The sequence below is a fragment of the Acipenser ruthenus genome, chromosome 7, assembly GCF_902713425.1.
Source record: "Acipenser ruthenus chromosome 7, fAciRut3.2 maternal haplotype, whole genome shotgun sequence".
In the NCBI taxonomy this organism is placed as follows: domain Eukaryota; kingdom Metazoa; phylum Chordata; class Actinopteri; order Acipenseriformes; family Acipenseridae; genus Acipenser; species Acipenser ruthenus.
The window spans coordinates 24401500-24516441 of record NC_081195.1 but is presented as its reverse complement, the minus strand read 5'-3'; the positions used below and the strand labels follow the sequence as shown (position 1 = coordinate 24516441).

Genomic DNA, 114942 nt, shown 5'->3' with positions numbered 1-114942 from the left:
CTCCCAGGCAGAAATTTCAAGGCAGACAGGGGTTTCCAGATGTGCTGTCCAAGCTCTTTTGAAGAAGCACAAAGAAACGGGCAACGTTGAGGACCGTAGACACAGTGGTCGGCCAAGGAAACTTACTGCAGCAGATGAAAGACACATCATGCTTACTTCCCTTCACAATCGGAAGATGTCCAGCAGTGCCATCAGCTCAGAATTGGCAGAAAACAGTGGGACCCTGGTACACCCATCTACTGTCCGGAGAAGTCTGGTCAGAAGTGGCCTTCATGGAAGACTTGCGGCCAAAAAGCCATACCTCCGACATGGAAACAAGGCCAAGCGACTCAACTATGCACGAAAACACAGGAACTGGGGTGCAGAAAAATGACAGCAGGTGCTCTGGACTGATGAGTCAAAATTTGAAATATTTGGCTGTAGCAGAAGGCAGTTTGTTCGCCGAAGGGCTGGAGAGCGGTACACGAATGAGTGTCTGCAGGCAACAGTGAAGCATGGTGGAGGTTCCTTGCAAGTTTGGGGCTGCATTTCTGCAAATGGAGTTGGGGATTTGGTCAGAATTAATGGTCTCCTCAATGCTGAGAAGTACAGGCAGATACTTATCCATCATGCAATACCATCAGGGAGGCATCTGATTGGCCCCAAATTTATTCTGCAGCATGACAACGATCCCAAACATACAGCGAAAGTCATTAAGAACTATCTTCAGCATAAAGAAGAACAAGGAGTCCTGGAAGTGATGGTATGGCCCCCACAGAGCCCTGATCTCAACATCATCGAGTCTGTCTGGGATTACATGAAGAGAGAGAAGCAACTGAGGCTGCCTAAATCCACAGAAGAACTGTGGTTAGTTCTCCAAGATGTTTGGGCCAACCTACCTGCCGAGTTCCTTCAAAAACTGTGTGCAAGTGTACCTAGAAGAATTGATGCTGCTTTGAAGGCAAAGGGTGGTCACACCAAATATTGATTTGATGTAGATTTTTCTTCTGTTCACTCACTTTGCATTTTGTTAATTGATAAATATAAACTATTAACATGTCTATTTTTGAAAGCATTTTTACTTTACGGCATTTTTTCACACCTGCCTAAAACTTTTGCACAGTACTGTATGTATATATATATATATATATATATATATATATATATATATATATATATATATATATATATATATATATATATATATATATATACACACACACAACTTCCCCGTTGTGTATTTTATCTTTGCATTGGTAGAGGATTTTTATTTAGTGCGTAATAATAATTTAAAAAAAAATTCTTATAGACTGTTCAACATGACTTGAAATCCTGAGAAATATGCAGAACTTTTGTCCAGTCCATTACATTAAACTTTTTTTTTTTTTTTAATAAAAAGTGGTAATTAACACTGTGATGCGGGGTTTATTCAAATCAATTCAATTCCAAAATCGACCCAAAGCACTTTCACTGCCTCAGTGATACACTCCCTCAGATCATTCTCTTGCACAATTCAATCGAGAGTCGAGTTATGTTGGAAAGACTACACCTCTCAGAAGTATCTCCCTACTCTCCCAATCTGCTCTGCATCTTTTAGCTTTCTAGACGTTATTCTTCAACAGGAAGCCTGTGTCACCACCAAAGACAATTTAATTACAGCCCCCTGATTAAAAAAAATTCTATGACATCACTAGATCTCCTGAAGTATGTTTGAGGTAAAGTCGGTTTGTGTTGTTTTACAGTGACGTTAATTAAGCTAATGATGATGTTACTCTAAGATTTGTTGCGCTATAACTGTATTTTATTAAGGTTTTTTTTCCAGAAGAAGCTAAGGATATGTGTAAAAAAATACATATATCTGAAAAAGTCATTTTCTACAATACTTCCGAAATTCTATTACTGATTAGCATTTAGGTAGATTCAAAAGAAATAACATTCAGCACATAATAAAATGATGTATAACGTTATGCACTGTATGTTTCAAAACAGAACAGGTTTTTTTTTGCAAATTCTGTGGACAATTGTACATTTTCATTATTTTTTTCTCTTCTTTACAGTTTGTAATTCTATATGTTTTTATGTGTTTATGTATAACTTTTTTGCACACATTCCATAATTCTTTCTTTGTATTTTTTTTTTTAGCATTGTGTATTTGTATTTGAAAAATAATAATTAAAAAAAAGTAACCAGAAAGAAGACATTTTTTGATTGATTTGTAGGATTGAAAAAAAAAGGTATTATTAATAATCACGGAGCGGATTAATTGATACAGAACAATTGAGTGAACAGAAAAAATTATTGATTTAGTATTCTAATTATAATTACAATTTGCAATTGTAGCAAAACAATTCTGCTTTAAGTGTAACTGTAATTATAATTAGGCTATACTTCGATCACAGGACGAAGATTTACTCAATATTCCAAGGCAGGTGGCCAAGAGTTTAGCTTTAGAGTTGTGCATTGATCTGCCACGATTTGTAAGGGAGGCGCCATCTCTTGCAACTTTTAAATTAAGATTGAAAACATATTTTTATAAATTGGGATTTTGAAGGGAACATTTTATCATCTTATTTTATACTAGTTTTATTTTACTTATTTTTATCACTGCTTTTTTAAAGTAAATCATTACATTGTTTTAACTACTTTACTGTATGGAATATAAACAGGTATTGTAATCCTCTTTTGCTGTTTCTCCTAATTGCTTTGCATATTACTGACTTGAATTGTTTTATCTGTAAAGCTCTTTGAGGTGATTTATCGTGAAAGGCGCTATATAATAAATAAAGATTGATTGATTGATCAATTGATTATAATTGACCTCAGGTCTGCTGGCTCGAATTGATCATAAAAAGCTAAGAGGACACTAAAAAAAAAGTCAAAGAAAATGTAATTAGACTCATAACTTCAGTTTTTCCATCATTTTTTCAGGTAAAATCAAAATCCCTTAATTAGTGTATAACTCAAGATAACCCTACACAATAATATCAGTGAAGCATCTGCAGCTCACATATCCACCTGTACAACACAACGAAGCTGCTGCTGTACCTGTCTGCCTTCTCCAAGCACAGCCCTCAATGAGTTTAACTGAATCCCTGGGTAATCTATTCTGTAGACCAATCCGCCCAATCAGAAGCAGGTAATCTGATTAGAATGGCACCCTGTGTTCTTAATTCATTGTGGCGGGTTGCACTGCCTAGTGGAATAGCAGATTGCAGATTCCATCTCTTCCCGGTTAAACTTATCAAGCACAGCTATGCCCAAAAGCTTTGCATCACCCTACAGAATGAACTCATTTTGCTTCATAAATGAATGAAACCTGCTAAATACTGTTACATTAACATGTTGAATTACATACCGCGTTGTAGTTTTTTCCATATACAGTACTTAACAAAAAACTGACACTAATTGAAAAACGTGACATTTCGAAATCTAACATGAAATACTGTACTACTATTATGGCTTCCGGTAGACTTTTGCGCTATCATTTGGTAGTTTCTTTGATTACATGACGTTAAATAAAAATATCTAAATTATGTTCATCTAGTTATTTTTTTTATTATTATGTCGCAATCCTAAAATTCTAGGGGATGCAAAACTTTTGGCCACGTAACATTATTCAGCAGGTTTTTATTCAACTTCATGCAGCAAAATTAGTTAATTCTATTGGGTGATGCAAAACCTTTGGCCAATCAGATCATCGAAACCAAGGTCTCCAAACAAGCTGTCATGTTGGGTAACCAATCCCTTGCTAAGCTTTTAAGTCTCCAATTGATGAGCCACCACTTACAGCTATATGCATGCTCTGTCTGTGGGTAAACCCTCAACCCTAAGTACTGTACTGTCTGGAGACTGACAAGATTTCACCCAGTGGACTAACTTCAACCGTGTGCTTGTGTGTGTAAACAAAGCTGCAAAGCCCAGTCAGAGAGTTGCATGCAGCCTTCTCTTGCTGAAGAGGTGTAGCAAGCCTTGAAGAGATTAAGTGTTTAATGCTAACAAGGCAGGTGCTATTCAGCAGCCGAGGCAGTAATCTTACCACCTCCTTCTGTAAACTTCAAGGTAAGAATTGGGTCAGGCTGTTCCTTGGGTTAGGTGGCATAAGTTTGGAAAAACATAACAAAGAAATCCAAGAAGGGCCATTGAGGAACCACAGCATTGATCAGCAATGGCAATCGTTCACCACCCAGAAGAGACTTTGCAAAGCTCTCCCACAGGGGTAACGTAAGCAAACTGGGATGCAAACCAAGATAAAATGTTTTTCTTTTTTTAATGGACCCGATAGAATTTAAGAAACAATACAATTGTGAGGGCACTGCAGCTTAAAAAGCCCTTGATTTTGGATTCCATTGTATATCCCTTTATTCCCTTGGACTACACAAGGAACTGAGTGCTTGTTGTTCAAATGGTTACTTCTGTGAGAGTGACTCAAGTACAAACTGACCATTTGGAGGGCTAGATCTAAATAGATCTGTCAGTAAACCCTGTTTTCTGCACCTCATTGCAAAAACAAGAAAGTTTGCATCTTTTTTTTTGTGGGACACATACAATGTTGTGCACATTTAGAGGAACACCAGATTGCTTCTGTAGTTTTGATTTGTTGTGCATATGAAATCAAACCACTGTAATTGAAAATCTTGGAAATAGGTGATTGTCTTACTGTGTCCAATTAATAGATGGGTTTAATAGGCCATACATGCAAATAGTTTAAAATAGTAAGAGAAAAGGAACACAGAGCCACACACTTTTTAGAAGTTGTTTAAGATGCCTTAAAGCACAAAGTAGTCTAATATTTTCACACGAGCGCCTATTGTTTCTATATCACCAATTACTGACGGAAAATTGAAATTCTCACACCCAGAGGTTTCCATGCAGGTGGGTATATAAAAGGATATAAATGACAAATCTTGAGGAGTTCTACTAAATTTGCACGCTACTTGTACCTTAATGGGTTAAACAGCAGGTTGATTGGATATTCTGCAATGTGCAAGTGAGCTTGCCTCTTCAGCACTATGGGGCAGGTGCAGGTGACTGTCGAAGTATCTTACCTCTGCGGCATCAAGTGACAACTAGAACGTGTTAAATCACAAATCAGAAACACCCGGCTTCAAAAACATGGGAACTGCCTTGCCCTGCATCTGGGACTGGATTGAAGTAAGAAAACAAAATCGAACTCACAGTGCTGAAGCCATTCTCAGTTTACGTCCCATTTTCCTGACCGCTCTTTCAGCGGTCACCTTCTCTCTCTTGTCCTATTTTTTCCAAATCTGAAAAAGGATAGGATTTTTCTGTCTGATAAAACAGAAATACACGATGAATATAAATCATTCAGTTTCTTTCTTTCTTTTCTGGCCACTTTCATGTGCTCAAAAAAAGTATTCATTAATTCACATGCTGTTTAGGAGACACAGCGATTGGAAAGGAGTTCCAAAGCAATAACCCTCTGCTGTGATTACTATTATTATACCAACGACTTGGAACTAATGATAAGTCATGGAAATTCATGAAACATTTAACCAGTTTTTTCAGAATGGAAATGCTATCGTTACAAAATGATCATGAAATTATGTTGCTGCACGAAACAGTTCCTAAATGAACTTCTTTAATTGCTATATATTAAAACACTCAAGGTAAAAGCATTGAACATTGATTGTTAAGACACATACATATATTTTCATGCAGTGTTTCATTTTGTTTCACAAAAAAACGGTTTTGTATCAGGAAAATGCCATTGCATTCAAGGTAAGATTTCAATTGATCTATGATAAAAGGAGGGCAGAAACTTTTCTGCTCAAAGCCTGACTCGGGCAGTTTTTGTTGCTCCAGGCTGTTGCTGTTGTGGAATTAAAGCAGTCCTGAATTCCGTTGATTAGTTTGGACGCTGATACACATGTCTCTGTATTAAAGTGGCTGTCGCTGTCACCGGCCCGGTGATTGATGGCTGTGTCTGGCTTGTGTTTTGACATCGAGGGTCAAGAGGCTATGGCCCCAGGTGGGTGTTTGTGAACGAATGGGTGACTTTTCATTATCGCAACTGAATAATGCACATTCTGCACATATACAGTACAGTCATTTATTTGAGTACCCCCCTTACTTCTGTAGTTTTGATTTGTTGTGCATATGAAATCAAACCACCGTCAAAATAAGCAAATTAGTGATTGTCTCATTTAATAGATGACTTTAATAGGGCACACATGCAATTATTTTTAAATAGTAAGAGAAAAGAAACACATAGCCACAAATGGTAAAATGCAGGAGACTTTTTGGAAGTAGTTTAAGATGCCTGATTAAAGCACAAAGTGGTCTAACATTTTCACACACAAGTTCCTAGTGTTTCTATATCACTGATTACTGGCCGGAATTTGAAATTCTCACACCCTGAGGTTTTCATGCAGGTAGGTATATAAAGGACAGAAATGACAAATCTTTTAGGTGTTCTAATACATTCGCACACTACTGTACACATTCTGAAACTAAATTAACCTAATTAATATATATATATATATATATATATATTTTTTTTTACTGTATATGGATCGTTCACATCTTCTTTCCATATGAAATGCAGATGAAAGCAGGACGGGGGTGTTTGTTTTACAGAGTGGCTATGAAGCTTTGAGGAAGGAGGGAGGATGCAATTCAACCAAGGTCATGTAAACAAATTTGTAAGACACTGCACATGTCTCGAGTCTAAATCAGAGTGGGCCGTGTTGCTATACTACTTGGTGTGTTTTTGTTTTTTTTACCTGCAGGAATGCTGGAAGATCATTGTGCAGTAAAAACAAATACGGATAACTCTTTTCACACTTTTTACACTTCTGAAGTTTGACATTTTAAAGATAAATTCTTCAGAGAAACGACCTTCAAATAATCTAACAATTGATCTCCACGAGTCGGTTTTGATATATAGCCATTTACATATAATAATAATAATAATAATAATAATAATAATAATAATAATAATAATAATAATAATAATAATACAAACACTATTTATTAAAGACAACTGTATAATATGTATTCCTCAAAGTACGTACCAGATCAATTGGATCATCTGAGGGGATTTCCTATATTAACCCGACCCATTTTCATCTAACATGAAAGTCCTGATTAATATTCATGGGGAGCTCGGGGCTGTCTGTGCGACTCTAAAGCCACAGTACGCATCACTTTTCTAGTGTACAGCCTCGCGTCCTGCTACTGTCTGCTGACCGTGATAGATTGAAGAATTATCCAGAGTTTCTGCATGGCAGATAATCTTCATTTTCTAAATCATACCAATAAGTAGGTATCACGTTATGTATTTGTATTATTATTATTTACCAGAATACCGTACTATTGTTTAAATAAATTGCGTTTGACAGTAATGTATTTTGTACACAGTAACTTTAATGGTTTGTGTAGAAGTAAGCAGTGTTTTGCATTGATAGTACCTCGAATTTCCTCACTACTGACTTAAAATAAATCACAGTTAGCTGTGCAGTAAAGTGGAACGTTAGTCGTAGTCGTTGTAGTGGTATGCATTAAAATGAAACGTAGATGTATCCACGTTTGTAGTTATGTATTTTCTACATGGAGTAACTGTATATATATATATATATATATATAGCACACAAGTTAATTACAAACAAGTTTGCTAAAATCGTAAACTACGTGTTAGTCCTAAATACAAGGTAAGCTTGCTGCTATTGTCAATGCAAGCCGATACAAAGTATAACGTTTCTACACAAATAAACATAAAGTAGGCACCAGATGAATTTCAGGTAAAGTTCTAATTTTGGACTTTTTTAAGCTAATGTAAGTTCTTTGTTTTTATAAGTAAGTTCAAGATTGGTTTGTAACTTTTATTTTATAAAATTAACTACTTTGTTTGCAGTGTCTTTTTTTTGCTCCAGTTTATTTTTTGCACCGTGAAACAAAACATTTTAATAATAATAATAATAATAATAATAATAATAATAATAATAATAATAATAATAATAAGCAACCAGTATTATTGCATTATTTAGGCGCACACAGACTTTCTTGCAAACTTTATAACTGTAAACAAAAAATAAAAATCGAATTGCATTCAAAGTTTAAAAACTGCCAGTAAGAGTGTCCAATGTTTTTATTTTCTCTTACCGCTTATCAAGTTTGCTGAGCCGGTCACCTATGGAGGACCCACCGTCATCATGCGAGCCCTGCGTCAAAACGGAACTGCCCAGCCCGGTGTTCACCCTAGACAGCACGACCCAGTTCAGCCCCGGGGGCTCGTCCGACAGCAGCGGCTGCAGTCTACTTTCCGGGGGGCAATCGCTGGATCCCGATTCCCCGAGCTCGGGAAGCAGCGGATGTAGGGGCTCAATGGCAGATTCCTGCAGCAACCAGCGATACCGAGGCGGGAGGACCCTGCCGCTCTCCGCTGCAGATACGCTCATCAAATGCGATTACGGCTCTGCCCTCAGCTCCGGACACAAGCGGCTGTGTTTGGTGTGCGGGGACATTGCGTCTGGGTATCACTACGGGGTCGCTTCGTGTGAAGCGTGCAAGGCATTCTTCAAGAGAACCATCCAGGGTAATTACAAAGGCCACAATAACGACTTCATACTGTCATAAAAGTGCCACCAGTGAAAGGAGTTGTTTAAAGTTGAAACTCTCTTTAGAAATTCTATATTCATGCAATAGTAATCTATATTCATGCAATAGTAAACATTGATAATGTTGCTACGTAGTATTGACAACCAATTGGTATTGCACGCCTATTGCAGTAATATTACATCCTGATTTATCTGAAGTGATCAATTTATGGTGCTGGCATTTAGTGCCCTGGGAAGGCATATTGAAATCCAGGGACATCTTCCTCAAAACTGGGATGATCCAGGGAAAACAGGGACAGATGACAACCCCACATAAACGTTTCCGTGAATAAAAAAATAAATACAAATTATGAAGTTAACTGCACAAATACATGGTCATGAAGAAAAAATTACATTCAACCCAGCTAGCTACTGCTAGGAGCAAGGTGTCACAATCGTCCATCTAAATATATTGGTGTTAAATATTGTACATTGGGCAACAGTTTAGTCTTCTGTGAGCTTACTGTCTCAGAAACAAGCTTACCCCATTCTTGAAACCTGCTTGTCGCTGATTACAGCAGTAGGTGGTCATACGCCATGTCTTCAACAAGCGTTATATGAAAGTTATAATTTGGTGTAGTTTAGACTTAAGATGAGGGAACACGAAGCCACTTTGTGGCTTGGAACTTGGTTTCAGGAGACTTGGTTTCAGGCCACTGCACGGCACACCAGGGGAGACTTGGGGTTTGATACAGTACAGTTGCCTCAAACTAGGTCTCCTGAACCAGGTTTCAAGCCACTGTTCCTGAAAAAGTGGCTTTGTGTTCCCTCGGCATAGTCCTTCTATTTGTCATTGGATTGTATACGTTTCTTGTGACACCACTACATATACGACCATATGTTTTATAGCTCTGGGTGTGTACACTGGCTTCCAGGGGCCAATTTCACAAAACACTGCTAGCACTTAGCAGGCTGCTGGCTAAAAAAAAACCCTTTAAGATCCACTCAGCAGGTCTGTATGATAAAAGGATGCATGTGTTATTTTCTTCTTTTTTTCAATGGAAGTGATTTGGATTTAGCAAGCTGTTTCCTAGAACTGCTTTGTGAAACTGGTTCCAGGATAATAAGCATGTCCAGGACAAAACTGACCATGAGTGTTTCGTTTTTTTCTTCCAACCCTGTGAGAAGGGTCCGAGGGGACACAGTTGCAGTGTTCTTAATTAACAAAGTGATCAATAATCTATTCCAGCAGCCCCATATATCGGAAAGCTTTAATGCAGAAATCAAATTTCCAATACCCCCCCCCCCAGCAGACTAGGTTTCAGGCCACTGCATGGCACACCAGGGGAGACTTGGGGTTTGATACAGCAAAGTTGCCTCAAACTAGGTCTCCCTGTCTCCTGGAGCCAGGTTTCAAGCCACTGTTCCTGAAAAAGTCACTTTGTGTTCTTTCGGCTTTATAGGTATCTATTGGTTCAGAGATTTGATTATTAATTATAAATACCCCAAATACTACATTGTAATATATTTTAATGCAAAATGGATTTCATATGATGGTAATAGATGAATATCTGACATTGCATGCTAATTAATGGGGTCCCAGTTGTTCCTATGCCTTTCCTAACATACTGCTCCACTTCAGTATGGTATGTGGCCCCCACAGTTTGCATACTTTGTAATAAATTACAAGTAAGATTACTGGTGACTCTCACATTAAGCGGGTGAAAATTAACTTGTAGCTGAGCACCCTATACTATATTTTTTAATAATATATACTTAAGAATAATAACGGTATAGATAATTTCAATGTGACTTCATTTCCGACTGTTACAAAATGTCTGATATAAAGAAATTGCAGATGGCTATATCAAATCAATATCGGGGTCTGCTGTAGACCAAATGGCTTTCTGTCCATGCCCTTTTGTCCATTGCGGAAGTGTGTGTGTTTGAGAGAGCGGATACACTTCACTGATAACACAGCCTAAGAGCAAGCCCCTAACCTTACTAGTCTGGGATTTAATAGACAAGAAAGAGCCAATCAATAATCTATTAGAGGCTTTTTTTAAAGATTTCAGCGGGGGGGGGGCAGGGGTAGACAGTATTTGGTGACGATGGATACAATGCTAATCAATATCCTGGCTTGCTGTCCTATGGATTTCTGTGGAAATACTGAAGGCACCAAGCAGTGAGAATGGGGCCTGAACAATAGCAGTGAATGGGACAAAACAAGCTTTCAGTTATTATTACGCTGCTCAGCAAAGCAGCAACGAAAAGTCACCATTTAGAAACAGCACCTGTCTCTCTCTAAAGACTTTGCTTTCGTTTCTGTGTGTCATTTTTTTCCATTTCTGTCCTCTTGCTCAGGTAACATAGAGTACAGCTGCCCAGTGCTGAACAAATGTGAGATAACCAAGAGGAGGAGGAAATCATGCCAGGCCTGTCGCTTCAGGAAGTGTCTGCAAGTCGGGATGATGAAGGAAGGTGAGAGAGTTCTCAGAAAACGCTAGTACTGGGAGGGAACATTCAAATATTATTTTGAATGAGCATCAAAATACCTTCTAAACAAAGGAGAGAAACACTCTTCTGTACAGTAGAATGTGCAGGGAAGTGAATACGACTCCTGTTGCACAGCTGTTTCATCCATTCTAGGTTTTACTATGAGCTTTATTAGCAACAGTGTATAGGTAACAAGCTCAGGTGAATCTTTTTAAACTCCTATTAAAACCAGGAATGGATCAAACTGCTATGCCAAGGAAGTCTTATTTCCATCCCCGATGTGTGTTATTTATTTCAGACATTATTGATTTTCTTTTATAGGATTTTCTGTTATAGGAACAAATAAAAGACATGGTAATTTTTTGCTTCTGAATACATTTCAAGCAGTGTTTGTTTAAATGTTCTAAGATATATCCTATACTATATAGTGCAGAATATTATATATTGGACCACCTTTTCAAAGTCTTTCTGTTTAGTCTTTATTATTAATATATATGGTGAACATATTTTTCTGTTTACCAGATTTATAACCCTTTACTAGTGAAATCAGCAATGATTCACATATAAATTATATTTTGGTATTTTGCTTTCTGTTATAAACTTGAAATATATACAATTTTCCAAAACTGTACTCCCTCCTTGTGACTTCAGTTTTGCTCTTGTGGTTTACCACGTCACCAGAACCCCTTGATCGAATGACAGCTTTATTCTACTCCTTCTATTATTGTTAATGACCATCCTCTCTTCCCTCAGGAGTCCGAATGGACCGTGTGAGAGGAGGCCGTCAGAAATACAAAAGGAGGATCGACTCCGGATCTGCCCAATACATAAAGTCACCTTATCCAGAGCCTGCCAAGACAACAAGTGAGATTTTGCATTCTTGCAGTCCAAAAGCTCAAAACCTTATTTATGTTTTTTATTTTTACATTGCATGTATGAAGCCTACCTCTTAGTAGTCCAGTCTCTATGCCGCAAGCCTGCCCTGGACTAGAGGGAACACCCTTTCCCTTAGGTGGGTGAGGGAGGGAGCAGTTAAGTCTCCATGCCTCAAACCTGCCCTGGACTTTCTCCAGACCCATCCAATTCTTGACACCTTCAAATGGCATTTATACCAATTTGTATTGTGTTGGGGGCTAGCCTGATAAGCCACTGCAGTACTCATCACGTGTCTTTATCGTTTTCTAGGCAACAAAGTAATTTCTCACCTCCTTCTAATGGAGCCCACCCCTGTCTTCGCCATGCCTGACCCAACAGCCCCAGAAAGTGACGTCAAAACCCTGATGACCCTGTGTGACCTCCTCAACAGAGAGCTGCTTATCGTGATTGGCTGGGCAAAGCACATCCCAGGTACTGTTTGCATTGTATGAGACATCAGATTGGCTGAGCACATGAGGGCTATATCTTGGCACTCGCTCGCCTGAACTGGATGAAACTTTGCATGCACATTGATTACTCCTCATCCTATGACTGTAGGTCACATCATCTTTTTCACAGTAATAATGATACCTGATTGGCTGGCCATGGCTATACCTTGATCACCGCTGACTTAAAATTGATTACATTGTGCAAAACTGAGCTTAATAGGTTAGTAATTGGTAATGCACTCAGCTGTCCCATTGAAAATTGTTGAAATAGGCCAATAGTTTTTGTCTAATTTAATTGATGACTAATAGGCCATATGTGCAATTCATTTAAAATAGTAAGAGAAAAGGAATAGAGCCACAAATGGTAAAATGCATGAGACTTTTTAGAAGTTGTTTAAGATGCCTAATTAAAGCACAGTGTGGTCTAACATTTTCACACACGACTGCCTATTGTTTCTATATCACTAATTGCTGAGTGAAAATTGAAATTCCTACGCCCAGAGGTTTTCATGCAGGTAGGTATTGTATGTAAAGGATGACTAATGTAGCTAATATAGTTTGATGTTACCTGTTTAGTGATAGCATTAAAATGCCCAAAACATTTTACATTATGCTGAATAGATGACCAATCTTGAAGCGTTCTAATAAATATGCACACTGCTGTATAACAGAGATAGCTTGTGAACAATAAAAGCTTCATCCTGCTGTCACGGTATATTAAAAAGACTAGGATTCAGCACTAAGAGCAACACCTAAACGTACCTCACCCAGGGGAGTGTATTGAGCGGGCTCTATTGATCAGGCTGATTGTATTCATTCCAATCTGTTAATTAATCTTTTTTCAAAGCCGCTCGCATCTCCCGCTAAGGGACTGAAGAGGGCTCGCTGATAATATGAAAAGAAAACAGGAGAGCGGCTCAGTAAGGTCATTGAAGCTTCATCAATGAAATCATCTTTCCCACTGAGAGGGGGGCTGTTGTGATAACAGCATTGACTCTGTGATATCAACACCTATTGGTGGTGGAAGGGATCAGACACTGTCACTGAAGCATTTCAATTCTCTTCAATTATAACAAATTACATTCTGATTTGAACTGGATAGGTTGAGTCCGTTGAAGAACTTAAAAGAGACGTATCCATTCAGAAGACTGTACACTCAACGCACCCTGTTTGTTATCTCATAACTATAAAACACTTCATCAAAATGCTATAATTAACATACTACAAAGTGCCCTACAAGTCAGGGCATCATAAGCAATATCATATATTATGCTGATCAGGATGTTAATTCAGGCAGCCCGTTGATCATCTGCCCTACATAAAAAACTATCTGAATTCCTCTTTGCTTTTACACCAGACCTAAAGGAGAGACAATCAAGATAGTTATGGTCATGGTGCCAGACCTATGAGACACCCCTGAATAAAATATTTGAGTTCAACCTCAGCTAATTGCACTTGTCCCTAAGTTGCCTCCAAAGGCTTACCACACTACGAACTCGAACCCACGCAGCTCTCCTTCTCTTCTCCTGCCCCCAGGCTTCCCCAGCCTGCCTCTGGTTGACCAGATAGCCCTGCTTCAGAGCGGCTGGATGGAGATCCTGGTTCTGGCCATGGTGTCTCGCTCGCTGGCTTTCACGGAGGAGCTGGTGTTCGCTGGGAATTTCTTGCTGGACCGTGGGCAGTGCCGCTCGGCCGGGCTACTTGACCTCTACAGCGCCTTGCAGCAGCTCATCGGCAAGTACCAGAAAATGGGGCTCAGCCCGGAAGAGTTGGTCACCCTCAAAGCCATGGCGCTGGCCAACTCAGGTGAGAGACAGCCCACCTTCCCTTCCCTTCACATTGTACATATTCAATTGTGGAAATAAGGCTCCCATTGTATCGTAGTTTGATCCAATCCTGGATTCGCCATAAATTTAATACACCTGAGCTTGTTACCTATACACCAGTTGTGTCCAATCACGGTCCTGGAGGGCCATTCCACTCCAGGTTTAACAGGTAAAATTATATTTCATTCCTATCCATTGTGATGCCATTGCTGATAATGCTGTGATCTGCTGTGATCTGCTAATGGGTCTGCTACCGGTTTATTCAAGGTAATACGCTGGGTTTATCCTTATGTTCTGTAAGGGTAATTTTTGCCTCTTTACCTTCTCCCTAGCCTCTGTCAAGGACATTGTTTAAATTGCTATGTCCCTGGCTGAGATTTAATTAAAAGCCCTCTCTCTCCTGAGAGTTGGGGCTGGAGACACTGTGCTCCCAGCCTCTGACCCTTAGTGAAAGGAGTCTTTTAAAAGGCTGTTAAAGACTAAGGGATGAGAGACAGGATTGACAGCAGCCAGGCCCGCTGTTTTGGCAAACCCTGCTGGGAGCTACTACCTGGGAATCAGGACTTTCTGTTCTCATAGCTATGGTAATAGTCAATTATAAATCGGAGCAGTCTAATGCAAATTGGAGTCCATTGATATAGACTGGATCTAAGTACGCCACCCTGCCAAAAATAAATACACTGAAGACGCTACGAAAGACTTCTAGTCGTTCATCAAATAACTTTATAAGATTATTTTATGACCCCGGTACACAAAGAGCTCTATTTGAATAATCAACATCGACTGTATGTGCAACTGGTCTGTGTGCTTGCATTCAGAGTCAATGTGCTATTGCAGGCCCTATTGCAGTACCTATTGGCAGCTTTACGTGGTCTTACCTAATGTAGGGGCAATGCAACAGAGGCACAGTAATGTATAAAGGCACAAGGGCAGCTACAGTCATAGATAGACAGGTTCCACAATCCACAAAAGCAATACGCCATCTGAAAAGGTTTCAAGCTTGTTTCGCAGGCTGCGTAAAATAAAGCTGGGGTCAGTCGCTCATAAGAGAAAATGTATTTTGAAATCAAGTGCTACCGTATGCCACGATGGCGTTTGGAATGCTAGTTCCGAATCCAATTGGGTTCCAGTGGCGGCAGTGGTGTGGTCTGCCAATGGTTCTGCTCAGGGTCATGGACGGGTTCATTTTCCCAAACTTTCCATTAGGACAGACAGATTATCTTCTAGCCTGGGTCTTCTGAAGATGGCTCCCCTTGTTGACTGTCCAGGATATTAAGAGCTTGGGGTTAAGGGTTCTTGACAAGACCCACAGGGGTCCTGTTGAAGGTTGTGATCCTGTGGGCCAATCATAGAGCTCATCTTTAATAAGCGTTTGAAAGGAAAGCTTGTAGCTCAATTGATCACCTGGGGTGGGACGGAAGCAGGAAGAGTGGGGGAGTGATATTAAAGAATTGATTTTGTAATTAAAAGGCCATCAGTCTGATTGATTGACAGAGTTTGAATTAAATGCAATGCAGTTTTCAATCCAGTGGTTCTGGGTTTACGGGGAAAAATCGAAAAGATGAAAAATATATTTGATATGATTTTAAACGCAAATTACTGACGAGCGTAATTATGTTGTATGTGGAGTAATAGTACAGATGCATGTATGTAAAATGCATATACTGGTATAGATGGTAGGGATGGAAATAAAACTCTCAGTGCATAGCGAGTTAATCCATTCTTGGTTTTACTAGGAGTTTTAATAAAACACACCTGAGCCTGTTACCTATACACTGGGGCTGATCAAGCACATATCAAAACAGGGAATGGGAACACTGAAAGAACACCTGAGGCTCCTACCTATTTTGTGTTCATGAAGGATGTTTCATGGTGCAGTTTACTGCATTAATAGCAGTTGAGATATTGTGCTGTTATTTGCTTTTACATTTTTCAGAATGCCCGAACACATCAAAACTTTTCTATACTATAATTGGGGAAAAAAGTTGGCACGAGACTTTCACAGTATTCATTTAAATAGCTATGACTAGAGGTATAGAAAATGGTACTAAAAATCTAACAATCCCATTTCTTTTAAAAGCTTAGTTACGTGTAACATTTCAAAAGGGTCATGTTCTTTGTTTCCTGAAACCTATGTAGTAAAAAAAAAAAGAAAAAAAATCAATAGTCAAATAGTGAGAGAGGATGTTCAGCCCTAGGCTCTGATCAATAGATCAATTTGCTCAGTCTAGCGATCTATCTTAAAAACTCGGAAATTGATTAACAGTGTCTCCTGAAATCAGTGTGATTTAATGCAGCCAGCATGCACATGTAAACTTCAATATACAACACACCACCACGCAGCATACAATTTTATATATAGCGAGCATCAAAAGAAACTTATCACTATTATAACACATTTATTTTCGATTAGGTATATAAATGATGGACATTGACAAAATGTTTTTCGTTTCTTTTTAATCCTTTACCATGACACGCTTGAGTGACTATGACTGAAGCATATGCACTTAATCACCTAATTAATGAGACAGTTAATTGGACACTGGGCATGGAGTGATGTCAGCTGTTAAATTGTAAGCTTGAATAAAAGCAATAAAGAAAATCACAGAAAAAAAAACATGCCATGTCTGTCGAGGGCAGCGTGCTGTGGCTCGCCGTCTTGGGTGCTCACAGCAAGCGATTTCAAACCTGACGAGACGGTATAACCAGACACACTCTGTCAATGACAGGCCACGAACTGGGAGACCAAGAGTCACAACACCTGCCCAAGATCGACAGATCATTTTGCAGCATCTTCAGGATGTCAATTGTTAATCAGCACAATAAAAAGTCACCGCATCTGCTCTAAAACAGAGTTTGTCATTTTTCGATCACATCTAGTGAATTTTATCTAAATATAAGTTATAAGTTTTTTGATGCTCAGATATAAGTGATAAGTTTCTTTTGATGCTCAGTATACATTGAAAAAGGGCTTTTCAGAAGAATTTAAAATAATTTGCCTTTTAAAGAAAAAAAGTAGCATTTTTATTGTTTCCAAAACCGCTTTGTAAACAAGGCCTTGGTCTCAATGGGTAAATCTCCTGATTTTAAAGAAACAAATAAATAAATAAATAAAAGTATGAAAACTCATCAACGATTGACCGTCGCCTAGCTAAATGCCTTCCCACTGCAAGCCCATAGGAGTAAGCCTTAAGAATTTAGCATGTGCAGGCTTTCAATCTAACATTAAATTGGTATCGGGGAGGCAAGCTGTGAATTATCTAACATTAAGATCTTTAAGTGAATCCCAGTAGATTATAAACTATAAAACACTCAATGGCAGAATATGTAGTGAATACAACTAAGTAATGTCAATAACTTTTAATTCACTGACACTTCAAAGTTAAAAGACATTGAAAACTAATTATACTTGAAGTGTTTCTTTCAGTATCACTGTATTCCTTGTAGAGACTAGCTGAAATCCTGATAAGGCTTTTGGTTTTAGGAAGTTTTCAGTAAGTGTTCAGATGCCAAGGGTTGTATGGCAGTAGGGGGTGTTCAAGTCAGGATTGAGTTACTGTAAAAATGAAATGTTTGCAAGCAAGACATTTTAATGTTTATTTAAAAAATCTGCAAAATGAGCATAATTACTACATTGAGTCTATGCATAGTGTACTTTTATATGTTGCTGTTTAGATGTCCGCAAATTTAAGCTGCCCCATTTAAACATTTTATATCCCTTGCAAGCCTACAATTCACTATAAAAAAAAAAAAACACCCCTGTACCTCTTGTGTTGTTCAAGCCTTGGATCCGTTGCTTGCCTTTGCAGACTCGGCTCACATTGAGAACGTGGAGGCTGTGCAGCATCTTCAGGACGGGCTCCATGAAGCCCTGCAGGAGTACGAGGGGAGCCGGTACCCCCAGGACCCTCACCGCACAGGCAAGCTGCTCATGACCCTGCCCCTGCTCCGGCAGACCGCCAGCCGAGCCATTCACTGCTTCTGCCGTCTGCACCTGGAGGGCAGGGTGCCCCTGCACAAACTCTTCCTGGAGATGCTGGAGGCTAAGATGTGACAGTCCAGCCACCACCACCACCAGTCCTGGGGGAGTGAATGACGTGGAATCCCAACCCAAACCTACTCAGAACTATTGCTTTGGTTGGCCAGCATCTGCAGGCACTTTTATGTACAGCTATGGCCAAAAGTTTTACATCACCTAGAATTTTAGGACTGAGGCATCAGTTAAAAAAAAAAAAAAGAAAACTATATGCACATAATTTAGATATTTTATTTAACATCATGTAATCAAAGAAACTACAAAATGATGTTGCAAAAATCTACCAGAAGTCATAGTAGTAGTACAGTATTGCAAGTCACGTTTTTCCATTTTTGTCAGTTTTTTGTTAAGTATATGGAAAACTACAAAGTGGTATGTAATTTTAATATGTTAACATAACATTATTCAGCAGGTTTCATTTGACTTTATGAAGCTAAATTTGTTCAAAATTCTATAGGATGATGCAAAACTTTTGGCCACAGTTGTGTATAATATATATATATATATATATATATATATATATATATATATATATATATATATATATATATATATATATATATACACAGCATGGAGATCCTAGGAAGGTTAATGGAAGATCAGATGGAATAAGCCAATGCAGTTTTGCAGTGTATCTCTCCCCTACCCCCCCCCCAGCTTCCCCTTCAAAAACCCAGAAGAGACTGCAACTTGCAGATTTCATGTTAATAGCAATGACTAAATAAAAAAAAAGGTTTTAGTAAGTTACCAGCATTTATGCTACACGATTGTATTTTGTTGTACGTACTAATTAAGCTGGAACGACTTGGCAATATTTTAAAATGCAATTTGGAACAACTCCAGGACCGTAGCTTCTATAAATTATAATGTATTTATTTTTTTATTATTTCATGGGGGGAAGGGGGGGGTGGGTGTATAGCAGTTCTGCCATTGGTGCAGTATTTGCTTTTCAAGTAAAAAAAAAAAAATTGTGTGTTTTCTATTGCATATTTTATTCAGCTTTTAGTAAGGCAAACGTCTTAAAGGAGGATGTCATATTAATGGATAAAAATGTATTGAGAAAAGCTTGAATCTAAAAGTATAACACAGCACAGTAAAGGTGGTTTGGGGAGACAAAAAATGGCCATCAACTTAGGATATATGTAACTGCTTTTACTGTTTTCTAAAATGTAATACAAGTATACTCCAGGGTGAAATTTGTAAAAATAAATAAATAAATAAATCTTATATATAGCAGGGCCAAATTGCAATGTATGTCTTGTCTCGAGGAATATAAAATAGTTGTCTGTCAATTCTGTTTTTGGTGAATTTAGATCACAATACCTTTGGGCTGTCATGTCTTTTGAGCAATGTATTTATACTGTATATAAATTGAGAACTATTAAATAAATAGGAACATTATTAAATATATGCTTGCTGTGTGCTAAATAAACTGGGATTAAAGTATTATTACTACACGGATGATTTGAATAGTTTAAACAGAGATTTTAAAAAGGAATTGGAATTGAAAAAAACAGGAACTGACCCCAACGCTGGAAGGAAACTGCAGTTCAAACGTTTGGAATGTGTGCTGAACAAACTGCAAAAGCCAGCCTTCAGTGTTAAACACAGGCATTTCAAGATCTGCATTTTTACAAAACTGCAAGGGTTTTTATTGCATGGATGAATTTACAAACCAGTTACTACCAATGTGGCACCGTCAAAGAACAGAATTACAGTAACATAAAGGCAGTGAATTTCAGGAGAGGAAAACTGTCAAACCAAGTGTAAAACATTAACTAACAACAATGATCTCTTCATATATATATACATATAAAAAAAAAAACTTTTATTTTTGTATTCTATTGTAATCACACCTAGTGCTGGCAAACTCAACAAATATTTGCATCTTGTTTCTGATAAACGGTAGCTATTGAGTCTATGCATAGTGTATAAGCAAACTAGTGCAATACTTTTGCAAAGCAGGGGATACAATAAGAGCACAACACGCGACCCAGAGTATACTCCACACCTGCAGTTCAAAATGTATGAGATCAGGCATTTTAAAACTACTGTAAACACGTACCTCTGCAAGGGATGCCACATTATATACCATATCTTATATCTTTTCACTGCCTTAAGTGTGTTACCTGAATACCGGGTTACAATGTTTCCAGTCATTTACAGTGGGTTACTCTGATTGATTTCCCCATACAACTCTTTCTAAGTGGATTGAAGCTAAATGCATTGCAAGTGCGGGCTGGTAACTGCACAGGCATTGGCTTTGATTTCCTCATTCCAGAACATTGTGATCAGTGTTTGGGGTCAATTCCTGTGTTTTTTCAATTTCAATTCAATTTCCAAATTCATTTTTTAAAATCAATTCCGAATTCTGATTCTATCGAAGGAATTGGAATTTATATTTTCGGAGACATAATAACTGTTGTGATGGTTCCAACTGCTGTCATTTTGAAAGCCAAAGTAATTGACTCACAAACAGTGACTTCAATTGAAGTAATGGCCACTGTGAGGAGCTAATTTTCTTTCAACTCTTGGTTCTACCTATTCTGAACTAGATTCAGGTCAAAGTAAAACAAGGCTTGGGCACTCCTCTGCTTTCAACTCAGATGTGAATTTAGCTGAACGCTAGTTCTACAGTATAGGGGACATGTAACATTTATTTGCCATTTAGTTTTCCTGTCTTTAGATAATGTGTGTTTGTGAAACAAACAGTGGAGGTACTGTATACTTTACATCAGTCCTCTTAGCTGAAGATGGCAGAAGCCATAACAAGACATATTGAAGACAGTGGTTTATTATCAGCTAACAGCAGTTATATATTCAGATAGAAAAGTCTGTAAAAATGAAAATAAATAAATACATACATTCCAAGCATAGTTCTTCAATAATTCTCTGCTTTGGCTCATTGGTTAGTGATGTGAGGGCAGCTTTTCTTTTTCTTTACAGTATCCCAATATCAGTTTTTACTAAAACTATTATTCTAGATTTTAACCAGAATACCAGGAAAGAGAAAAAAAATTCAAGAAAAATGATAGCTACTAAAAAATATCTCAAAGTGACAGTGTGTGTGGACACAAAAATACAGAGAACAGAGAGAAAGAAAAATGAAAACATAAAAAAATATTGCTTGTTTCATTTAGCCCTTTTGCTAATACATTCCATGATTATAAGCCAGGCAGCATTTAAAGTTAAACCTTTTACAGTTTTCTTTAAAATAATCTTTAGTACATTACTTAGGAACTATTTATTAAACTTTGCAGCAACTGGCAGAATTAGCTGGCTCATCTACAAAATATTAGCGGGGCAGGTATGTTCAACAACGTCTATCACCATGCCATACTACCTTACTGGGTTTGCCTTGCCTTGTTTATTGTATTATGAGTAATTTGATGTATTGCAGCCTGTTATTCATGCCAGCGTAATTATAGAGGAAAACCAATGGAATTTCCGTAAAGTTTGGAGTCTGTGCCATGAAGATTTTGGACATGCTGCTACCCTGGCCTTCACTAGAGTCAAAATGAAGAAATAAATCTACAGCATTTGAATCTGTGCTATGAAATCTGAGTGTTGATTGTTTTCATAGACAACAGAGACACTCCAAAACATTAAAATTTGCATTCCATACAAAACTTTCCGTTCGAAAAACACTTAACTGAAGTGCTCATAGAGCAGGTCAAATTAGGAAATCATCGCCACACTTTTATATGGAGTTTGTCAGGCGTGACTTTACTGTATGCACTAAGTAGACACAAAACACACGGTTTCGTGTCTTGACAAGTTGACAATCTTTGCAACACAGAGGGAATTGTTTTTCTTAACCCCATGCTAAATGTGTGGGTGTCCTCATGGTGCAACAATTTGGTGTTAGCAATGCACCGCCCAACATAACCGAAATGCCTGAAGAAGGAAAAAAATAAAAGGATTCAAAACACCGAGTCTCGCAAATACACCACTAGCAAAATCGGGGTATAAGAGGAGGACCATGGTATGGTAAAGTAACCCTAATGATATAGGTCAATGTATTAAACGAAGCATTACTTGTGTTAATATGCTTTGAAGATGCGACCTTCGCTTTCTGTGTGTTTCGCAGCTGTGCTTTGAAATAAACAGAAGAACAATAACGTGTTAATAACATTAACACATCTTTGTGTCTGACAGAGACGGACTTATAATCAAATGATTATCGGTCCGCTGTAAATAATGTATTTTTTATTTTAGTCAGGCTACATAAAATAAAGCATTTCTGCTGTTACTACTATCATCCAACACATACACAACAAATGCCTGGGTAGCTACCTTGAATATTATACTAGTTCGCTCTTAAGACCATAAGCGATAATTACTCATAGAAGCAATCACTATTTACCAACACTTACTGCAGTATAATGCTTACAGACAAGCCGTATGTATACTACAGAGATTAATAATCATCATTGTTTTAAGTACGGGACCCATACCTTTGCGCTCTAGTACGTTCAAATGTATTATTTCTCCCGTTCGAACCAAGTTTGCCATGTCTTTAAATTATGTACGTCGTCCCTGCTGACTCCTAGTTAGAGGTCTTTCATTCCCAATAATATATATTTACGTTTTTTTGTTTGTTTTTTAAGAATTAATAAACCAAACCCAGTCCCCACTTCTTCAAAGTACACAAATTACAAAAAAATAAATTTAAAAAAAAAAAAAAATCCTTGTGCCCCGCTGTGATTGGTCGGACGACAGACGCTTGAGAAATTGCTGTTGGTTCCGATGCGCTGTCAATCACGCAGTTTCCGCCTTCACTTCCTCATCTGACGTTCTTGAAGTCGCGGACGGGAACATTTGCATATTTTTTTTTTTATATATATATATATGTATGTATGTATGTATGTATGTATGTATTTATTGAGACGAAAGTACAGCACTAACCAGTCCAGCAAGCACAAATTGGTTGTCGGTGTGTCTAATTACCTAAGTTGTAATTACCTGTGAAATCCTCTGTATTCAGCATCGCTATAAAATGCATGGTTCAATCAATTACAAGTACAATAAAATACGGGATTTATAAAAAGCGCCTGCTGCGAAACACTTCAAAGCGCTGTGTAAATAAAATGACTTGTCAAAAATATTCTGAATCTCATTTTAATCTATGTGAAACAATACATAGTTTAAAAAAAAGAAAAAAACTTCTAGTCTGTGTATATTAGGTTGTCCCACAAAACAGTTTAAAATTATGTTGGTTCATGGGACATTTCCCATTTTATCCCACTCAGACACCTTGCTTACTAAATATCAAGGTACCCCAGAATTTATAATCTATGATACTGGTCAATGTGATACCAAACTTGGCAGCCACTATTGCAAAAACCTTCATCTTGTGCTGCCTGATTCTAATGTTCTCTACCCACTTTGGTCTATTCTTGAGTGTATTGCATGCAACGTGTTGATTAGTGATCAATAGAAAGAGAATGAACTGTTAATCAAAACATCAGAGAGACATTTTCAAAGTGTTTCAGTAAACTGCATTTTACAAAGGCACACTTTAATTAGGCATCTTAAACAACTTATAAAAAAGTTGAATGCTTCATCGTTTGTGTCTATGTGTTCCTTTTCTCTTGCTTTTTTAAAAATTAATTGCATGTGTGGCCGATTAAAGTCATCAATTCAATTAGACATTTAGACAACCACTAATTTGCCTATTTGACAATTTTCAAAGTTTTTCAGTTCCAGTGGTCTGATTTCATATGCACAATAAATCAAAAGAGAAGTAATGGGGTGTTCTAATACATTTGCACACTACTGTATCTAGGACTGTTTACATTATGTTTATAAGGCCATTTTGATTAATAAGAATAAGTCTGCAGTTTGAAATTAATTCATTTTCAAAGCAGTGTTTTTCCTAAGAGAATGCTTATAACACTGAAATTCCTTACAATAGCTTTGTGAATAGGGCCAGTATAGCACTATTCACCTTGTCAGATGATTAACTAAGCCATAACACTGGTATGCAGAAAAGGACAGGATCTCATTGTGAAGCCCAAAGCTTAAGAAAACTCTACAAACGTCATTAGCTCTTCAGTAAAATGGCACTGGGAATACACAAGCCATTGTGCTGGCAAAGCGGGAGAAACTGTGATAAAGCAATCTTTTTTTTTTTTTTTTTTTGTCTCTGCAGTGGCACGAAGGGGGGTTGTATATTGCAAGGGAACCCCCCACCCTTGCTGAGGTCAAGCTGTGATAGAGACAGCTGGTGTTTTCTTTGAGGGGATATGCAAAAATAAGTCAAGCCACAGCTTGTTTAGCCCTCCCTACTGCATGCTGGTTTGGGAGTCAGGGTTGCTAGTCAGTTCGATTTTTTTTTTCACTTTAAAACATTTACATATTAAATATATTTTAAACATACAGTATGTATTTTAGTTTTGTATCTCATTTCTGAAAAAAAGGTATAACAAAAGGTGTAAATGATTAAAAAAAAAAATAATAAATCAGGACGTTTCAGACAAAAACCCTCTTCAGTTGTGTGGAAAGACAAGTAAACACAGTGCAGGAAACTTGTTATTCTATGGGACATATTTTCAAAGCGTTTCCTCCAGTCTTTAAAAACTCAAACCAAACTGTTAAGTTATATATTTCAAGTTCTTTTCAGCGCTCTCTCTGTGTTTTGTATCTCACTTGTGTGTCACTTAACAGGGTCATTTCTCATTTAAATAAATAGGAGTTAATTAAAGAATGGAGAAAACGGATTAATTAAATAATGGAGAAAACCAGGCTCAAAATGTCCTATTAAAAAAAAAAACACGTTTTTTAAAAGTAAAAAAAATCTTTCCCTTCAGTGAAACTCGACTTTGAAAAATTAACTTCTAACCCTCTTTAAAAACTGTTTCAAAAAAATTGATTAAAATGCAAAACTTCATTTAATTAATCAAAAGAGCTTTAACAAAACAGTCCTTAAAGCTGAGGAATAGGGCACAGTTAAAACCGCGGGAGTAAAGTGTTTGGTGTCTGATAATTACCTCAACGTGAAAATGCATCATAGTATTCATGAGACATTCCTTCATCAACAACAAAAGTCTGAAGATTCTCCAAGCAAAAGTTTCAAGGCAAGTTACCCAATCACAGCCCTTTATTATATTCTTGGCCAATAAGACTCCACATGGTGTCCAATTACAGTAGCCCACACACCTTGTTTCTGGAGGCAAAATAAATAGTAGGGGACAGTGCCCTATTGCTTAGAACAGATCTACAATGGAGCAGTTGGAACAGCAGAAAGTCTACAGCGAGGTAAGACGTATATAGTTTTTTTCTTCATTTGGTGATGCTTTAGTTGAAGACCACTGCTGGTGAAATCTGTTTCTAGTTTTTTTTTATTTTATTTTATGGCAAATATTTTACTTTCTGATTTCACTGGATTGTATGTATTCCTATACTTTCAATATATGTTTGGGAAAGGTGAGGCGGTGGATGGGGTCTATAAATCAGTGCGATGCATTAAACCAGAGGGGGGGAAAATAGCATGTATTTTACACAGCAAAAACTAATATAAGGAGTTTCAATAAGGAATTGTATGACCCACAACTGGGTTGACAAAAGCACATTTGTGGAACAAAATGTCAAGTTATACTCAACAATGTGTCCTTTACAGCAAATGTAACACATTGTTCATCACATTACGTATAAAGCATGCCTTCATTGTGAGAAGTGTTAATTCATGGATGAATGCATGTCTTATACGTGTGATCAACATCGTTTGCTACAAAGAAACCTGGAATGAATTAACGGGGGGTTGAATTCCAAATGAATTTGCAGCCATTATTTGTAAAGTGTTACCAATAATGCAACAAATGTACAGTGAAGCTGCAGCGTATTTTTTTTAACTGGCATCTACCTGTTTAATTATCTGTATTGTTATGATAACCTAATTCAATTGTGTTAACCGCACAAGTCTAAATGTAACGGTTGATTCTGCAAATATAGTCCTTTTGATGCTTTTATGACGCCTCAATATAAAACATGAAACTACAGCTAAAAAAAAATGATTCACTTATTTGGTGTTCTTCTCCCCACAGTGATGATAAAGCTCCATTTTCTATGTGTTGCTCTTGATAGCCGGCGTGAGATTTCACTGCTATGATTACAGGAACACGTCTAACTCGACTGTCCTCAAAATAGTTCGCTGCAGTTTGTAGCCCCAGCCATCCCCCACAAGTTACACCAGCTCTGTACCTAATTAGGTGTTTAATGCCAACTTTAAAAAATACTTTAGGTGTGTGAGAGGCTTGAATCCCATTAAACAGTAAAGGTATTTTAACAACGAGTGGAGTCATGCTGCGCTTTTATTCCGGTATGCGCTAGTTTGTTAAATTACAGGGGTATTCAGAATGTGTGCATTGTTGCTTTATATTCACAGGGGCTGCAGGGTGCACAAACTTACTTACTGTCTTTTCAATAAGGCGTTTGTCAACCTTCCCAAAATCTCCATTACAATGGTGTTGTTTGCTACCAATGCTATGTGACTGTAATGTCCCAGCTGAGCAACTGCCAATCAGCCGACGTGACGGGGTGAAAGCCCAGCCGTTGCACCGGTGTGTTGGGAATATTGGGTTGGCAGGGAGAGGGTACAGTCCCTCACTGCAGATACAAGTGGGAATGTGGCTGGAGCCCTGAATTGAATGCTGATTAATTAGGCTCCAGTCAAAGAGTATAAAATGGGTGTTAATGTTGTTGAGTTGAGTTGGTGTTTGTTAGAGTTAGTTGGTGAAGGAGAGTTTACGTGATGGGTTTCATTGGAATGGTACATTGGTATTTGGACATATTTTTTTTCATGTGCATTTAATCCAGACAAACATCTTTCTTTAGAGATTACAGATGTCGTAATTGCATCATATTCTGTGTACAGATGTAATCTAGTGCAGTGAACACATAATAGTTTCCCTTGCAAGCAAATTGTCACCTCCAGAGTAAATGTGTTACACAGGACCATGTATGTTTAAAGGGAATTTCTGACTTAATTACTATATTATGCATGTAGGACATAATTTTGATTTGCTTTGCCATCTTCTCAACGAAACTGTACTTGATGACTAAGAGAGCCTACAAATAAACATATGAACGTGTAGTTTAAACACAGAATATTCACAAAAAAAAATATATATATATACAGTACTGTGCAAAAGTTTTAGGCAGGTGCGAAAAAATGCTGTAAAGTAAGAATGCTTTCAAAAATAGACATGTTAATAGTTTATATTTATCAATTAACAAAATGCAAAGTGAGTGAACAGAAGAAAACTCTACATCAAATCAATATTTGGTGTGACCACCCTTTGCCTTCAAAACAGCATCAATTCTTCTAGGTACACTTGCACACAGTTTTTGAAGGAACTCGGCAGGTAGGTTGGCCCAAACATCTTGGAGAACTAACCACAGTTAGGCAGCCTCAGTTGCTTCTCTCTCTTCATGTAATCCCAGACAGACTCGATGATGTTGAGATCAGGGCTCTGTGGGGGCCATACCATCACTTCCAGGACTCCTTGTTCTTCTTTACGCTGAAGATAGTTCTTAATGACTTTCGCTATATGTTTGGGGTCGTTGTCATGCTGCAGAATAAATTTGGGGCCAATCAGATGCCTCCCTGATGGTATTGCATGATGGATACGTATCTGCCTGTACTTCTCAGTATTGAGGAGACCATTAATTCTGACCAAATCCCCAACTCCATTTGTAGAAATGCAAGGAACCTCCACCATGCTTCACTGTTGCCTGCAGACACTCATTCGTGTACCGCTCTCCAGCCCTTCGACGAACAAACTGCCTTCTGCTACAGCCAAATATTTCAAATTTTGACTCATCAGTCCAGAGCACCTGCTGCCATTTTTCTGCACCCCAGTTCCTGTGTTTTTGTGCAAAGTTGAGTCGCTTGGCCTTGTTTCCACATCGGAGGTATGGCTTTTTGGCCGCAAGTCTTCCATGAAGGCCACTTCTGACCAGACATCTCCGGACAGTAGATGGGTGTACCAGGGTACCACTGTTTTCTGCCAATTCTGAGCTGATGGCACTGCTGGACATCTTCCGATTGTGAAGGGAAGTAAGCATGATGTGTCTTTCATCTGCTGCAGTAAGTTTCCTTGGCCGACCACTGCGTCTACGGTCCTCAACGTTGCCCGTTTCTTTGTGCTTCTTCAAAAGAGCTTGGACAGCACATCTGGAAACCCCTGTCTGCCTTGAAATTTCTGCCTGGGAGAGACCTTGCTGATGCAGTATAACTACCTTGTGTCTTGTTGCTGTGCTCAGTCTTGCCATGGCGTATGACTTTTGACAGTAAACTGTCTTCAGCAACCTCACCTTGTTAGCTGAGTTTGGCTGTTCCTCACCCAGTTTTATTCCTCCTACACAGCTGTTTCTGTTTCAGTTAATGATTGTGTTTCAACCTACATATTGAATTGATGATCATTAGCACCTGTTTGGTATAATTGTTTAATCATACACCTGACTATATGCCTACAAAATCCCTGACTTTGTGCAAGTGTACCTAGAAGAATTGATGCTGTTTTGAAGGCAAAGGGTGGTCACACCAAATATGGATTTGATTTAGATTTTTCTTCTGTTCACTCACTTTGCATTTAGTTAAGTAATAAATATAATCTATTAACATGTCTATTTTTGAAAGCATTCTTACTTTACAGCATTTTTTCATACCTGCCTAAAACTTTTGCACAGTACTATATTATATATATATATATATATATATATATATATATATATATATATAGTACTTGACTAGACAAGATACAGTTTGCTTTCTAAAATGATTAAACTTATTCCGAGTGTATCTCATGTTTTTTTCTTCTTCTTTTCCTGCCTTTCCTCTCTTGCAGGCTGCCGGCATTAATTCAGACAACTCCACCTTGCAGTGCAATTTTGAAAACTGTTCCTACTCCAAAGACTACGAGACCTACCTCTTCCCCACTTTCTATGGGATCATCTTCTTAGTGGGGCTGGTGGGGAACCTGATCGGCTTGGGGGTGATCGTGCAGATCCTGAGGAACCGCAACGTCCTGGGAGTCTACCTGCTGAACCTCTGCATCTCTGACCTTGTGTACATCAGCACCCTCCCCGTGTGGGCTGCCTACACCCACAACCCCGAAGGCTGGACCTTCGGAATAACCGCCTGCGACTTTGTCGGCTTCTTCTTCAGCACCAACGTCTATACCACCATTGCATTCCTCAGCTGCATCTCCATGGACCGATTCCTAGCTGTGGTCTACCCGTTGCGTTCCAGAGGTCTCCGGACTATGAAGGTGGCCATCCTGGTGTGTGTGGTGGTTTGGCTGATCATTCTGGGCTCCCATTCGGTCCTCTTGTTCCACCAGGAACTCTTCGTAGAGGCCCATGGCATCAAGCTCTGCTACGAGAAGTATCCCACGGAGCCCTGGTTGGCCCAGCTCAACTATTTTCGTGTCTTCGTGGTCTTCCTCATCCCCTTGGTCCTCTTGCTGGTATCCTACAGCATGGCCATCAAGGTGATCCACCGGAGTTCTTCGCTGGAGGTGAGGAGGAAACGGAAGATCACCGGGCTCCTGCTCAGCATGATCGCCATCTTCGTGGTGTCCTACCTGCCCTACCACATCATCCTCTTGGTCCAGTCCTACCTCAGTTATTCTGAAGACTGCTCCTGCGAGGTGCATCACAGGATCCGGCCAGCCTACAGGATCATCTTTGCTTTCACCAGCATCTCCAGTGCCTTGGATCCCATTTTGAACATTTTTGTCAGCAACAGCGTCAAGCAGGACATCATGAAAGAGGCCATCGCCATCTGGCATTGGGCAGCCAGGTTGTTCTCTTCGGATTGCCTGAAACCCCCAAGGAAACCTTTCTTGAAAACCGTAACGGAGAGAGTCAGTGCAGACAACTGTCTCGGAAACCACATCCCCGTGGGTCTACATGGGAACGGACGGATCAGTCAAGACGCATCTCACCTCTCTTTAAGTTAAATTTATTTCTTCTTGTTAGCATCGCTGGTTCTCTTTGCAGTGGAAATCTGTGGGTTTATTATGTTTTTTACTTTGAGATTCATAGATATCAACAGAAAAAAACAATACCGTTTCATGGTATCTCTCCACTTCCTGTACTAATGGTTAAATGGTCTAAGTGCACATTGACCGTAGGATAGAATTGACTGAAGCAAAGTGATCAGGTATCCGAAGACAACAGACAGTTTTTTTTTTTTAATGCTCGTATTTCACGCATCTGCAAAGAACCAAACTTCAATAGAATAAAAGTGCTTAACAAGAAGGGACCGGTGAGGGTGCTATGCTCATAAGAGTTAGGAAACTGTTTCAGAGTCTTCAACTTTTCAATTCAAATGGCTGCAAAGACTGAGAACTACAGGAAGAGCTAGACCGACAATGCTGCCTGGAACTCTTACATTGAAACGGTCAAGCCAAAATAGGCAGACACCTGAACATTACATTGGTCATCTCAGCTTGTTTGTATCCAGATATGTTGACTTGAGACAGTCTTACCTTTTTTTTTTTTTTTAAAGAGTTGTGGTGATTTGAAACACTATTCCTTAAGCAAGTCATGGGGCATTTTGTCATTTGACTGTCAAGTTTACACAGAGCACATCACTGAATTTCCAAAGAAAACCGAGTTGAACTTTTTGTGTGGCTTGCAGCAATAACCCAATGGACAATCATCCGCAGCAATGGCTTTGGAGGCAATGGCGGACGTCTGCAAGCTCTGATATAAATCAAAAAACAAAACAGGTGTTAAAGAAAAGGCTTGCCTTTTCCCCATGTGATGTTTAATGTTATGAAATTCCACTGGTTTTTATAATAAATTTACCCCAGTAAGTCTGTCATGCTAATTTCAGTTTCCTATCATGCTGTTCTCAAAATTGTACCATGTGTTCACCATTTAAATGTTTACAAAAAACATATTAAAAAAACATAACAAGTGCTCTGGCTTTTCTGTTCCGTACCACATCATGGATCGTTATCACTGTGTTACCTGTTTGGCAATGTAGGCGATAATCCTTACACCAGCAGTGCACTAGAGCGGACATTTTGAAAAGAGCTTTGAAACAGACTTTAAAGTTATAATTGTAAAACATTGTCAGGGTGTTGACAATGAAATGAAAAATGACAAGTACATTATTGAAACAGCTGTAGCAACACGTGGGGACGTGTAACGCTAGATTTTTCCGCTACTTACTCTTTTAGCATAGACTTAAATAAAACAAACATAATAGTTTTGGAATTGCAATTAATACAAATCGGTGATACAAACATCACAGAACGATAAGAGGACAAAGGGCCTGGTTGGTAAATATGTAAATATACTGATTTTTATCTCTTTTTTTTCTTCTAATATATATATATATATATATATATATATATATATATATATATATATATTTAAATGCCTGATTTGGTGGTTATGAATTTAATAAGGCGTTTTAAATTTAAATTGGTCTTATCAGGGAAGACTTACACAAATGCAGGTGCTACTTACTGCATAGCAGTTTCACTCAGTCCAGGTTTTAATACTGTATTAACTTCATTACCCCCAGTGTGTAGTTAACAAGCTCAAGTGTGTCTTATTAAATAAACTCCTAGCAAAACCAGGAATCAAACAGCAATGCAAGGGGAGCCTCATTTCCAGCCCTGCATTAGATGTGTTGCTGCAAAATGAGTTCCAATACTGTGAATACATTGGTGTCTGTTCTTCAGCTGCTATTCCACATTCATGGCAAAGCATTTAGAAAACAGAGGTGAAAGGATCAGTACGAGAGACCCCACAAGTATTTATTACTTTGCACAAATATTCAGCAGCTGGCGGGATCTTTGGTGTTTTGCACTCCTGCGGGACAGGGAGGGAGAATGGGGAATAGTATGCATAATCATACTGCAGCACCACCTACTGGCCAGGCTGCTGAATAACATCAATTTATTTGACCCCCTGATTTTCTCTCCAGTTTAAAATGTCCAATTATTTCTCCCCCCTCATCACAGCAATTTCTCACACAGCTCAGGAGAATTGAAGGTGGTGGACCAAGCCCATAACCAAGCCAGCTGCTTCTTCTACACCCAGGAACTCTAGATCGGATGTCAGCGAGCTACCAGGACAAAGGACAGTCCTGCAGGTGTCCGCCTGAGCTCACTAGGCGACTAGTTGGCAGAGAGCGCTGTAGCGCAATGAGGAGAGACAGTTCCTGCTGGTTTTGCCTCCCTAACCCGTGGAAGCACCAGAGCCAATGCCCTCCAGATCCCCCAGCCAAGACCAGAGAGTTCACCCAGCCAGGATGTGAACCTGCGCTGCCCTGAATGCATGACTCACCCTGCACACCACGCGGCTGTGTCTTTACTACAGGACACTTTCTGGGTCTCCCGCAAGTCCATCTTTAGTCCTCCTGATCAAAGTGGGGTGTTGAGGCACCATTCAAGTTGATAAAAAATAAAACTAAACAAAATCCACACAGTCTTTTGGACATATCACAACTCTTATTTATCAATTCACAGAGATAACTGTACAGGGCAAGTAGAGATTGCAGGTTTGTATTATTTTATACATTGTTTATCATTCAATCTGATTTCCAATTAATTATATGTTTAATCCCAACTGGATAATTGTACAGTGATTGTATAGTTGGGTGATCAAACCTTTTTTTTTTTTTTTGGTTAAAAAACATGCACAGACCAATTCATGGGGACTACTAACTACTACAGCATGCTACTACATACTTTATTTTGCTGTAAACATTTTTAAAAAACTTTGTTTTTAAATGTTTACAGCAAAAAAAAAGTAATCGTTTTGTTTACAGAAAATATTTTAAGCAATTACATTTTATACAGGTCGTCAAGCATTCTGCGCTTTGTGAGAAATCAGCAGGTTGCTTAACACGTCGCTGTGTAGCAGGGCAAGAGAAGAGATTCGCATTGGCATATCCTGTATAAATAAATAAATACATACATACATACATACATACATACATACATACATACATACATACATACATACATACATACATACATACATACATACATACATACATAAATAAATAAATAAATAAATAAATAAACAATACTGCTTGGGCTGTGGGCCAAAGAGGTCTACAGTAAATTTTTATAGTAGTATAGGAGGAGCTGGTCTTTAAGAACGTTTTACCCTGATTGAAACAAACAAAAAAGGCGTTTGGGTCGATTTTTTAGGTTATCCTGACATCTGGTGGCACAAATCAGAACTACAACTCACCACCTGGAATGAAGTCAACAAGAAAAACGGTTTGGATGAATGCACCCTTCATTCGAATTATAAGATGCTAACTAGAGCGCTGGCAGAGATTGAGTTTGTTGACTGGAATGCGCGGATCGACCAGTTTAATCACAATGCATCTTTCTAAAAATGTTTTTTTTTGGTAGTCGATTAAGAAAAAGTAATGTATTATGACCTATAGCGCTAATCAACCAACCCGCCACTGTGAGAGCCTAAATGCAATAGTCTTGTGCTAACATTCAGCGAGCTCGTCTGGAAAATGTGATCGAATAGCGACATAGCGTGAAAAATAATGCGCATAAACCACTGCTGAATATGCTAGCAGTAGACAACCTCGTCCACATCTCGACCCTGCTACAGCACTGCCGAGCGGGCATCAGCATTGTATAATGGATTAAGTTGCAGTGCAAATAAAAATTGCATAACTTATATATATATATATATATATATATATATATATATATATATATATATATATATATATATATATATATTCAATAGCGTCTTCCTTATCAATTTAATATAACTGAAGTATTACTACTGCATAACCGAATTTATTATTTTTATTATACGTAATACAATACAAAAACCCTTATTATGGTTGTACCATTTTGTTTACGGAGGAATTTGTGGAGAACGTATGGCTGTGCTTTGTGGAGTTGTCTTATTTACAGACTAAGCGAAGGGGCTGGTGGCTCACATGAATTAAAAAACGCAAGAGCTAAGATACAGTTTAAAAGAAGCGCAGCTTTGCAGGACTTCCGCTTACGTTATTAACCCATTAAGTGCCATTGTCCTCCTTTGAAGACAGGCTACTATGTCAATTTTTGGAGCATTTTAAATGGACGCCCACCTGTTATTTTAATTTTCTCTTTAACTGTATTGTTTTCAGAAGCTACTTAACCATAAACGTTAAAGTCTAAATGTAACTTCTTTCTGTAAATCCGGGTGCTTTTACAACGCCAAAATAAGAAACTGAAGCCTAAACATAATTTCTTGGTGTTTTCCTCCCCACAGTGATGATAAAGCTCCATTTTCTAAGTGTTGAGCTTCATAACCAGTTTTGATTCATATTCCACTGGTTTGATTGTGGGAACACGTCTAACTTGACTTCTCAAAATAGGACGCAACAGTAGCCAAAATGAAGGCTTTGTTTTCTTCTGTGAAGAAATGTTGATTTAGATTGTATCAAATTACATAAACAGCTTGTGTTCTGATTTTTGCAAAGAAAAATGTATTTGGTACTTAATGGGTTAAGAAGGATCCCTAGCATATAACATATTCTCCTGCATCAGTGTTTCTCAATGTGGCAGTGGTGAAGTAACATACAATTCATAACCTGAGCATAGGTATTTAAAGTTATACTGCCTTCAAAAAACTTTTTTCAAAACAGTTAAGAAAATGACTTGCAATCCCTCCATAAATTGCTTGTTTTTGAGGGGATTTTCTAAAAATAAAACCTGTTAACGACAATAATTACTACAGTCTAGCTGCTTTGATAAATTCATAAATCATAAAATTGGTCTAAAAAAAAAAAACAAGATATTTTTTAGAAGCACTGTGAGAAAAAAAAAAGGTCACAAAATATGCTTTCTGGCCACTAAATACTAGTGCTGCATAAACCAGTTATTCGGTTTGAGTAATAAACTGAAAACTCACTATTTTAATAATTAAAGGCAATATTAACTCAAATTACCATACCCATTTATGTTCCTGAACGCCACATCTCTCCAAACCGTTCCATAAACACAGAAGAAATTGCAAAGCTGAGTACTTTTCCAAAAAAAGCAGAATAGCATACGCAGTACACTCTAAAACAGCAATATCTTATCACATGAACTGTATACTCAATATATAGCATTATATTTTTACCATTCTAAACTTGTATGCTATTTACAGAATTTGCTGTGCTGTATGACAATAGAATAAGTCTTGTAATTGTTAGAATGTAACGCACACCTGTGAATTCCGTGCACGTGTGTACCCTTCCCCCCCTCCTCCCACTTTAATTTGTGTAATAAAACATTTGTACAAAATGATCTGGTGTGTAACACCTCCTTGTGTTCATTGTGTATATTGCAACGATTCAGAAAAAGAGAAAAAGCCATGTTGGATACTAAAAATGACACTGTTCTCTTACTTTGCACTGCAGTATGTGTTTCACATACTGTATGTAGATTAGTACAGCTTTGCCATATCATATGTGCAGTGTATTTGTACCGCTAGTTACCATGTTGTATACTGCGCATCTTCACAATACCAGTTCAGCAGAATGTTTTTTGAGAGCAGTTTTGTTCTACTAGGAGCAGCAGTACACATAGTGGCCAGCTAGTTTGCGTATTACGCGTCTAAAGATAAAAAAAAGGACAAAGCAAATCTATCCTTATCAATTGAAAATAGATGCATTTCCAGTAAAAGTAAGTCGATGGCTTAAAAATGGTGTCCTGATACGAGTTCCATACGCGTAGAGAATTAGGATCTTTTTGAAGGCTCGGACTCTCTCTTTTACAAAGCAAACAGGCACCGGCAACTCTAGACAGCAATGTTCTTAACTCCATGGGGTCGCATGCGGTAGCTGGTTTTGAATTGCAGGTCAAGAGCCTTATTTGATGCTTTTGTTCTGTCTTTTTTTATATATAAATTTAGAGTGCCCAATTATTTCACCCCCTGACTGCAGCAATGCCCCACACGACTCAAATACAATAAAATAAAATGCAGGTAATTACAGCTGTCAGTAAATAAATATATCATTGAAACTCTACTCTGCTTACATTTAAATACACGTTCAAATCGGCGTGGTTTGATTCGTTTTTGCACCGGTAACCTGTCACGGCACAGCTCATGCATCTTTGACATGTGCTTCAATGGTTCAATACAGACGTTGAGCTACAGAATTGTGGATCGTCAGTGTCTAAGAGTTGGTGCTGTGGCTTGTCCTAAGCGCTTTTCTGCTCCCTGCGAGAGACAGAGAAAGGGGTGGGGTGGGTGGGGTGGGGGATATGGGACACACACACACACACACACACACACACACACACACACGTGCGTGTGTGCGCAGCGGATAGACCGCGGGATCGTCCCGTGAGAAGGAGAACCCCTCGTCTTCCTCCCCGCTCAATTCTTCTTGGATGAGACGCTGAGGCGCCGCTCCTCCATGGTCTTCCGCGAGTTCCCATCGTCCGTCGAAGAGGTAGTAGGCTGGGTCTGGGCCCATTTCGTGATCTCCTCGTGCTCCGAGATGGCGGTCGTTATCGTCTGGACCCAGTTCTTCAGATCCGTCTGTTGAGGAAGCAAATAAAGAAATGCACCAAAAACACGTCTTTATCATTTGGGACCTCTTTGTTCTTTGATAACCCTCTCTAACTCACAGTTCAGTCTGTGGACAATAAAATCACAGCCCTTACCCTAAAGCACATGGCCTGCATTAACCAAGCACTTGCATTATCGAAAACGTGAAATACCACAGTGTATATATTTGAATATATTGTTTGTGTTTCTGCTGGTTAAAGTCCATGAATGGGTGCTCACCTCGTCTTTCGTGTGGAAAAAAAACTCGCTTCCTTCTTGTGTCCTAGAGAAAAAAAAAATGTATATATATATTTTTATATATATAGTGCAATAGAAGGAGAAACAGTCCCATCCGGTTTTGCCTTCACTGTTATTTAGCACACTTTGATTTAGCAGGTAAGGCCATGTTTAGCACACCTCCTGCCTCCTTACTTGAGTTTGAAGACGTTCTTCTTCTTCTTGTACCCATTGGCCACGTCGCAGATGCAGTTGTTCAGGCTGATGATTGGCTCTCCATTGAAGGTGGCCGTGGTGTTCTTGGCATCTTTATAGAAGCCCATCTCCCCGTTTGTCACAATGCAGTACAGGTTTACCCAGGACCTATGATGTAAGGAAGAGGCCATGACGTACAGGCCAGCGTGCCACACCTCCTTGATCTCCATAACAGAGCAACAGAGCCATTCAGAAAGGTTGCAAGCATCATACAAACGTGAAATAAGTTTGGTTTGCTAAAACTAAATAGCCGACTGGACTGTAGAAAATGTTATATAAAGAGATCAGCTTCACTGTATTTGTGATCTTTAAACACATATCATATTTAAGCACAATATCAATTTATCTGCTGTTTGACAGAACTTCTGCAAAATACAAACAAAAATGAAATACTGCATCATATTCCTGTGCTAAGTGAGCTATCAGTTGGACAGCCCCTCCTCATTTTTACAGGGATGGAAATAAAGACTCCTAGTCCAACAAGCTCATGTATGTCTTAAACTGGAGAGGCAGTGTGGTCAAAGTCCAGAAGGTCACCGGTTCAAATCCCACCTCTGCCACTGACTGACTCACTGTGTGACCCTGAGCAAGTCACTTAACCTCCTTGTGCTCCGTCCTGCAGATGAGATGTTAAATCAACGTCCTATTGTAAGTGACTCTGCATATAATGCACAGTTCACAGCCTACCTCTGTAAAGCGCTTTGTGATGGTGGTCCACTATGAAAGGCACTATATAAAAATTAAGATATTATTATTATTAAACTCACAGTAAAACCAGGAATGGATCAAACTGCTGTGCAACGGGAGTCTTATTTCCAACCCTGTTTTATCTATTAACCTCAGACAGGATCAGAAATGAGCAGCCTTGCCACATCCTGTTTGCCACAGTGTGGGAGTTCAGGGTTTGCGGCCTACCTGTTTGACGATTTTTTTTCAATCTCCACGTCTTGCTTGCGGAACATGCAGCCCTCCTGCTGGACTGTGTGAGAGGGGGGAGCCGGGGGGGCGGAGCAGGTGCTCTGGGCCGGGGCTGAGCGGGAGCGCCGGGTCTCTCCGAGAGGGGTGCTGGGGTCTTTGGGCCGGGGTCTCCTTCGAGGTTTGGGTCGGTCCCTGGCTCGCGGACGGTCCGGTCTGGGAGTGCGCTCCGGCAGCCCGTTGTGGAGGCGAGGTCCAGGATCCCTCTCTCGGACCTAGGCCCAAAAAAACAAACACATTTTAGGTGCATTTTGGATATTCAGGACATGAGTTTTAGTGTTTTCTGTGGTATTTAAATTTACCTGCAAAGAAATTCAGTTTTTGCTGTTATTAGCATTCATTATGACGTGTACAGTCACACACATTATATATAATTACAAAACGAGGTTGACCATATGACTCTGTGTTCACCGGGACAGTTCAGGCTGCTTTTCAATCACAGCCCAGGTACCTTTCACTAGTTTCTTTTCTTTAAGAGAAGCAGGACTACACTTACCAGAATGCATTGGGGTGCGAGTTAAAAAGCCCAAACTGCCCCAGTGAACATGGGAATCATATGGAATCAAAATCACTCAATCAGAATTCTAAGGTAAAACTTACTGTATTTCCTTGGCCTGAGAGGAGGAGATCAAGCTTACAACTGGAGCCAAAGATGCTTCCCAATACAGGCAACTCACCTGAGCTGTTGCCTGGGAATGCTCTCTCTCCTGCAGCTGTTCCACGATGTCGGCTAGAGTCGACCGCTTCTCCCTGCAATCCGGATGAAAACGCCAAGCCTCTTACAAACACACCCAGATATCTGAAAACACAGCCTTCCTCTGCATAACAACAGTACTGCTGCAAGCACAAGTCACTTTAGTGAGCATCCAAGACTTTGGAATGAAGAATCTGCATCTTGGGGTTAACCTGAAGCAATAGGTTAAAATGTATGACATGCATACTGACTACCTGCCTAGTCTATGTTTACAGTAGGAAATAGGTCTGGATTTTCTCACAAGCTTATCAATAGCCATGCCCAATTCCATTAAAATCAGACAACCAGTTCTCTTTGATATACTGTACAACATGAAATGTTTGCTGGCAATAAATATTCACTAATTTCGCTCTTATTAAAAATCTGCAACTGGGCAAGCATTATTCAATTTATATATAGTTTAAATGCGTGAACATTTGTTGCTGCAAATACATTTATACACAAAATAAAGTTGCCGCAGATATATCCTCTTTACAGTATTACAGATTTTTAAATTAGGACGATCGTTTATCCAGAAGTATTAAAAATTCTAAGCCTGATGTTCATATGTCACAAAAGGTGTCTATTTGGGATCAGATCTCTCCCGGCAAACAGCTTTGGTTAACAGAGAAAGCCACGGAAGTCTGCCGTGAAGACTCACCCTCCTGTCCGCTTCTCAGAGCGATCCTGTTCGCTGGACTCCTGTCTCTCCAGCTTGCGTTCGTGTCTATCCCTCCGCCTCTCCTGAGGCAGCTCCTCCTTCCTTGGTGGAGCCTCCTCCTCGCTAGACGACTGCCTCTCCATCCTCCGGTCGCGCCTCCTCCTCTCCTGAGGCAGCTCGTCTCTCCTGGCCCGGACCTCCTGGTCGCTGGAAGTCTGTCTCTCCTGCCTCCTCTTCTCCGTCTGCAGGTCCGATCGGCTTGCCCTCACACCTACGTGCTCCTGGGTCCCATTGACCAGCTCTCGGGCCCCCTCCTGGTGCGGGTTGGTCAATCTTTGCTCTTGCTTTTCTCGTTCCAGTTTCTTGGCTTCCAAAGCGGGCTGGATGCAGTCTGCCAGTTGGTCGATCCTGGGCTGAAGTCGCTCGGGTTTCAGCTCCTGACGGAAGTAGGCTATTTTTGGTTCGTTCCGGGGGTCCAAGCCCATGTATTTCGTCCCGTTCATCACCGGCATGTAGGAGGAGGCCGCGGTGGAGCCCAGCTTCTTGGTGGAAGAGGAGGCGATTTCCAAATGCCTCTCGGTTTTGGGTTCGACCTGCTCGTAGATGGTCTGCCTCATGACTGAGGAGGGGGTCCAAGCTGGGCCAGCCTCCTGAGGGTCCACGAAGACCTTTCGCCCCAGCATCGGCGTCGGGGGCAACTTACTCTGCTCGGCTTTTAACTTCTCCAGCTGTGAAGGAAAAAAAAAGTTTTAAAACTGATTTAGATGGGACCATATCCCCACCCCCCCCACCCACCCATGCCAAGTTTTACTAGGAGCTTGATTAGCCACAGTGTACAGGTAAGCTCAGGTGAGTCTTATTACACTCAAAGTAAAGCCAGGAATGGATCAAACTGTTATGCAACCTTATTTCCATTCCAACGAGAGTGTCCTATTCACTAATGAGTCATCTTAAATCACCGACCATTAGCAATCTAACGACATGTGGGGCAAGTCCTTCTTAACGAACACAATAAAACCACCCCAATATATATCTATATACAAGTTCCCAGAACTTCCAGGGGAAAGGTTTGCGGACCCCAGTTTAAGAAGCACTGGTCTGGACAGGCGGCCAGCCCTCGTACCGAGGTAAGCCTCCTCAGTGAACTGAATCTCTCCTCCCAGGTTGCAGCTGCTTTGCGGAAGGCCTCGTGCCGGCGGATGAGCTGCTCCACCTCGTCCATGCTGCTGCCCAGCTCCTGGCTCTTGATGGTGGGCTCCTGTGTCGCGAGCCAGGCATCCGCGACTACAGCTTCCTGGGCAAACTGATGCACCTCCAGCACTGCAAAGGAAAGAGGGAAAATCACAGAGCTCCTGTTTGACTGAGGCAATCAAAATGAGGAACCAAGAATCTGAGGAATATCAGAACAAGGCAGTTATCCCGAATTAAGGCCATTGCATAATATGGATCATACAGTGTTGAAAGTTGGTGTGTGAATGGACTCACTGTGCTGCAGCCATTCCCAATGCTTGTCCCATTTCTCCGAAAGCTCTTTCTGCTTCGCGATCACCTTCTCCAGTTTCTCCTTAATCTGGAAAAAAAGAGAGAAGGGTTTATTTTAAGACATTTGCACTGAAATATATTTCCTTTGTTCCTTTCTTCCATCCTTTCTCAGCTTCAAGCTGGTTGAATCATCCTGCCACGGAAAGAGGCACAGGTAGGCTCTGATCATAAGAACATGAGATACAACTAGATCAGAGATCATCCATGCACATCCGGTTCCTAATAGCGGACTGATCCCAGAACCGCATCCAGGCAGATCTTGTATGATCCCAATGGATCAGAAGCTTGGCAACCCATTCCAGACACCCACCACTCTGCTTGAAAAAGTGCCTCTTACCCTCTGTCATGCATCTGTCTTCCAAATGAGCCGCATTTGAGAAACGTTGCATTGGACATATCTTGGCTGGATAATTTAGTAAGCAGTACAGTATCATAGAGAAAAATTGTATAGTAACATATTCGGAAAACAGACCACTGTGGTCGTAAACTTTAACTGATCTCAGTGGTGACAGACATAAATACTTAAATACCGACATGCTTCCTACCAAGAAAATCTAAAAAGCTCCTCGTCCAAAATACTCAAGCGGTTTGAAAAAATTCAAGAATGCATGACAGGTTTCTGATCTCAAAGGGATCTTTTTGATCAAAACCAGAGATCAAAACAGAAGGGGTGATAATTTCCCAGGCCTTCTTCCCTAAGGCTTCTGGTTTCTAGCCTGGCTAGGCATGTTCCCTCATCCTCATAACTCAAACTCCCAAAATCTGAGCTCTGGATCCAAGTTGGTTACCTCCTCTGCTGCTGGGTTCCTGGCTGCCAGCAGCATCTTGCCCATCTCCACGCATTGCATCACGTTCTTGTTGCGGGCTTCAATCTCATTCTTCAGCCCTTGGTGGTAATTCATCAGCACCTCGACCGACGATACATCCCTGTAAGAGGAACGGTTTCATCATAAACACAGCAGCGCCAAAACTAATCGGTCTCAAAAGCCATCATTTGCATCACCCTACAGAACAAACTGATTTTGTTTCATAAAGTCAAATGAAACCTGCTGAACAATGTTACGTTAGCATGCTGAATTACACACCGCTTTGTAGTTTTCCATATACTTCATGAAAAACTGACAAATAAAAAAATGTGACATTTCTAAATCTAACATGAAATACTGTACTACTAATATGACTTCCGGTAGACACTTGCGATATCATTTTTTAAATCTAAAATTCTAGGTGATGCAAAACTTTTGGCCACAGCTGTTGATAAACTTTATGACTTAACGTGTCGTCACCTGGGTAACCTAGAAATATATAAACAAATGACAGTTAATTACTTTAAGAGACAAGGTTAGCTGTACGTCTAATTTTATCAGCACCCTTCCATTGTAAATTACATGTGCTTGTGAGACTGTTTTTGTCATTTTTTTTTTTTCTTCCGTGCAAGATAAAACAATGATGGCAAAATGTTCTGGGATGTTCGGAGACCAAGCGATTGGATTGGCTAAGAGGATTCCACTATCCCTTAATGGATTATGATTATCTTGCTGTTTGATTGGATAATGGACCAAATACCCGCCCACTCCAAAACTATATGAATACAAAACTTAGGGCTTACGTGACACTAAAACTAAAATGTAAGAAATAACATTACCAAATTGCCTACCTTAGATAATTTATCCTCAGCAAAGCCCTGCTGATAAAAGTTTGTATTTCCTTTTAATATATATATTTCAATAAACACTTTAAAAGTCTAAAGCTCTAAAATGCAAATATGCTTGACGTTATAATGATCTAAACATGCAAGGTGAAATCCAGATGGAGAGAGAGCATTCCTATTAGATACTCTTACTCGGAATTGCCTTTAAGAAGTATTAAATAAATCCATCAAAACGGGAAAAGCTGTCCTTCCCTCATGTTTACAACCGAGTACCCATCAAAGGCAATGCTAAAATAATATGAATACATTTTTAATAAATAATACTTTCATTGTCAGTTTACGGCCTTGGTACGGCAGAAAAAATGTCAGTGGATGAGAGGAAAATTCACTTCGAATTAGCTTCGAATTTCGAATTCAAATTAGCTTTTAAAGCACTTAATGTGGTTAAAGTTAATTGCGATTGACTGGCACGCAACTGTCAATACAGTCATAATTGGATTTATTTAATACATGCCGATAAATACTTCTTAAAGGCAATTACAAATACAAGCACTAGTATCAGCGCACCCCTAATTCTTATATTGCAGCCAGACAAAATTAGTTAAAAATGTCTAATTGCGATTTATTTTTACCGCCAAATACCTTGAGACTAAACTGTGCCCTCGTCTCCAAAAAGAAGCCAGGCTTCAGGTATGGTGACTGAACTGCTCCCCCCCTCACACCCCTAAGAGAAAGGATGTTCTCGCCAGTCCAGGGCAGGATTGAGGCATGGAGACTGAAATGCATGCCTCATTCCTTAAGAGAAAGGGTGCTCCCTCCAGTCCAGGGCAGGATTGAGGCATGGAGACTGAAATGCATGCCTCATCCCTTAAGAGAAAGGGTGCTCCCTCCAGTCCAGGGCAGGATTGAGGCATGGAGACTGAAATGCATGCCTCATCCCTTAAGAGAAAGGATGTTCGCGCCAGTCCAGGGCAGGATTGAGGCATGGAGACTGAAATGCATGCCTCATCCCTTAAGAGAAAGGGTGCTCCCTCCAGTCCAGGGCAGGATTGAGGCATGGAGACTGAAATGCATGCCTCATCCCTTAAGAGAAAGGGTGCTCCCTCCAGTCCCTCCCTCCTTCACTCCCCTAAGAGAAAGAGAGGCTGAGGCATGCTAGCCTAGCTCACATCGCCACCATCAGAAAAACAGATCAAATGCTATCTTTCTGAGTCTCCAATGGTTCCTATCTCCCAGCAATTTTTTTACAAGCACCAAAATTAAAAATGAAAACTAAACACTTTACAATAAGTGGCGGGAATACAAATGCAGTTACACACAAACACAAAATTCCAGTTAAACCTGCATTATAGACCATAGAGTGACACCTCCCATTCATCTGAGTTTTCCCTTGTTAAATTACTTTTGTACAATGATCCCAAACTTGATTAAGTCCCATATTAGATTGTCCCTTGGGTAGTCATTTGAAACAGGATTAACTAAATCTGTGTATTCAGTTCCGCTTTAAAATCTAGGCTGTGAATTCATATGAATTTCAATTGGATTTCAAAGATGTATCATATGAACAGCTTGTATCTTTATAGTTATTGAGTTAGGAAGAAAACTTAGCCACAGATTCCTAATGCACTCAAACATCATAGCAATTAAGCAAATTCATTGGATTTCATATGATTTGGCGTCCAATTATTTTAAAGCACTCCCCCCTCCCAACGCAGTACTAACCCAGTAATGAATTCCACTCTTATTCACATGAACAATCTTATTCCAACCCTTGTTCATGTGAACAGCCGCTTATTGTAAAGTGCGGTGATCAATGACAGACCGCCAACCTTGGTTTTTCTCCCGTGCCGATCTGACAGATGACGCTGTCCATCCACAAAACCAGATCCCTCACGATTCCGAAGAAGCGCAGCTTGTCCGTCGCCGTGGTGATCTGCACCCGGCACTCCTCGCAGGAAGTCAGCAGCTCCTTCCAGGCTTGCATCACTTCCTGCTCCCTCCCGGCAATGGCTTCTGCTTTCTCGCCAGCGTAGACCGTCCGTAGTTGAGCCGCGCTTTCCTGAAGCTGTCTTACCTAAGGCAAAGAGAGATTGCAAAGAGATTACAGACGCCAGCTCACTAAAACCACTGAAGAGAAAGAGAAAAAGGTCACGTCAGACCAGAGGTCGTTAGAATTGCAATTGTGTAATTTGTAATTAATTGAAATTCCAATGTAATTGTAGTTGAACCTTGGCATGCCTGCATAATTGTAATTGTAATTATACTATATAATTGAAGACAGACATACGTAACTCCTGGGCTGCTACAGATTTCCTGTCTGAATCTAATTGTTATCACTGCAGTGTTTTTTTTGTTATTTTATTTGTTTTATAAATTTAGTCGTTGCCAATTATTTTTTATTATTTTTCTCCCAATTTAGAATGGCCAATTATTTTTTAAGCTCAGCTCACCGCTACTGCCCCTGCGCTGACTCGGGAGGGCGAAGACGAACAAACGTTGTCCTCCGTAGCATGTGCCATCAGCCAACCGCTTTTTTTTCACACTGCGGACTCACCATGCAGAGCTACAGCGTCGGAGCACAACGCAGCTCTCGGGCAGCTTACAGGCGAGCCCGCAGGCGCTTGGCCAGACTACAGGGGTCGCTGGTGCGCGGTGAGCCGAGGACACCCTAGCCGACCTAGCCCTCCCTCCCCCCGAGCGACGCTCAGCCAATTGTGCGCTGCCCCCTGGGAGCTCCCGTCCACGGTCGGCTGTGGAATAGCCTGGACTCGAACCGGCGACGTACAGGCTATACAGCGCATCCTGCACTCCACGCGGAGTGCCTTTACCGGATGCGCCACTCGGGAGCCCCCCACTGCAGTGTTTTTTTTAATTACGTTACATGTAATGTGTTACTAAAATGCAATGACAGAGATTTAATAAAACAATGTAAAAGCAATGCATGAACACAAACTCTCCAGGTCAAAAGCCATCATGTAACGCTGCAGAACTGGTAAAGGGCAGCCGTTAAATGAAAGGCTGTCAGGCGCGGGGACCCACCTGGGTAACAAGCTGCTGGATATCTCTCTCGAAGGAGTGCATGAGTCTCTGCAGGCTACTGGTGTTGGCACTGCCCCCCTGGCGGGCCCGCACCTCGGGAAGCCTCTTCTGCTTGTCCTCGATCTGCGAGAGCACCTCGCGGCAGTCGTCAAAGAACTTGTGCAGCTGGTGAGAGGCGGCCAGCATCTGCGCCCGGGTCTCCATGAGCTCCAGCAGGTCGGCCCAGGCCTCGTTCACCCCGTCCTTCCACTCCGCGATGGTGGCCGCGTCCGCGTGGCCGTAGTCGATCAGCTCGTCCGCCATCTGGTTGACCGCCGACACCCGTTCCTGACCGAGGGAGCCCGTCTCCGAGGCAAACTCGGTGAACTTCTCCTGGAGCAACTGGAAGGTGGAAGGGAGAGGGGCCTCAGCTCAAGCAGAAAAATGCCAGGCGCTCCCCAAACACTAGCAATCATGCTTTCGTGTTGTATTTACAATAATTAATTGAGTTAGGAAAATCAACACAAGAGCCAGAAACAAAAAAAAAGAGACAATTCCTGGTCAAAGCAAACGCATTGTGGTCAGAGGACCTTCTGAGGAAAATGAAGTAAAATTCGCTTTCAATCTGCTTTTAAAAACACTGAAGAGAAGAGAATTGCTATTGATTGGTACTCAATTGTAAAGGTGAGGGAGGACAGTTTATCTTTTTTGAAATATGCAGGTTAATGAATGGATTTATTGAATACCTGCCGAGAACACTTTCATGCATGGTGACCTCATATGGGGACGGATACAGAAAAAAAAGTCTTTATATGGCAAATGCATGACATATGAAGATGCTATTTTCCCCATATAAAGTCGTTTTCAATATTCCATGCATATGCTTCAGCACAGCCCTACTCGTGTATTCTCTCCACTCACCGTGACATGCTCGGAATCCTGTCCCAGCTCTGGTGAGCCTGCCACTACCTCCTTCTCAGCTATCCACTGCTCCAGCTCATCCACCTCCCGGTTCAGCTGGTAGAGCCAGTACTGCTGCTCCAGCTTCCCCTTGCGCTCCTCCACCAGGTCCTTCAGAGACACGTAGAGCCGGTCGATCTGGAACTGACGCTTGCCGATCTGCTCGCTGCACAAGAGCGGAAGGAGGGTAAGCAACAATGCAATGCCTGCTGCATGGCTTGACCCGCCAGCTCTTCCATCAACCCGACGTTGATGGAAGTACAGTAGAAGGACATGGATCAAATATACCGCTGCGGCCTGGTGTTATTGATCAATGAGTCCCGCAATTAAACACGCATTTATTTTAACCAAAAAATGTGGAAATGTTTGACATTATTAACATACTACAGGTAGTGAACAAAAAATAGAACCACCTGGGTAAATGAGGGCCGAAATTGAGTTCAACCAGAGGCACTGGAACAATTTTTATAGTGGGGGTGCTGAAAGCCATTGAACAAAACTGTAAGCCCTGTATATGATGGAAGCCATGCAAAGCCAGGAGTGCTACCGCACCCTCAGCACCCCTCGTTCCAGTGCCCCCAAGTAATACTGCCCTAGATACCATCCTTAAAGTTAATGGTTAGGTTAGGGGTGGCCAACCCTGGTTCTGGAGAGCCACGTGGTCTTCAGGGTTTTTCGTTCCACCCGAGTTCTCAATTGCTTAATTGAACCAATTATTTTCTTAATTGGTTAACATTTAATACCAGGTCTTACCTGTCTGGGTGTCCCAGCTCCAGGAGAGAGCGAGACTGTTGGGACAGCAAGCCGATGGTCTCAGCGTAATCCTCGATGGTCTGCTCCAGGGCCAGGTGCTTCTTTAACAGCTGCAGGGTGCTGGCCTCATCCTGGAACAAGAGACACACTTAGCATGTGTTTCCACTGGCATTCCGAACTGAGAAAGTGGGAGTGAGCCAGCACTGTTATTGTTAACAAAGTGTATGGCAACTGCATGTAAAAAGGTGGAGCAGCAACCACACACACACCAGTCTAGCGAGAGAAGACCATTCGTCCCATCAATGCTCGTTTGGTTCCGATTAACTGTTTGATCTTAAGTTGGGTTTTCCAGGAACCATTAAGCAAAGCGTTGGCTCTGGCAGGGAACTCACATTAACCTTAGATCAAATCAACGTAAACATCAAGTATATTTTAACTAGATAAGTCATTCCTTACCCTCTTCACTCTCCATGTTGTATCTCCTTCCTTCTATCCTAACTCATTTGCCATTTAATTTCCAACAGCTTCCTCTCTCTCCTGGTTTCTGTGCTGCTTAAAGTATTAGGTATTGTACGTTGCCCTACCTTGCCCTTCTCCTCAGTCATCATGTGCAGCTCCTGCTCGCTTAGCCACGTTTCCACCTCGGCCACGTCGAAGTAGTACTGCTGAGCCTGGTACATGCCGTCCAGTGTGATCTGCCGCTGCTCTGTCTCCGAGCGCAAGGTGTCCCACAGCTGCTGCAGGCAGTCCAGGCTGGACCGGACACAGTCCGCCTCGGGGCTGCGAATGGAGGCGATCAGCCCAGCCCTGTCCAACACGTCATCCACCCTCCCCCTGTGTCCCTGGAGTTCCCTCTGCAGAGACTGGGGGAAAACACGCAATGCTCATCTCAACGCTTTCTTTCAATCGAATAAAGGTGCAATTAAACACACGGATCATCTGTCATTTATGGAACGGGATTATTTTGGCCAGTTCCTTGAAGTAATTGTAGGTTTATTATGCACTTCCATTCATTATATAGTGTCTCAAAAGGTGCAGTTTTGAAAGAAACACATGTCACAGCACACAGGTATTTCCATTTTAAAACTTGATATCTGGTACTACTTTAGGTTAAAGGAAATTCAGTTTCTATGTCTTACTAATGGGTTACCTTTTTGCACTTGTACTCCCTAGGTCACTTAACCTTAGCAGTGTCTTCAGGGTCATGTTAGCCAATGTTTAAGTGATATATTTATTTTATTTTTCCAAGTTGGTAAGTTTTTTTTTTTTTGTGATTGCAAGAGCAAGAAGCAGAAATTCTGACTCATAAACAGAGAGATTTAAGTCAGAGAGATCCAATAAGACAGGTGGCAGGAGAGACTGGGAGACAGGGGTGCTACATATATATATATATATAGCCCATAATCTTTGATAGTGTACTGAAAATGATGTGCCAAAATTGTTTAACAGATTTACAAAACCAAAACGCATGCATATGATTGTCAGCAACTTTGTCAGTGCATTGCTGACAGATTTCAGACTTCAGAGCCCCATTAAGAATAGTTTGGATTTGTTATAATGAATTCAGCTTAGTACTTTAAATTGAATAAGTTGAATATTTGAATTAACTGAGAAAGAAAATGTATTGTTTCCAAAAGACTTCACTATTATTGACACCAAGAGCTCAAATCCACTTATCCTTTTGAACACAAATTTCTTGATCCATGATACTTAGTAATTTATATATTTTAGACACAATATTTTTCTTTCCTGATATTTAAAAAAAGATGGAGATGATATTGCTAATTGTATATTTATCTTCGATTTAATAGCCTCTCTTAGTTGAATGTATTGGAAGACGCATCTTTGTAGTAGGGAGACTCTCTCTATTACCTGATTAAATGAAAGAAGAGTCCCTCCATCAAGGAGATGCATTAGGTGAGTAATGCCCTTCTTTTTCCAGGAATGAAAGGCAAATGGTTTACCAGCAATTTCAGTCAGGGTTGTGCCAGATGGGTGACAAAATACATAGAGAATAATTCTGTTTAAGGATTTTATGGGCTTTCAACCACGCTTCAATAGTTGTTGATATGCAAGGATTTTTTTTTTTTTTTTTTTTTACAGCAATTGCGTTTTTAAAAATGAATTCCTATAAATGCTAAGTCTTTCAAAGAATTTGGATACCATCCAAATCTTTCCGCATCCATCCAAGACCGAGTTTTATTGGGTTCGTCTTGTACCCATTGCAGCAAAAACTGAAGTTGGAAAGCAATACAATAACTTAAGCAATCTGGGGATGATACGCCACCTGTTGGTTTATTTATTTATTTATTTGAATATTTTTCAATTTAATTCGTGGGGTTTTGTTTTTTCAGTAGAATGTATTTATTGTTTTGTTAAGCGATGTAAAACACTAAGGTTTTGGAAATACAGGAATCATAAATAGGATGGCCCTCTGTTCTTCAAACAGAACATCACAAACGCCACGAGAGGAAGGACATAGGTGGCCAGCGACTTGCCTGATTCTTCTTCATGAGCTGCTGTACGGCCTGCAGGCTGTCCCCATGCTCTTTGGAGGTTGCCAAGGGAAGTCTCTCCTGAACCCACAGCTACAAAACCAGCAAACACAGACCAGGTGTTAGGTGCAAACTTAATACAGCAGAACCTGTCGTATCCGGTTTAATTGGTTCCAGGGGTCAATCGGATAGGTAAAGACATTGTATCTCAGAAGGAGTCGTCATACTGCGTTGTGGTTGACTTATTAATGTCAGGGCGTTTTAAATGAATAATGTCAGGTACGTCGTTGTGTCTGAAACACTGAAGTATGGTACGACACCTATTCTATGTAAAGAAAATAAGTGAAATTGACCAATCTCCAACTGAATCCCTCCTGTCTTGCTACAAGCTGAATTGACTGTTTTTAGACCCATAATAAACTGTGCATTGATAGGTTCTGCTGTAGTTGAATGACAGCTTCTACTGTAGATAACCCGGCATACTGAAGGAACACAAACGGACAGGCGGTAGATAATTCAATAAGCGAATTTAAAACAGACTCACGATTTCGTCCTCCAGGTCACGGCTGACTTGGTGCACCTCTTTGGATGCCAGCAGTATGCGCCGCCTCTCTTTGAGGGGCTCAATTAGCCGGACGATCCGCGTCTCCACCACGTTCTGCTTCTGGTTAACGCTGTCTTTGATCGCCCCCTGCTGGGGGATGGAGGTCGCCTGCACCTGCAGCTCTCCAACTTCCTTATACCAATCCTCCATCTGCGCCTCCATGGTCTGGAGATGAACGCACAGCCAGTGACAGAGTGAGCGGCGACTGAGCACGCTGGACAAAAACCTTTAAAACAGGGGTGTCCATTCACGGTCCTGGAGGGCCGTTCCACTCCAGGTTGAACAGGTAAAATTATTAACTACTGTAGGTTTTAATTGGTTCAATTAAACGATTTAGAACAGGGTTGGAAGTGGAGTGGTAGGGCCGTTAGGACACCTCTGCTTTAGAGATGCACGTAAAATTATGTGCAGGACAAAAGTAGTCTAGCTTTCTACTTGTTTACTTGATGCATTTTGAGGTACAGTAGTTTTGATAAAGATGCAGTCAAACATCTTAAGGAATAAAATCAATGATCAGTCTCTGAAATAGCAGTTTCTCTATACACAGAAAACACTTTTACCCCTAATGGTATATTTAACCTGTAACTGCTATCCACAGATCCTGTGGAACCAGAGCGCTTTTAAAATGCCTGCTGCTCTGCAGCTATGTGCAGCTGCTCCCTGTACCCTCTAGCAGACATGTTAAGTCAATGCAGTTTTATGGTGGTGTTCTTGCTGGGCTGGCTACTCCAGCAGTACATATATTGATGAAAATACCAGTGTGATGCTGTGATGGAGGTGGTTAGTGGTTTCTTTCCCGTTTGCCCATGAGAAATGGGAGCAATGTCATTGCCGCATGGATTGTGTCTGAGTGTCGGATATCATACAGAGGGAAGTGGTAATGCAAATGTACAGAGGAAAGGAAACCTAACTGAGGCCATTAAATCCATTCTGTGTTAGCAACTTTATCATTGGGAACCCATTCTTTGTGTTTAAAATGTTTAGGTTCTGCGGTATCTATTTAAAATATAAAACATTGTAAGTACCCAATCACTTCCTGTGCTCTAGGTCAATTTCACCCAACAGTCTGCAAAAAGACCATGTGACTCCCAGACTAGTACATTAGGCATCAGGAAACTGCAGTGTGATAAGCTTGATCTATAGTGTTGCAATTGAAAAATCAGTAGTTAAAAAAGTAAACGGCTAAGAGTCACCATGACATATTATGTGAACTGTGCTGGAGCGTAGACAAAGCAGGTGCATAGTAAATACATTTCTTAAAACAGGAAATCAAATACAGCAGTTTAGCGAGAATTAAGCAAAAAACTAAAAATAGTAGGAAAAAAGAAAAAAAAAACATTGCCATGGCATTTGGATGTATTTCCTCATTAATACTCTGAGTTGCTGCTTTCTAAGTTTGGAAGCATCTGGGAGTGCAAACTGAGGAGCAGCTTTGTAAATCTGTCTCCTCGCCTCACTCTTTCTGGCAAAAACAGTTCATAATGCCAAAGAGAAATCTGACCTGCTGTCAAGCCAACAGACAGAATGCAAATGCCAAAAGAAAAGAGGAGAGAGGTGACGCTGACAGCCAAAGCCCATATCAAAAGTAAATAAAGTCAGAATCCACCACAGAATGTATTTTTTGAAATATACTGCACGGTGAAATGTATATTTCATGGACATTTGCAGTCAAAATGTATTTGGTCCCTGCTATCTACTGTAAGAAATATATTCTGTTTTCATATATCCATGATATATTAAGATCATGGTATATTTTAGGGTTGTAATTTAGGCTATAAAAGTGGACAAATATATTTTTACGTATATTTCAGATATAAGATCCTGTTCACAAAGTTATGACTTCATACGCTATTTAAAGAAATGTTTATTTTATCAGTAAATAAATATTTATCAAACTGTTTGTAGAACAGTTTAGTGATTATGAAACTGTATAAGTCATTGCAACATTGAAAAAAAAAAGCATTATTAGAATACTTGTGCCAACTACTGAGTTACTGGTTTGTGAATGGGCCATTTAGACAAAAAAAGGTCTAAAAAAGCACAGAACTTAATTAACTTAATTAATTAAATCAAAGTTTACGGATGTATTGCCATCTGAGTTTAAAAACCTGAACTGACCCAAACTGTCCTAGTGTACCTGGAGTCATGTGGAAAATCTAGCTATGCTGTGCAAAGTCTTTGGCGATGCCATGGTGTGATTTAATCTAGGCCTGCTTATGTTTGAGATCAGATCCATAGAAACCCATTCGTGCTGGAATGACATCCCTATTTCGTACCATATGGATCCCATTTATGGAAACAAGGCATAGGAATATATCCGATAGCTCTCTTTTTTTTATATGGGATTGATGCAAACTGCATTGTGAGGCTGTAAAGGAAGTCAAAAACAGCTCATAGCACCAGCATGCTGTCAAAAAGGAGAATGAAAGAGGCTGCAATGAAAAACTGGCTGCATGGACAATGCATGGGGATGAACAGCTCAGGTGAATCAGTGGTTCACCTGTCTACAACCCCAGTCACCTGCAAAACACTGTAAAGGGTTGAGTTATACACTAATGTCTAGAAGACTAAATTGGCTAACTAAGTATATAATGGAGTTTACACTATACTATGCTGCAGTATAAATTGACCATACTATACTATCAAGTGTGATAAATCATGCTTTTATTTTGGTAAGTCAAACTGATGTGAATGGATATATCTAAAACCTTTGTCCAGCTGTTTCAAAACCATGCACAGGGGCGCAGAGACCTGGAGCTGCTTGAGCTGCTTGTTGACGCTGGTGAGGTCTCGGCCCTCGTCCACCTGGCCCAGCCTCCCCTCGAGCTGGAGCAGCTGCTGATCCAGCTCCGTGTAGCTCTGCACCAGCACGTCTGCCTTGTTGGCCTCGAAAAGCTGACGAGCCTTGGCCTGTGTGGTGGACTCGAGCTCCAGCCAGCACTGTCGGATCTCCCCCAGCTTCTTCCGCACGATGGAGCCCAACTCTGGCTTCTCCTGGATCAGCTGCTGGCCCTCCTGGAACGCACACACACACAGAACGGGTTAGAGACATGCCTGCCACCGCCGCTGCTTTAAACCTCTTGTGGTAGCTTCTCCTCAGTTTCGATTACCAGTCTGTGTGATGTGTAACACAGCCTAGATCAACTGAAAGTGTCCTTTAAATAGTAAGAACCAGCCTGGCCTCAGCTACTATGTATAGCCATCAATAGGAAAGAAAGCCTCGATCCACAGTTTATGAGGTGTCGCTGGCTGTCACAATTATAAAGACACTGATAGCTGATCTAGCCTGTGTTAGAGATGTCTGTAACTAGATCAGCATGGGATCACTGGTTCAAGGAACATTAAAAGCTGTAGGATTGGTCTGGTATTCTGTGACTTTGACCTTGGTTGACCTAGGTCAACATTTCTCCACAGTCTTTGTTTGTCACTTAGTTTACCTGTGCAACCTTACCCTCCTGACCTCTGTGAGATACAAAGAGCGAGGATTGACAAATCAGAAGCATTATTTTACTGTACTGCTTAGTGTACCAGCTGAATACAATTTTCGAAAAAATAAGGAGACAGCTAGCTCAACAGCAACACTCTGAATCGCTGCAAACATCACAGTCTTTGTTCTTCTGGTTTGATGAAACCAGCTGTTGTAATGGACTGTGGGCTCCAATGCATCAAACCCAGGCAATAGTCATTTTCAGCCAACGAGTTATAGCTTATGACAGCTTTTTCTAAACTGAGCCCAAGACTGCAGAGCAGCATGTGGTTCATTAGGCTGTTTTTTTTTTTTTTTTTTTTGCAGACTCTGGCATTAATGTAAAGACACACAAGCTAGGCTGAATTAACCCAGCTATCAGGCTCCACAATGCAATTCCATCAAAAACAATACAGCTCCACTTTATGACCCATGTTAGTTCCCTTTTTTACAGCGCTAATCAATTACACAATTTTAAATAACTTCTATTCAGAGAGAAGCAGCCATTTTCACCCCGAGGGGTAATTAAACTGGAATCACCCTCACTAACCCCCACCCCGTGAAGACAGAGCTTCTCAATCATGCCTCATTGCACCTCTCAGCCAGAGGTAATAGTCTTATTCCGAACAGGAGCCAATGGCAGGTGTAAGCAAACCCTTTCCAATTTCCATCCTTCCCCTGGCCAGACATGTTTTCAAATGCTTTCAAACATCGCTCATAGGTTCAAAATGTGTTTAGGAATAAGTTCATGAATTTAAATGGAAGCAAAGAACCCTAAATGAGTCAGACCTTTGGTACACTAAAGCACGGAATGACCCCTGTATAAAGCTATAGATTATGGGTACTGATAGGCAGGGTGCCACCAGTGGTGGGGTTAATAACTGTTTTTCAATTCCAGTTCCATTTCCAATTCCTTTTTAAAATCAAATCTAACAGTGACTTCAATCCAAGTCATTTGTTGCCACTGTGAGAAGCTCATTTTAACAGAATACTGCCAGTTGCAATTTTGATCAATGACGTGTTGGAATCGATTACAATGGAATTTGGAATTGGAATTTATTTTATTGAAAAACGAGAGTTGACCCCAACCCTGGGTTCCGCTGCATCTCTGTGCTGTAGATCTGCATTTCATCTCTCCAGTCAGGGCTGCAGGAGTCTTTCTCTCTCTCTTTGCCAGAGCCTCATATTGCAGAGACAGCAAGCTCCTCCACCCAGCACTAGCGCGTCAGAGCTGGGAAAGCAGTTTGTTTTCGCTGGAGACGAAATTGCAGCAAGCGGCACGTGATATAATAATGCACTCCCCCTCCTACACAGCGAGGCTGACTGCAGATGGCAAATGCAGCGAGAAATCAATCGCACCTCAATGGGACTGAAACCTGCACCAATCTTAACATGCAGGAATATTTCTTCCACATGCACGCTCAGACACACAGTGCAATGTCCTTTGTATTAAAGGTATTTATGTTTCCACCAAGATGTAATATCAGTGGTGCAGTTAAGTCGGAACGTGCTGGACCAAAGTTCCGGGATTATTTTCTATAGGCAGCTCAAACATCATTGTTCTGCCACTGACACACAGACACGTAAAGTAAAGCATTCTTAAAGACGTGGAAATACTTGTAGAAATTAGATAAATGCATTACCTATTATACATGTGTTAAGTTCAGTATACAAATAAAACGTGATATCCGTATAATCATTCTTGTTTAAGAAAATCAACATTTTAGGACTATTTTAAGACAAGATTTAGGACTACACCACTGTCTCATTTACAGGAGTGTCCTGTCAGTGTTTATCGGGATGGAAGAATTAGGTAAGGAAAATTTTATAGGTTTTAATGCCTGTCATTAAACTATTACTGGGGTACATGAAATTTGTAGATTACTCAAAATTCCCACCTCTATTATGTTGCACATGAGCACATCGTCCTAGTAAAAATAATTAAGATTAACATAAAAAAGAACACGAGAAAATATATAAAGGAGAAGAGGCTGTTCGGCCCACCAGTGCTTGCCCAGTTCCCAGTAGCTGATTGATCACAAAACTTTGTCAAATCTATCTATCTATCGTAGTCAATTTTGTAGCAAATGTAATACATTGTAGGAAACAAAATTATTCAAATCCTATGTTATTAATTTGTTACAATAAATCCTAATGTTTGTACCTTCAGTATTAACGTCACTCCTCTACTAAGTCCACTATTTGTTGGTCCCTTGGCTGCCCTTAATAGAGAGTTTTCACTGTACTTGGCATACATTGTCCTGAATTCCTGAATGTCCGGATGCTGAGTCCAGTACACCTGCATGCAGCAGCTCTGCGCAGAGCTCCAAGGACAAGTGCACAGACTTGCAAATTCTCAGACAAGCATGTCCAGGGAGAATTACACTTGTCAGCTGTTTGGAACGCAAGGTCAGTTTGGTCAATCTGGGACAGGCGCAAATACAGTGCCAGTAACACCATCGTGTAAGCAGTACAGCTCAAAAAAAATGACAATTATCCAAGATGAGCCCCCATTTATGTAAGCACTATGTATTACAATTAGATAAACGACTACTGCGAGTTGCACACGCACTTCTGTGCCTTACAATGCTTCCCCATGCTTTACCATACCTCTCTGTGCTTTACAATGCTTCCCCATGCTTTACCATACCTCTCTGTGCTTTACAATGCTTCCCCATGCTTTACCATACCTCTCTGTGCTTTACAATGCTTCCCCATGCTTTACCATACCTCTCTGTGCTTTACAATGCTTCCCCATGCTTTACCATACCTCTCTGTGCTTTACAATGCTTCCCCATGCTTTACCATACCTCTCTGTGCTTTACAATGCTTCCCCATGCTTTACCATACCTCTCTGTGCTTTACAATGCTTCCCCATGCTTTACCATACCTCTCTGTGCTTTACAATGCTTCCCCATGCTTTACCATGCTTCCCTGTGCTTTACCGTATCTCTCTGTGCTTTACAATGCTTCCCTATGCTTTACCAGACTTTTCTGTGCTTTACAATGCTTCCCTATGCTTTACCAGACCTCTCTGCTTTACAATGCTTCCCTATGCTTTACCATACCTCTCTGTGCTTTGCAATGCTTCCCTATGCTTTACCATACCTCTCTGTGCTTTACAATGCTTCCCTATGCTTTACCAGCCCTCTCTGTGCTTTACAATGCTTGCCTCTGCTTTACCACACCTCACTGTGCTTTACAATGCTTGCCTCTGCTTTACCATGCTTTCATTGTGCTTCATTACACTTTGCTATGATTTTATAGTGGGAAACTTTTATAAGGGTTGAAAATGGGACTCTTGTGAATTGGGCAGTAGGTAGTCTTTAATATTAATAGAATGACTGTAAAAACTATAAAAAGGCAAAATGCCAAAGCTATTTACTTGGTGCATGCCTACTATGTTCCCACTACTCTGTCATTGATATAGTGTGAGGAAAATATGTACCTTTTTCTAGCTGTCGCATTTATAGGCTTAAAGATTAATTACCTTATAAACTACACTTAATTATCTATCTGTCTATCTTATCTATATATCTATCTATCCATCTGTCTATCTATCTATCTACTCAAAAGAACCAGGTACAGCCCTGACAAGTGGGTAGAAATCCAGCTTGCATTCATGAGAAACCTATACGATATTCTACATTTAAATAGTAGACACTGATATTGATGTGATAACGGCATCAGATTTTATTTATTTTTTTGTGCCAAAAAGGTTATTTAACAGCTAGTTTGTATGCGATGGACACGTTAGCTACACTGTTTATTGTTAGTTAATTATGTATTGGCAAAAATACAATATGGGGTGCTGTAGAGTACAAGACGATTCTTCCCTCATTCAAAGTCAAATCAGCCAATAAGCAACCACTCTGACCTGACAATAACAGTTTATAATAAATACTTAAAATGATTCAACCGTATCACTAATAATGTTAATGTACACAAACCAAACCAACTGATGAAAAGCCATTTGCCATAACTCTTGATATCAGAGTCTACTTTGTATGATATAAAGTTATGAACTAGCATAGCTGCCTACAGTAGCTAATACTAAAGAGCTTTTCATTCTGTCACAACCTGAGCGGATTAAAACGTGCTGAACTGCTTAGGAGTGTTAAATGGAAACCCCAAATCTGTTGGTCGAGCCTGGATATCATACAAACGGTTTGCAAAGGAAGGTGAAAGGAATGCAGTTGGGTTATGAACTGTATGTATGTTGCTGGTTCATTTCAAAAGTCTATTATCTGAACCTAACTGGGATCTGGGATTCGTCATAAAAACAAAAAACAATTCCTGGATTGTTATATAATACTGTCCAGATGATATTCCCAATCAAACTCTCCAAAAAAATACTTGCAATTATAATGCAATCTCATCTACCTTTAAATGCAGGTAATACTGTATTTACTGTAATTATTGTGCATTTACATAGTAGTTACTTGGTAAATGCATGTGCACTTACACATAATTACAATGTTATTATGCATAGTTACAATGCACTTAATGTGTAAATCTTTTGCATCAAAAAAAGGGTTAGGGTTATAGCATGCAAAAAAGATTTACACATTTAAGTACATTGTATGCATAATAACATTGTAATTATGTGTAAGCACACATTTATCTACAAGTAACGGCTATGTAAATACACAGTAATTGGAGGCACAATGTAAAGTGTTACCTAAAGGGATACTGTACCAGGGATACAGGGTACCAGGGGGCTGTACGTATAATTGAGGGGTTTGTAAGCTTTAATTAAGGTGTCCTTGTTGCCCATATTGTAGCATTCTGTATCTGAAACCATGATGAAACCGTTCTGTGTTGCCTGCAGGCTTTTACATCCTTCATTCGCTACCATTAGTTTTATTGTCTAGAATTGATTGACAGTCCGGTTTGTTTAGACCTCCCTCAGTGGTAATTTTTTAGATGTTGGGGCAGAAGCTTCCTAGTCACGTGAATCCTGCTTTTCACTACACTGGTACTCAAAATGGTCCTGCTACTATGTCTTAGAGCTTAGGAAAGACAACAGAAATAACAAATAGGTTTTTTCCTACATGGAGCTGTTACAATGCTGAAACAAAGCACTTTTATTTTTTTTTAAACATACATGGTTACTTATGTTTCTATAATGCAGGGTCACAAACTTTCTCAAAGTCAAATAACTTCTTAATTAATAGAATCTTAACCAGCTGTGTACAATTAATTAAATACAACATTAGGCTTTCAAGTTTTTACTCACAAGTGACTGAAAGACAGTTTTGATGGATTAAACAAAGTTTGATACCCATGAAACTCTGGAGTAGGCTTAACAGTTTTACGACAAATTTATTTGAATCCAGGTAGAAATCTGTAAATGAGTTAAAGCCTAAAGTGAAGTAAGATTTTTGTAGGGGGACCAAATTTGCTTTGGGGTGAACCCATAACCGCCCCCCCCCCCCCCCACATACACACATTATTAAGTACAGTAATAGCAGCTGATTATATGAAATCATGCATCCCTATTTGCTTACCTTTTCAATCTTCTCCAGCCAGTCTTTGTTTTGGGCTAGCTCAGCCATGAAAGCCTGGTGCTTGAGCCATTTCTTGTGCAGCTTATGGGCCTCGTCGCGAGACGTGTCGCGAGCCATCAGCATCTTTTCCGCGACCCAGTCGTCCAGCTAGGAAACAGAGAGACAGTATTCAGGGGTCTGGACTTCAGGGGGCATTCTGGAGCACGGAGCCCAAGTGTGGGAGACCGTGTATGGGGGAGTGGGAGAAAGGGGGCTGGGGAAGGGGGTGGAGGAAGGCTTCAGCAATGGGCAAACCTGTCTTCTTCACTTAAAAAAAAAATACAAATGGGGATGAATTCTGTCCAGCCATTGAAGCATAATCCATGCACTCTTTCTTCCTGGGTTACAAAGAGTCTATTAAATCTGGCCTCTGTTTTTTTAACATGCTACTACAGCAGTCTTCTTGGTGTTAAACCAACCAGGCTGTATAATATATTTTCCTTTTAATATATATCAATATCCCAGTTGATATATCCACAGATAGGCCCAGTAGCTCTAGAAATCTCAACAAAAACAAAAAAAAAATCAAAAATCAAATCAACAAAGGATTCCTCGTTGAATTTGTCCTGCGCAGTCAACAGTCACCCTGAACCTCAAAACAGATTTTTTTTGGGGGGGATGTAGGAGGGGTAGACGATACTGCCCTGCCGCCACCCCACCCCACCCCCTTTTTTTTGCTTCCAAATCCTTCCCCCAACTCCCCGATTCTAAGGCTCTTCGATTCTAATATCTGTCTTAGATCCCTGCATTGTGATGCTGCATCTGCAGTCCTGTTCAGTGTTGCTGGCAGAATCTACAGCATGCATTTAGACACTGCTTGCTACTGCAGTGCTTGAGCAGAGCGAGAGAGAGAGAGAGAGAGAGAGAGAGAGAGAGAGAGAGAGAGAGAGAGAGAGAGTGTGCGAGCGAGCAAGAGAGAGTGCGAGCAATGTCTTTTCAGGGCGTCACCAGGGACAATTCACTGCTTTGCTCAGAACAGGAGGAGAAAAAAAGGTACTGGCAAACAGGGCTGAATGAGATAAGGGAACGGCAATAGCAGCACATGTTTTGCAGCACGCTGGCACATTGAGGTCGAACTTAACCCATTCAGTGCCTTTGCCCTTGTTGGAGGATAGGCTGCTTTGTAATTGTTATGGGAGCATTTTTAACTGGTATCCGCCTGTTATTTAAATGTTCTCTTTAACTATATTGTTATGCTAACTTACTCTAATTGTGTTAGTCTAAACGTAACTGTCAATTTTGCAAATATAGCCCTTCAGATGCTTTCGTAACGCCTCAGTTTAAAATAAGAAACTGAAGCATAAAGATGATTAATTTCTTGGGGTTTTCCTACTACAGTGATGTTAAGCCTCATTTTTCTATGTGTTGAGCTTCATAGCTGGCGTAGAATTTCACACATTAAACTTGACTGTGTTCAAAATAGGACGCGGCAGTTTTTAGCCAAAAACAGTGATGAAATATTGATACGTATCAAATTGCATAAATTCAGCTTGTGTTGTAATTTTTTCAAATATTTTATTTGGTACTTAATGGGTTAAATGCGCCATGGCCTAATTTCAAAGGCAGGAATTACAGAAATGACTAAAGCTGTGCACATTGACATTAAGGGCTACATTCTCAAGGCTATTTACCCCAATTTGACATTAGAAAAAAAAAAATCCAGAAAGGGGAAACGTAAGTTATCAAACCAGAAATAAACACGCAGGGGCTTGAATGAAGTATTGAGTCATTTTCTTATGGACGTTTCTTTGTTTTTGGGGTTGTTTTTTTCCCATTCACAAACACTGATAGTGTTTTGGAGTAAATGGCTTTGAGAATCTAGCGCTTTGAGAATACGGGCCGTATTCTTAAAACGCATAGTCTCCCACGCTCCCAAAACATCAATCCACAACACAGCACATCAACAAACAATCTGTGCCTCTTAACAACATCCTAGTTGCTATTTATCTATCAGATTATTAAATATTTGGCATTGCTGATCTGTAGCCAAAAGCAACCCTTTGACAATTTCACAATTACAATGGTACAGATATAGTTTGTAGTGTACGTTCTTGGTCTGACGACAGTAGTGGTCTGTAGAAAAAATGTGGGAGCCACTGGCATAGAAGGTTATAGCACCCCTTGCACCCCCTTATTCCCTTCTGGGTTTGATGAATCACTTTCATGCAAGTCTCAGCCTACCTCGTGGCAATCCTGTAAGAACCTCTGCAGTTCCCACTGGTCTAACAGCTTCTGAAGCCATTCCTCAGCCGAGCTTCGGTTCTTTTTAGTCCTGGAAGAAAGAGATCGAAGGAAGCGCAGTCAATACCGGAGGACATATACAGCAATGAAAGTCACAGATCTTTTTCACATTTACTTGGTGTCAATTAGAGCTGCACAACGCGGTTACTGGGTTATTCGGACTGAGCTCTCCAAAGTAGAGGGTCTTCACCTCGCACCTTGAGATCAGTAACTGAAATTACACTCCGTGCTTAGATGCATTAAATATTAAGGTCTGGTTGAAATTGGCCCCAGTTTCCGCTCTGTCTATATTTGTTTCCTTTTGAAAAGATATATCAAACGTAGAACAGCCTTCTAGTTGTTATTGCCACACTGTAGCGGGTGCAGATGGCCAGTGTATGATGGCTTGGCAGTGTGGCTACTCCGAGAGCAATACTCCTGCCAGTTCCTCTTGGAAGTCAAGCCAGTTTATCTCAGCCTCTCAGTAGCCTAATTAACAACAGCTTGGCAGCAGCTGGCCCTCTGTGTGTGTTTGATCTGACATGTTGACGATGGGATCTGACGTATAGACTATTGAATTTGGCGTATTGACTATTGCGTCTGGTATGTTGACAATTGAATCTGGCGAATCAGCTGGAATTTATTAACGAATAAATATGAGTATTAAAGAAATTGTTATGTCGACAATGGAATCTGGTATATTGAGTATGGAATCTGACTTCAGTATCTGGTACGTTGTCTATTCAATCTGCTATTGAACATGGATTATCAACAACAGAATCTATTGTTTCTTTCTGTCTGAAAAAAGACTGTGCTAGTGGCGATTTGGAGTAAAAAGCTTGGGGAATCGAGACTGAACGGTGCCTGATTGGAGGGTGTTGGGCACCAGTGTATAGATGGCAGGTTGAGGATTTCGAGGTGGTGAGGTGGGTGGTTGTACCTGGTCCTGATGATCTCAATCCTCTCCTTGAAGCGCTCAGAGTAGATGCTTCCCTGTCCCACCAGGCTCTCCCCAGCCTCCATCACAGCTTTGATCTTCTGCAGGTTCAGGTCCATGGTGGTGGTGAAGTCTCTGTGCTTCTTTATAGTGGCTTCCACTGTCTCCACGGTGGTGGGCAGCTCTACATGAGCCAGGGCTGATTCCTGAGAGAGGATAGAGTAAGAAACAGAGCTTTGTCAATACCATAACAGCTACCGCTATGGGCAAACATTTTACATCACCTTGAATTTTAGGATTGAGACATAATTTAAAAACACTAGGCACATATTTTAGATCTTTTATTTAACATCATGTCATCAAAGAAACTACAAGATGATATCGCAAAAAGTCTACCGGAAGCCATAATAGTAGTACAGTATTTCAGGTTAGATTTCGAAATGTCAACGTTTTTCAATTTTTGTCAGTTTTTCATTAAGTATATGGGGAAACATATTATTAATTTTTTAGCAGACGCCCTTATCCAGGGCGACTTATAATTGTTATAAGATAATTCTGCATTACTGGATCTGGAAATCATGAATTTACATGACTGGGGAATCTGCTTGGAAAAGCATTTGAAAGGGTTAACCATCTTACAGATTACATGAAATCACTTGACCCAGTTCCCAAATACAACCAGATTTCTGAATCCTGTTTTTTTTTAAAAATTGGATTAGAACAGCTTTTGGCTTGTAATCATACCGATTACCAAGAATTTGTTGACATATTTTTCTCTTTTAATGTGTTGCCTTTTTAACCTAATTTCTTGTAGTATTCCTGCAACAGTGAGGAGATGATACAGTTGGCATTACTGTACCTACGGGAAAGGGGGCAGGTTTACCAAGGGGGTTATTTCTTCAACAAACAGTGCACAAAGACATGCAGTAGCTGATGTCAGAAGCTTTTAATTGCTGTCATTCCTTTAATGTGATCTGGTTCTGCACAGTATCCGTTATGAGAAACATACCCGGGATAAAGGAATTAGAGGCAGTAGGCAATTATTGAGGCATGATCACCAGTCCCTGCAGAATAATGTCTAAACAAAGCCATCCCTGCTGCTCTTGGTGGTCCTACACCCTGATTACTGTGTTTTGGTAGGTGCTTTTTTTGGCCAGCCTTTTACTGTAACTTGATTAACTCAGATTAATATTGGAGGGAGCTTGCGCATTGCTGGGTAGCTAATGATCGTTGGCACATCTCTCTCCGTTCCTCTCTCCCCCTCTAGCTCACATGTAACCTCGTGTATTAGCTAACAACCTCTGCTTTGAGCTGCTAGTCAGACCCTCTCTAAGCTGCACACAGCTCCGCTCTAACCCCCTCGAGTGGGTAGGGTTGAATGACAACCAGATAAAATAGAAATTATGCTAATCCACTGCACGTTTCCCCCACTGCTTCACAGAAACGCACTTAACCCTTTACAGATTCCAGTGATAAGGACTTATGGCTGCACTGTATGTAAAGTACAGCTGCAAGGAAAGAATGCAAATTAACCCTTTAATGCCCAAGTATTTTTGAAATGAGAAAAAAGCCTCTTATTTATGTAACTAGATTCCATTTCTTGTACAAAGCACTTTTATTCCCCCCCCCCCCCCCCCCCCCCCCCGTCTGGCAACTAATGCATTGTAGGGCTCTCCAACCCTGGTCCTGGAGAGCTCAGGGTCTTCTGGTTTTCATTACAACCGAGCTCTCAGTTACTTAATTATTGGCTTAATTAGTCCAGATTTTATATGTGTGACACCTATAAAACCTGTTGGATTGGGGACTCTCCAGGACCAGGGTTAGAGACCCCTGATGTTCTGCATATGAAAAATTCTGGCTTGTGAAAAATAATAATAGAGGGGTGGCTAAGCATTGTAGCAAATGTGATCCAGAAAGGGGCATTTCAGGGTAAAATACGGACTTGATAATGTTCTTTTCCAAATGTATAATGTTACTATTCTTGTATAAATAGGGCACAGCTATGTTTGCCTATAGCTGAAAACAAACCTTGAATCATCATTTTAAAACATTCAGGGGTAGATGTATTGAGATGGGCCAGTCGCAGTGCAAACATAGCGCAATTTGCATTTTCGTTGCGACAATTCGCAAAGTATACATTTTGTTGTATATACTAAGAGAAAATATGTTAATGAAAAGAACCGCAATATACAAATTTAAATATTTGTTGCGTCCTTTTAGCGAGATCTCTAGCACTGCGAGAGTTGTCCGTCATTTTTTCGATTAAATAATGAAAGGCAGTTTAATCCCATCAGATTCTATAGTGGGTCCCCCACCTTCACCCCCAAATAAAAAATGGGATTCTATCAAAAAGCTTTTCATAATCATACAGTAGCCCCTCGCTAAACCAGACATGTTTGTCCGACATAAGGAGGTGTCAGGTTTTTAAAAATACAATAAAATCGCACATACATACATTTATAGTGCTCAATGTATTTTAAATGTATAAATCATTGTGCTGAAATAACACTAATGTGTTTCATGTAAAAATATAAATCTGTACAGTAGGCCTATACAGTATACAGTACAGTAGTAAAATCAAATAAATACCTAGCACACTTTCTTTTTACTTTAGCCAACCGGTAACACAAAATAAATCATGCTGCTGCATTGTATGCATTGGTGTACAATGTGTATAAAAGATTATTTTAAATTGAAACTAAATTATTTTATCTTATTATTATTATTATTATTATTATTATTATTATTATTATTATTATTATTATTATTATTAACTTGGCAGCTTAGACAATTAACACAAAATAGATCATGGTGCCGCATTGACAAGTTATGATACATACAGGAGAACAGTCAATCCTCGTTAATACGAATTTTAAGGGACCAGCAACACATTTTGCATTATACCACTAATTTGTATTATCATGAGTAGCCTATAAGCCAAATGCATACTGTCAGTTTTTATTTAAGTTAGTCAGCAGTGCTAAATTGTGCGCAATTACAAACCACCTGCACATTAACAGAATAGGTGTGTTCTCTATTCCTATACGGATGCTCAGAATGAGCTGGAGGGGTTTGTGGCACATGTGTGCAGTCTATTGCTCCCAACATGTTGGAGAAACCAGAAATGTCATAGAAATTTGTTTTCAAGGCTTTTAAGTACATCCTGCTTTTTGGGGAAAAATATGTATTTGGGTGTTCGCCTCAAAAATGCATTGAGCAAAACTGGCAATACACGAGAAAAAGCAGACTGGGAAATGCCAGCAACAGCTGCCACAGTCCCCTGAAAGGACCCAGAGGCAAGATAATGGAAGGTGGACAATAGAGTGACCACTGCAGGGATAGCATGGCTTCTCTGGGTGACAAGCTCCAGGTCGTCTTTTAAATCAGACAGCAGCTCAAGCATTATGTGGCTGCCGATCCTGAACCTGTGCTTAATCTGGTCTTCATTTAAATCGAAGAGGGTAATGCGGGTCCGAAATACCCTTTCTCTTCTCATCCTTCAAATCACTCGTTCTTGCTGAAGACAATGTCTCCTTCTTGTTTTTCATACTGCCTTTTAAAGGTTTGCCAATCACGACTGTTTAAAACGTGTCGCAGTTGCCGGCAGCTTTAGTACATCTCATTATAATATTTGAGAACCCTGATCTTTTGCAAATTTATGCAGAAGCGCTCATAATGACATATTCATCTAAGGCTCAACCACAAAGAAAAAATGCTGCTGCAAAGCATTCCCTTAAAAGTCACTAACAGCATTGCGCTTATTTGGTACATTTCACCCTAGACTTCCGACTCGTTTGCAATCTACACTGTTGCTGGACAGGGGGGAAAAAAACGATTTGTCCAAGAAATGGAATCTAGTTACATAAATAAAGTAGCTTTATTTTTGTTTCTTTTGCTGTTGTCCTCCTCTTACCTGGTTATTGAGGAAGGACTCTGCCTGCTTGACGTCACGAAGGAAGAGGTGGAATATGTGGGACTGCACCAGGACCTCCCTCCGGCTCTCCCACATTTCCAGCAGCTTGTTCCAGCCCACATCCAGCTTCTGCAGCCACTGCTGGAGGGAGATGTAGGGCAGCTCGGCCTCCTCCAGAGCCAGGAGCTTGTTGACCTCCTGGATCTGGTTGTAGTCCTCCTCGTAGCGTCCGATCTCCTCCTTCAAGGCGGCATGCTGGTTGATGAGCCGCTCGGCTTCCTCCAGATTGTTGGGGAGCTCCTCCGAAGCCACGGCCGTCTGGGTGCGCACCAGCCAGGTTAAGAAGTTGTCCAGGTCTTGGATGAACTGCTGGAGCCTGCTGGCCACCGTGAGGGAGTCTTCGCACCCTTGCAGGATCCTCTTGAGCTCGTCCCACTCCACGCTGATCTGCTCAAACTGCACCAATATCTCCATGGCTTGGGAGGGGTGGGTGGCTGCCAGTTCTTCAGCCTCTTGCTGAAGGCTGATCAGCTTGGGCTCCAGGATGGCCAAGGCTCCCTCCATGGTGGAGAGCTTCCTCTGAAGGGCCAGCACCCCTCCCAGATCAGTGCCGGCATACTGGGTGGTCTCGATGGCTTTCCTCTTCTCGCTGATCTGAGACTGCATCTCGGTGCACTCCAGCAAGAAGTTCTGGATACGCACGACAGAATTCAGGTGGTCCTTCTTCTGCTCCACCAGCTCCACAATCCGGTTCCACCTGCAAGACCAGGGAGCAACGTCAAGCAGTGTGGTCTGATGGGCAGTTCAGTTGGATTCTCTCAAAATGCACCTGGAGGTTTTTTTTTTCTCTAAGTTATGTCCTAACCCAAACCTAGGACTTAATCCTAGCCTTACAGTCACTACAGAATCCCAGCCCCTGATTGAATCGTTATCTTTATGTCATCTATCATTAATTACTTAACTGTTTAATATCCTACTGTTTGTATTCTCTATTGTTGCAAATCCATGATCTAAGCAGAAATAACATTGGAGAACATTGCACAGCAAAATTAAACATTCCTAATGCAGTCCCATCTGGGTGGCATTTGCCCGACTATCTCTCTCCAGTCTCCTGTTATTAGTTGTAGCTCCCATAGCCATTGAATTGCTAACCTAAATGGCAGCTGCAGTAATTGTGAACTTTTAGTATACAACAGTTGTACTGCTTGTGCACATCCCTTACACGAATGGATTTCTGGAAAATTGCTCAAATGAAAAAGTGGTTTACGTTACGTCAATAGTCTGAAAACTCAAATGCTATTCATTGCACATTGCAGATTGGTTGCAACTATTCATTGCAGATTGGTTGCAACTTTGATTTGCAGGGGGGGGGGGTCAGTACTGAATGAAGAGGGGAGGGGGGGTGCCCTGATTTCTTGTTAATTGCATCCTGTATAGAATTTGAAATGGCTCCACCATGGATGGTCTCAAATTAAATAAGACTAATATAAGCAAAACAGAAAGCTAAGCCTTAAAACCGCATCTGTATATATACTGTATATATATATTCTACAGTGTATGCCTTCAGGCTGTCGCATATATGTGTCTCCATGTGAGTACAGTATGTGAGTCAGAAAACACAATCAGTGCTGCAGTGCTCTCCTCTACAGTACTGAGGGGAAACAATTGAATACACTCCCACATCTCACAATGTGGAGTGCCAGCCGCATCAAGGCTCTGTGTTCCACACGGTTTTAAAAATAGCACTTCCATTATTTAGAGGGTTGCTGCTTTATAAGCACATGCGGAAAACATCTGTTTAGTGGAGGCTTAAGGCAGCACAGAGGGCTGCTTCAGTCACCTCTGGAAGCCTGTGTTCAAATAGAAGCTGGTGGTATCACCCCAGCGGACATAAGCGCAATCCATGTTCAAAAACAGCGAACAAAATCCGTCAAGCTCTGGCAAGCAAAGGGTGTTCCGGTCCCTAGCTGGCAGAACAGGGCTGGCCCTTACCACTCCTGGTCTTTGTTCCAACCCCATTCAAAAGCATTTAATTGAACCTGCATCCAGACCTTGAAGTAGTTGATTGTCTCATTTTACCTGTTAAACCTGGAGTGGAATGGTCCTCCAGGACCGTGATTGGACAACCCTAGCCTATGCCACTGTCCCTCATCTGGGGGGGGGGGGGGGGGGGGGGGGAGTCTAAGTGGACTTTAGCCCCCGGCACTGACGGTCGATGAAGCAGACACTGACAGTGTAGAATATTAAACACTGTTAAAAATAAAACACAAACTCATCAGGAGTCAGCACACAGGCCGACAACAGCGACTGGAGATAAAGGCTGTGTCTGACGGCATTCACTGGAAAGAGTGGTGGGTCTCAGTTAGAACGGCACTGTGCAGCACACTATAGTCCCTGTAGTCCTTTCAGATCCGTCCTTAGTATAAAACCGAAGTCCTATTGTAAGTGACTCTGCAGTTGTTGATGCATAGTTCGCCTGCGCCTAGTCTCTGTAAGTTGCTTTGGATAAAAGTGTCTGCTAAATGACAAATTAATTAATAATAGATCCTTTAGGCCCTCAAACGGGAGCAAAAAGCCCATGTTTGCCTCTTCGTACACTACACTTAAAAACAAATGATTATATTATGTCATCATTTTACATTTCTCATTGACCCTGACCAGTGGTTACCTGCCATTGAGGTGGTCCTGGCAGCCTCTGACCTCTGCAGAACTCGGATGACCACTGTCCAGAAGCTGCTGGACAATCTGATTGACATCCAGAATCCGTCCCATCAGACTGTTCATCTCCTGGTCAAGACTCTCAAACCTGGTCAGCGAGAAACCGATTTGTTATAAAACAATACTGAAATACAAACTGACCATCCCATGCTGTTTGATCTAAAAACTCTTAGGAACTTTCAGAGACCTGTTCCTAAGGGACATTCTGTGAATGGAAACACTAAAAAAATAATTTAGTTGTACAGTAAAAACAAACGCTTTCCTGTTCCATGAGTTGAATGACAAAAGTGTACTGTAACGGTACACTTTAGGATGCAACATCTATGAATGTCATCGCTCCTGTTCATCAGATTGGTCAGCCCGCCACTGGTGTTTCTCAGACCTGAAGTTTATGTTACAAAGGGGAGGGATTTTCAAAATGTTGTTAATGATGTAGCATTGATTTTGGCATATTTAAGCGGTCGTTCTACTTATGTCGTTATTAAACAATCGTGCTAATGTGATTTCCAAAAAATTATGTTGATTTACGAAATAATGTTAATATTTTAACGAGCAGGGCTTCTTGCAACTATTTCTTTTGTTTGCGTGGGAATTTAAAAGGAAATCTGTGTTAATTGCCATCATTTATCAGGAGTTAATTTTCACATGAAAAAGGAGGGTTTTAATTAACGAAAAAGTATATAACTCACCTGGAATAAAAAAAAACTATGGGTTTGCTGGGAGTTGCAGCAGCAGTAGCAGCAAATGCAATTTTAGAGCTTGAGTGCGAGCCAGAGATTGACAGACCCCAGCTACGATACAGAGAGAGGGTGGACAGGACCAAGGTTCATTTCTCTAGATCTACCAGATGACGATCTAAAAACTCGATTGCGTCTGTATAGGGCATTTTGTCGACCTTGAATTAAGCTTTTAACGAGAAATGCATTCATAACGACCTCATCGACTCAATTTCAAGGCATTATTGGATTGATTTTATTAACAAATTCTGTTTGAAAATCACTTGCTACTAAAGCTGTTGTTACTATACCACAAGTTCAATACAAAAACACAGATGTTTGAAAAACCCTCCAAAAGTGGCTAGACAAAACCCAAATTCACAAGCAGATGAGAACATGAAGCATATATGGAAGCTACTGTAAATCAAGATATTTTTTTTATCCCTCTTCCTTAATTATGAGATTCAGTTTCTTTTCTTACACCTTAGCCCCTGATTCTACCTGTAATTACAACTGAAAGAAAAGGACTTGACTTACCTGTGTGCCACCACTTCCACGTCTTCCAGCTTCTCTGGGATTTCCATTTTGTTGAGCCACTGTTCCTTCTCATCGATCCAGACCTCGCAGGCGTTGACCTCGCTGAACATGCGGTAGACGGCCAGGGCATCGTGGAGCCACTGCTGCCTCAGGGCAGTCACTTCGGTCACCTCCGTGTAGAGCTGCTCCACCTCTGCCATGCGGTTCTGCACCTCGTCCAGGTCCCGGTACTGCGCGGACAAGCTGACCTTGTGCTTGCGGAGAGATACCACATAGATCCGGTGCTTCTCGATCTCCTCGGCCACCCCTTTGTGCTTCTTCATCAAGGACTGGGTGGAGTACTCGTCGTGGCCAAAGTCCTCACTGGAGACCAGCCTGTAGGTGTCCTGCAGCCAGGCCAAGAGATCATCCGTTTCTGCATTGAACTGGAAGAAGCTGAGGGCCTCCTGTAGTTTGTGGAGCCTCAAGCCCGCGTGGTCTTCAAGCTTCTTCCACTGGGCCTTCACCTCCATGATCTTCTCCTGGATGTGCCCCGTCCCGAAGCATTTCTGGGTCAGGATCTGCTTGCCCTTCTTCATGGTCTGCTGGAGGAGGGACCGGCGGCCCAAGAGCTCCCCGGCCAGGGTCTTGTGCTTGTTGAGCAGCTTCAAGATGCTGCTGAGGTCCTTGCCGAAGGTCTGGGTGGCCAGGATGGCCGTCTTCTCCCGGATCCAGGCCTCAGATTCCTCCATTTCCTGGAAGAAGGCCCACAGCTGCCGGGATTCTTCCAGCTCCGAGCGCCTCTTTCCAGCAAGCTGTTTGAGCTCTTCCAGGCAGGTGCTGACGTGTCTCACCCTGTTGCAGATTACCTGGCGATCACAGGGCTGGTAACCTGGAATGAGAGGGGAAGTTAAGAAAGAAGTAAAGTATTAAACTATGGGGTGGCATTTTCTGTAATTAATCAGAGCATGTGAATGAAAGATTTTTCAATCACATAGTCAGTCCTACTAATCGATAAGTGGGTTGCAGCAGGGAGGCAATATTCTTGGGCTTTTCAAATCAGGCAAACTATCCCCAATCTATTTTCCAATGCTGCAGGAGCACAAAGGCTCCCCACAGCCAATAACAGGATTCAAACACCCAGCACCCCAAGTAGCATTTTACTGGGGACTTATTTCAACTTACTTCCACAACTGTCTAGCTCAATTGAGTTGAAGTGCTGCCCTTCACACAGAACCTCTATTCAAATTAACTTTGATATGGCTCTGATATGGCTATGCAATGGAGCTGCCCTTCACCTTCCATGCTGGTGAATTTGAGAGCTGCCGCGTTGAGTGTCTTCACCCGCTCTGCCTGCACGGAGATGTCAGCTTCCAGCAGCCCGTGTTTCTGAAGCAAGTCATCCACCTCCAGCAAATGCTTTCCGAAGTCCTTGGAGAGCAACAGCACCTGCAAGCAACCTCAGTGATCAGCACACTCACACCTGACGCTATTGGTGCCATTATTTTTGTATTTTATTTTTTTAAATGAAAATATGTTCTTGATGTAATGTGTGAGACAAAGAAAGAAAGAAATCGATGAACCAACAAATGAATGAAAGAAAGGAGAAAAAAGAAAGAAAGAAAAAAAGAATCAATCAAGCAAACAAACTAACAAAACAAAGACATTATACAGAAGCTGCTGCATCCTGGTACCTTTGCTGCAGGTCATATTGCCTGATTAAAGCGACACCGTTGGATGGAGTTTGAACAACAACACATTGAGTAATTATGAGATACCAGGAAGCGACAACTACAGTGTTGTTTGAAGTGAAATATAAGATACATGCAAAGAACCAAAAGACCCTAAACAGAAGAAAAGGGGCTTGTGGTAACAAGAAGCACTCACATCACATCTTAAAAAAAAAAATATATATATATTTCTAGATACCTTCCTCAGCGTGTCACACACACACACACACACACACACACACAAGCAGCCCCTCTGACCTGCATCTCCTCCATCCAGTTGATCATGTAGACCATCTCCTGGAAGGTGTTCTGCAGGGTGAGGTTCCTCTCCAGGCGAGCCCGGCGCCCAATCACCAGCTCCTTCAGCAGACTCCACTGCCGCAGGACGTTGTCCTTCTGAGCAGCGATGCGCCGGACGTCGTAGTAGCTCTCGGACTCCATCTCCGCCGACAGCTCCACAACCACAGCGATGCGCTCCTCGTACGACGAGATGTCCGCCTCGATGGCTTCGTGCTTCTTCATCGCCGCCTCCACTGCCGGCAGGTCATAACCAAAGTTGTCCTGGATTTTAAAAAAGACATTGGAAGCATACAATGTTGCGCTTTTTGAGGGATGGAACTGCGTTGACAGCATGTGTTTAACAGTAATTTTCACGATGGTCCCATTTTGTTATAAGTAAGCGTATTACATAATGGAATAAAAGCGTAACTCAGTTGTTTACAATTAATAGGTAAACCCCAATTTTAAAAAATGGTCAGGCAAATTGAACCACCAAAGACCATTTAGTACATTTTGACAGCTACATATTCTAGTTAATAGTAACTAGAAGTTAAACGACACATGTTAGATCGTCCTCATACCTGTGAGACCAGTCTCTGGTTCTCATTCAGCCACGCCTCCCTCATAGTGACTTTGTGATCAAAGCGCTGAGCCAAGAGTTCCAGCTTCTCCTGGCGAATCAGCTCTGTCCTCAGAGCCACGCCCCTCTCATGCTCCGCCTTCTCCAGGCGTTCCCAGGCCTGGGCAAGACGAGGTTAAACACAGAGCCCTTACACAACCACACACACACACACACACAGGCAAATCCCCACACATAACACCCGCTTTGGATATTCATAACCTCAAACACTGTAATCAGAAACCAATTTCCTAATTGAATCTACAAAAAGCCTTTAAACACAACTGAAAACGTGTGGGGATATCCACATTGAGTGGAATAACATGCTTACTGGGACTAGTTTCGAATGATTCTTTGCTTCCATTCCAATCCAGTGGCGTGCTGCTGAAATTCAGCATAAGAGCTGCGCTTTGCACAATACATGTTTTATATAATGTCTGAAATAATTTCAGATTTCTATTTTTGTTTTTGATTTGGAGCCAGATTTCCTTGAGAACGCGTTTAGTCAAGATATGCCAGTTACACAATCTGCCAGTGTCTGACTTATCCAAACAGCCTGTAGCCCCTTCATTACCACCGGCAACTTTAGGAAACAACAGAGAGGCTGCAAACTGACAGACAAAGCTCAAGCTTCTATCTAAAAAGATGGTTGTGAAGAGGCCATAAACAGGGTTCAAAATTAATCTGCATGGAAGCACCTTCTGTTGACAGTGAACGTAAAGATTTGCCAGGTAAAATAATCCCTGAATGAATTGATTTAATATTTCAAAAATTACAAATTGAATTGCTATTTATTAAAAAAAATATATACATGTGTTATAAACAGAATATTGAGTGATTGTTTGTAGTATACCTTAGAAGGCAAATAAAAACCGTATATATATGTTCTCTATAGACACATTGGGAAACTGTTATAAATTTTAATTATATTATTATAAAGCAAGAAGGGATGAGATTCCTTCCTTAATTAGAGTATTGTGTTTTGCCATCCACTGTACAGCTCTGGCCAAAGGTTTAGCATCACCCTATAAAATGAACTAATTTCGCTTCATAAAGTCGAATGAAACCTGCTGAATAATGTTATGTTAACATGTTGAATTACATTCGGCTTTGTAGTTTTCCATATACTTAATGAAACAACATTAAAAAATAATTGACATTTTGAAATCTAACATGAAATACTGCTAATTACGGCTTCCGGTAGACTTTTGCGATATCATTTGTAGTTAAATAAAACATCTCAATTATGTTCATATAGTTTTTTTTAATTTTTGTTGTCTTAATCCTAAAATTGTAGGTGATGCAAAACTTTTGGCCAAAGCTGTGCAGTAAGAGTGCATTTCTCAATCCAGCCACACACCTTGTTGATGTCAGAGATGAGATTCCCCTCATGAGGCACGTACAGTTTCTGGTTGTTCGCTCTCAGTTTGCTTTGGATGGTGAACAGGAGGACCTCCAGGTTTCCCTTCTCTTGAAATCTGAAGCCAGAACACACAGATGGGCTGCTTAGCAAAGACGAGGCGACAGGAGGAGGATCTAGAAATACTACAAGAATCTTTCTTTTAGTATTTCTAAATTCAACACCATTGAGTGTTCAGTAGTTAGGGTTGGGATGTGCATCAAGACAAGAGCCAACAACACAACCATTGAGTCGCCAGATGAAAGCAGTGCATGTAACCCGGAAGAGATGCCACGATTGCAACAGGAACTCCAGTAGCTGTTTCTTCTGAGAGTTTTGTGACGTGATTTCCGGCCGCCAGGAAATCAGAAATCAAGTGACAGGTTACAAGCAATAGCCCATCACTTCAAACATCAAACAGATCATTGTTTTTAACTAAGAATTTCAGTCAAGCACGTCACATTAAATTCCAAGAAAAAGGTTTACATGTAGTAGCTATTACATATCTATATCTATATCTTACATATCTATGGATGGTATTTTCCAGTCGCATAACAGCCTGTAATTAAAAGTGGCTTGTCTCCGTGCACTTTGAATATACAAGGAATAATGATTCTGACTGTTCGAGAGATGCTGTCTTCACCGTGCAGCTGTTTATGAGGCCAAACCCAGATGTGATCCAGATGTTTCATATTTCATCTCTCTCAATGAGCAGATGCTTGTCTTTCTTAAAGAGAGAGACAGAGCTGAACTCAACACGGGGGATTGTTTTAGGGCATTGAGGCAGCTTAGGAAGAGCAGAGGTTTAAGATTTAGAAAAGAACAAGGGCGTTCAAGTTGATGGACACAAATAATAGATTTTGCTATGGAAGTTTTTTAACCTGTAATGGAACTAATATTCACTGGGTATATTTTCAGAACTTGTCTAAATCCGATGTAGGCCCACTTGTGCAATTTTTCAAGTAATTTTTCTACTTTGCCTCCATTTTATATAGTGAGCACCATCTTTAAACACCTTCAGTCTTCAGTATGTTGTTGATCATTACGAGTTGTGATCAATATAAAAAGTACATCAGCATATTTAAATTCAAATACGTTTTTTTAACCCTAAACAAATTACTTCTATAATCCTTCCCTTAAAAAAACGAATATATTGGATCACAATTTAATAATGTCTTTTTAACAATACATATGAATGGCTGCTAATAGGAGACAAGTATATGTGAACTGAGCTTTCAATACAGCAAGTCAAAATAAAAAAGCCAGCGGATTGATTTTAAGTTTGATTCACAGTTGATGCAGTGACTTCCACAGCCGATTGGCTGATGATACTAAATCATTTTCTAATGTGGAATAGAATTTTCATTTAGAACTTAGAACATTTGACATGTGTGTCCCATTATTTATCCCCATTAAAGTGATGCAGCCCATCTCCTCAAGAGGATTGCTGTTCATGTTGGGAGGTCATGGCTTACTTGATGGGCTTCTCAGTGGTACAGTATGTGGTGAAAGCCTGCAGTTGCTGCTGTACCCCGACCAGGGAGTTGGCGAATTTCTGGTTGCTGATAATGCCGATGGTCTTCTCGATCCACTCCAGCAGTTCGGAGGCCAGCACTTCATACCGCTCGATAATCTTCTCCGTCTCCAGTGCCTTATCAAGGACCTGTGGGGGTGGGATGGGGGGCATCAGTGATCAAATTTACTGAAACATCAAAGCCCTTCAGTATACCAAAACCAAAGTGTTGACTCACTCCAACTCTACTGTGATAAGTAAATCCTGGCTTATTTAGTGATGGGCAGAATCTTTTCCGATTCACCTTTAACCCAAAATTCTGCACCACCACCACAGCTGACGTGGGAGTAATCTGCTAAAGGCATCTCTGCACACCCTTAGTGTCTGCTATAAAACACCAAAAAGGTTAGTTTATCCACTTCTTTTTTTTAACACTACATCAAAGCCTGTTAACCAATCAGCAGGAACTTACACATGACGCTTCAGTGACGTTTCCTGGATCCAGTTTCGTTTGCCCTTTTTAACTCACTTTTAGACTATTTGATGGGATGATTTTGTTTAGCTCTGTGTTCTATAATAAGAAATCAATTGCTCCTTAAAGGCGAAGATTCAATAGCTCTTACCTTTCCAACCCTCTTCCCTTCGACAGCCAGAGCTTTCATTTTAGAGAAGTAATGGTAAAAGGACACAACGTAGGTGATGATTGACTTTTCATCCGGATTCTCCGTATTGACGTCTGCAGGGAGTGGAGAGGCAGGGAAGGGTTACATAGAATGGAAGTCATTGGCAAGGGTTGGGCGCTCATAAAAAGACTAGGATCGGGATTGTTATAAAGCCCACCTTCTGGGTCAAGAAGTTTGGTCAGTCCGAGGTGCTGCTCTGCACTGTTGAAGGCCTCCTGGAGATTGTGGGTGGCGTTAGATTTGGTCAGTTTGCTGAATTCAATCAGATCGGGCCTAAAAACGGGAAAAGAACAGAAATCACATGCATGAATTTCCATGGTTGATTGGTTCAATAGAAGCTGTCTGAGATCTCGATTGGTTTCAGCACAAGCTCTCCAATTAACCCCGCCTCCCAATGCGGAAGGATCATGGCGGGATGTATAAATCATGTGATGAATGAAGCATTTGTTAGACTTTCTGATGCTTTTATTCTGTATTCCTTTTTATGTTTATTACTGTTTGTGTCCTGTCTCTTTTTGCCCTTGATTTTATAATGTTAGTTCTTGCTGCCTTCTCTTGGAAATTAGATGTATATCCCAAGGGTTATATCCTGGTTAAATAAATCCATTTGAATTTGATTGTATATAAGGGAACGTATAAGGGGAAGACAAAGTTATAAACTAAAATCAAAAGAAGTTAAAATCTTCAAACCTTTCAAAGATCTTCAGCTCTCACCGCTGTCCATAACATTTGCTCCTGATGCTGCAGCCATGTTTCCTAACGGTTCCTAATAGTACCCTTTAGCAACTGAATAGGTCATCCAACTTTCAGCCGGGTGGATGGCCAGGTAAATGGTTTTATGGGATTACCTGTGTTTATGGATCAGAGCATTGAAGGCAAGCCCGTCTCGCCAGCTGGTTGTGAAGTTTTGAATGCTCACTTCGGGGTAGCTGGCAAAAGATTCAAGAGACAATGTCGGTCAACGCTTCTCTTACTGGGCTTTCCATTCATTTCACTTCCCAATACAGCGCACGATGGAAGCACTGGCTAAAAACTTGCAAATACACCATGCAAAAAATCTTGAAGAAAACCATTTTAACGCCGTGTTTTATACCCCGCCAATGTATTTGTTCAGGCTGAAGAGCTATTATAAATGACATCCCCACCTACTGGTTACATCTACAGTGGAGAATTGCGCTATAAATATGCTGTTTTGTTGATGTTTGCAATAGTAAGAATATGGAGATGGTTTGATAATAAAACTTACCCAGCGGTCTTCATCTGACACCAGAGAAGCAGTGCATCCTTGGCCGAACGCGTCTCCCGATTGTCTTCAGTCTTGATCTTAATCACTTGGATCTGAAATGAGAAAAAACAGAGACGCTCAGAAGTCTTTTGCATGAGTGCTGCATATGTGGCCCTTACATTAACTCTGGCTTCTCTGCTGTAATTCAACCTTAGAACATTGTGATGCAGTTACAGCCTTCCTATGTATTTGTTATTGTTATTTTATAACACTTTTTAATAATGGCTGCACATTCATAACGAATTCTGACTGAATACCACAGGAATAACACCTGAATATCTTTTGCACTTCCTTGGAGTTCTGAAGCAATTCATTTTGATTTCAGCCCCTGTTAATTCATGTGGATTTAATTAACCATATTCATGCCAGGTTTTTTTTGTAGCAAATGATGTTGATCACATGTATGAGGCATGCATTCATATGTTTCTCCATCACACCTTGTCTGAAATAGTTATAAAAGTCACATTTCTGGCTATCATGTACAAATGTTAACAACTTTTTAAAATGTAAAAACTGTACATATAAAGCTGTTATTTTGTAAAGGGGTTCCAGTGACACTATAAACCCACAAGCATGATTTATAGCTTTATTGTGTAAATTTGGGTGTACAGCTATGGCCAAAAGTTTTGCATCACCCTATAGAATTAATTCATTTTGCTTCATAAAGTCGAACGAAACCTGCTGAATAATGTTACGTTAACATATTGAATTACACACTGCTTGGTAGACTTTTGCAGTATGTACATATAAAGTTACAATATGTCAAACCGCATTACCCAGGTTTTTTAATTTGAGTTTGAGTGACGGGGTGTGAGCGAGAGTGGTACCTGGAAGCGGAGGATGATGGTCCATATCAGACCCAGCGAGAGGCGATGGTTGCCATCGACGATGTCGTGGGATCCCACGTTCTCCAGGTGGACGCGCTGCTCCTTGAGGAACATCAGAGCCTTGTCCACGTTCTCCAGGCAGTGGATCCGCATGCGACCTCGTGTGGGCTTGGGCTTAAACAAGTGAGCGGAGAGGTGGAGTGAGAGAACTGGAAGGGAAGGAGAGGTAGGCAGGAAGGTAGGGAGGAATGTAGCGAGGAAAGGTGGGGAAGCAAAGAGGGATGGAGGTTAGGGAGGCAAGGATGGAGGAAAAGGAGCGACGGTCATAGAGAGGACAGGAGGAAGGGAGGGAGGGAGGGGGAGAGGGGGTCGGCGATGGAGCGAGGGGGAGGGAGGGAGACAGGGTGAGGGAGCTAGAGAGGCAGAACTCACCAGCTGTTCCCCAGACAGCACCTCCAGCAGCCTGGTCAGCATGTATCCATCCCGAAGATCGTTGTAGAGGTCAGCGATTCGACAGGCGACTTGCGCCAAGTGAGAGTTCATCCACTTGGTGAAGGTCTTCTTCTGAACAGCGTCGCGCTCGTCTGACATGAGAACATACGGGAAGACACAGATTCAAGAGGAAGGTGACTCAAAGAGCCTATTATATGTAGGACCCCAGGGGGAATTAATGTTTCTTCCCACCAGCGAACATTTGTTGCCTCCATACATGAGTGTTTGTTATGTATCCTATTTTTATGTACATTATGCATGTGTAACACTGGTGAATGGGAGCAATGTTTGCAGCCTGTTATCATGTATTATTGTAGGGGAGAACCGATCTGTCAGAGGGCATATGGTTGTGGTTAGGGTTAGGGAAAGCGGTCTTAAAATTAGGGTTTTAGTTGAAAATTTATGGTTAGACTCACTAAGATTACTTTGTTACAAAAAAATAAGGGGGTACAAATATTCGGAACAGGAAACCAATATTCCCGAATATTAATTCCTGTGGAGGGCGACGAATATTGGTTCCTAGGCGGGGAACTAACATTTTTAGGGGGTGGGCGGTACATATATTGTGTGAAAGTGGGTTGAGTATTTCAGTAAATAAGAGAATCTGCCTAACCTGCCAGTGCTCTGATCCGGGAGCACTCAAAGATCCTGGCTGTCGTACTCTTCACGTCCCAGGCCTGTTCCAGGGTGCTGGCGGGACGGTTATTATTGTTGAATTGCCGCTGAGCCTCGGCGTTGTCCAGGTCTGTGCTTGCGTTCGCCATGGCGCTCCCCCTGCAGCGTCCAATACAGAAAGCACAGCTCAGTGAACACAGCAGTTTTGATGGTCATCAATCACCGTGGTTACCCTTAAAAAAATGGGTTTAGTGAATGTAGTTACCATCCCATGATAATTACAGTTGCTTATTTCTATTTAAATTTATTCATGAGTTTGTGATGTAATTTGCTGCATAGTTAATGATGTAACAATCTACAGTTCCTTTCTATTTAAACATTCAGGCATCGTGGTATTGAGTCTCTTTTTATTTTCATTTATTCTTCTATATTGTACATGATCTCATTTTATTTCTTCTAAAACTACAAATTGTAGGTCATTTATGTTGTCTTGAACTACAGCTATGGCCAAAAGTGTTGCATCAACCTATAGAAATAACTAATTGAAACCTGCTGAATAACGTTATGTTAACATATTGAATTATATACCGCTTTGTAGTTTTCCATATACTTAACCAAAAACTGAAAATGTGCCATTTCAAAATCTGACATGAAATACTTAGTACTTTGTGCCGTCCAGTGTTTAAAGAAAAGGGCTTGTAACCAGGAGGTCCCTGGTTCAAATCCCAGCTCAGCCACTGACTCATTGTGTGACTTTGAGCAAGTCACTTAACCTCCTTGTGCTCCGTCTTTCAGGTGAGACGTTGTTGTGACTCTGCAGCTGATGCATAGTTCACACACCCTAGTCTCTGGTGGTGGAGTTTTAAGCACATTGAATGTTACTGCTGCATTATCTGAATTCTGCTTCTTTTCCAGGATAAGCATGGTAAGTACACATTTAAAGTTTATTTATTATTATTAGTAGTAGTAGTAGTAGTCGTAGTATTTTATTTTTTTATTGCCTGTTTTGTCACAAAAAATACATTTTTCTACACCCAGCTTAGGGAGGTGAGTAATGATTACATTAGTTGCAGTGATTTGTGAGAGTAATGATTAGAAATGGAAAACGGAATAAAATATTTGTAAGCTACTTTTCCCCCTAGTTTAAGTCTGTATTTCAAAGGTTTATTTATAGCTTTTATTGTTGTTGTGGACTATTTGGCTGCTGTCAGTGTAGTTCTGTTCTGTCTCAATGGCAGCACGCTGGGTTTATTCATTTATAGAAAAGGAAACAGTGGTGCAATTTGATTGTGGTTTTCTAATGTGACGTGTAGGTGCTGTGAAACTCAGGAAGGAAAGAAAAATGCAATCTCTTACTCTTTGACACTATCCTTCGCTGCTCCACACCCTCCTACACAACCCACCCTGAACATTCATCCCTTTGTCCTTTTTATAGTAGTTTTGATTTGTTATTCATATGAAATCAACCCATGTGCACACTGCAGTATATCACTATACATGAACGTAAGAAGAGTTTTAGTGAAAGCCCAGGGAGGAGAAAGCCTCTGCCAGATTAACTGTGACACTGTCACCGAGAGCACAAGACTCCCTTTGCTAACCTAAACACTGCACACACTTACAGCACAGCCATAGCCAACAGCTGAGCTGTGGAAGGTGACATTGGATATCAACAAGCCAGGGAAGGACAGTTCGGGGGGGGGGGAGAGTTGTGAATTACTGCCCATATTTTAATGCACAAAGTGTACTTTATTTGGTAACTAGGGGGTCAACTCATATAGCAGTATAGTTTAGCTGTCTCAATACTGTTTTTGAATTTCTGTAAACTTAATGACTCATATTTGAAATGTGTTGGCGGTTTCAGTCTAGTGGACATTAGTTTACTTTAGAAATATATTTTAAAAATGTATTTAGAATTGTATATATTGAAGTTGTTTTTTTTTAAACAACCTCTGGGATAGAATCAGATTTAATCAGCACTGTTGAGTGTGTAATAGTTATAAATTACTTTTTTTTTTCTTTTAAGCATGACATACACATGGACAAATATCCAGACAGACAGACAACTCCATATATTCCCACAATCTGATATTCACAATAACACAAATACACAATTAGTTTAACAAGCAATCTTACTAGAAATTGTGTATTTTGCTTTTTGTTTTATTAAAAAGTGGTTTGAATTGACTAAATGCTTGTCCTTAATCTGTTACCTTGATTTAGGGTAGAATAAGTGTAGGCTGCTCATACCTTTGTCTGTCTATTTAGTAATGCTCTTTTAGCTGAAAAGGGTAGCTGTTATATAAACTAGCACACACTAACGGTAATTCGTTGCAGTTTCATTGCACGTATCCGTATCTGCTGTATTTTTACAGGGAATTCTTTCACAGTGATTCTGTGGGGTACTAATATGTTACCGAGTTGGGCTGCCAGAGTCTATTGGCTAAAAAACCCTTTGCTTTAACCCTCTCGATCCCTCGTAGCAGTGCCTGACTGAGTGGCACGTTGCCGCTCTGCTTTACACTGTAGGCTTGCTGCTTAGCCGTTAGGACGCCACGTGAACCACTGAACTAACATGCTCCACTCAGCTTATTGCTGTTGAAGCCTACTGTATGATGGGCAACTGTGAGGACAGTGTCTGAGTTGAGAGTCTTTATTATCTTGGAAGGAGCGGTGGTGCTTGACACACGTCTTGCATATGTTTCCCTTGCTTTATTCTTTCCTGTGGTTAACCACATATTTTATAATGCTTTACCATACTAGCTGTGGTTAACCCTATGCTTTACTGCATGTACCCATGTATGTGTAACAGGGCAGAGGCTAGGCACAAACCGGCGCCCCTGCCCATCGCAAGCGAGCATCTTACCCGGGCTCGTCTGCATTCGTGGTGATAGAGCTTTTAACCTCATCTCACCTCACCGACAGGGGAAGAATCAGCAATGCCAGTGCATCACACAACACTGCAGTTTACATTTCAAAACTGAAACAAATATTCTGTCGTTTGCAAAAGTGTCACTCGTACCACGTTACAGCGAGGAAATCTAAGTAAACGAATTATTATGCACAACAGAATGTGTGTTATGTATTTTAGACATCATGTACTTTTTAGAACAGTCCTGTATGTGTTATATGAATGAATACCAACATAGCCACCGAACACATTTCCAGGTGTATTCGTTGAAGATTTGAATATGTGTCAACTGAATTGATGCTTATTTCATATGAATTTGACAGGACATACTTGCTTATAATATTTACATTAATGGCATTTATTATCAAGCCAGTTTTATATAGTACACCCACACATAACCTCCAGCATATCTTTGATTTGGCAGCTGTGGGTTTCCAAAGGGGCCCTGTGAGAATGCAGACAGTAACCGTACCCAGTCCTTCCTAACCCAAATACACCCAGGTTTGCTCTACCCTGGAGCCTGGAGCAGGAGAATGGCAAGACGCCAGCCTCACTTAGATCATCTGCCAACTGTTACTTTTATAATCTCTGTGGCTTGTTTATTTTCACACTCTGCTAAATTATTTAAAACAAGAAAGCATTCCTGCTCCTCAGTTCTCTGCCACAGGAAAAGAACCACTTCCTGGGTTCAAGGAGCGCGATAATCAATTCCAATTGGGAAGATACATATCACGATATGCAGGTCGCGATACGACATGCATCACAATGCAATATGAGGGTCCTGATGGGCTACGTGTATGATGCTTTAACAAGATCAAATTAGCATTTAATTATGGACTCCTTTGTCAAAAGACAAAAGTAATTAAGTTAAGGAGAGCATGTACTCATACCAACTATAAAATACACTTATTCGTTCAAGAACCATTTCTTGAACTACAATGAGCGATGTTGTGCTTATTAGTACAAGCTATATCAAGGAAAGAAAGCATCAGGATTCATTAATCTGCAGTGAATCACTACATCCCTATTACCCAAGTATAAAAACAACATTGGAGCGCTACACTAAGTGATAATGTTGGTAATTCTAATAAGAGATAAGGAAATATATATAGACATATACAATAAAGTCAAAGTTACAGGACTAAAGGATGTTATGATATGGGGGTTTGTGTCTGGTGTTAATTCAGTACCCGCTAGGGCACAATAAACACAATTTTGGCTTTGGGCTGGGAATGTGTTGTGATGTTTGCATTGAGGTGGAATACGGATTTGGAGAGAACAAAAGGAGCCCAGAAATAGCCAGCGTGACTTTATTGTGAAGCTCTTTGTTCGTGTGCTGTTGTCAGCTCTGGGTTATTAAGTGCAGCCCTGTTGAGTACGAATAGCAGAATAAACCTGAGGGAAGATGAATGCCAGGCTGCATTACTCCACATCTCGTCAGCTCTCCACTCAGAGATGGGAAAAACAGCCCGGGCAAGCTTTCATTCACTCGTCTTTCAACAAGGCGGAAGCGCAGATGGTACCATCAGAACATATGAGCTTTCTAAGGGGAAGGTTGAGAAATGTTACATGTTATATTGCAGTCGTTGGAAAACCTGAGTGTGCACAATAAATATATATATATGCTTTTAAACTGTGTGCATTGATTACAACAGTTGCTTATAGATGGATGCTTTGAAGAAATGCATGCAAGACCCTATAATGACTAGTAAAGCTCATCAATGCAGACTCTTCTATATATAATGCTGTAGCCCATTGCACATTTTATACTCTGTCCTTAAAGCTAGAGGCAATTCTCTCAACCCACATGACACTAAATGTACTGCCCATTTAGCTCATGATATCGAATGTCTGAAATGTGCAGTTTGGGTAAATGCACAACATATTTAAAATGCATGAACTGCCAGTGCATCTGTGTTGTAGCCTGAACCCTGAAACTTTTAAAAGCTACCACTTCAAAAACTTCAACTGCAGTGATTGGGGGAGGAGTGAAAATCTCTGGTGGTCATTTTATTATTTAATTATTTTCCTCGAAAGTTAGTTTCCAAGGGAACTTGGTTCGATTAGTTTACAAACAAAAGGACCTACGTAAATACTACATCTGCTCTTTTGTGCATTTACAAAAAAAAAAAACAGCAGAACTTGGCAATCAAATGGATGTCATCATACGGTATTCTGGTAGAACTGAACATGACTTCAGTACCAAGGACAGCGCAGTGGCGTCACATTCCAAAGCAGCGTGCAATGATTTTGACGCCATGGTTTTATATACTTTACATCCTGTTTAAAACCAGCCTTCTTTCTCAATTTCGAAGATATTCAACAGCACAAAACTTAATTTAATCTAACAAAACAGAGTTTACAGCGTGTTGAACCCTTATAAAAATGTACTATAGAAAATAACATAGCCCAGAAAGGTATGGTAAATAATATATATAAGTATTAAACTATGTTAAACTAGGGCAAATGCAAAGTATAAAACATGGGGAAAAACACAGTGTGAAATGACCGTGCAAATTTACCGTACAAGGGAAGCTATATGTTTCATGTGAAAAAAAAGGCGGAACATGAAATCTTATTTAATTGTTAATATTGATTAATAATTGAAGAGTTATTTTATGCACGATTATATCACGAGTCTAATTGCACACACTAACCTCCGACTACACTTGGAACACTCTGGGCCTATTTCGAACCCAAGTGCAAACACAAAGCACATTTTAACTGTATAGCACAGTAGGGTACTCAGAGCAGCTACTCCTTCTTGTAATTCCTGTCGTGCAAGTTATGATTGTTGTACTTCTCTCAGTCTGCACAAGTCACAAGTCTGCCTAGCAGTATTAGAGGTATACAAATATTCTCAGATGTATTTTTTTCGGTCACTGCGTGCATTGCTGTACCTATCTATGTATGTATAATGCATACCTGTTTTGAAAAAACACAATGTTGGCAATTTCACCTACCGAATATAATTCAATACAAATGAAATTAAACAAAATATGTAATGATGTACCTCGTGTGCAATGCCCGGTGCAGCATCCAATAGGAAACACTTACTGTACAACATCTGTGAAAGTGTGCGTGAGCTTCAACGATGAAGCAGCGATAAAATTGCCTGTAGACATTAAAATAACAAATCCGTCTTCCCAAGATATAAACATAAATCTGTGGAGACGTTCGACTTCTGGGCATTGGGAGTTAAAACAACAACAAACAAACAAAAAAAAAACCTTCCTCCGGTCAAATGCTCCATAGCTTTACATGCAACTTGAACTATACAGCAGAGCCGAGTTATTTGCTATGTCATTATCGATAAAGCTACAACATGCATTACGCAGAGAGAAACAAACAAAAAAAAAAACACGTTGTGTGACAAAAAAATCCGCGGGACAGGAATATGAAAAGACATCATGTGAGCACTAAAATGTATATTTACTGACTTGCAGGAAAACGAGAACTATGTGAAGCGTACTTTTCTTCTCTCTTAAGCGGAATGGTGTGTATGGTCCGAACCTGACACGAAACCGCTTCCTCAGATGTGCCAATCTAGCTTCAGCACAGTTACTGAACGTGCGCATTCGGAACATTTTAGGGAATGTATAGCGAGAGCCCAGTTTTCAAATCTCCGAGCCCCAGTTTTTGAGGGAAAACACAATGCTGCGGTTAAAAATGCAGTTACTTGATACATTCTGCTGGAATACCTTAATCAATGCGTATTTAGAGCACTGTAACTATTAAACCAATAAAGGCAAATAGAGATGATGTTTTATGTGCATTCAAATGACTGCAGTGTAGCTGGATCGCTTAAACCAGGCCGGTTTGGGATAGCAAAAGGCGTTTAAATAATTTAACTGACTGAGCTGTACAGATTTTATGAAATATTTTGAATAAAAGTGCATGATCTCACCTTCCGCCCCTTCCCCGGTCCCCCGTCGGGTTTAGCTTACCAGCCGCCGGTTAGAATATTCTCAAAGGATGCCCAAGTAATTAATTTGAGAGTTCAATTCAGTGACTGAGATTCTTGCCTCTGCATTCTGCCCGTAGCATTCTGTACCGAGCTCCCAGTTAGACCAGAATCACCAAAAAAAAAAAAAAAAAACAATATCAAAATCTAAGCCGAAATTATGAAAACAATAATCAAAATTCCAAACGCGGTGTTTTAGTTAAAGAGGATAAACGCTTGTTAGAATCCACAGCCGGTGTCTGGATGCCCTATAGCACTAAATACAGCACATCTCTCTCTCTCTCTCTCTCTCTCTCTCTCTCTCTCTCTCTCTCTCTCTCTCTCTCTCTCTCTCTCTCTCTCTCTCTCTCTCTCTCTCTCTCTCTCTCTCTCTCTCTCTCTCTCTCTCTCTCTCTCTCTCTCTCTCTCTCCTTGCAACAATACCAGCATAAGCAGAAAACCGCACAGCAACGCGGAGCATTCCACTTCCGAGAACGAGACAATGTGTTTTTATTTCTAAACCCTCCCGGCTCCCTTTGAGCTGCAGCGCATGCGAAAGGGAATTACACACACGCATCTGCGTGCCTTTAGAGTGGCAGTGGGCACCGTCTTACGTATAAAAATGGGGGAATTTTCAGTTGGTGCGGAGAGGAAAGAAACCGCGTGAACTGCACAACGCAAGCGACGCAAACTAGGTCTCTTTTTTTCTGTAGATAGGCTTTTTTATTCCTTCGCCTTCCTGTGTGCATTGCACTTAGGCAAAAACAAAAACTTAGAGAAATATAATTTAAAAAATAAAAATAAAAAAGAACTCCAGAGCGGTTAACTTTGAGTCTCTGAAAGTGATTATATTAAGCGAGGTTTCCCTTAAATATATAAAGAAAAAAGGCAGTGTATATTTTAGCACGACTACAAGACCATGTACGGAATTAAAACGAATGCACTAAATAATAGAAATTGTTTTGTAACAATTTAATTGGTTTAAAAGCAAACACGAATAAACTAATATTCACAGAAAATAAATATAAAAAAAAGAATTTCGACAAAAGCTGCCTCGAAGCACTGTGGTTGAAAGTGAAAACGTTAGCCACGTAACGTTTTTTCCACCAGAAAGGAGAAATGCAGAAACGTCAATCTGTTAACGTTTCTCTCATGAGACTGGGCTACCCTATCATCACCTTTCAATGCGTTGGTGATCACCTAACAGACCCCATGTGTTACTCATGGGGGACCACACAGACCATTCCAATGGGTCTGATGTGTATTGATAACGCCGATTCAATGCATTGATTACAGTCCGATCGGGTGCAAGTGAAAAAGAAATACTTCATTTCACAGTATCGCTCCAAGTTTTTCACAGATGCGCTTGCGCATTAACGTGAAAATTAAAGACTGACGGTGGGTTCACAGAGATCTGACCAGTTTAGCCAATGATCTTCTAAGAATTGATCAGATTCTGCACAGTATCTGCGCAGAATGGTCTCCATGAACACACCCTTAATCCGCCTATCAGTGCGTCTGTACTGGTTTTTCTGTGTCCTGCTGTACTGTGCGTAGCTGGTGGGACTCAGGCAGTGCCGCATTGTTTTGATTCAGGTTGCTAAAATCTAGTTTTCAGCATTAGAAGTAAAATACCAAAAATGGACGACAAAGCAAAACAAGCAAAGTATATTTTGGCTGAGCATCGTGTCAAGACATTTCCCAAAGAAACAACTCACTCAAACAACACGCCCAAAACCAGTAGGGTGTGCTGTTGCACTGCGAGACAGCACAGCAGCCACATATACGAAATGTCCTAACGAGAAAATAAAAATGTCACATTTTACGTCTTGGTTTTCAAAGTTTACTCTAAAAATCGGGAATGGCGTCCAGACAGTACCTCGATCGGGACGCGGGACAATATCGGGATGATCCCAATTTGATCTGGACGTCTGGTCAGTGTACATAGCCATACATAAAAAATAATAATAATATCACGTGATGACTAACATATCATTTTGTGATGGGAAATTATCGCCTAATTAAGTGTTAACAAATTATCACTTAAATACGTGATAACAAACTTCACGTAATTATGTGTTATGGAATCACCACGTAAATACGTGTTAATAAATTATCACGTTATTACGTGTTAGGGAATCATCACGTAAATGGGTAAATAATTATGCAGGAGTGCAAATCTGAATAGTTTTTTTTTTAAAAAAATATATTAAAAATATATATTAAAATTACCCACATAATGCATTTTACAATATATACCATCATGTATACATTTCTGTCAAGGCCGTATACAATTCATAAGAGATGTAGCTTATTAATATATGCAAAGCCTATACCCTGATAAAGTGTTGTACCGTTATGAAGCACATGCAAAGATGGTACAGACGCAAGACAACATTTTAATTTTATATTCATTATAAAAATAAGTTTATAATATTAAAAGCATAAAGAAGTGTAATAAAGCACGGGTACGCAATGGAAAGCAGGGTTTGGTATAACATATTAAACAACTAAGCAACGGTAGCAGAGAAAGGCCTGGTAAAACTAAAATGTACCGTGCAAAATTAACTATCATATTTGATAGTTAATAAATGTATAGCCCGCTATTTGTGCGCAGTGTTTCCATGTGTTCTCATGACTATACTCTGCATTTACTATACTTTACGCTGGTTTGTCATGTTTATCAATATGCTTTACCATATCTTGCTATGCTTTACAATGCTCTCCTATGCTTTACCATGTATTTTTACAATGCCATATGCTTTTAATATGGGACGTTAATATAAGGGTATATTGACATATTATTACCCTTTGGTGTGTCCCAAAAAAATGACTACACTTGGCCGTTTAGAAATGAAATGGCCATTCTGTCATCTGTGCCTGTGGCCATACACCAAAAGTCAGCGTTGTAAAAACATTTTTAATTCCTACTGCGTGTGTGCAGTTCACGGTTTCACCTTCAATGTCTGTGCCCCGAGGAGTTTGTTGCGGAAGTGAGTGATATTTTAAGGGGGCTGTACCGCACAGTAGCCATACTACCGCGCTACTTGTTGGAACTCCCTGACGGCGTGTTTAAATACAGCTTTTTTTTTTTGTTTCAGTGCATTGTCTCGATCGGTTACCATGGCTGGGAGTATAAAGAACGTCGTGATATTCGGAGCGACTGGAATGTCTGGGCTCGCGACACTGCCAAAAGCTGCAGAGGCAGGTGAGGGGAAAACACATATAATGCAATGAAAATCAATGGTGCAAATGTCTCTGTTGGTAGGACAATTTTGCTATTGTGTGTGAACTATCGCTACCCGCTCTTCTTGTTGCTAATTATACAGTGTGTGTGTTTTGTCTTGCTGTAAATGGTACATCTTTAAACAGTAGCCTATATTGCACGCTTTTCAAATACTTACAGTAGTGACACAGGTCTGTAGCATAGCGTTGTATAAATGCAGCAGATTGTTATATGGGTAACGTTTTACTGCTGTTCCATTTACCGTACAGAAGTGATACTAAAACACTGTCGTATTAGCTTTTGAACTGGAAAGGCTGTAATTCTCAGCTATGTGTTTTGAAGAAAAAAAAAAGTGAATCGTTGATATGACTTAACATAATGTTATATTTACACGAGTACAATTACACTAACTGTACCTTGTGACTGAAACTGATCACATTAAGGAGATGCTCTTTTTAGTGTAGCTGTACAACAGAATCAGGTATTTGACGGGCAGTCCAGTCCGCTACACCGGCGTAAAAACCTTTAAATAAGTCAGCCCAGCGTTTCTATATGGAGTCTAGCATATTGTTGCATTGTTTTGAAAAACACATTTCATCTTTAAGTCAAAGCGCTGAGTCATGATCACCATGGACTAGGCCCTCTTGGGAGTGATAAGCCATTGCCTTGTGTTCTGTAATCACTATGAACCGGCAGGCGGGACTTGCGTTGCAGGCTCTGGCGTTTTGTTTGTTTGTTTGTTGTTGGAGCCTTGTACCTATGGCAACAGTTCCATAACCTGATCCACTCATTTTTATGCTGGAGAAATGATCGGAATCTATAGATTACTGTATCGGACGCGCTGTTGTTAGGAGTAGGGGTTGGGAAAGGTTCTTTGGTTTCACTAAGGCGCTTTAGTGAAACTAAGTGAAAGCTGACCTTTGTGTTTTGTAGCAGAACATATAGGAGGCATGTGACTGTGATTTGATGACTGCGTGTGTCAAAGTATTGCTGTGCTAAGCAGAAAGTCTCTACCGTTGTATTGTAACATGCATTTCTCTTGAGCAAAAGCCACAAGTGCTATTTGTTGGACCAGAGGAATGAGGACTCTTTCATCCCAGAAATTGATAATTTTGCAAAAGTATTAGTATTAAACTGACTAATTGTTGCAGTGAGCCAATCATTCTAGGTTAATACATTAGACTCACACCAGTGAGACAGTAACACATAGGTGATTTTATTTTGTACTGATTCATTTCCGCAGGATACAATGTGACTGTGCTGGTACGGGACCCTGCGAGGCTCCCCTCCGGGCACAAGGCCTCCAGAGTGGTGACAGGGGACGTCCTGAATAAGGAGGCTGTGAGGCGGGCCATGGAGGGGCAGGACGCTGTCATCATCATTTTGGGGACCAGGAATGACCTCAGTGAGTCTGACAGCTTAGCAATCACTGCAAGACAAAATGAACAGAGTCAAAGTAGAGGGAGTTTTCGCTGTGCCACACTAGCCAGTGCTATTGTGCACTATATTACATTAACACTAAATTCAGGAGATTATGCTAGCATAGGATTGGCTTTGTAACAATATATAGTCATATTTATTCCCCATTGAGATTGAATGTCCCCATCTACTGGGAAGAAGAATCGCACATCACAATTCAAATGCTGTTCCTAATAGGGTGACATCCATAAGCAGAGGTTCGTATCTCACACTTTAAGCTGATAAATAGGAATCCCAATACATTTTTTATACAGTTTAATAGTGCATGCTTGCCAGCTATACGGTATGAAGGATAATGGTTTTGATATGCTTTTTTTTAATTCTGTAGCTAAAAGATGGAGATGCATTGTGAATTGTTATGTGTCTGATTAACGATAAGTTAAACTTGAAGTTCTAAAGCAGATAAAGACTGCACTTTCAAAGTTGACCACAAGAGGTCGCCAATTCCTAAGAAATGAATCATGTTAGTGCACTTTTTCTGTATGCTTTGTGTTTTATTGTATTTGCTGTTCTTTTTTTTCTGCCCCTAGGTCCGACTACAATGATGTCCGAAGGCACCAGGAATATCTTGGATGCCATGAAAGCACGTGGGATTCGCAAAGTTATTGCTTGCATGTCGGGTAGGAATTTTTTGCAGGTTTTGTTTTTGCTACAAAACAGTATGCAATTTTATATGTTAACGTAACATTATTCAGCAGGTTTCGTTCGACTTTATGAAGCAACATTTTTTTTCATTCCGTAGGCTGAAATAAGGATTCCTGACAATATCAAATTCTGTGCGATTTCTCATGAAGTCTTGCAGTGATCTCTCAAGAGATGTGTGTTTGCTCATTAAATTAAGCCAGTGCGTGAATTATTATTATTATTATTATTATTATTTATTTCTTAGCAGACACCCTTATCCAGGGCGACTTACAATCGTAAGCAAATACATTTCAAGTGTTACAATACAAGTAATACAATAAGAGCAAGAAATACAATAACTTTTGTTCAAGCAAAGTACAAGTGTGACAAACCACAATTCAATAATACAGCAGATAATAGTGATAGTTACATCAGGATATGATTAAATACAAAGTACTACAGGTTAAACACTTGGCAGATTACAGTATTCTGAAGTACAGGATTAAATGCAGTAAAATAGGGGGCAGATAAGAGCAAAATAAAGCACATTTATATGAAGGGTGATAGTGTCCCAGGATACAAACAGAGGAGTTCTACAGGTGCTGTTTGAAGAGGTGAGTCTTAAGGAGGCGCCGGAATGTGGTCAGGGACTGGGCAGTCCTGATATCTGTAGGAAGGTTGTTCCACCACTGCGGAGCAAGGGTGGAGAAGGAGTGGGCTCGGGAGGCAGGAGAGCGTAGCGGAGGTAGAGCCAGTCTTCTAGTGCAGGCGAAGCGGAGAGGTCGAGTGGGGGTGTAGGGAGAGATGAGGGTCTGGAGGTAGCTGGGTGCAGTCTGGTCAAGGCATCTGTAGGCTAGTACAAGAGTCTTGAACTGGATGCGAGCGGTGATCGGGAGCCAGTGGAGCGAGCGGAGTAGTGGAGTAGCGTGGGCGAAGCGAGGCAGAGAGAACACCAGGCGGGCAGCAGAGTTCTGGATGAGCTGGAGCGGACGGGTGGCGGACGCAGGGAGGCCAGCCAGGAGGGAGTTGCAGTAGTCTAGGCGGGAGAGTACCAGGGCCTGGACCAGGAGCTGGGTAGCATAGTTGGTGAGGAAGGGTCGGATTCTTCGGATGTTGCTCAGGAAGAATCGGCAAGTGCATGCCAGAGTGGAGATGTGTTGGGAATAAGAGAGGCAGGGGTCCAGGGTGACTCCAAGGTTCTTAGCTGAGGAAGAGGGAGAGAGTGTGGTAGATTCCAGAGGAACAGAGATAGAGAGATCAGAGGAGGGGGAGGAGGAGGGAAAGAAAAGGAGGTCAGATTTAGAGAGGTTGAGTTTGAGGTGATGCGAGTGCATCCAGGAGGAAATAGCAGACAGACAGGTAGAGATACAGGAGGAGATGGTGGAGTCAGAGGTGGGGAAGGAGAGGAAAATCTCCTTCCCCACCTCTGACATTAGTCCTATTTTTTCCAGTTTTGTGTCATAGCTTTATAGAGAGAGAGAGAGAAGCAGAAATGTGGGCCGATGGAGTGGTGTGTCAATGATACTGGGAGGTTATACCCATAATGAAAGATTGAGGATTCATAAACCCCTGTCTGTTTTTTGCCGTTGTAGCTTTCCTCCTGTGGGATCGCTCCAAGGTGCCCCCACCTCTGGTGGCTGTTACTGAAGATCACGACCGCATGTACCAAGTGCTGAAGGACTCCGGTCTGGACTATGTGGCAGTCATGCCACCTCATATCGCAGGTGAGAGCGGGCACAGCCTACCAGGGCTGGCATTGACCCCTGCACAGTTAACAAGCAAAGTGTGGAAATGAATCCACGTGGTCTTGTACATATAAATCAGGATGGTGGCTCTGACTTTAATGTTGGAAAGGATGAGTGACTTGCTTGCCCCGTGTCGCTCTTGAAACTGTAGCAGTGACACTGGTTCAATGTTATAGCATTGCCAGTAACATTGGTACTATTTTGTCCAACTTTTTCGCAACTTGAACACAGATTCTCACTTTTTCTACTCAAAAGTTAGCATTAATAAACTCCTCTTTTGCTGTGCGTCGCAAGTTTTTCTTTTGGCCAAAATGTCCATTTTAAAAACAATATCTTTTGTTCCCGTTTTCCTCTAGATAACCACCCCTTAACAGAGGAATACACTGTCACAGAAAACATGCTGAAGGGAAGAGTCATCTCCAAACACGACCTGGGCCATTTCTTTGTCAAGTGTCTGTCTACCACTGAATGGGAAAGGAAAACTGTTGGGCTTTCAGGGGAATACAGTTAATCGAGGCAGCATTGTCGACGGGGTGACTAGTGTAGTCTGTATTACCTGCAGGGCCGTTTTCACTGCTCCTCTCATCATCGCTCTCCTCTGATCAGAGATGGAAATAAGACTCTGATTGCCAGGTAGTAACACTCATTCCAGGTATTAATAAGAGCTTGATCAGCCACAGTGTGCAGCAAACAAGCTCAGGTGTGTCTTCTTAAAGTCACAGTAAAACCAGGTGCGGATCAAACTGCTATGCAATGGGAGTCTTGCATCCAATTTGAAAAGCATCTGAAGGTGCGACGCTAAAGAGTGTCCCCATCCTCCATATTTGTCTGGACCTGTCACAGACTTACCTACAAAGAAAGATTATTTTGTTACAAAAAATAAATAAATATGTAAGTGCGTACAAATATTCGGAAGCGGAACTGATATTACCAAATATTTGTTTCTGGAGGGACAAATATTCACGGCGAACGAAGAGGGCAGTGAGAATGGTGCTGCTGAATACTTGTTATGACAACTTTATTTCCTACACTTTTAAAGCCCCACACAACAAAAAACAAGATGTCGAGTTGGGCTATCCTGCAGAAGAAATCAGATCTTAAAATCTTACTACACAAATACGCTGTGTGTGTGCTTATTAGCATACTGCAGTCAGAAAGTGTACAGCTGAATGTTTTGATAAGGGCTGGGACACTTTTGTAACTTTAAGTGTTATTTGAAAATAAAATCAGGCGTACTGTGTTTTGTGTAGTTATTTCTGCAAATTATGTTTAATAGAGTTCTCACGGCTATAGGCTTTCCAAGCGATGACCCAGTCTCTCTTATTATATACACGCTCCACACAAAATAAAAAAAAAATGCTGTAATATTTCATAGAAGGAACTGTTTAATGATAAACTTGTTTACATTATGACGTTAACTAAGTCAAACCCAAGCAGCACAAAAACATGTCCCTTTCCAGTGACAACTGGTAACCACAGCTACAGAAACAAAACCATAGATTCCATTGTGCTGTCGTTTGATTATTTTAGAATTGGGGTTCTGACGAGATGAAAGGTTGGTGTATGTACCTTTAATTAGCAATGTGTAATCGGGTGCCGGGTGTGGCGTCTATCAGCAAAATTCAGACTGATGCCACGAGTTTGTTTATTCGAATGTGTTCCTAGTTACAGGGTCACGTGTACAGTTAAACTAAGCCATATAAACAATAATAGCTGCTAATCGCAAGCTCTAGGTGTATCAAATACCTTAGGGTGCATATATAACCATTTAAAGAATTCTAACCAAATTTACAAGGCAGTAGATTTATAAAGCTGTGACATTAACATACAGTTTCGAAATCAACCGCCTTATGAACTACAACACACATTGATGTAAACAGTGCTTATTTTAATTAGGCTGGTTTTAATGTTATCAAGTTTCCGAATGTCTTGTGTGTGTGTGTGTGTGTGTGTGTGTGTGTGTGTGTGTGAATCTTATTTTATATTGGTTTCTCTCTGGTACCAACAGAAAGCAATATTTTAAACGTTACTAGAACAAATGGACAGCCGGAAATGCATTTCTCGAAACATCCGTACGAGATACACAGGAGAGGGGGGGGTGGCGTGCAACGTACGGCCTTTTTTATACAGCGCAACTGGTATATATAATCTGACTAAGTATATTTTTTACGACTGCTTTCGAAAAACGAAGCCCATATCTCTTCACACGAGTCCCTCTGTAAAAAATAAATAAATACAAAATACAAAATCTCTCTGAATTGCCTTTCTTGGTCGTACGCAGGGCGGGTAGTGTGCTATCGCATTTACTCGACTGGGCAGCAGCCCACTCAACGCAGCCAGAACGACTATTTTGGTTCTTTTGGGTCGAAATCTACCGGTTTCTTTCTCTTTTTTCCCCCAATGCGAGGAATATCCAGGAGCGACGCGTTGAAAGGAAGATTTAATTTAAACGGACGTTCTCCCCAGCCAATCACAATCAGGGAGTCCATTTAACTCCAGCGCCCAGCCAATAGACGCGGTTTAATAGCCTTTTCAAGGCGGGGCCCGTGTCGTGTTTGTGAAACAAGCGAAGAGCGATTCAAACAAACACGCACTGCCAAGCGAGCGGTGATATCGGAAAAGGCTGGAGCTTTGAGACTGGGAGGCGTGAAACAAAACCACAGGACACGGGTTTTGTATATGTGATACAAACCTGTAAATGCAGCGGGTTTGAAGACCGATTTGTCGAATAGGGACGAGGTAAATTCGATTGTGTTATATACGTTTTTTTTTCCTTACTGCAAAGGAACTGTTTTCGAAAAAAGAGGAGGAACGCCAACTAGCAGTTGTGCTCTTATGCTGTGTAGCTTGGCGATATGTTTCTGTTTGAAAACTGGCCACGAACGGACGGAGTTAGTTAGCAGGTGCTGTCTATTAAACGTACTGATATATATATATATATATATATATATATATATATATATATATATATATATATATATATATATATATTGGTTGTGGTGGTACGCAGTCTTGCACTGAAACAGTGCTGCTATAATTAACATGCAAACATGTGTTAAGTGTTTTCATGCAAAAAAAGAAACCATAACGGTATACCCGAACAGTACAGAATAGTTTGCTTTGGTTCTTTTGGAAAACAGATAGCATTTGCTGTTTATTTCAGTAAGCAGTTGCATTTCGTTTTAGTTTTTTATACTTATTTTGTATATACAGTGTTTATTTGTAGGTTAAGATTTCAGTTGTGGTCTGCCTCCCGAAGTATTATATAAATTAATAAAATTAAATCTCATTTGATTTCCCTAAGAGGGACTGTTTTAATCTTTCTGTACTGTAAATGCAGTATATATATATATATATATATATATATATATATATATATATATATATATATATATTATATAACGCTACAGATACAGTATATTTTGAAAAGTTTTTTCAAATTCGATTTTAATTATTTTTTTTATTATTGATTGTGTTTTGTTTGATTCAGTCTTTGTGTGTATTGTTTTATTATTATTATTATTATTATTATTATTATTAATCGAGTAATTTATATTAATGGGGACTCGACAAAATCTTAAATTGCACCAAGTATAATTCTAGGGGGAAATTTAAACCTGATAGTGTACGTTTACAATATGTGTATGCTTAAGGGTGAAAACAATATTGAGGCACAAGTAAATGAAAGAAAGATGTTTGCGAAATCTGTAAACGTAAACTATAAAATATAATAATTTACCTTGGATTTTTTTGTTTTGTTTTTATCTCCACTACCGCTTCCCCAGGATAAACTCTGCCCGAGATGCATTCTAGTACTCTGAGAATTTTCCGGTCACGATTTGTTTGTTTAGTTTTTTTCGCTCGGTGCAAAATGTCTTGCTGTACTGTATTATAAATCTGCTGTGTATCTGAGTAGAAAGAAATACAATAAATGCAAGGTGTTTTATTTTGTGGAACATGAAATTAAAACACGCTGCAGTCGGAAGGTACGCGCATGTGATTGGGGATTGTAGTGCGTTTGATTCTGTGGTCATTCACTTTTAAAGGGCGTGTAAAAAAAAAAAAAAAAAGGTAGTGATCCATTATAATCTTTTAAATGGTAAACGACGTATGGAGCTAACATTGTGTGTTTTATTGCAAAAGGGTTTCTTTCAGAACAAACGTTATGACTTGGTTTAACGTGTAGATCGCATGCAAACCCTTTCCAAGTCGTTTTATGCCCGACTGATCGGTGAAATATTGTTAGAAAATAAGATTCTGACTTTAGTTGATGAAATCATGATGAATGCCCCCGATTAGAGTAGTCAGAAAACTACACTTCCCATAGGGCAATGCGCCGGGTGTTGTCTTGCGCCTGCGCCAAGATTAGTGTCTCTGACTTGAATTTGCAGGCGGGAATGAGTGGCTCGAGAATGTAGTCTAGTTTGCAGAGAGGAAGACCGAGAAGGAGGGAGCGGAGAGAACGCTATTTATTAACAGATGTATATTGATTTTTAAACGTAAAACATCTTAACAGGACAGCTTTGTAACTGTGTTTTAAATTCAGCACGTCGTGTTTTGTTACGTTTTATAAAGTCGCAGAATATAATAAACCAAGCTGTGCAGTTAAAGTAAGTAGCATTTTTTTTATTTTTTATTTTGTAATATATGTATTGCATGCAGTATTGTGCTTTTGTGTAGTATGATGTAGCAAAAAATGCAAGTAAAAATGGTATTAGGTCACGTTGGTGCACAAAACAATTTTTCCTTGTTTACAACAAATCAATACCACATATATTTTAGTATATTTCCAGGTGCCAAGCTACCGCATAGATTGTATTTAGTTGCTTACGATGTTTATCCGTGTCTCAGAATTGTGTAGCGCTTAAAGTATCGATCAGATCACTGACGGTTTTAGTTGCCCTTTTGATATATTCCATGTACTTGTAATGACACTACAAATTCCGATTGAAAAAAATACAGTAGGTTTTAGTGCATTTGTAGCTGTCCCCCTCCCCAGCGTTTTCCGTCCGTGAAACTCCATCTTTGAATCCTGGTGTCCTGTTTCTAAAGTCGTAACGCCCACTCCCTCAACCCTCCCCTGGGGGCATCTCTCGAGTCTTTAGTTGCGTCTCCCTCGTCTTCCTGGGACTGTTTTAGTTCGTTGCTACACCGGACGTGCGAGAGTCTGCGGGTAACAAATGACGTCATAAACAGGATAATCGGATTAGCCGTCTGTAGTTTCTGCATATGTGTACCTTTGGAATGTTACACATTAAATGCATATCAACGTGTGTGTGTATGTAGATAGATATTTAAAGTGGATTTATTGTCGGGTGGGCTCTCGGGTTATTCTGTACTAGTGGTTTCAGAGTTTAGCTTAGCTACTTCTGGAAGGACGAAAGGTGGTGGAACGTGTTTGGTTGGGTTCAACCCCCCGAAAAGTACCACACAATACATTATGCTAGTATCTGTCTTCGTTTTGGGGTTGAAACCATGGTAACTGTTTAAGATATGGAATTCTATACCAAGTTATGTCTATGTGACGTATCCCGATATTAAAACAGCAGCCTTGCAGAATGACTGTTTTTATGTTGCGTATTTGTGAGTAATTTTGTCAAAGCATATGCCATTTGCTGGAAAGAGAAATACTGACAGTGTTGTAAATCAAGTGATGAGTTGTTTATTAATTTTGACATAGCTGGTTATATATATATATAATTACACACGTTTTTGCTCAGTCAACTTCGGTATGTTTTAACATACCTTTTGTCAAGGGAAAGTGTGTTTTGAAAACAAGCATTGGAGGTATTTATAGGCTTTCTGATGCCATGGTAACCACACACTTATTTCTCTTTTTAAATCTAATGTCTTTGTGATGCCATTCAGTGTGTAGCTAATGATGTAACGATCTACTCTTCCTTTCTATTTATCCATTTATTTTCTTTTATTCTATACTGGACATTCTCCAATTGTCTTTTCTAAAACCACAAACTAGGAACGGTAGAGGTGTTATAATTACTGCCCATTTGTTTGAAACAAGTTATCTAGTGAACATGTTACTGTGTGTAGTTGTTAGTGTTAATGTTTTTAGGGTAATTACTGCAGCATAATTGCAATTTCAGCAAATTTAGAATTGACCCCCTGGTCTGGTGTTGAACTGTGTTTCCTAATACTACTTCTGTTTTATTCTAATTTTCCAGGCCTAAAATGACAGGCAAGGGACTGAAACGCAAGCTTCCTGAAGAGGGTGATCTCCTGGAGGGCTCTGCAGTTCAGAAGGGCAGCCGCTTGTACTCCACGCAGCGCCAGTCCGTCCTCAGCATCTCCCTGGACAAGCACAACCGTGGGCAGATGATGCTGGAGCCCAGCCTTCGTCGCTCCGTCCTCATCGCCAACACCCTGCGGCAAATCCAAGAAGAGATCAGGCAGGAGACAAGCGACCCCGGCACGCCACAGATCGACAGCCCGTCTGTCCCTCAGGTCTCTCCCCTCTCCGAATCCAGCAGCCTCAAAGAGGCCCTGCCCGCGCCCGCACCTCCGTCGCGGCTTTCAATGGAGAACCATCCCTTGGGGCTGGGGGACAGCGATGACTGGATGCTGCTGTCGTCCGAGGAAGACTTCTCCTTGTCTTCGGCCATTTCCTCCTTGCTCAAGGAGCTGGACGTGGCGATTGACGGGAATCCCGCCCCCAATCCTCAGCGCACGCCCCTGGGCTCCATCGAAAACCTGGAGACGGAGAAGCCGGACAAACAAGAGCCCTGCAAGGCGGAGAGCAAGCACGGGGGCTGCCCCGAAGGCTGCAGGCCGCCCGAGACGGCGTTCGGAAGCTTGGAGATCATGAGCTCCAGCTACCTCCGTGACGTGGCGCTCGACGATCTGTTTTTGGACATCGACACCTCGGTTTACGAGCGCGAAGCTGGCAGGACTTTGTCGGCGGCGGCCAGCGACGAGTTTCTGAAGTATCTGCCCTCCTGCCACCCCTCATCTTTTTCCATGAATCCCAACGCCAGGGATTTGAACGAACTGGAGCACATCATGGAAATACTGGTGGGGTCCTGATGACTGATTTGCAAAGCGGGCTTCATGAGCTTTTTTTTTGTATTCTATGATTTTATCAAGACTTTAAAATATGATGGTGTATTTTTCAGTGCAGTTTCCTAAGCAAGATGCTGAATCAAGCCTGCTGCAGTCTGGCAGTAGTTCAAAAATGAAGCACTCCTGCTCTTCTGAGATGAAATCTGGGGTCCAAAAAAAAACAAAAATACTACACAATGAATGATCTTCCATGAAGATTTGTTTGTTTTTATATACAACTCCTAAAACCTCTTAATATAACTAAAACCTCTTGTAACTTGTATCGCCTTACTGTCCTGAACAAGTAATTTCTAATAGGGGACTTAGCCTAAGATTTCTTGTAGAGAATCGACTGTAACAGATATGTATCAGTAACCATCACAGACCTCCAAAACTACCTCTCTTTTTTTAATTTATTTTTTTGTTAATTGACCTCTGCACCAGCTATACAAAGCAAAACATTTCCCTGCAGTATAGTCAAAAGAGAAGGATGACTTCCTAACTTTGGAGCTTTCACATGTGTTCCAAATTCCGCCAAACGGTTTGCGAAACTGACGCGAGGGATCAAATCTAGTGTTCTGTTCAAAATCCTGGTTTATTCCCATAAACAATTGATCGAAACGGGATTAGTTAAATAATTAACGTTATTATCTTTAATCCTTAGTCCTATTTTATGAAATCTGTAGGGAAGGGTTGATCAGCATTGTGCACCCCGGGTAATATTTTATACATAATCCTGCACTTGCTTGCTGCTTTTAAGACACAGAAAATGCCTCATAAGACCAAGGGAGTTTGAACTGCAGAAAAATGAGGTGCAGAGGGTTTTGTTTTTTTTATTATAACTTTTACAAAAGTTTGAAGTCCACTTTTTACAATGCAGTGTGGACATGCCACTCATAAACGGTTTTGTCATTGTGTTTTCTTTCGATTTTTTTTTTTTTTTTTTTAAACAAGATGCATTTAAAAAAAAAAAAAAAATTAGGGCTGCAGCCACTACTGTACTGATTTTACTGAAACGTATCTATTTTAGAAAGTTGTATTCAGTTTGAAAATATTTATTTTTTTAATGTATTAACTCTTGCCTTTTTTTAAAAAATAATAATGTATTAAGTTTTAAACTTAATTATAATATAAAGAATGTTGTTAGAGACTAACTTTATTTTGACTGCTGCCCCTTTGAGACATTACCGAATACACACACTTTTAAAATAAATCGGTATTGAGACATTTTCAGACATGCTTGACTTCACTGGAAGGTTTTTTTTTTTTTTTACGATTTGAGTGTTTTGAAGTTGTGAGTATACTGTCCACCCAATTACAAGCACTCTAATTTGAAAGAAAGTGTTATAGCACAGTTGTTTTTTTTTAAATGTGCATTTTAAATTCAGCTGTATGGGTCTTCAGTCTGAAAGCAAGTTTGTTGTATCTGTGTGGGAGGGGAGGAGCTACATCCTATAATTAACTTAATTAACTGATTCTACTAAAATGCCCGAGATTTTTTTTTTTTTCTAGCGTTTCTTTTAATGCATACTGCAAAATGACAGCTTTACAGATTGAAAAAACTGGCTTTAAAATGTATGCATAATCATTGTGTTTTTACTTCAGCTGTCATTACACAGGTCTTTTTTTAAAATATATTTTAAATGTAGTGGTATTGCTGCAAGAAATTCGATGTACGCAAGGAAAGCATTGTATCACAGGGATGTTTTTGTATTTTACGAAGATTTGTCTGTCGGTTTAATTTGATTTGTATATTTATATATTTTTAAAAAAAGTGTTATTTTGTAAAGCTGAAATTGCGTCAAACAACCCTAACTTATTTTCTGACAATTACACGTCGGTCATAGTGTGCCGGATTAATTTAAATAATTCAGTAGATGAGAATAAAGCGGTCTATCTGTGTGAGCAAACTATGCAAATACTGTAAGGTATGTGTAAAGAAATATATAGAATTCAATTCAATGATGTATTTACAGCTTTGTAAATAAAATTAGAAAATTGATAAGAACTGGTGCCTTTTTTTATTAATAATTAGTTAATACCTTTGTTAGGGTGTCCAAGAGCTTTAAGTATTAGAAACAACTTGTACTACAACGGCAGTGATTTCTAGTGTAAACTATTTACTATATCCCCCAATTCCTAATACTTTGCAACTAATATAATGCACAGAATTACATTATTCCTGGAACTTTTTTAAACTAGAGAGGCGCAAAGCCTTGTGTACAGCTTACAAATAAGACATGCTTTGAACTGGCTGCTTCAGCATTTAAGAATAGTTATTTGTGAACCATTATTGTACCTTCGGAACGGCAGATTCATTGTTATGTGTTTGATGTAAAAGTTTATTTGTTTTTTTGTGAAGTGAGCGGTTTATTACAGCAACTCGTTGTTAATGTCTTTTGAGCCCTAAATACAAAATCTGTTTACATGCAAATGCAAAATCCTTCCGGTATAGGGTAACGCAGACCATGCAGATACAAGGAAAGCTTGACGGGAAGCTAGTAGACGTGTGATTGAACATGTTCTCTTCTGCTGCCCCCCCCCCCCCCCCCCGATGCAAAGGGAACAATAAATAAGTGACCGCTGCAGTATAGCTCTCCACCTGCTTCCGCTAATGGCGCTTTCAGAAAAGACTGCGGCTCGGGTTTCAAATACAAGCACGGAGAGCTGCAAAGAGAAAACGGCACACTACACGTTTAACAAAGCATTTTACTACAGTAGTCTTGTGGGATTGCACCAGTGTTCAATGTCTATAGTGTAGTACCTAACCCATGCTGTATATTATTGTTACTAGGGACCCATGTGAGGTATCTCTGTCACTACCTTGTCTCCATAGCAACTCGGGTGTACTTAATCATAATTGCTGCCTGCTTTCACCTACTGTAGAAAATATAGCCATGAGGTAATTTTCGTTGCAAATACATATATATTACAAATGTATAAATTTACTGTTCTATGCACACCAGATCGTTCGTTACATATTTAGTTACTATATCTATCTATCTGTAATATGATATAAAATAATAAAAACTACTATTAAACACTCTGCAATGCAATAATGATAATCATACAGTATTGTTATTGATGTTGTTTTTGTGTGTCACGGATTGTATACATTCGACTGTTGAAGATGAATTCTGAATTCTAACCCAAAGGCATTCTAGCAAGCGTTCTAATTACTCAGTATTTACGTTTTCGTGTGGGAGGGCTGTAAATGGCAGTATACGGGTTAAGGGTCTGTTCTGTACATGAAACCGGAGCCGGGCTGTATGCAGCTGCTGCATTCTTTCTTGCATTCGGTATTACAGTACACAACACAGCTGTCGTTCCTAAAATGACCGTTGGAATGCTGGCATACCGGCAGTCACGTGTGTGTCTGTATTTTTAGGCATCATTTTTCAACGGTCAAGCATTAGGATTTCGAGTACAGAATGTACAATAATTGAATTCAACGCCCTCCATTTGCCTTTTTTAAAAAAAAGACCACTTGTGACCCCACGTGTTGGTTGTTCTAAAAACTCAATCTCCCATCTTGCACCACGCTTTCGTGACCCGCTGTACTCAGTCGGAGTGACGTGCGCATTCCTTTCTCAAATACAGGTAAATTGCTCCAGCGGTAACTTTATGTTCCCTTTACCCATTGCAATCACAGGGAAAGCAACGTAGGTTCATTCCACATGTACGAAAATGATTTAAAGTGTAACATGTTATAAGTGTTGTAAACATATACGGCAGTTAACTTAGTTTTATTATTATTATTATTATTATTTACTTTAGCTTGGCTACGTGGTTAAATTAACTTTCATATTAAAAACAGCCACGTACACCCTGTCAGAAGCATTAGGTATAATCGCAATAGGCACCTTGCAATGTTTATTCAACAAAGGTCATTAGGAGCACACAAGGATAGCACGAGTTTGGATCACCTCACATTTAAGATTGGTGTCCGCTGTCTACTGTTTCTTTGTTTTGTTTGTTTGGTTTTAGTCGGACGATGAATTGGAATCTGATGGTACTGTAGTATCGATTTGCAGCAGCAAAGGTCAGTAAACAATACGTGCCTCACATTAAGGGCGGTTATATAACAGAAATTAAACCTTAATCTACACACGGCTGCACCGACTACTTTGTTAATGTGTTTTTTGAAGTAGAGGTTGTTTTAATAGCGTAGTCTTGTTGTTGTTATGATTATTATTTAGTCAACACATAACATATTTGTATCGGTTTCTTTTGGGATAGTTCCTTGTGTCGATTCCGTTTTGTTGTTGTTGTAAATTACCGAATTATTTTAAGCCTTAAATTGTAAATTTTGATTTAGGGAACACGTCAATAGAGACAAGTTACGCCTTTTACCGAAATATTCGTAATCAATTTTCATATTGTAATTAACCTAAATATTATTGTACGGTATTTGAAATATAAATTACCGGCAATATCTATACTACTATCTGACGTGTTTGGTGAAAAAGACTTCACGTAATTGCGGCTATTTTCATATTAGTCTTTCCATTTGTACAACGAGCCGTTATGGTATGTTTTTATTTTTTTGACGTGAAATACTGTCATCTGTCCTTTCGTTTGAAAGACGGTCCCTAACAGGTTCAAAATAGGTCATCCCGCCTCTTTTGGGCGCAATCCCTTCCGTGATTGGAAGGAGTTACTTAATCCCACCCCTAATAATGATTTGAGTGTCAATTTAACTGCCTTTATCTGATTCCCATTGGATGTGTTCGATGTAGGAACGCCCCCTGTCTTGGTTGTGCTCAGTTGTAATTGGCAAGCTGATCTGTCAGTCGGACAGGTTTTGTGGGTTAGTCGTCGTCAGAATGTTTTTTTTTTTTTTTTTTTAAAGAGGCACAGCCGCACTGGTTTGAATGGTTTCCTGCTACATTAACAAAGTTGGTATCTACATTTTTAAAGAATACCGTCAAATATTATAGTTTTTGTTATTCGTTTGAAGTTAGATATTAATTATGGAACCGGGCGCGGCGACTCCGGTCGGCTTCAGACAGCGTAAGTTATTACGTACGTCAATTTTACTTTCCCTTGTATTGTAGTTATAAATTATCTATTAATATTATCAATTGTGAATGGTCTGTGTTAGGTAGCCAGTAACAACAATGTACTGCGTTTGCATTAAAAAAAAAAATAGCTTTTGTTTGGTAAGTCATACGAATAATTAAAGCCGCGTTAGGGTTAATTACACACCCAAACCAATGTGATGATGCTGTCATGGGATCATGAGAAATCGTTGTGATTTCTGTCGCTGTATTCTTCCGTTGTTGTTAATACAAATAATACCGACTTATTTTTAAATATCTAAACACCGTGGCTGTGTTATTTTAACAGAACTAAATGAAATAAAAAAGATGATCGGGGTCGACTCAACTCAGTGGCTTTCTCACTGTGTTGGGCGGGTTTTTTTTTTTTTGACAAAACGTACACAGATAAAAACGGGCTTGATGATATCGCCGGAATAGAAATAATAATACAGTAAATTGTTTTTTTTTTTAATTTAATACCAAATGACCGATCGTAATAATGTCTAACAAAACAGGCTCAGTTAAACCCGATACTGCATTAGTACTTCCTTGTCGGTTGTGAACCAGACCAGTGGTTAAAACGAAACTATTTGGGTTAGACCTTTTTTTCTTTCAAAAAGCATGACGCTTATGTAACAGCATGGCACAGTTGTTTTACTCTGCGATGTTATAGAGATGTTAATTGAAGAGCAGTACTTCAAGGGGAAAAGGTGGCTATTTTTAGGTAGCAGGACAGAGAGAAGGTAGTTATACATTGCTCCGTTTTTAGCCATGTCATAATAGCACTCTTTATTCCCAAATTTTCTACTGTACTTCCCCAGGCCAGCTGTAGGGTAATCCCACAAAACAGATCTTAAGTCAAGTTTGCTTACGTTTTATTCCCTGGTTAAAACCTGCTTGCAAAATATGAGCTGAATTGCCATGATGGCTACATCTTTCAGCAAAAAGAGATGGTCAATCACACAGTTGAGCAATCGTCTATTTTTCCAAATTCAGTTTTTTTTTTTTTGTAATATTTGAAACTGGATTATAAATTAACAATATCAGAAGCTATGCCCAGACTGCATAGGATAACAGCTCAATTTCCAGCATTAATTATTAAAATACATAGATTGCATTATTGTTCTGAAAGCCGCTGCAACATTATGACTGTCGGGTCATACTGTTTAATTAGTGTGTATTATATACAGGCTGTGCAGATTGATCCCACATTATGATGCCCAGGGTAAGCTTTATGAATTATGGGTATAACGATACACTCGCAATATGATACTTTGCCCCATATGTTGGTCATAATAATATACAAGCTCTGGTCCTGATGGCCGGAGATCTTGTTTAAAGTCCAGCTTAAATCATGTGGAGGTTAGTATTCACAAACTTTAAATTGGATATATTCAGCATACACAAACCATTTGCTGGACTACATTTACAATCTTAAGAATTCAAAAGTAGAGGACAGTTCAATAGTAAAGGCAGATTTATGCCAATTAAATACACTGGCAGTTAACTAAACGTGCTGTCTGATTTCATTGTATTGGAACTCAATATTTATTTCATCTCTGGATGAGAGAGACTAAACCGATGTGTGCATGAGGCGCTAAAATTCTCAAATCGAGCAGACGGTAAGCCTGATTAAACAAAGCTGTCTTGTAAACAGCAATCTAGTAAAAAAAAAAAAAAAGTTAAACGGAATGCTCCGAAGTATGCCCCAGTTGCTTAACGTTAATTTAGCTTTGTAGCATTTATTTTGCTTAACCAACCAATGGTTCAAATTGCAGTTTTGGTAAAGTTGATCACAAAAATGTGTTAAAATTAGTAGTTGTGCCTGGTCCTGTGTTTAGTCTCACTGTCACAGTAAAGTGGTTTAAAAAAAAAAAATACATTTAAATAATTGAAGTCAAAATGGAGGAGAGTGGAGATATGTTTTTATTTTACAGCACAGTAGTTGTCATTTGAGTGTTGGCCATTGGTTCTACAGGAACCCCCCGATTTTTAAGCATTACAATAAATCAGGCTTATTGATTTCTGAGTCACTGTCCAAGGAACAGATGTTGGTCCTGGTGATTAGAACACAATCTCACATGACTAATAGACAGCCATGTTCTTACACCCTGCTGTGTGGTATATAAAATAGAGCTACTGTGATCTGGTTTACGATATCTAGTGTCCCCTACTTTAACACCCACCAGAAATAATTACAAACATGCTGTCGACTGCAGCCTTTTTAATAAAATCCAGATATTCGTGAGTTTTCTACAAAATGATGTCACAAGAAACTACAAAATGATGTCGCAAAAGTCTACCGGAAGCCACAATAGTAGTACAATATTTCATGTTAGATTTCGAAATGTCACTTTTTTTTTTTTTTTTACTTCAGATGTGTTAACGTAACATTATTCAGCAGGTTTCATTCAACTTTGTGAAGCAAAAATGTGTTCAATCTATAGCAGTACAAACATGCGGTCGACTCCAGCCAAGACCTCTTCCTACGTATGTTTTTCATCTGTTATTAATTCCAGATAACCACACGGGGTTGGTGCAATCCTGGGCGATTCCTTAGGGTTTGTAAAATGTTCTGTATAATATCATTTATAGAATGCTGTAAACCAACTACACAAAATGGACCACTAAGGTGAACTTACTTTACTGTGAATGTTGGCTGACGTTTGCTATTATTTGAATGTGATCTTATTTTCTACTGATTTTACTGTACTTCATAACTGCTCTTCTCTGTAATGTGATACTTTGTATTGTGATATTTTGTCACAACTTTGTCACCCTGGATAAGGGCGTCTGCTAAGAAATAAATAATAACACACAAGCACTGCATATTAGGACTGTAAAATTGGTATTAGAATGAGCTTTGTGTCTATTTATTTTCTTGTTGTGTCTCTATCGTGTTGCTTGCAGCCTCAAAGCTCAGAATGAGGGGATCAGCACCTGACATGGCAGACCCAAACCAGCTCTTTGACGACACTAGTGCCCATGCGGGGTCACCTGCCATGGGATACAGAGGTCAGGAAACGCCAGGGATGGGTTTCCAGGCACAGGCCCTGCTCACAGAGCCCATGTCTAACTTCGCTGTGGCCTACGGGAGCAGTCTGGCTAGCCAAGGAAAGGAATTGGTGGACAAAAATGTAAGCTATGGATTTTCAAACATCTCTGTGTTGGGGTCAGCTGTAGCTCACTGGTGTTCGTTTGTTATGGCTGTAGTTTCTAAATGGTTGAATTTTCAAACTTTGTTTTCTCGCAGCTTGACAGATTCATCCCCATCTCAAAGCTGAAGTACTACTTTGCAGTAGATACAATTTATGTGGGAAAGAAATTGGGGCTGCTGGTCTTCCCCTACATGCATCAGGTACAGTGCCCGCATACTGCGATGCTTGTGTTTGTTAATTGGTGGTTTCTGTGTAATGACCTCCTGTCCGTTTCTCTCGGTAGAACTGGGAGGTGAGGTATCAGCAGGATACTCCAGTGGCCCCCCGATTTGATATAAACGCCCCAGATCTTTACATTCCAGGTAAGGGTTCCCCAAAAACGTTAAATAGGGCCAGGAAATCTGCACACTTACTTTACTGAAATTTTGAAAAAAAACAATCCATTTTGATTCTAAAACCAATTCACAAAATGCACTACCCAAAGACTGCAAAAGGAATGCATTATACATTTTGAAACAATTATTCATTGTCTTTAGTTGATGCGTATTTTCCAAGTCCAGTCTTAACGGGTCATTCGTTTGCTGTAGCTGTAACCCAAACAAGAACGTTCTAAGTTTCAAGGTCTCTTAATCACTCAAGAAAAAGAAGAAAAAAAAAGTTATACTTGTGGATATGTTCCTATGCTAATGAGAGGTAGGACAATGTTTTTATACCTTTGTTTAACTTAAACCCTGAATGTCTTTCCTCCCATAGCCATGGCTTTCATTACCTACATACTGGTAGCTGGGTTAGCACTGGGAACACAAAACAGGTGAGTTACTGAATGAATTACAACTACAGCAAAAACTGCATTTTAGAAATATGTAGAGAACCAATCCTCCAGTTGTGATGAAAATTGTTAAGGACATATATACTGAGTATCAGAATCTGCCCTATATACGTACAAATGTGTGTCATACTTATTTCATGTAAATACTGTGGATATGTGCATTGATTTATACTTTTAAAGACAATTACAAACTTATAGTCTCTGGGATCTCTCTAGAAATTTGAAAATGAGTCTCGGGCAGTATATGCCTTTACCAGTTAAAAAATTCACATTGGGAACGAAGATGAGAAGTGATGGGTCCTGACTTGTAAGATAATTCCCTACAGACTGTGTGTTTCTGTATGCGTTATGTGGGCTTTTTCTGGAGCTGTTGTGTTGCTGTGTTTGTGGTCTAGGTTCTCCCCGGAGATCCTGGGAATACAGGCCAGTTCTGCTCTGGTGTGGCTGATCATTGAGGTGTTGGTCACCTTGTTGAGTCTGTACCTGGTGACTGTCAACACAGACCTCACCACCATCGACCTCATAGCCTTCTCGGGGTACAAGTATGTGGGGTAAGTCCTTGAGTATTTAACATTTGTTAGCAGCTACAGTGATCAGGGTTGGGGACAATTCCTGGTCTTTTTAAAATCCGTTCCCAGTTCCCATTCCCTTTTAATCAATTCCAGCACACCGCTGATCAAAATTGCAATTGGCAGTGTTAACATGAGCTTCTCACAGTGGCAACAAATGACTTGGATTGAAGTTACTGTCAGTTAAATTGGCTTCAAATGAGCAGCTGAGCAATCGCAACCACTGTGTCTCTAAAATATCAATTCCAATTCCGATTCCTTCGAAGGAATTGGAATGGGGAATTGATTTTAAAACGGAATTGAAAAACAGGAATTGACTCCAACCCTGATATGATACAGTCGAGCCGCGGATACAAACGTGTACCTTGAGGATCGCTTATGCAGTCTGGATGAAGCTTGATCAGGAAACTCTTTATCACTTGTTATTAAAATCTAGGGTGTGTGAAATAACCAGTCCATATTTTATTTTATGTTTTAGTTACAGTTTGGTGTGGATTCAAACATTTAAAGGCTCAATTAAGAACCTAGACTTGTGTTAATTTTATTCTAGCGCCTCACATCATGTGCATGGCATACAGAAATGATACCCAACAAAATGTAGAGCTCAGCGGATAACATGTCACACTGTGATTCTGTTTTCCGTCCTGGCAGAATGATTGTGGGGGTCGTGTCTGGGCTGCTGTTTGGCAGGACTGGTTACTACTTGGTGTTGCTGTGGTGTTGTATAGCGATCGTTGTATTCATGGTAAGTTATTGTATAAAGTAATGTGGTTTTTATTTTTTAATTAAAGTAAGGAATAGTACTACAGTGCCCCTTATGCAAATATGTCACACTTATATTTTTACAAATGCTTATCCAGTTTTGACTGATTTTGTATTTTTTGCTGAAATTCGTGGACAGATCCGCTCTCTGAGGCTGAAGATCCTCTCGGAAGCAGCCGCTCAGGGCGTGTTAGTCCGGGGAGCGAAGAACCAGCTACGCACGTACCTGACCATGGCCATCGCTGCTGCCCAGCCCGTCTTCATGTACTGGCTCACCTACCACCTGGTCAGGTGAACCCTGCAACACACACTTACACACAGAAGAATCCAACAGTCAAGTTCAGCCTTTAGGCATCTAACAGAGAACTCAGAGCTCGACGAACAAGCATTTCAACTACGAAAACCATTGAGAGCGTTTCACTGATGGACTGGTACAGAATGTTAAATTGCTAAAGTAGAATATTAGATGACTTTTGTTCTTCTAGAATTATGTACAGCTTTGGCCAAAAAATTGAAAAATGTGACGTTGTTGAAATCCAACTTAAAATACTATACTACTATTAGGGCTTCCAGTAGCAATATCATTTTGTAGTTTATTTGATTTGCATGATGTTAAATTAAAAGATCTAATGTGTTTTTTTGTTTTGTTTTGTTTTTAATTATTTTTCATTGTCTCAATCTTAAATTCTAGGTGAAGCCAAACTTTTGGCCAAAGCTGTACAGTCCTTTTTTACACAGTGATTGTCGTCTTAGCTAAAAACAGCAAGCCCTTGGCATTCTCTAAGGATCTGTGCTGGCCATTATATCATTGGCTATATATATTTTTTTTAATTAAGACTATTACCTCTTGTTGCTGCTGTTGTAAAATGAATTATTATAAATTACTGTTCAACAGATTCTCACGCTCTCAATAATCTGTGCTAACACCCTTGGCAAGTTTTGTTGCAATTACTAATTGTCTCATTAGCAGTGTGCAGTGTGAGTATAAGTAATCTAATATACTTTGTGTGAAAGTCCTTTCCAAGTTTGATCATAACTGGACAAGTGGTTCTGCCAAAAAAGTGACGTGTACGGGCAGCAACAATGTGGGATCAAAACGTTTCTCTTCTTTATTTTCTGCTTTGAAGCTTTCTGTATGTAAATAATGCAGGCTGGCCCTCCCAATGACTACAGCAGGGTTTTTTTAATATTTTTTTTAGCCTATAACCATGAGTCCATCACAAGATTTTAATAGATAGGTATGAGTAATACCCTGTGCTTTTTAAAACCTGTTTCTGAGTGTTTGACGTCTATCTTTTATTGCAAGCATATTTTTTTCCCCTACTAGCCACAGTAGAGAGAAATAGTAAATGAAAAAGTACGATAGTTGCAGTTTCTTGGTTAAGTTGAATGAGCATGCAATGCTGAGTTTGTGCCATCCATCTATGTGTACTGTAGGTGTTTTTGTTTTTATATAATTTATCCTGTAAAGGGAGATGAAACAATTAAAAATATCCAAATCAAACTTGTTTTGTGAGTGAATAATTGAAACTAACCTTCCCCCCCCCCCCCCATGATATTTGAAAGCCAACTTTTCTTTACCCTTCAAATGTACATCCCACGTTTTAACCAATTCACATTTATTTATTTATTTATTTATTTATTTAGTATGTTTTTTTACAATATTTATTTTGCAATGTTACTGTTTTTGCTTGGCTATTTCCCAGATTAGTTCTTCTGTAAATCTGTTGTATGCATGACCTGTAAAAGAAAAAATCAGTTTGAAATTGGTTACATTTGTACTTCTTAACCGATTTTTGTAGGTCTTTTTTATTACCTGTCTGAAACACCATGTCCAAATCCTGCAAAAATGAACCCGCATAACCAACGCTGGCCCCAACTTCTGCAGTGTATTTTTTGTCTGAAACCCAGCACAAGTTATTTAAATCCCAAATACAATAATATTGTATATCTTTTGATCCAGAAATGACTGCGTAACAGAGCTTTGTACAGTAAGGCTTCCCAACATACAATAAAAAAAATGTTTGTAACTTATACACCCTGCCAATTATCCTAATGCTGTCAGTGCAATGAAAAAAACTATAATAATGACCTACATCTGTGCCCAAGAGTCTTGCCTGAGCCTGCAGAAGGAACTAATTTTGCTTTGTGAAGTCAAATTAAACCTGCTGAATACTGTCATGTTAACGTATTGAATTGCATACCGCTTCGTAGTTTTCTACACACTTGTTAACATTTAATGGTTAACATTGAAAAAATGTGAAATTTCCAAATCTAACATGAAATACTACCCTAATGGTATGGCTTCCGGTAGACCACCTCAATATTTCTTTGATTGCACGTTAAAGAAAAAAAAAATCTAAATTATGTTTAATAAATTTATATATGTCTGCATCCTTTGCATCTTGTACTAAATATCTACGCATAGTCTAATCACAGATCATAAAGTTTGTGCACCCAAAGTCTAATAAACTCGGACCACCACTAGATGGTGCTCTAACATACACTTCTGGTCAGTTTCTGGGTATTTTGTATGTAGGGTATCTACTGCTACGGGCAATTAAAATGCAATTGTTTTCAAAATAGTCAGAAAAAATGATGACCACGTAGTTCATAAGGGCCATACAAAAAATATATATCTATTTATTACGAACGGAAAGAAAAGTTAGTAAAATAAATTAAACAGTGTGATGTAAGTTTAAAAAAGAGAGTGGGGTTTGAAATGCAGTGTATTTGCCCTACGTACCTAACACAACCTCAATTTTGCTGCGGTTTGACTGGACCTGCACCTACTCAAGACTACCGATCGTCCCTGTAGTCTTTTCAGCCTTATTCGGAGCCCTGGATGGATACACTGATTTTGAATCCAAAAAGCCATATTGGAGAACGCGACGTAATTTAGTGAAAGAACTCGCCAATTTGTCTGCTTGATTTAGTTTCTTATACATTGTGTAATCTATTTTTTATGACGTATCAATAAATGAAAATATGTTACTGTCCCATGCATGATATTTATGTATTATCTACCATATACGATGCATCTTTATTTAGTATCGATCTTTACTTGCATACGGTTATTTTATTTATTTATTTATTTATATTTTGTTCTAGTTTACTTAATACTTTATAATAACATACAGCAGCAAATGTCCGTGCAAAATAGTATCTAATTTGGCCAACGTCCCGAGACATAACCTTCTTGAAGCTCTGTTCTCAATAATAGCCCATAGGTCCTTGCTTTTGAGATAAGGAAGCACCTACCGACTGAACCCCCAACCAAAATCTGTTAGATCTGCTGTCTAGTTTTATAAGGTTTTTTTTATTGTTTTTTGCAAGGAGTGTCCCACAGGATATGCATAGTCAGGTTTTTTTTGTGTTTGTTTTTTTGTAACAGTGGTAGATTCGTGCATGCATTTAAAAACACCTGCGTCACTAATCTCTAAGTAA

General features: G+C 40.2%; 6 protein-coding genes across 16 annotated transcripts; 5 read left to right on the top strand and 1 right to left on the bottom strand.

Moving 5' to 3' along the window:
• The first annotated feature begins 3832 nt into the window (after nucleotides 1–3832).
• LOC117416048 (estrogen-related receptor gamma-like) lies at nucleotides 3833–19664 on the top strand. 3 transcript variants are annotated; one of them, XM_034027076.2, is made up of 7 exons: nucleotides 7098–7260; nucleotides 8112–8533; nucleotides 10899–11015; nucleotides 11784–11894; nucleotides 12216–12377; nucleotides 13931–14200; nucleotides 18030–19479. In XM_034027076.2, exons 1-7 carry the CDS (start codon nucleotides 7223–7225, stop codon nucleotides 18272–18274), a joined length of 1365 nt encoding a protein of 454 aa, XP_033882967.2. In that variant the 5' UTR covers nucleotides 7098–7222; the 3' UTR covers nucleotides 18275–19479. The 3 variants fall into 3 exon arrangements, with proteins under 3 accessions (XP_058882669.1, XP_033882967.2, XP_058882668.1); XM_059026685.1 differs by lacking the exon at nucleotides 7098–7260 and adding an exon at nucleotides 7392–7739 and having other exon boundaries at nucleotides 18030–19664; XM_059026686.1 differs by lacking the exons at nucleotides 7098–7260; nucleotides 8112–8533 and adding an exon at nucleotides 3833–4038 and having other exon boundaries at nucleotides 18030–19664.
• Nucleotides 19665–25033: 5369 nt separating this feature from the next.
• On the top strand, nucleotides 25034–31083 carry LOC117416044 (G-protein coupled receptor 4-like). Its single transcript, XM_034027071.3, has 2 exons — nucleotides 25034–25516; nucleotides 29107–31083. The coding sequence occupies exons 1-2, from the start codon at nucleotides 25481–25483 to the stop codon at nucleotides 30220–30222; spliced, it is 1152 nt and encodes a 383-aa protein (XP_033882962.3). The 5' UTR covers nucleotides 25034–25480; the 3' UTR covers nucleotides 30223–31083.
• A 1688-nt stretch (nucleotides 31084–32771) lies between these two features.
• On the bottom strand, nucleotides 32772–80306 carry LOC117415636 (spectrin beta chain, non-erythrocytic 4-like). 2 transcript variants are annotated; one of them, XM_034026222.3, is made up of 36 exons: nucleotides 80153–80306; nucleotides 79480–79631; nucleotides 79048–79221; nucleotides 78182–78273; nucleotides 77784–77864; nucleotides 77093–77208; nucleotides 76876–76988; nucleotides 76215–76402; nucleotides 74701–74818; nucleotides 73303–73461; nucleotides 72701–73003; nucleotides 72011–72161; nucleotides 70734–71604; nucleotides 69431–69568; nucleotides 66763–67519; nucleotides 62853–63055; nucleotides 61874–61964; nucleotides 59654–59800; nucleotides 53429–53692; nucleotides 50618–50842; nucleotides 50077–50166; nucleotides 48163–48441; nucleotides 47579–47709; nucleotides 46787–46991; nucleotides 45887–46267; nucleotides 44677–44921; nucleotides 42854–42883; nucleotides 41985–42123; nucleotides 41140–41224; nucleotides 40778–40974; nucleotides 39655–40382; nucleotides 38938–39010; nucleotides 38201–38475; nucleotides 37226–37393; nucleotides 37034–37076; nucleotides 32772–36784 (listed from the first exon to the last, which is right to left on the bottom strand). In XM_034026222.3, the coding sequence occupies exons 1-36, from the start codon at nucleotides 80301–80303 to the stop codon at nucleotides 36620–36622; spliced, it is 7728 nt and encodes a 2575-aa protein (XP_033882113.3). In that variant the 5' UTR covers nucleotides 80304–80306; the 3' UTR covers nucleotides 32772–36619. The 2 variants fall into 2 exon arrangements, with proteins under 2 accessions (XP_033882113.3, XP_033882114.3); XM_034026223.3 differs by lacking the exon at nucleotides 42854–42883.
• A 7252-nt stretch (nucleotides 80307–87558) lies between these two features.
• LOC117415212 (flavin reductase (NADPH)-like) lies at nucleotides 87559–95319 on the top strand. Of its 2 annotated transcripts, none has more exons than XM_034025251.3 (6): nucleotides 87559–87700; nucleotides 90107–90213; nucleotides 91475–91636; nucleotides 92241–92330; nucleotides 93927–94058; nucleotides 94436–95319. In XM_034025251.3, the coding sequence occupies exons 2-6, from the start codon at nucleotides 90129–90131 to the stop codon at nucleotides 94588–94590; spliced, it is 624 nt and encodes a 207-aa protein (XP_033881142.2). In that variant the 5' UTR covers nucleotides 87559–87700; nucleotides 90107–90128; the 3' UTR covers nucleotides 94591–95319. The 2 variants fall into 2 exon arrangements, with proteins under 2 accessions (XP_033881142.2, XP_033881143.2); XM_034025252.3 differs by lacking the exon at nucleotides 87559–87700 and adding an exon at nucleotides 89966–89998.
• A 954-nt stretch (nucleotides 95320–96273) lies between these two features.
• On the top strand, nucleotides 96274–103143 carry LOC117416233 (SERTA domain-containing protein 3-like). 2 transcript variants are annotated; one of them, XM_034027322.3, is made up of 2 exons: nucleotides 96274–96818; nucleotides 100262–103143. In XM_034027322.3, exon 2 carries the CDS (start codon nucleotides 100269–100271, stop codon nucleotides 101118–101120), a length of 852 nt encoding a protein of 283 aa, XP_033883213.2. In that variant the 5' UTR covers nucleotides 96274–96818; nucleotides 100262–100268; the 3' UTR covers nucleotides 101121–103143. The 2 variants fall into 2 exon arrangements, with proteins under 2 accessions (XP_033883213.2, XP_058882666.1); XM_059026683.1 differs by lacking the exon at nucleotides 96274–96818 and adding an exon at nucleotides 98489–98689.
• Nucleotides 103144–104696: 1553 nt separating this feature from the next.
• LOC117414781 (protein YIF1B-A-like) lies at nucleotides 104697–112999 on the top strand. 6 transcript variants are annotated; one of them, XM_059026682.1, is made up of 9 exons: nucleotides 104697–104735; nucleotides 105123–105177; nucleotides 109088–109314; nucleotides 109431–109535; nucleotides 109619–109697; nucleotides 110089–110146; nucleotides 110560–110715; nucleotides 111385–111478; nucleotides 111635–112999. In XM_059026682.1, the coding sequence occupies exons 3-9, from the start codon at nucleotides 109102–109104 to the stop codon at nucleotides 111788–111790; spliced, it is 861 nt and encodes a 286-aa protein (XP_058882665.1). In that variant the 5' UTR covers nucleotides 104697–104735; nucleotides 105123–105177; nucleotides 109088–109101; the 3' UTR covers nucleotides 111791–112999. The 6 variants fall into 6 exon arrangements, with proteins under 6 accessions (XP_058882665.1, XP_058882664.1, XP_033880471.1 ...); XM_034024580.3 differs by lacking the exon at nucleotides 104697–104735 and adding an exon at nucleotides 104766–104797; XM_059026681.1 differs by lacking the exon at nucleotides 105123–105177 and having other exon boundaries at nucleotides 104715–104735.
• The last annotated feature ends 1943 nt before the right edge of the window (nucleotides 113000–114942 follow it).

Excerpts from the sequence above, each read along its gene's own strand:
- LOC117414781 (XM_034024578.3), top strand. The coding sequence starts at position 106,109 with ATGGAACCGGGCGCGGCGACTCCGGTCGGCTTCAGACAGCGTAAGTTA. Across the intron at positions 109,698-110,088 it reads CCCAGATCTTTACATTCCAG|CCATGGCTTTCATTACCTAC; the intron begins GTAAGGGTTCCC and ends TTCCTCCCATAG. Across the intron at positions 110,716-111,384 it reads TCGGGGTACAAGTATGTGGG|AATGATTGTGGGGGTCGTGT; the intron begins GTAAGTCCTTGA and ends CCGTCCTGGCAG.
- LOC117415212 (XM_034025251.3), top strand. The coding sequence starts at position 90,129 with ATGGCTGGGAGTATAAAGAACGTCGTGATATTCGGAGCGACTGGAATG. Across the intron at positions 90,214-91,474 it reads GCCAAAAGCTGCAGAGGCAG|GATACAATGTGACTGTGCTG; the intron begins GTGAGGGGAAAA and ends TCATTTCCGCAG. Across the intron at positions 91,637-92,240 it reads GGGGACCAGGAATGACCTCA|GTCCGACTACAATGATGTCC; the intron begins GTGAGTCTGACA and ends TTCTGCCCCTAG.
- LOC117416044 (XM_034027071.3), top strand. The coding sequence starts at position 25,481 with ATGGAGCAGTTGGAACAGCAGAAAGTCTACAGCGAG. Across the intron at positions 25,517-29,106 it reads AGCAGAAAGTCTACAGCGAG|GCTGCCGGCATTAATTCAGA; the intron begins GTAAGACGTATA and ends CCTCTCTTGCAG.
- LOC117415636 (XM_034026222.3), bottom strand. The coding sequence starts at position 80,303 with ATGGCGAACGCAAGCACAGACCTGGACAACGCCGAGGCTCAGCGGCAA. Across the intron at positions 77,865-78,181 it reads TGTCAGATGAAGACCGCTGG|CTACCCCGAAGTGAGCATTC; the intron begins GTAAGTTTTATT and ends ATCTTTTGCCAG. Across the intron at positions 47,710-48,162 it reads TGACTGAGGAGAAGGGCAAG|GATGAGGCCAGCACCCTGCA; the intron begins GTAGGGCAACGT and ends CTCTTGTTCCAG.
- LOC117416048 (XM_034027076.2), top strand. The coding sequence starts at position 7,223 with ATGGCAGATAATCTTCATTTTCTAAATCATACCAATAA. Across the intron at positions 8,534-10,898 it reads CTTCAAGAGAACCATCCAGG|GTAACATAGAGTACAGCTGC; the intron begins GTAATTACAAAG and ends CCTCTTGCTCAG. Across the intron at positions 11,016-11,783 it reads AGTCGGGATGATGAAGGAAG|GAGTCCGAATGGACCGTGTG; the intron begins GTGAGAGAGTTC and ends CTCTTCCCTCAG.
- LOC117416233 (XM_034027322.3), top strand. The coding sequence starts at position 100,269 with ATGACAGGCAAGGGACTGAAACGCAAGCTTCCTGAAGAGGGTGATCTC.